The sequence below is a fragment of the Primulina tabacum genome, chromosome 7 (genome assembly GCF_025594145.1).
Source record: "Primulina tabacum isolate GXHZ01 chromosome 7, ASM2559414v2, whole genome shotgun sequence".
NCBI classification, from domain to species: domain Eukaryota; kingdom Viridiplantae; phylum Streptophyta; class Magnoliopsida; order Lamiales; family Gesneriaceae; genus Primulina; species Primulina tabacum.
In genome coordinates this window covers 38386189-38498766 of record NC_134556.1, presented here as the reverse complement: position 1 = coordinate 38498766, position 112578 = coordinate 38386189, and the positions used below count along the sequence as shown (strand labels likewise).

The 112578-nt window shown below is 35.7% G+C and overlaps 17 protein-coding genes, 1 non-coding gene and 2 pseudogenes across 23 annotated transcripts; 7 read left to right on the top strand and 13 right to left on the bottom strand.

Moving 5' to 3' along the window:
• Positions 1 to 11886: 11886 nt before the first annotated feature.
• LOC142551813 (putative E3 ubiquitin-protein ligase XBAT31) lies at positions 11887 to 14794 on the bottom strand. Its single transcript, XM_075661232.1, has 8 exons — positions 14536 to 14794; positions 14340 to 14399; positions 14130 to 14201; positions 13913 to 14034; positions 13679 to 13819; positions 13497 to 13604; positions 12925 to 13174; positions 11887 to 12591 (listed from the first exon to the last, which is right to left on the bottom strand). Exons 1-8 carry the CDS (start codon positions 14713 to 14715, stop codon positions 12205 to 12207), a joined length of 1320 nt encoding a protein of 439 aa, XP_075517347.1. The 5' UTR covers positions 14716 to 14794; the 3' UTR covers positions 11887 to 12204.
• Positions 14795 to 19708: 4914 nt separating this feature from the next.
• On the bottom strand, positions 19709 to 21334 carry LOC142550974 (dof zinc finger protein DOF3.6-like; annotated as a pseudogene).
• A 1280-nt stretch (positions 21335 to 22614) lies between these two features.
• On the bottom strand, positions 22615 to 25884 carry LOC142551812 (beta-glucuronosyltransferase GlcAT14C). The gene is made up of 4 exons (XM_075661231.1): positions 25150 to 25884; positions 23654 to 23729; positions 23413 to 23528; positions 22615 to 23253 (listed from the first exon to the last, which is right to left on the bottom strand). The coding sequence occupies exons 1-4, from the start codon at positions 25697 to 25699 to the stop codon at positions 22739 to 22741; spliced, it is 1257 nt and encodes a 418-aa protein (XP_075517346.1). The 5' UTR covers positions 25700 to 25884; the 3' UTR covers positions 22615 to 22738.
• Positions 25885 to 26357: 473 nt separating this feature from the next.
• Positions 26358 to 29515, bottom strand: LOC142551811 (heat shock cognate 70 kDa protein 2-like). The gene is made up of 2 exons (XM_075661230.1): positions 29211 to 29515; positions 26358 to 28401 (listed from the first exon to the last, which is right to left on the bottom strand). Exons 1-2 carry the CDS (start codon positions 29422 to 29424, stop codon positions 26666 to 26668), a joined length of 1950 nt encoding a protein of 649 aa, XP_075517345.1. The 5' UTR covers positions 29425 to 29515; the 3' UTR covers positions 26358 to 26665.
• A 2555-nt stretch (positions 29516 to 32070) lies between these two features.
• LOC142550767 (uncharacterized protein At4g19900-like) lies at positions 32071 to 33306 on the top strand. Its single transcript, XM_075659830.1, has one exon. The coding sequence runs from the start codon at positions 32089 to 32091 to the stop codon at positions 33304 to 33306; it is 1218 nt and encodes a 405-aa protein (XP_075515945.1). The 5' UTR covers positions 32071 to 32088.
• A 2439-nt stretch (positions 33307 to 35745) lies between these two features.
• On the top strand, positions 35746 to 36364 carry LOC142550973 (histone H4). Its single transcript, XM_075660028.1, has one exon. The coding sequence runs from the start codon at positions 35807 to 35809 to the stop codon at positions 36116 to 36118; it is 312 nt and encodes a 103-aa protein (XP_075516143.1). The 5' UTR covers positions 35746 to 35806; the 3' UTR covers positions 36119 to 36364.
• A 1302-nt stretch (positions 36365 to 37666) lies between these two features.
• LOC142550972 (uncharacterized) lies at positions 37667 to 38949 on the bottom strand. The gene has a single exon (XM_075660027.1). The coding sequence runs from the start codon at positions 38831 to 38833 to the stop codon at positions 38357 to 38359; it is 477 nt and encodes a 158-aa protein (XP_075516142.1). The 5' UTR covers positions 38834 to 38949; the 3' UTR covers positions 37667 to 38356.
• Positions 38950 to 43163: 4214 nt separating this feature from the next.
• LOC142551810 (arginine biosynthesis bifunctional protein ArgJ, chloroplastic) lies at positions 43164 to 48091 on the top strand. The gene is given in 19 exon segments (XM_075661229.1): positions 43164 to 43371; positions 43728 to 43796; positions 43798 to 43854; positions 43977 to 44100; positions 44234 to 44307; positions 44648 to 44692; positions 44854 to 44904; positions 44979 to 45047; positions 45134 to 45192; positions 45454 to 45523; positions 45873 to 45953; positions 46032 to 46118; positions 46311 to 46433; positions 46758 to 46820; positions 47002 to 47079; positions 47169 to 47314; positions 47756 to 47798; positions 47800 to 47827; positions 47914 to 48091. Coding segments are annotated over 19 exon segments (1410 nt in total). The 5' UTR covers positions 43164 to 43311; the 3' UTR covers positions 47997 to 48091.
• Positions 48092 to 48354: 263 nt separating this feature from the next.
• Positions 48355 to 50952, bottom strand: LOC142551809 (uncharacterized). 3 transcript variants are annotated; one of them, XM_075661227.1, is made up of 3 exons: positions 50322 to 50952; positions 49569 to 49988; positions 48355 to 48885 (listed from the first exon to the last, which is right to left on the bottom strand). In XM_075661227.1, exons 2-3 carry the CDS (start codon positions 49959 to 49961, stop codon positions 48631 to 48633), a joined length of 648 nt encoding a protein of 215 aa, XP_075517342.1. In that variant the 5' UTR covers positions 49962 to 49988; positions 50322 to 50952; the 3' UTR covers positions 48355 to 48630. The 3 variants fall into 3 exon arrangements, with proteins under 3 accessions (XP_075517342.1, XP_075517343.1, XP_075517340.1); XM_075661228.1 differs by having other exon boundaries at positions 49539 to 49860; positions 50322 to 50950; XM_075661225.1 differs by having other exon boundaries at positions 49539 to 49988; positions 50322 to 50949.
• Positions 50953 to 51741: 789 nt separating this feature from the next.
• On the bottom strand, positions 51742 to 54205 carry LOC142551808 (uncharacterized). Its single transcript, XM_075661224.1, has 2 exons — positions 53518 to 54205; positions 51742 to 51999 (listed from the first exon to the last, which is right to left on the bottom strand). The coding sequence occupies exons 1-2, from the start codon at positions 54156 to 54158 to the stop codon at positions 51993 to 51995; spliced, it is 648 nt and encodes a 215-aa protein (XP_075517339.1). The 5' UTR covers positions 54159 to 54205; the 3' UTR covers positions 51742 to 51992.
• A 1607-nt stretch (positions 54206 to 55812) lies between these two features.
• On the top strand, positions 55813 to 57819 carry LOC142551807 (pentatricopeptide repeat-containing protein At5g42450, mitochondrial-like). Its single transcript, XM_075661223.1, is given in 2 exon segments — positions 55813 to 56970; positions 56973 to 57819. Coding segments are annotated over 2 exon segments (1518 nt in total). The 5' UTR covers positions 55813 to 55952; the 3' UTR covers positions 57473 to 57819.
• A 1800-nt stretch (positions 57820 to 59619) lies between these two features.
• On the top strand, positions 59620 to 61015 carry LOC142551805 (protein SLOW GREEN 1, chloroplastic-like). The gene has a single exon (XM_075661221.1). It carries the CDS (start codon positions 59792 to 59794, stop codon positions 60860 to 60862), a length of 1071 nt encoding a protein of 356 aa, XP_075517336.1. The 5' UTR covers positions 59620 to 59791; the 3' UTR covers positions 60863 to 61015.
• A 1011-nt stretch (positions 61016 to 62026) lies between these two features.
• On the bottom strand, positions 62027 to 64097 carry LOC142551806 (protein SODIUM POTASSIUM ROOT DEFECTIVE 2-like). Its single transcript, XM_075661222.1, has 3 exons — positions 63267 to 64097; positions 63017 to 63092; positions 62027 to 62408 (listed from the first exon to the last, which is right to left on the bottom strand). Exons 1-3 carry the CDS (start codon positions 63819 to 63821, stop codon positions 62212 to 62214), a joined length of 828 nt encoding a protein of 275 aa, XP_075517337.1. The 5' UTR covers positions 63822 to 64097; the 3' UTR covers positions 62027 to 62211.
• An 890-nt stretch (positions 64098 to 64987) lies between these two features.
• On the bottom strand, positions 64988 to 68503 carry LOC142551804 (UDP-glucuronic acid decarboxylase 1-like). The gene is made up of 7 exons (XM_075661220.1): positions 67701 to 68503; positions 67095 to 67239; positions 66916 to 66995; positions 66153 to 66236; positions 65983 to 66057; positions 65597 to 65689; positions 64988 to 65503 (listed from the first exon to the last, which is right to left on the bottom strand). The coding sequence occupies exons 1-7, from the start codon at positions 68370 to 68372 to the stop codon at positions 65294 to 65296; spliced, it is 1359 nt and encodes a 452-aa protein (XP_075517335.1). The 5' UTR covers positions 68373 to 68503; the 3' UTR covers positions 64988 to 65293.
• Positions 68504 to 69794: 1291 nt separating this feature from the next.
• Positions 69795 to 69868, bottom strand: TRNAR-UCG (transfer RNA arginine (anticodon UCG)). The gene has a single exon. It is a non-coding gene; the product is annotated as a tRNA-Arg (tRNA).
• Positions 69869 to 71465: 1597 nt separating this feature from the next.
• On the top strand, positions 71466 to 73503 carry LOC142550971 (exocyst complex component EXO70H1-like; annotated as a pseudogene).
• A 1383-nt stretch (positions 73504 to 74886) lies between these two features.
• LOC142551803 (putative pectate lyase 4) lies at positions 74887 to 78428 on the bottom strand. Of its 4 annotated transcripts, none has more exons than XM_075661216.1 (5): positions 78035 to 78428; positions 76181 to 76532; positions 75893 to 76103; positions 75713 to 75781; positions 74887 to 75333 (listed from the first exon to the last, which is right to left on the bottom strand). In XM_075661216.1, the coding sequence occupies exons 1-5, from the start codon at positions 78303 to 78305 to the stop codon at positions 75301 to 75303; spliced, it is 936 nt and encodes a 311-aa protein (XP_075517331.1). In that variant the 5' UTR covers positions 78306 to 78428; the 3' UTR covers positions 74887 to 75300. The 4 variants fall into 4 exon arrangements, with proteins under 4 accessions (XP_075517331.1, XP_075517334.1, XP_075517330.1 ...); XM_075661219.1 differs by having other exon boundaries at positions 74887 to 75309; XM_075661215.1 differs by having other exon boundaries at positions 74887 to 75337; positions 75893 to 76037.
• Positions 78429 to 89908: 11480 nt separating this feature from the next.
• On the bottom strand, positions 89909 to 95790 carry LOC142551802 (two-component response regulator-like PRR37). The gene is given in 11 exon segments (XM_075661213.1): positions 89909 to 90198; positions 90345 to 90515; positions 90517 to 91102; positions 91229 to 91458; positions 91584 to 91654; positions 91721 to 91901; positions 92448 to 92606; positions 93320 to 93453; positions 93547 to 93708; positions 94544 to 95186; positions 95474 to 95790. Coding segments are annotated over 10 exon segments (2052 nt in total). The 5' UTR covers positions 94794 to 95186; positions 95474 to 95790; the 3' UTR covers positions 89909 to 90090.
• Positions 95791 to 96525: 735 nt separating this feature from the next.
• Positions 96526 to 99626, bottom strand: LOC142551801 (adenylate kinase-like). The gene is given in 5 exon segments (XM_075661212.1): positions 96526 to 96961; positions 97226 to 97378; positions 97380 to 97499; positions 98432 to 98572; positions 99199 to 99626. Coding segments are annotated over 5 exon segments (849 nt in total). The 5' UTR covers positions 99490 to 99626; the 3' UTR covers positions 96526 to 96817.
• Positions 99627 to 107882: 8256 nt separating this feature from the next.
• Positions 107883 to 109465, top strand: LOC142550766 (DNA topoisomerase 6 subunit A-like; the record flags this gene model as incomplete). The annotated part of the gene is made up of 1 exon (XM_075659829.1): positions 107883 to 109465. A coding segment is annotated over one exon (1305 nt), but the record flags the coding sequence as incomplete, so codon positions are not given.
• Between the last annotated feature and the right edge of the window lie 3113 nt (positions 109466 to 112578).

Below are 112578 nucleotides of genomic sequence, written 5' to 3'. Positions count from 1 at the left end.
TAGTGTGTAATACTTCGGGGAAAAAAGGAAAAAAAAGTCGGCATTTAGTAAATAAGACGATCGAGTATTTGAATTTCACCGTATATTATTTTGAAATCTGTTTAAATTATTTACTTTAATTTAAAAAAAAAATTATATTGATAGTTTTCGATTATATAGTCGTGCCTATGGCTAAATTGTGTAGAAAACGGTTTTTTTAACTGACAAAAAAAACAGTTAGAAAGAGGGATGTTTCATGTTTATTCTGCCGCCTCCAAATTCAGCTGCAGTGAAAAATTTCCTAATTAATTCGAGTGGAGATTACCTCCGGTTAGGACAAAAAATTTAATGCAACTTTTACAATGTTTATGTATTATAAAGTTCACAAAAACTTAGGTGAGATTGTAGTAAATTTTGTAAGATGTGTCTCTGTAAATTGAGTCGACCCGTTTCTCGGATATATATCCGTGAAATCGTCTCACAAAAGATATACTCTATAAAATTACAATGTTAGTAAAAAACAATGTAATTATTTTGATAAAAAAAATTGCATGATAATGATTGTCGCTTTTTGTTTTTACCGCAAAATTTGTAATAGTATTGAGATTGAGAAATATATTTGATTACACGATTTATAAATTAATAAAAAAATCCGCAAGATTCGAAACAAATGAAGTTTATTGAGAAATAACAAAAGACGTAAGTGAATATGCAACGACATTTGTCGTACGTCGAACGTGATTTAAAGTAGTTTCGTCATTTTGATTCAAAGATAGTGATTTATGTTTCTGTATTATTTTACTTTTAATATGACTTGTTTATTTCAAAAGTACGCATCATGGAGGCTGATAATTATTTTTTATAGAAATTTTTGCCTTAATAGATATTAAATAAGTTTGATATTTTAAGTTGACTTTGCATCTTTGTTATAGTTGAGGCTAATATTAATTTTGCATTCAAAAGAAAAGAGGTTGTACCTTATCTTCCTTTATATATATGGAGAGACTCGTCAAATAATTGTAATTTGATGAGAGAAAAAATTGTCCAAATAAATCAAATTGTATTTAAAACCATGGAATTGGAAAATCCACGACTTTAAGTTTGTGCTCAATTATTCCCCAGTCTCGAAATTTTTTGTCTCAACTTCTGTGCCCGTATAAAAAAAACATCGCTAATTATATAAATCCATAAATCTATAAAGCTCTCAAGTAATTGATAAACTCAAAAGTTAACGTTATTTTAAATTTTAATAACCACGGAATATTTTCTAACGAAATGGTCTCGTATAAATACGTCAGACAGTTTGATCTGGTTCATACTTACAGTGAAAATTGATATTTTAGAGCTAAAAAGTAACACATTTTTATGATTGGTCGGATTGAAGATGTATCTCACGAAATTGTTTTGTTAGACGATCTCGTAGAAATTTTGTGTTTTTGAATATGTCAGAAAGTTAAAAATATTATCAGATTTTGAAAATAATTTAATTTACTCGTATACGTTTGAACTTTTAGAAATCAAATTAACAGAACAATTTTGAGGATCTACAATATTTACTCATTAAATTCAGAGGAAACTTGTTTAAATAAACACAATGAAACGAACTTTGAAATTATAGAACAATCTTACGATGATGATGATAATAATAGTAATAGCAATAATATAATTGAAAAAAGAGAACAAACGTGAATGCATTGTAGCAGCATGGTAGTTATCAGTGAACAAACTTCCTTTTAAATACCCCATTAACGGTGGAAAGTTGATTATATCGTATTCAAAAAGTGTTTAAGTTGATGGAGTTAGTGTTTAGTTAATAGATATGAGTTCGATTCTTTTTAAAAGTATTTTCTCGGACGAACATGTTGCACAAAACTTGTCCAATATGATTTAATTGACTAACATGATTTACATATTATTGTATTGGTCAGAAAATGTACCATATCTATATTGAATGATAGTGGTTCAAGTTTTAATGTCATAAATAAATTATAAGAACATAATACGAAGAGCTAAAAGCGGGCAACGAAAATTAAATGACTTTGTGTGTTGCACGATCATATCAGAGACAGCACATTATTTAATCAACATGATTTAAACTTAAAAGATTATTTAAAATTCATCGTACATTCATAAAAATGCCTTTCTCAAGTATACCGATGTTCTCTGTCTTTTTCTAATGATTTTTTTAATTATATATATTTCAATATTTATCATAGAGCTATACAATTAACAACTATGTAAGTTAACATCTTATACAGATGGAAGAAAATAAGCACAATAATTCAAGTTCAATAATTTGCTATAACAACTTTGAAGAGATATCGAGAGTTGATCTTGATGCTGAAGAATTCAATTTGTAGAAATATCAGTTGAGATCGAGACAGATTCTTTTATATACCAATCTTAGATCGCAAATGTGATATCCGCACTATAAGAAATTTAAGAATTAACAACACACATACGACAACGGTTTTTGTCGTAGATCATTTTTTAAGCAAAAGACAACGGTTTTTATAAAACCGTTGTCTTTTGGGGGTCAAAGACAACGGTTTTTATAAAACCGTTGAACTTAGCGACGGTTTAGATTACACCGTCGCTAATGTTAGCGACGGTTCTGCTAAAACCGTTGCTGATATTTGCAACGGTTTAAAGACAACCGTCGCAAATTTCAAAAATTCCACCTAACATTCCCTCCATTTTCTTCCACTACCCTCTATAAATATCTGTAAATTCGCTCCATTTTCTTCCACTTCACTTCACAACACTTAAAATTTTTCTCACTTACACGATTTTACAACTTCACAACACTTAAAATTTTTATCTCTTATGCGATTTTACTACTTCACAACACTTAAAATTTTTATCTCTTATGCGATTTTTTTAATCACTTCAAAACAATTAAAATTTTTATCTCTTACACGATTTTATCACTTTACGACACTTAAATTTTTTTATCTCTTATACGATTGTACCAATTCACAACACAGATTTATTAAATTTTTAATTTTTTTTATTTTTACCTAAAATATTAGCGACGGAACGCAGGTTAACCGTCGCTACTTCGTCGCTAAGTAGCGACGGTTTTGCACATGAATACGGTCGCTACATTTAGCGACGGTGTTTAATAAACCGTTGATAAATTTAGCGACGATTTATACTTTCCGTCGCAAATTGTAGCTACGACAACGGTTTTAAAGGGCTGTCGTATGGCATTTTTCTTGTAGTGCCGGTTCAAAATTAAATGTGTTTGACTTGGAGAAATTTTGAGATGAATGACCATTTGAGAATTTTCTTAAAAATGGATGTACGTAAGGAAATAAAAACTCTAAAAAGATATATTTTTGATTGTGAAAATGATGGTCGAATTTGGAGCGTCACAACAAAGCTTTGAAAAGAAGTAGAGGGCAACAGATTTGTTAGTGTATCAGCAAGTTGGTCTACTGGATTTATTGTGTTTGTTTAGTTTTTTTAATAAAACTTTTGCTGTCCAACTCTTTGTTATTAATGCAATGCCCCTGCTGTTTTAATTTCGTTATGGAAAAAAAATCATACATGTGTAAATTTGACCCCAAAGAAAATTGAATTTCAAATTTTTTTTTTCTTGTAAAAGCGAGGATTGCAATCAATTTCTTATGTAGAAAATAAGAAGGTGCTTGATGTAAACAGCTAGAATGCAAGTAATTGACATGGTTTTTTAATGTATAGAGAATTAAGAGATGATATTAGTTCTACATCCGAATCGAGTTAGTTCAAACTCTATTTCTATCGATCAAAATTGAATATCGAACTCAACTCGAGCTCAAATATTTTCAACTACGTCTTAACCTTAATTAATTTTTCGATGTTTCAAGAGCCACGTTCAACATATTTATTTATTTATTTTTTGTTAAATATAAAAAAATATTAGCATTCGATTCAATCGGACAAAGTTCGTAGCTGGATGAGATCGAGATGACGTTAAATTTTAAGCCACTTGACTTTGGACCTGAATTGGAAACTTTATTGGGCTGGGCTTGTTTGCCCAGGTCGAATAGGCTCTTAGACTGGTTAACTGTTTCTTTTTTAGGATAGATCAACTGTCCTTTATACCAATGTCTGATCTAATCGAATTTTACGAAAAAATATTGCGTTTTATGTTAAAATTATAAATTTTTTATTGTAAATATAAATAAAAATGACTTGTGTCACGAATATAAACGGTATTACACGGGATCTAGTCTTTAATAAAGATCTCAAACAAGAGAAAAACATTTTGCTTCTTGATTGATTTCTTGCAGCAAGATCCGAATACGAAATACAAATAAAGGATCCGAATTCAGATGCACATAGAACTATACGGGTCCCCAACCCAAAATCAAATCATATCGATCTGATACTGATTGGATTTGCGCAAAAATTCAAATATTCGCGGCAATTACCCGAAGAGGATTAAAATTCGAAGATCTGCATCCGAAGAAAAAAAAACAAGAAGAAGAGCCAATCATCAGATTTTTATGTTTTATATTTGATACCCCATGGATGGGCCCATTACCCTTGGCCCATCCCTAGCTCAAAAGGAAGACAAGCCCATCAAGGGCCCATGTATTCTCCTATAAATACCAGGTTTGAGTGTTCAGTTATTGGATTCACTATATTGTTTTCAGCAGCGCCCTTAGCTGCTCCCCCCATATATCCTCAGTCTCTGACTTGAGCGTCGGAGGGGCTACGCCAGGATACTCTCCTGGCCCCCTCCTAACGGTCTTATTTGTGATTTCAGGCCCAGGGTAATTTTGAAGCCCGTGTCTGGATTAGTGACGCTTGCGTGGATCGGACCCTAAATCTCCCGTGAGTATCACTTGGCGCCGTCTGTGGGAACACTTGAGTTGAGACGTAGAGATGGTAGGCAAGAAAGGAAGTAGAAGAGTTACCTCGGCATCATCGCGTCCTCAGAGGGGACCCGAACAATCTCATGTTGAGACAAGACAAGAACAACCGCATCTTGAGACGAGACATGAACAACCTCGTCAAGAGGCCAGAACTGAGCAGCCCATCCACGAGACGAGGGTCGAGCAAACCCATCCCAATGAGAATGTGGGAAACTTGACCCTGGAACAGCTGGGCCAATTTATCACTCGAACAGTGGATGAGGCCATGAAGAGGAATCAAGAGTCTATGTTTGCAGAAGAGCAGGCCGCTCGCCAGGAGCGAGAGGAGAATGTGAAGGGCAGTCAGAGTAGGGTGGAGGAGACGCGACCCCTCCCAAGTGAGGAGAATCCGGAGATGGAGGAGATGTGGAGGGAGATACAGATGTTGAGGCAGCAGTTGGGAAGCGGAGCACCGGCACCCAAGAGAGGAAGTCCCTTTTCACTAGCCATTTTAGAAGAAGAACTTCCTCCAACTTTTCGACAGTCGAATGTGGGAGAGTACGATGGACATACTGACCCCGAGGAACACTTGGGGAGATTTGAGAATGCGGCCATGTTACATCAATATTCAGATGGAGTCAGGTGCAGGGTGTTCCTGGGCACGTTGGTGAGGTCAGCCCAGCAATGGTTTAATACCCTGCAGCCCAACTCCATACAGTCTTTTGACGATTTTGCTACAGCTTTCTTGCACAGATTTGCCAGCAGCAAGAGGCACCAGAAAAATTATTTGACCCTGTTCGTGATGAAACAGCAAGAGAATGAAACTTTGCGAGAATTTGTCCAGCGTTTCAACAGTGCAGCGCTGGAAATACCAGCGGCTACCCCTGACATCATGATAAGTGCCTTCACACAAGGACTGAGGGGAGGGGAGTTTTTCAAGTCGTTGGTCAAGAAGCCTCCGTTGAGCTATGATGATCTGTTGGCTCGAGCTGAGAAATATGTAAACTTGGAAGATGCCCAACGGTACAGAAGGATGGAGAGCCGGCCCGGAGGAAGTAGAGTTGAGGGAGCGGAGAAAGGAGGAAGGAAGAGGGGTGCGGGGGAAAGAGAGGAAGACAGAACTAGTAGTAGAAGACAATTCTCATCCCATGTTCCCCTAGATAGGAGTCGGGACGAGGTGATGGAGGTGAGGGAGCCCGCGGGGAGGTGGGAGAAGTCGCGAAGGGTTGGGTACAGTGCTAGATCATCTTCACGGGATAGACGAGAAGGATCCTCATTAAGGAGTCGACAAAGGTCTCGCTCGCCCCCTAGGCGTGGTCAAGGCCCTCCATGGATAAATCAGAGGATGGGTGAGCAGAGAGGGGAAGGTGGATGTCAAGATGTCCCTCAGGAGCTCGTGGAACCGAGGAGGGGAATGAATGAGGATAACCACCCTACGAGAGGAATGATTCATATGATCTCGGGGGGTGCTACTGATGGAGACTCTGGGCGAGCTCGGAAAGCACATGGGAGAAAATTGGAGAACTTTGAGATATATAGTGGTGCAGACTTACCACAAGACCCCGTCATCAGCTTTGGGCCGGAAGACCTCCGGGGCGTTGTGACTCCACATAACGATGCCTTGGTGGTGACGGCCACCATTGCCAATTATGATGTGGCAAGGATATTTATTGATAATGGAAGCTCCGTGAACGTCTTGTTCAAGAGCACGTTGGATCAAATGAAGATGAGAGGATTTGAGTTTGAGCCGGTATCCACCCCGCTGTATGGGTTTGCAGAACACGTCATCCTGCCTTTGGGTCAGATTGTTCTTCCCCTATCCTTGGGGACTGATCCTCGGCGGGTTAAAAAGGTGATAGCCTTCACTGTAGTAGATACCCAGTCAGCGTATAGTGGAATTCTAGGACGACCAGCCCTGAAGGATTTTAGAGCAGTAGCTTCCAGTTATCATCAGAAGCTTAAGTTTCCTGTGGGAAGAGGAGTTGGAGTCCTGTGCGGGGACCAAAAAGTCGCACGTCGTTGTTATGAAAGAATCGTGAAGGAAGAAGAAAAGAGAAGTCACGAGCATTCGCATGGAAGCTTGAGCTCAGTCTTGCAGTTGTAGAGTCATTCGGAGAAGCTTCAAAATGGGTAACTTTGTCCTGTGAAGGTACAAGAGGAGCTGAGAGGAAAGTTGGAGAATGCGCTGGGTAAGGCTCTAAAGAGGCATGAGAACGCTTACCACCTTAGAGAACATCTTTACTTCATTTTTGATGTATTTCGTTCCTGAATTTGTCTTATGTTATCAGTTGATATTTAATAAAGCCAAGTTCTTATATTAAGTTCGTGGTTGTTCTTTTATTATGAGGATTATATGAATTTTATTTTACCTGCTTAGACTGCGCCTAGTAGAGGAGAAGAGTGGGGGGGAGAAAAGTTAAATTTTTCCTGCTAAGGCATCGCCTAGCAGAGGAGTAGAGGCTGAGGTGGAGAATATTTATTTTCCTGCTAAGGCATCGCCTAGCAGAGGAGCAGAGTCGGCGATGAGAGGAGCAGAGTGGAAGAGAAGAATTTTTATTTTCCTGCTAAGGTATCTCCTAGCAGAGGAGTTAGAGGGTGGGGGCGTTGAATTTTATTTTCCTGCTAAGGCCCGGCTTAGCAGAGGAGTTAAAGGGTGGAGGTGTTGATTCTATTTTCCTGCTAAGGCCCGGCTTAGCAGAGGAGTTAGGAGATGATGAGGTGAGAGTTTGATTTTTCCTGCTAAGGCCCGGCTTAGCAGAGGAGTTAGGAGATGATGAGATGAGAGTTTGATTTTTCCTGCTAAGGCCCGGCTTAGCAGAGGAGTTAGATGGTGGAGATGTTGATTTTATTTTCCTGCTAAGGCCCGGCTTAGCAGAGGAGTTAAAGGGTGGAGGTGTTGATTCTATTTTCCTGCTAAGGCCCGGTTTAGCAGAGGAGTTAGGAGATGATGAGGTGAGAGTTTGATTTTTCCTGCTAAGGCCCGGCTTAGCAGAGGAGTTAGATGGTGGAGATGTTGATTTTATTTTCCTGCTAAGGCCCGGCTTAGCAGAGGAGTTAAAGGGTGGAGGTGTTGATTCTATTTTTCTGCTAAGGCCCGGCTTAGCAGAGGAGTTAAGAGATGATGAGGTGAGAGTTTGATTTTTTCTGCTAAGGCCCGACTTAGCAGAGGAGTTAAATGGTGGAGATGTTGATTTTATTTTCCTGCTAAGGCATCGCCTAGCAGAGGAGTTAGAGGGTGGAGGTGTTGATTTTATTTTCCTGCTAAGGCCCGGCTTAGCAGAGGAGTTAGGAGATGATGAGGTGAGAGTTTGATTTTTCCTGCTAAGGCCCGGCTTAGCAGAGGAGTTAGAGGGTGGAGGTGTTGACTTTATTTTCCTGCTAAGGCATCGCCTAGCAGAGGAGTTAGAGGGTGGAGGTGTTGATTTTATTTTTCTGCTAAGGCCCGGCTTAGCAGAGGAGTTATGAGATGATGAGGTGAGAGTTTGATTTTTCCTGCTAAGGCCCGGCTTAGCAGAGGAGTTAGAGGGTGGAGGTGTTGACTTTATTTTCCTGCTAAGGCATCGCCTAGCAGAGGAGTTAGAGGATGGAGGTGTTGATTTTATTTTCCTGCTAAGGCCCGGCTTAGCTGGCTTAGCAGAGGAGTTAGAGGATGGAGGTGTTGATTTTATTTTCCTGCTAAGGTATCACCTAGCAGAGGAATTAGATGGAGGAGTTGAATTTTATTTTCCTGCTAGGGCCCGGCCTAGCAGAGGAGTTAGAGGGTGGATGTGTTGAATTTAAATTTTCCTGCTAAGGTATCACCTAGCAGAGGAGTTAGATGGAGGAGTTGAATTTTATTTTCCTGCTAAGACCCGGCTTAGCAGAGAAGCTAGAGGGTGGGGGTAGTGAATTTTTATTTTCCTGCTAAGGCATCACCTAGCAGAGGAGCGGAGTTTGAGAGGAGAAAAATGTTATTTTCCTGCTAAGGCATCGCCTAGCAGAGGAGAAGAGTGGATGAGGAGAATTAAATTTATTTTTCCTGCTAAGGTGTCACCTAGCAGAGGAGTTAGAGGGTGGAGATGTTGAGTTTTTATTTTCCTGCTAAGACATCGCCTAGCAGAGGAGCAAAGTTTGGGAAGAGAAAAATTTATTTGGTTAGTCGATAACAAAAGATGTTTACGGGGAGCAGAGTTTACGGGGATCGACCTGCCCGGTCAGGTCGCGGGGATCGACCTGCCTGATCAGGTCGTGGGGGTGTGGGGGCAACGCCCCCATAATTTTTTCAGAAATCACACAACCATTCGCAAGGGAATATATCAAAATTCTCAACGTACTGGACGAGCGCTCGATGCGTTGGGCGAGCGTGAAGAGGCGAGCGAGTGGCTGCGGGCTGAGCGGGTGTGCGAGGCGAGATGGGGGGCGCTGGACGAGCAGGCGCACTTGGGCGAGGGTGGAGCGGCGTGAGGCGTGCTAGGGGCGCCGGGCGAGCGCTTGGCTGGGCGAGCGTGGCGCTCTGCGGGGGCGAGCGTGGCGCTCGGAGGGGACGAGCGCTTGGCTGGGCGAGCAGGCGTGCTGGGGGCGCCGGGCGAGAGCTTGGCTGGGCGAGCGTGGCGCTCGACGAGGGCGAGTGCTTGGCTAGGCGAGCGTGGGCGCTCGGCTGGGCGAGCTTAGGCGAGGGGGCGAGGTGGCGAGGGCGAAGCTTGGGCGCGGTGCTGGCAGGCGAGGGGGCGAGGGGCGAGCGTGGCGAGGAGCTGGCGCGTGGGCTTGGGCGAGCTCGGCTGGGCAGGGAGACGGCGAGGCAGGCGAGGCGGGCGTGTGGGCCTGGGCGAGGGGCGAGCGTGGCACCCAGCAGGGCGAGCGGGAGGATGGCGAGGCGCGACGCGCGGGGCTGGGTGCCTGGGCGAGCGAGGGGCTCGGATGGGCGCTCGGCAGGAGACGAGGGCCAGGGGGCTCGGCTGGGCGAGCGGGAGGATGGCGAAGCGCGGCGCACGGGGCTGGGCGCTTGGATGCGTGGGGCTGGGCGAGCTTGAATGGGGTTTCGGCGAGGGTAGCGAGGCGAGGACTCGGGCATGGGGGGGGAGAGCTGGTGAACGAATTGAAGAGAAAACTATAACAAGATTGCGATATGATTTAATTTGTTTCCAAATATTTGGAGACTGACAAACGACCGGAAGAAAATACACAACTCGTACCCGATGACCCGAGGACAACACATCTAATCGAACTTTGAACCTACGATTCAGTTCGACTCGGGAGGGGAGACTGGTGATACCCCATGGATGGGCCCATTACCCTTGGCCCATCCCTAGCTCAAAAGGAAGACAAGCCCATCAAGGGCCCATGTATTCTCCTATAAATACCAGGTTTGAGTGTTCAGTTATTGGATTCACTATATTGTTTTCAGCAGCGCCCTTAGCTGCTCCCCCCATATATCCTCAGTCTCTGACTTGAGCGTCGGAGGGGCTACGCCAGGATACTCTCCTGGCCCCCTCCTAACGGTCTTATTTGTGATTTCAGGCCCAGGGTAATTTTGAAGCCCGTGTCTGGATTAGTGACGCTTGCGTGGATCGGACCCTAAATCTCCCGTGAGTATCAATATTAATAAAAAATATGAGTTTACTCTATATATATGGACGGTGATTTCAATTTTTGGCTCGCTACAGGTGTAACACGATGAATCAGAGTTTTACGAGATCCAGAAAATCAGAGGAAGGGATTGAAAAGAGACGCTTTGACGTACAGAAGGCTAGAGGCCTACCTGATATTGGACAGTCCATCGGATACTGAACGAGATACTTTCATATTTTGTATTTGAAATTATATATCTTTCTATACTAGTTTATAATGTAGTCTAGTATAAATTTATCCCCGTTAACTAATTTACGTTAAATAAATAAAGAGTAGGTCTTTTGTGAGACGATCTCCCGAACCTTTATCTGTGAGACAGGTCAACCTTACCGATATTAACAATAAAAAATAATACTCTTAGCATAAAAAGTAGTATTTTTTTAATGAATGACCCAAATAAGAGATCCGTCTCACAAAATACGACCCGTGAGACCGTCTCACACAAGTTTTTGCCATAAATAAATGACAACTTTGTGTGGGACGGTCTCACGGGTCGTATTTTGTGAGACGAATCACTTATTTGGGTCATTCATAAAAAAATATTACTTTTTATGCTAAGAATATTACTTTTTATTGTGAATATATGTAGGATTTGTGAGATAAATACAATCGTATCATGTTTTGAGATTATTAAAATAGAATAAAACTAATTTTTGTGATTCCATATTCTCGATCTTGGCTGCATAATCATAATGGAGCCAAAGGAATCATTTCAGTGTAAAAAGGAATCATTTCAGTGTAACATCAGACTTATTTTTCTATGCAACTTTCACGTTCGTTGGTCTCTTAATCGCTAGGATGTGTCATTTTCATGCCTATTGACAAGTTGTAGGACATAAATCATTATCCTCTTTTCACGTGGCCATCCTTGATTTTTTGTTTTGTTTCTTTGACCATCAGTTGTCCTCCTTATTTACATTTAATTCTTAGTTTCTTGATCTATAAAAATAAAGAATTGGTAAATAATATTAGAGCTTGCGTCAGTCCACTGGTTAATTCTACCATGGAAAGAGTATAACTTTCGGCAAGTAAACCGATTATCCAATATTCTCCAGCTCTCTAGAAGACAAATCAGAGAAGAATATCAAACTTGGGAAAAAAAAAAGAAAGGAAAATCATAGAACTCCAAAGCATGTTTTCTGTGTCTCTGCTCGAGGCTGATGAGTGATCACCGAAGCTGCGAGAGCCTGCTACTGTCAACAATTTCTTGAAACAAAAAGGAGTGCTGCTAGCATTCACAGAAGAAATCAGATCTCTGGCTGTTATGGAATGAATGCAGTACCTAATGTTTTGTACTCGAATTCGGTAACTGATGATTGTTAAGTAACCTCGCAACTATAACAAGTTCTTGGCTGGAGAATACTAGTGAAAACATCTTTTCGCATGGTTATGGCCAAAATACTCCCATGATGCTCACCTTGTTAAGTTAAGAAACAACAAAAAACATTAAAGGAAGGATGATCAATAAGAATCGAATTGATTCATTCACGGAAATGTGGCATACTGCAACTTAGAGAAAGTAACAGTCACGGAACAAACGACACAAGAAAAATGATTGTTCATGTATATTACACGTGCATTGGCATATCTTGACATAAAAGTGTGAGCTGCTAAGTTCCGGTGTATAGTATGGTAGACATCTAGAATGAATAGGTGGTATCATCAATAATCTCTTCTTCTGAAGGTAGACTCAACCGATTTCAGTTCAGAACCCCTTTTCAATTCATCGCAAGACCGTATTTTAATAAATAAAAAACTATCAATGTGATGAATCTTATGGTTTATCAAGATCATTGTCTCGTTCAGCAGAAACTTTCCCTGAACTGCGACCCAATCTCCCCAATGAACTGAAGGGAGACAAATTATTGAAGCTCCTACTGCCTTCACCGAGATTAAATGTGTCTCTTGTTCTTCCTAGTTTCCTAGGGCTGCAATGCGGCTCGGTTTCACTGTCAGATTTGTTCTTGGCCACGACTAATCTGGTAATGCTGCTTCGACAAAAGGGGCAGACAGGAATCTTGGCAGAATTTGATGAAGCATTGGGTTTACTGTGACAGCATAGGGCCAAAATACAGTGAGCACACATCTGATGACCACAGTTTTCAACCTCGACTGCGCATGCTAGCTCGAAGCAGATGCAACATAGCTCAGTATTGCTGGCCTGTAAGACAAATCCACAGCTCCAGTTTTTGCTTTTCTTTAAAAAAAATTATTTTAAAAAGGTACTTTTAGCTATCATCCACAATTCCAAATAGGGTAATATCGAATAAGATCAAAAAATTCATCTCATAACTAGCGTTACTGCCACCCTGCACATCTAAACAAACGATTGTAGACTTAATCATGAATGATGGAAGTTTTTATTGTCTCCATTTGGGACACAACTGTAATAAAAAGAATCAAGATTCATGGATATTGGAAAGGCAGGCAACTCATGCCATAAGCGAAATATGGTTTCAACTTTAAACTTTAAAGATATTTCCAGGCTTTGTACCTCTGATTCATCAATGCCATCAGAAACTGCGAGAGGAGAAACAGAATAGGATGCAGCATTAAGGATGACCTTTTCTCTGTTTTTATTAGCTTCAACTAACGCATTTTCCAGTAAAGATTTGGCCTCAGGATTGAGCTCGCCGATAAACTTCAACGGGAATGGCCAAGTTAACAGCTCTGGAGCCAAAGGATTTAACAAGGCGGCACACGCGTCGTGTTTGTTCTTCAAAGCAATCATGTGAGGTATTCTCCTGCACATACATCAGCAAACAAAACAATAAGCTTACCTTGGACATTATAGGAAATATGACCATACATTTCACCAAAAGCATCAAGAATTGAATCAAGATATCAAAACAATTTTTTTTAGGGCTACAACGTGCAAATAATCTTTTTGGTCTAGTCTTTCAAAGGGTCGAAGCTTACAATGAAAACTACCGTAGTCTCTACAATTTACTTAACTATCACGAATTGCAAGTAAAGGATTTATTGATGTAAACTTAAGTTAAAGGGCACAAGGGGAAACTTTAATAGAAATCTATTCTTCTGTAACAAAAGGTAACATGGATGTACCCGGATGAATCTCTTTGCAGGCGGTCTGCACCCCAAGAAAGCAATTCTCGGACACAATCCAATGAACCTCCTCGAGCAGCAAGATGAAGAGGTGTATTACCTGAATAGCTGCGAATAGCTTCTGTCAATGTAACGAACAAATGCAACTGAAATCCTTGTGAAAAATGCAAATGAAATATTACCTATATCCACCAGTAGAAGCACACACGAGAGCCCCTCTACTTAATAGAATGTGAACACAATCGGATTGTTTCTGACGGGCAGCCAAATGAAGTGGGGTTGCGCCACTTTTATCTCTTATATTCACAAATCTTGAAAATCCCCTGACCTCCCATACAACAATGCTTGAGAACAAGTTTTGATGATAATAGTAAAATTCACAAAGGAAATTGAACAAAATAAAAGTTAGTGGTCACCAAGAATGTGCAACTGGGGTAGAATTTGCGGCAGAAAGAATCGATTTCAGGCAATCTGAATGACCATAGTAAGCTGCATAGTGTAAACATGTTCTCCCTTTTAACGCATCAAACAGCAAAATCTGAAAAAATGTACGAAAAAATCCATCGGATTATGAATACATATCAAACTGTTGCATCCAAATAAAGAAAATTAAACTGAAAAAAAAAAGTTTACATTAGCCCCAGCTTGAATCAGCCTCTCCACACAGGAAATCTTGCCAAACATAGCAGCTAACATTAATGGGGTCTAAGCCAATCAGTATCCAACGTCAAGTTCCCCGTTTGTATGCACAAAACAAGACAAAAAGTTCAGTAAAACACAAAAAATGATAAAAACGGATATATCTTGAACATCATTCAAGCAACACACACAACCACAGCTCACCTGTTTGTGGCGATTAAAGATATCTGGATTTTCAGTCCGATCCAGAAGCATAGAGAGAACCTAACAAAACACAAACCCACAAAGAAATATAAGAAACATTCCCATGTGATCAAAGCTACTTTGCTCACTAAATCATTCCACGTTATCAAGAAACCGAGGCAGTGCCAGTATAAAATCAAGATCGGATAATACCCACCTCGATCTGGCCATTAGCGGCCGCCACGTGCATCGCGGATAGCTTCCTATGAGCAGTTTTCAATGTCAGCAAACTTGGGTTCGCATCCACCATTGCTTCAATTGCTTGAAGCTCTCCATTTTGGACAGCACTAAACAACCCATTTTCGTGGGAATCTGTGCAGCTCATCCCCTGTCCCATCTTTCTCTTTGCATTTAGGACAGGTTCTGAGTTGTGGTGCTCGTAGCACCTGAAGTGGGAAGGGAGTGTGACTGCACTCAATAATAATAATAATTATTGTTCCCATTAATTATTATTTCTTTTCCGATATAATTATATAAATATAAATTAAAAAATACAATCAAAACAAAAATGCTAATTAACAAGCCGAATATGTCGATTCAATTTTTCAAGAGGTTAGATTAGATAAATAGATTTCAATAATTAGATAAATGTAGTTGATGAATGTACAAAATAACAAAAGGCGTGAAATTAATCCTTAACTTGCTCCTGACCTAACAATCCACATGAAGAGAGAGAAAAATGTTTTTTTTTTTTAAGTTTTTGTATATTTGTTATTTGTGATTTCGATCTTTTAAATTTTTATTTTTGTTCGCTATTTTTTTTTATAGTAATTTTAGTCTTTTTTCGGTGTAATATTAATATGAAATCAATTTAGTGCTGACGTGTATATTTTACATCAACATTATCAATTTTAAATGATTTAAATTGACAACAATATGAAGATGTGTTATGAAAAATGAAATTTGAAAACACAGAAGATAAAAAATACAAAATGATAAAATTACAAGATCAAACTGCAGTTTTCCAAAGAGAAATTTATTAAATTTTTTTTAATGAAAATAAAGAATAAATGTCATTTTAGTTGTCTAGCATATACCTAACTCTCGTATTTTTGAATTAATTTATTTTTTAAGAAATAAATAGAATTCAAATTGGACACACAGTTGAATAATGAATTAATTGTATAAAATTTATGCAGGCCGGGCCTAGTTAGTAATGGATCGTTGTAGTTCAGTTAATTAGTTAAGGGCCCGATTCATTTCCCTAATATCATTTTGTACACAGAATACCAAAAGGGCCCGGAAGATTTGTCATTGGAAACTGAATCCTTTCAATTATCACATATTTCATCAATAACATACAAATCCCATCATTCAAGTTTCAACCAAATAAACAGAAACTTATTTTTCTTTTTCAATTTTTAATTTAAACATGAATGTCCTTATTGTTAGAAAGGATGTTCAGTGAGTCGATTTGTAGTTTCGGTTTTATTAACTCTTGTAAAAACAATATTTATTTTAATGATGTTTTATTATTCTATTCAATTATGATATTATATTATCGGTATACAATTCAAGCTGCATAGATAAAACTTTTGAACATACAATAAGTATCATGAGATATGTTTCTGAACGTAAATCATGAAATTCATTTGATAATGCATTGTATATTGTAAAGTAGTTCTGAGTCGATTCAAGGTCTAAAATAAAGATAAAAGTTGCTCGAGCTGTCGTTGATTGAAGAACGGAATTTACAAGAAAGATTAATCCGGATTAATTTGGTGAAATCATTTTTAAACGCCAAAGTAATTAAAATTTAACAACTCTATGGATTCGATTCGATTCATACGAAGCCGATATTTTTTTGTCAAATGAATTTTATAAAAAAAATTAAACTTCCGCAGTATTTTGGTATGAGAAAACTGTACTCCAACACTTATTTAATATTAAGGACGTATTTTATTTGTTCTTGCAAATGTTAAGAACTTTAGAGAATTCCAACTTTGAATCGTGATCATTTTGCTTACACTAATCCACAGTACCTTTTTTGTGGGACAATCTCTAATTAGATGGACTTTTCAAAAAGTGTGGGGCGTCATGTTCTAGCTAGCTCCTTTGTGACCGAGTAAATTGAGCACAAGGAGATTTGTAACCGACTTAGAGACCGGCAGTAATTTCGGTCTCTAATTTGAGACTGAAATTAGTAATATCGATAGTTAAATTTATTCTCGTCATTTTTATGATTTAATATTATTTTTGTACCTAAAAAGCAGTAGATGACTTCCTCAAACAAAAAGATATTCCAATGAGATGATCTCGCATTCAATTTTGTGGAACAATATTTGGGTTACATGTGAAAACGTATTATTTTTGTGTCAAAAATATTACTTTTTATTGTAAATATGGGCAGAATTGACTCGTCTCACGGAAAAAAATCTGTGATACTGTCTCATAAGAGACGTACTCATATATTACATCTTCTATCGTCAAAAAATTATGAAACAAGAAGGTCATCAGGGGATATATACTAGCTTATTGCTAATCGCTGTCAATAGACATGTTGATCGCAATTATCACATGTCTGGATAAATTAACATTATATGGTTCATGTTCATATATAAGATGTTATTCCATTAAATACACGAAACATATGTGTTATTCAAAAAATATTCATCTGGAATAATATGAGATATGGATTAGCTAGGTTCTATTGATAATCGTAGACATTTATTTAAAATAAATTTCTAAGTAATTAAATGTTTCTCAAAATTAAATCATAATCTTTATTCAGATCAGTATAGTTCGAAAACTAGTATTTGATCGAATATTTTAAATTTAACTTGAAAGCGAAAATACAAGTTTATTTGCAGAATTTCATATGGGCTCAGATGCTTTTCACGAGGTAGGATAAGCTTTTGCTTTAAAAGAAAACGAGGTTACAGCAAGTTTTGAAGTACTTATCTTTTTCTATTGAAAATAAATATATTAAAAAACACACCATAAATCCCCATTCAAATAAAACATTAAACTTTTGAAATAGAATTATTTATTAAAAAATACAAAGAAAATCACTCAAAGTTGAATAGTCGAGTTCAAATGATACATTTTTATCCGGAAGTAGTCTAATACAATAATTGTAAAAACTTAATTTTTATATAACTTTTGCTTTTTGTTGATCCTTGCCCATAAAAGGGAAAGGAATCTATATATAGCTAGCTTACCGCTTACATGCAATTTTCAATTATTATTTTTTTTTGGAATTTTGCGTGATCATGTTTCTCAAGTAGACGCAATCCCATTTATTGCAAATTAATGAGCTTTTGCTTTAAAAGAAAATGAAGTTTAAATTTTTTTGGCTCAACTTAAATTGTGTTCGCAAGAATTTATTATACGCATATTTTCTAAACATTTCATTGGCCGACAAACGTATGCGTAAACTTGATGGAGTTTATATTTTTTTAGTCATTGGAGGGAAGCAAAAATCATATATAATTTTCTTTGACTTTGTGTAATTCACGGTAAAGGTAGTTCTATATGCATTTGCTTTTTCCATGGGGTTTTCTCTTTATAACTAGGAGGAAAAGTAATATTAATAATATCAAAAAATATACTTTATATTCATAAATTATGATAACCATAACAAATTAGCGACGATTTTTACAAGCTAACAATATATATTTTTTGTAGTGTTATTTTCAAAAAGAAAAAATCGTCCCTCTAATTTTTAAGTGTTTTTTTTAAAAATTATTGGGAGATGGATTTGATATAAATAATTGAGCTAGTCTCTGATTTTTAAGTTAAAAGCTCACGTAAATGTACGTCTTTATTCCCATGCCAAAATTGTCTTATCATGCAAGGATCCACGCACTATCTATTAGGCTACGTTTGGTTGGAAGGATAAGATAAACTAATTATTAGTATGTAAATGATAAAGAAAATGATTGTGGTAGGATTGTAATATATGATGTAAAATAATATTATGTTTGGTAAGATTTTTAAGTGTAGGATAATTTTGAATTTTTTTAAGAAAAGACAAAATTGCCCTTTCCCTAGGCGGCGGCGATGGCCGGTGGCCGGCCGGCCGGAAACGGCCTGCGTCGGAAATGGTCGGCGCCGGCGCCGGCGGTTCGTCGGCGGTCGGCCTGTGGTCATGGCGGCGGCGGTCGGTGGCGGGAAGTGGTGGTGAGTTTGAATATAAGAGAAGTGTAAAATTGAAAAAATAGGAGGTATTAAGAGTTGGATAAATAATCCTAAGGGGTGAGGAGATATTATTTTAACCTACTTAATATAACCTAATCATTCATAGGAGAGATTGACTTGGTTAAATAATCACGCGTACCAAACAGCTGACTAGACAGGATAAAAAAAATAATCCCGCCTAATCACGGTACCAAACGCTCCCTTATTGGCTTAAATTTCCCATGACCACAACAAATTACGAAATCAAAATGTTCTTGTGTCAGAAGCAAGACCAATTAGTACGTACAAGAAAGAAACTGATTTCATCCTATAAATCATCAAAATCTAAGAACAAAAACATTAATAAAAATGATTGGCATGCAAATTCTGTTCCTGAAAATTGATGGAAAAGAATTCTTCGACTTCTCGTGTTCATCTTTGACTGCATTACTTCTCCCCCTTCCGTCTTTAACTGGGTGTTAGGGAACGAAAATCGATGATTTAGCAACGTTGGTTTCTGGGTTTTTGAACACTTTTTCGGGTTTCGAGACTGCGAGAAATTTAATATATAATATTTTGTCGTAACAAAATTAACTAGATTTGTTTTTTTAAGACAACTCGGGACCCAGAATCTCATAATTAATCATTAATCAAACATTTATAATGCTGATTTCCATATATTCTAGACCATCAGAACAAGAAGATACACTAAAGATTTGGAAATTCTTTCAGCTGTGACATAGATTTTGTGAAAGGTCGAACAAAGGAAGGAGTACTGACAATTTAACTAATATTAATTAGGATATAAACCAATTTTTGATAAATTAGAGGACTAAAAATATACAGAGACATGATTATTGAATCAATTTTATAGTTTTTCATCAAGTTCATGAGTTTTCAGCTAAAAGATTGTTTGAAAAATCGAAATTTGGATGATACAAATTTGTATTTTTACGGTTTTAGGTTCTCTGTATTGTCAAATTTTAATTTTAGTCAATATGTTAAATTTTTCAGCAATTTTGATCATTTTTCCAATATGATAATTTCGCAACTATATGACGTTTACGTGTGCATGCAGTGCCACATCAGTTTTTTGTAAAACTCAATTTTGGCATTATAAATTATCAAAATTGGAATCATACAAGGAACAAAATTGACATTAAATAGTCAAAAAACAATAAACCAAATCAGCACACTTCTAATTTTGTAGCAATGAAACTAGATGGAGTTTGGAAAGCATGATATTTATAAAAGTTAAGAATCTACAATCAAGAAACATGTTGGTTATCTAGCTTTGGATCATGTATCTTATATTTTGTAATAGCATACAGTTGTACTAAAATGAAGATACAGATGAAAATTCAAAAACAGATAATTAACCTAAAATTTCTAGGGTTTCTCCAGACTTATCCCTACCCCCCCATATGTGGCTGGGAAAAAACAAGAAGAAGAAAAAGTAAATTCTGCATTCTTTCATGCATCCATTAGGATTTATTGGGTTTCAAATTTTGTCAAATCAGTACGTGTAAATCTCCTACTGAAGCTTTTAATTATGGAGTGCTCCAGCTGGTCTTTCAAGATTAGTTTGTAAAGGCTCAATTGCCTGTGGAAATTCTGAAGTTGGAAAGCTCGTGAGACCAAGTGGATGAAGTTCCATTCCACTGATTATCTTTAATTCTTGGCATGGCCCCTTCTGTTAACTGTGCCTTGAGCTCCAAATTTTCTTCAGTTTTAATTGATCCCTTCTGTGTTAGCATCGAACTAGAAAGTCTAGACCTCACCAGGTGGCCCGTTTCACTGCCTTGGAATTGGTACAGCTCCGGCGGAGACGTGTCCAAACCTCCCAAGAAAGGGAATTGCTGCACCTGCTGCAGCCGCCATGGCTCAACTCCGCCGCCACAGGATGAAAGTGAAGCTGCCACACCACCAAATATACTTCCCAACTGAAAATTCATGTAATCTGTGGTATAATTAAAGCCCATGTGATGTGTACTAAAGTTTCCAGCGAGTTGATTCATGGGAGAGGTGAAGCGTGGGGGCGGAAGCAGAGGCATGGGGCCGGCTGGGCTGCTGTTGGAAGAAATAGTATTACCGGTGGAGCTTGAGCTGGTTTGCTGCCTGTCGCTGCCCGCTGGAGATTTTGAACATGCGGGTTTACTCCTTTTGTTCCGACGGCAGCCTCCCCCTACAGGAACGCTTCTCAACGCCCCGCCTCTGGTCCAGTACCTTCTGCACGTCTTGCAAAAGTGGCGAGGCTGAGAGAGACTATAGTTGTTGAAATAGCAAAACTTCGTGTTTACTGACCCGCAACGGGGGCATTTCATGGCGGATTCTGGCACCGGGATGTTGGCCATCCGGGCTGTTTCCGCCATGGAGCCTGGGCGGATGGACCCAGGTCCTCCGGCGCCTCTATGCGATGACACAGGCGGCCGCCGCCAGCTGTGGTGGTGGTTGGAGCAGAGGATTTGTGATTGTGCTTCCGACTACAATTTGATGGTATTGTTGCTGCCAAAAACATGGAAATGAAAATTCAGGTACGAGTATATCAAACAAATTATACAGAAAACAACATGAAAAGGTTTGAGAATATTATCTATATATCTTTTAGTTATCATTTGCCTTTTTCTCAAAGGAAATTAATTCCGATTAAAAACAAACCCTAATATATATAATCATAACCTGCTGCCAGTTAGATGGATCAAGATTATAAGCTGCAGGAATGGAAGAAAAAACCATTGTTGTATAAATTCTTTTATCTTTTGTCAGGAGCTTGGTTGTCTGGAGATATAATGGGGAATCAAAGGAAGCTCGAAAATGACAACATTAAAATAATCGATTATACATGATTGGGACGAGGAGAGTAAATCAGAAATGAAATATTATATGCATTTTAATAAGGTTGTAAAATTTATTATTATTTGTGACAAATAGAATAAATTAAGAAATATGTATAGAAAGAGATATACGTACAATATATATAGTGTTTCGAGGATATATATATATATATCCTAAATTACTTAACCTTTAAGCAGCTTGTCTTGGTGTGCTGCCACTGCACATTTGATTGAGATTGCATGAAAAAAGGTGACGATTTGGTGCCTAATATTTTATAGGGGAAGTTCATTTATTATTGAGAATGTGGGAACTTTTTTTATTTTATATTTAAAAAGTAAATATAATATGTTAATTATTTAATTCTGCTGTAGTTATTCGGTATAAAAGAAATCAATTAATCTTAAAATAATTATAATGTTTGTTTTTTTTTTTAAAAAATAACAATTCTTGTGGAAAGAATTAAGGTGGTCATTCATTCTTGAGTTGTTTGTCTCAAAAACTAATTTGATTTTTTAAATAATTTTTTTTATTTTCTTGTGTGTTTTAATTTTGATCAAATCAATTTTATTTTTTGTTTGTTTTCTTTTAATATTTTTTCCGTTTGTTTTTAAGGGTTAGGGAATTTTTTGTGGTTTGATGACATTATTATTATTTTTATAGAAAAAAATACATTGGGGAAGCCACTAATTAAAGGTCATTAACAGGCTTTAAAATGTCACTTTCTTATCTTAATAAATCTAAAAGAAAATAAATTAAATCATAATTTTTTTAACAGGGTTGTGCATAATTGTTGCGTGGATAGTTATAAAAATAAAATAACATTGATCAAATATTTTTTTAAAAAAATAATATCCCTTAAGGTTAAAAAAAAGTTGATCGAGATTATTAACCAAAATTTACCATTGCTTTGTTGCAGCATTGTAATTGCAAGTAGTGGTCTTTCATAAAAAGGGCACGTTTACTCGAGGTTGAACTAGAGGCGTGAACAATATCTACTTCTCAAATAAGTTAGTTTATGTGTTCATTATAATAAATTTAACAATTAGTTTGGAGATTTTATTTTATTTGATCAAAATACTACATTAATTTAAAGAAATATTGTTTTTTGATTATGTATACTTGTCTATTTGCGATTTTGATTTTGATTTTTTTTTGTTTTTGCAGTTTTAGTCTTCTTTCTGATGTTGAGCTAACGTGTACAATGTCACATTAACATTTCACATGAAAAATGACTAAAATTTATAAAAATGGGAAGACATTACTAGCCCGGCAGAAAAAACAAAAGAGCTTTCCTTTAATTTAATTTAAAAATTGTTCGAATTTGTTCAGATAAAATTTCACAGACGTAGATATTTAACCGGAAACAACCTGGATTCAGAAAACCAGTCCTCAAACAAATACAAGCATTATTTACATTGTTTTGATCGAAAATTTTCGGGATCAAGAAGCTCAAGCACAAGTTTCTCCAATCTTTTCGAACTCAAGGAAGGCCTGACGACATCTGAGCTCCCATAGACCATACAAGGGTCTTTGTTTAGCCCAAATGTTCCCGAACACCAACCGCCGGGGGTTATTCCCTCAGGAGATCTTTTCAGCAGCTCCTTGTCAATTCGGTCGAGTAAACGGTCGTTCTCAGAAATTTGATGAGCAAAGGGGGCTCCACTCTGGACCATATCATCAAACTGTTTGACTGTTAAATTTGAAGGCTGTTCCTTCAAAGGATCGTCCCATTTCACGTAATGCAAGTCATTGTTCACTGTTGTGTTCTGATAGTTTTTATGGTTACACATCACCGTGTGGAAATAGCCCTCAGGGGACGAGAGGAAGTTTGTGTAGTACATAAGAAGAGTGCGTGGAAGGTTATCCCAACCCCAAATGCAGAATTCAAGAAATGGCCTCGTGAGAATCACATTTGACGACCCTGAGGAAACGAGACAGAATTGAACAATTCTTAAGTCTGTGATAGTGACATTGATCGTGTGTGTAAGTTTATAAGTATCTACTACAACACAACCATAATAGATTATGCATTAGAAAATATAATCTGTATGCAAAGAGGAAACACACGTAGGAGACGCACCGGTGAATAACTTGAAAGAAGCAGGGATTGATCTTCTCTCTTTAGCCCAGAAAACACCAGATCTCTTGGAGTGATATAAGCCAGGATCTATTATAATAGGCCGAGCTCTTTGTTGTCTGAAGACGGCACCAAAAAAGGTTTTCAAGAATTAACGCCATCTATTTGAAAAGAGAAAATCATTGTTTGCAGACAGCATACAATACTTTGTGTAAACAAGTTGAGGGATTAGATGGGAGCTCACTCTTTCCAACCTAAGTCACTAGTATGCTCAAGGAAGTTGAGATCTCTCGGCAGGTAAGAGAAGATATGTAGGATGTCTGGAACAAAGAAAAGTAGAATGTCAGAAGCTGACATAATTGGTATCTGGGGGCCCAAAAATAGCAGTGAGCAAATATAGCAAGCTACTTTACTTTCATGATGCAGACGACATAATTTAAAATTACACAAGTTTTCTATTAAACGAATAATTCAAGATAGCTCGCTTCAGTATAGCTCAAGTTCAATTTCTGAAATTCAACAAGGCACCTATTTTTTTTTCTAACACAAAAGAGATATCAGAGCTTTATAGAGCTCTTTATGCCAAGCGGCGAAGAAACTAAAGCTGAGATCAAACTATTTTGGTTACTTGATCGATCTTGACACAATGATCAAGTGAGGTTCTCGAACACCAGTTTTATTTCGCTGTCCAAGTATGATTTAATTTGTTCACCAAAATAAATCATAATAGTAATTAAAAAACCATGGTCTATGACCTCTTCAGCCAAACACTTAGGTTACGAATCTAAAACATCAAACTATCCAGGCCTAGCTCAACAATTCTCAAATTTTATGTCAACTCGACACTATAGTTTGATGTTTTTTTTTTGCATTTCATCTTTTCATCATTCTCGGTCTCACAATAAAATCACGTCACTCCCTAGAACCATCAGGGAGCAACAATATTTAGATCCAACCGATTTTCTAGTTTAGTCTCAGTCAAACCAACAAGGGTCAAGGAAATCTCAGTGTTTCCAAAGGGGTACAGGTTCATTCCAGTGACTTATTGCTTACTGAAAATAAAATACACATCTCATAGTAAAGAAGCTCCCTTTTGCAACATCTTCCGTTTATATGAACAACATTTCAAATTGTTGAACAAGGTATCCTACATATAACTCCGGAATTTAGTTATTCAAAACTTCAACACATTTAACCCACCTTTACCACCTAAGAACCAAAACTTTTTTTGGCCAAGTTTTCATCTCATCATACACAGCAGCAACTTAAAACGTAACCATTCCATTAAGAAGCGGTTCCGGAGAATTTATAATATCCCCGGATAGCAGGGGGGTAATTCTCATATAAAGGGGGCGCGTAAACATATTCTTACTAGAATCGCATACAGAAAACCAAAAGTTTTTTTACTTGAGACAGTAAGACCACCCCCTCTCCTCCCCAGCTTGTTCATACCCCTGCATTCAAGTGTCCCCATTGCCACTTTCAACTACATCAAGTCGATGATCAAACGGGTCCAGGAATTTATAGAATTAGCCGCATTACTGACGTATTTACATTGTTTATATTAAAAAGGTAACGAAATTCGATTCCCAATCCTCGCAATAACACACACTGCAAAAGATAATTAACTACCACATTCCCCCATCACAGAAAATCAATTTTGTAATTATTAGCAAATTAGAAAGATAATGAAACTGTGATAGAAAGTGAGCTATGTAACAAACAAACAATAAAACCAACCATCTTGAGGCATGAGGGGGTAATCCGAAGCCCCGAGATTAATAAACCAATCCCAATGCTTCGCCTGCTTCAACAGAATAGCAATCCCATGAAGCGTGGAAGCCATCATCGTCGGCCCCTTTGAAATGAGCAGATTACCCTTCCCTACAACCATCACATTCTTGAAATCCCTCATCGCCGCTTCGGACTTGGCGTACTTGACAAGCTCGAGCCTTTCAACTTCAGATGCCTCAAAATCGAGATGGAGCAAGTAGTGATTCCGTGGATGGTACAACGCCTGAAGCAGCCTCTTCATCCTCACGCCGTCTCCACTTGTACCCGAGATGCAGTAAGCGAGCCGGGGCAACCCGGGTAACACGACATCATCTTCTCGATTGAGCGAACCTATGGAATCCGGGTTGACTGAATTTAAACCGGAGAAAGATGAATTACTGGGTTTGGAACTGGATAAAATTAGAATGAAAATCAGTACGATAACTGAAATGGAGATCAAGATTATCGGTGCTGAGCATTTTCGGGTCGAAACAAATCGGAATCGAGCTCGGTTCATTAATGGGTTCTGTTTTTCTTGAACTAATTTTGGTGTTTCTGTTTCAAGATTATAGTTTGAATCGATGGATGATAATTGGCATCATGCGAAGAACATAGTCCATCGTCGTTGGGATGAGAAGGTGAAAGGTTAAGACAAAGTAGACAAGGAAGAAAGAAAATTAGGGAGCATTCAACGGTAGGAGCAAATATAAATGGTTATTATTTTTACTCAAAAAAATATATAAATGTTTTGTCATTTATTTGTAGGATTGATTTGTTCGAAACCGTAGAAGAAAATTCGTATAAAATTAGAATTGAAAAAATGTTTCCAAATTATGTCTACCATGTATTAAAAAAACCGTATGTCATTTGTGAGACCACGGATCTTTATATGCGAGACGAGTAAAATCTATTGATATTTACAATAAAAAAATATTATTAATCAAATAAAAATATGTCTCATAAAATACGATCTATGAGACCGTCTCACACAAATTTTTTTACCAATTTGATAAGGAATTGAAATTTACATTTTAAATTATATCATCAATGTTAAATATAATTTAAACAATTTGAAAAGGAATTTAAATTCAAATCGTAAAAGATATATAAATATATATATTTAAATTATAGAATAGAAAAAAAAAAGAAAAAAAAAAGGCAAATAGACCAGTAAATTCAACGTAACATGTCGCCCATCAAATACACACATCCAATTACCATGCCTATTGAAATTGAACAAAAAGCCGTCTAATTGACCTAATTTTTGCGAATACCTAATATCATGAAAAATAGATATAAATTTTTGAGTGGTACTTAGTATCGACAACATATTTAAAAAAATATCTAAAAACATCAAATTTAATAATTAAAAAAAAAGTAAAAGATTCCCCAACACTTGCAAAACAAAATTCCATCCTACGAAAGTCAATTGCAGAATATAAAACAAAATCCTCGACAAAAGAAAATCAGCCAAGTATTTTCTTTAGTCCACTTCTTCAATCTTCGGACCAGCGCCACTTCCCCCAGGAGCAGGGACACCCTCATCATCCATAGGAACACCTGCACCACCACCCGCACCCTGGTACATTTTCGCTATGATTGGGTTGCATATACTCTCCAGTTCTTTCATCTTGTCCTCGAATTCAACAGCTTCTGCAAGCTGGTTACCATCGAGCCACTGGATAGTCGATTCGACAGCATACTCGATCTTTTTCTTGTCAGCTGCAGGTATGTTGGAGGCAATCTTCTCGTCCTTCACAGTGTTCCTCATGTTGTATGCATAGTTTTCTAACGTGTTCTTAGCCTCAACTTTCTTCTTGTGCTCTTCGTCCTCAGATTTATACTTCTCTGCTTCCTGAACCATTTTCTCTATTTCTTCCTTGGAGAGTCGGCCCTTGTCGTTGGTGATCGTAATTTTGTTCTTCTGCCCGGTGGTCTTGTCTTCTGCAGACACGTTGAGAATGCCATTGGCATCTATGTCCAAGCACACTGTGATTTGAGGAACTCCCCTGGGAGCCGGAGGAATGCCAGAGAGCTCAAATTTTCCCAGCAAGTTATTGTCTTTAGTCCTTGTTCTTTCCCCTTCGTAGACCTGAATCAGCACACCAGGCTGGTTGTCTGAATAGGTGGAGAAGACCTGCTCTTTTTTGGTGGGGATGGTGGTGTTTCTTGGAATCAACACGGTCATTACACCACCAGCAGTCTCAAGGCCAAGTGAGAGAGGAGTGACGTCCAAAAGCAAGAGATCTTGGACCTTCTCGCTCCCCTCACCGCTCAAAATAGCAGCTTGTACTGCAGCACCATAAGCAACAGCCTCGTCAGGGTTGATGCTTTTGCAGAGCTCTTTCCCGTTGAAGAAGTCCTGCAACAATTGCTGGACTTTGGGAATTCTAGTTGAACCACCAACAAGTACTACATCATGAACCGAGCTCTTATCCATCTTAGCATCCCTCAGACACTTTTCAACAGGTTCCATACACTTTCTGAACAAATCCATGTTGAGCTCCTCGAATCTGGCGCGGGTAATAGTGGTGTAGAAGTCAATTCCTTCGTACAGAGAGTCGATCTCGATGGTGGTCTGGGCGGTGGATGAAAGAGTTCTCTTTGCTCTCTCACAAGCAGTCCTCAATCTTCTAAGAGCCCTCGGGTTACCAGAGATGTCCTTCTTATTCTTTCTCTTAAATTCTTGAGCAAAGTGATTAACCATTCTGTTGTCAAAATCTTCCCCACCAAGATGAGTGTCACCGGCAGTGGCCTTCACCTCGAAAATACCCTCTTCAATAGTCAACAGAGATACATCAAAAGTACCACCACCAAGATCAAAAATCAAAACATTCTTCTCGCCAACATTAGTTGCCTTCTTGTCCAGGCCATAAGCAATGGCGGCAGCTGTGGGCTCGTTGATGATACGCATCACATTAAGACCAGAAATTACACCAGCATCCTTTGTGGCTTGGCGCTGGGAATCATTGAAATACGCTGGGACGGTGACAACTGCGTTCTTCACAGATGAACCTAGGTATGCCTCAGCAATTTCTTTCATCTTAATCAAGACCATGGAAGAGATCTCTTCTGCAGAAAATTGCTTATTTTCTCCCTTGTAGTTAACCTCAATCATAGGCTTATCCCCAGGTCCAGCAACGACCTTGAAAGGCCATAACTTGATGTCGCTCTGCACAGATGCATCGGAAAATCTCCGACCAATCAACCTTTTAGCATCTGTAAGAGAAGTAACAACAAAACGCTGTTATAAGCATAAACTCTCCAAATAAACGTACAATTTGGCAATGAATCCAAAAAAAACATCCATGGTCATCAAATTTCCCCATCGGGCAAAAATGAAGAGTGCCAAAATGTCAGAACCTCCCTTACTCACGTAGATAGGAATTTAATTAAAATCAAGAAATGAAAAGGTAAAAGAAGCTCCTCTTCAAAATTCAGACAGGGCCGATGTTCATCTTACACCGAGTGAAAAATAACACAGGCAGTTAAGCGTGGAATTTATGCCTAGAACTTCTATCTGACGAATAATTGTCATGGTCAAATAACATATAAGAGTGAACCGAGTATCAAAAGGAAAAAAGATGCACGCTCTGTTGCATAGTTACACGTAGAAAGTTGAGTGTTAAAGCAAAAATAATTAATAATAATTTACTCAACGCAATAACACCGCAAGAAAGCCAGTAATGAGCAAAACAAATTATTATAACTGCGAGATATTCTTTCAATTCAATGTAAAATTGCTTGCCCTCAAGCATGCAGAATCCATATAATTCGTGACGTTTCATATTTGTGTCAGCGCGATTAATCTAATGGGCAGCAAGGGCAACCGAAACAAGATTATAGATTCGTTGTTAATTTGTTCTAGATTGACATGAAGCCAAATTCAGCTGAATAAAGTAACGCATAAATATTCGAAAGAAATTTTTTTTTATTGACAACACGATATAGCAACGAAAACTAAACCAGAAACGAAAAAGAAAATAAGCCTGTAGTCATATACTTCTAAACAGGAATACAAATCTCACCAAATACAGTGTTCGTCGGATTCATGGCGACCTGATTCTTGGCGGCGTCACCGATGAGCCGTTCGGAGTCCGTAAAACCAACGTAAGATGGCGTTGTTCTGTTACCCTGGTCATTGGCGATGATTTCCACGCGGTCGTGTTGCCACACACCGACGCAAGAGTAAGTCGTTCCTAGATCTATGCCGATCGCAGGACCATCTCCTTTTCCCGTCATTGATGCAAGCTTATTCCCCTCTCAAATTCAATCTGGAAAGTATATCGTCGAAACAAAAGGAAAACAGGATTATACACAGTTCTAATTGGATTGATGATCAAGTGCGAGAAGAGGATATATATACTGGAGGGTGCGAATGCTTCGAGTAGTTGGTTTCCACGGTTCGAGAATGTTCGAAATTTTAACAGCCGTTGGATCGATTACAAGAAAAACTGTTGGACGGTGCTTAGATTCTCCCATTAACGTTTAGCTGCCGACCTGGTTTAAATTTTTTTATTTTGAAAATTAAAATTTTAAATATTTATACGAGAATCTTCTAGAATGAACTTTATGCCGACTAGGTATCAATATCATACTGCATTTGTTTCCCATTTTTTAAATATATATATATATACACACACATATATACATATTATTATGTTATTAAATTTGAGATACCTAGTTGGCGTGTTATTTTCCGTATGAAATCCCTGAGCTTTATTTTGACAAATATAAGCCAACATTTGCATCCCACGTTTTTTATTCAACGAATTCAGCCAATTCACCCGACATGTAATAAATGTTCCAGCCGACATAAAACTATAATCGTAATCCATAAATTTCAAATGCATTTGCCCAAATACATCCTTAGCCTATGAAAACGTAGAATTAGAATCTGTTAAAATTTTGAGCCCGAGGACAAAAAATAACTTGCATTGTGGGGACAATTGATTTGAAGAGCCTATAGAAATATCAGAATTAAACTCCAAACCAGGCCAAGGACTGGAGAAAAGCTGAAACTAAAGGCAACATGGATCAAGCAATAGATAAAGGAAAAAGGTCCCAGAATCGGCATGGTGCTGCAGATAATGAGAAGGAGCATGCTGTTGCAAATGAAAGTACCATATCTGAGAAAGATCGCATATCGAAGATGAAAACTAGGAGAAATTTAGGATTTTTTAAAAATATTATTATTTAAAAAAGTATTCATTAAAATATTGTGAAATGGAAGATGTTGTATAAATATTGCATTCCGTTGGTTACTGTTCCGGATTCCTTTTTTTTTTTTTTTTTTTTTTTTTAAGTTTTCATGCATCAAGCTGTTGACAAGTTCTCATGCGTCAAGCTACTGATATTATGCCGCTTGATTTGATTGGCTATGTGAGTCGTAAAAGAGTGATGTCAAATCTAATAATGTCTCTGCTCGAGACAGAGCCGAAGCCGACTGTAGAGAAAGATTAAGACTAATTTTTAGGGGATACGAGACATCACAAACAGTTAACACACGCGTATCTCCGGACTCATGAGCCGAATAGTCCGACTCATTAGCACCCAAGTAGGTGTATTATATGTTTCCACGTGTATAATAAAATAAAGTTGCACATTAGCTAACAACTATAACTTTTGGCTTAATAATAAGCGCAAGGTTGAGCATTTAGTTAATTCGGTAAAAAACCAACTGAATTAATGAAAACCGATTTACCAAATTGTTGGAGGCTAACGAATCGATTTCTCACTAAAACCCAATTAATCGAATCGAATAAAAATCGGTTATTTCAATCGGTAAACAAATTAATCGATTTTATTAAAAAAGTAAAATTTAAAAAATTATAATAAAATTAATAAAACATATTAATCATAAAAAAATTATATACAATATAAAAAAATTTACAAAATATAATAAATTATATGTAAATTTTAATAAAAAATCAAAATTATTTATTTAATAATTCGATTAATCGAATTTTTTTTACAAAAACCAAAACTAAATCGAATTATTCGAATTAACCAATTTTTTTTTAATATTCAAAACCGAATTACCTCCCATCGGTTAATTCTGTTTAACCTAATTTTTGCACATCCTAAGTAAGCGTTGATCCTAACAATACACATTTGATCCTCGGACACTAATTAATTATACATATTATTTCACGAAATCAACGTAATCTAATCTACGCATTCGACGGAGATAAATTTAAAGAAATCCCGGATTTTCGCTGCCACCTATTCGAAAACAAGATATAACTCGTATCCTATCCAAAATTCTACTTCTCTCGCTTGGTATGTAGAATGTGATAATTGAATGATTAATAATTTGATTGATTAATGTTAGATATGATAAGATATTTAATTTGAGAGATATATAATATCATGTGTGGTGTGAAATAATAAGATAGATAAAATCATGATAAATGTATGAATGACCCAAGTATCCTTCATCTTAATATTTAATTTATTTCTCGTTATTGTTTTTTCCTTCAAGAAGACCCACTTGGAATTTCTAGGGATTTAAAATCAGGGGTATTTTGGTGATTTGTCTTTTATGGTGTACCCGGATAGATTTTATCCTTCTTAAATGCGTGGATTTGTTCACCAACATAAATTGTAAAAGTTATCAAAGAGATAGTAAATCTCAAATTTAAAAATCAAACCAAATAAAATATTAATAAATAATCCAACCTTAATACTGCTTGCCAAACTGGGCGAAAGAAATAATTCGACTCCAACAAGGACTCATGCAGGCATGCCTCCTTGCTAGCTATAAAATCACTCCGCTTCCTTCTCTATTTCGTGCATATATTCACCAGTTTAACAAGTTTTGTGGAGGCCATTCTTTGTAGTTGAGTACATCCGGTTCTTTGACAGATCATTAATCTAGCACAAATTTATACGGAGTTCAGAAATATGCGTGCTTCTTTGAGAATTTGCCCTCAGAAACTGCACATCTACGCCATCACCGCTTTCACTTTGGCGATCTTAGTTATTATTCTCGCTGACAGCTTCGTATTCAATTTATCGGTCGGTTTCGGTATTGTCGAAAATAGAAACAAACGTCTTGATCAGTTGAAGATTCACACACCCTCAGATACAATACCGAACTTAGTTCAATCAACAGAAGGTGATCATCGGGGATCCTCGGCTCCTCCTGCTCCTGTTAATAATGGAAGAAGAGTCTCTCGGGCCAGAAACAGGCTTAAGCCCGAGGTTTTAGGCTTATTTAACTCAACCGAGTTGTCGAGAAGATTCGATTCTAGAGTTGACGAATTTTTCAGTGCAAACCAATGCGAAGTTCAGTTTTTCATGACATGGTTTGCTCCCGTTGATTCGTTTGGCGAAAGGGAGTTTTTCGGGATGGAGAGCTTATTCCAAACAAATCCAAGAAGCTGTTTAGTTATTGTTTCTAGAACTATGGATTCAAGAAAAGGGTATGAAAAGTTGGAGCCTTTGATTAGTCGCGGTTATCGTATTCAAGCAATCACTCCTGACTTGTGGGATTTGTTGAAGAATACTTCTGGTGAAACTTGGTTGAAAGATATCAAGAATGGTACCAGGGATCCAGGAGTGATCCCCCTCTCACAAAATCTATCAAATTTGATCAGGCTTGCAGTTGTGTACAGATACGGAGGAGTATACTTGGACACAGATTTCATTGTTTTGAAAGATTTGTCAGTTTTAAGGAACTCCATCGGAGCACAAAGTGTTGATGTCCATGGAAACTGGTCAAGATTGAACAATGCACTTCTTGCTTTTGACAAGAAACATCCTCTTGTTTACAAATTTATAGAGGAATTTGCTACAACTTTCAATGGGAACAAGTGGGGCCACAATGGGCCTTGCCTTGTCTCCAGGGTAGTCAATAGTACATTGGGACAGATTCGAGATTTCAACTTCACGGTTATGCCAACAACTGCTTTCTACCCGGTAGACTGGATCAGGATCGGCCGATTTTTCGCCCGGCCTAACGTCACCGACAGTGAAAAGTGGGTTGAATCTACGGTTCATCAGCTGCACCAGTCGACTTATGCAGTGCATTTGTGGAACAGCCAGAGTAAAAAGTTGCAGATTGAAAAAGAAAGTATAATATGGAGATTGTTATCCCAACATTGTGTTATTTGCAGGTAGCTAGCTTATTATTACTATCATATGTTTTCAGTTCCTTTTAATTCAAGAATCCCATATATTTTTTTAATTAGATTAGATATAGGGAAAAATTCATTAGTGGACACAACACTGTTCTTTCCACCATATTCTATTTTGATGATGCAAACGGTATATATTATAAACACGAATATCTTATAATTTCATTATATATTTGCATCTAGTTATCCTTTTGTGTCTATAATCTTTATTTTATCATTGGGTACAACTTTAAACAATTCTTTACTTTGAATGTAAACGCGAGTTTGGGCTTAAGAGTTAAGATCGGTTTAATGATGCAAACGGTATATATTATGAGTTTATTAGACGTAGATTAAAATAAACTTATATCGACTTTAATTTCAAGAGTAACTTAAATATTAACTATTACTATTATTTTATTAAAATAAATAATGTCAAATAAATTTTATTACAAAATAAATTTGTTCAAACATATGTTTTTATTTATAATAAAAAAAATATGTTACGAAAACTTATTTTACGATATAAAGTAATATTTTTAAAAATTATTTTGTATATAGTCACATAAATTAATTTGACAATAAAAATTAATATAATTTACTTATATTAAACTTTTAAGTAAGTTATTTCAAAATATATAGTTGGATAAACATATTTTAATTTGAATTATTAATTTCTTATATTACTTTTTGTTAATATAAATATATTTATAATATTATATAAATTATATTAAAGTGACCAAAGTGATAGAATAACTAAACACTATTTCATAATATAAATTCTTATAATTTTTTTTAAAAACGTAAGAAAATACTTTATAATTTCATCAGTATTAAGTACAATAATATTAACTCATTCTTATATTAAATTAATTTAATTATATTAAAAATACTAATTTTGAAATATTTTCAAAAATCACAAAATCATATTTATTATTTTTTTTTAATATTCCTACTATTTTTTAATATCACGATTAATATTAAAAATATACTATTTAACTAAATTATATTTAATCATATAATGTTAATGAACGAAAATATAATTAAATTACTATAATTTAAATAATACAAATAAAATATTAAAAAAATTCTTCTCAGACATAATTATATATATATATATAATATTATCAACGAAATTAAACATTACCTCTTGATATCTTTTCGAATGAAATGAATAATAAAATCAACAAATAATATTAATACAAGGTCGAAAGAAAAAAGATGGATTTTACACATATGAATCGGAGTAAAAAAATAAAGTGTGAGAATGAATTGGAAGAAGACATTTCTATTTAAAGGGGAAGACACGGTTTGTACACGGATTGCCTTTCCTAGAATCCGTGACAGACTCACGGATTCTGGGAATCTGGTTTTTAAAATAATAATATTTTTACAAAAAGCCCGAGAAAATTAGCATATGCTAATTATCTTTTTATTATGCATGTAATTGGTTGGCTATTATATCTGGCGATTTGGTATTGTGACTCTCTGCTAGTGTTTATTTATTGGATTTCACATTTATTCCTAGAGGCCTTAATTCGCTCTATAGACTTCTGATTTTGGCAAAGATACTCTAGTGATTGTTGAGCTCTTTTGTTAAAGTGTCATTCAAAAAAATGTCCGGTTCAAACAGCAATTCTTCGATGAATCTGAGTCTGTGTGCTTGTTTAATTATTGTATTCTATAATTCTTGTATTTGTGCTTTCGCAAATGTAATTGTTTTTGCTCCATCGATCATTTTTCTCTCTCACGCCCGGTGTAGAAAACTCATGGAGTAGACGAGGCGGTTCTTAGTGGGTCATCAAAATCTTCGAGTTTTAGCTGTTATAGATCAGGTGTGTTATCTGCCGAATCTTACAACTTATTGTTAAGATTTGAACTTGAACCCAACTCAACCCCAAAAGCTAACCCAACACACTATCTCACGCCTAAGAATGAACATTTGGAGCGTGAAGTTTAAAATGACCCAAATATGTGCATAACGAGTGACCCAACTATAGACAGACCAACATATAACGGTGAAACCTGAGCTCTGATATCATGTTAAGAATGGAACTTTAGACTTAACTCAACCCCAAAAGTTAGCTCAAGAGTGGAGGAGAAGGATTTTATCTAACACTTACCACACCTATTTAGTGTGATTGTACTGTTAATTTCAGAAATCGAGGGTGATGTTAGTTTTTGGGGTTGGATTCTACTCCTCTCTTGAGCTATATATGGACTTGGAGTCGAGGGTGAAGTTAGTTTCAAACGAAAATTTTAAATTTGTAGTTTCCCCTCCTGAAAACAATCCAATCCACATTTAAATTACTGACCGTCGATTACACCTCAACAATCCCATAAAAACAACGCGGATCGCTATTACTGACCGTCGATTACATCTCAAGATCTAACGGATGTCGCTGATTTCACCCCCTATATAATCCGATCCCCGCTTAAAACTGACGACAGCTCAACATACTAGATTTTAAGATACTTGATTCCTGAATCAGAAGCAGAGGAAAATGTCTGGACGTGGCAAGGGTGGCAAGGGTTTGGGAAAAGGCGGAGCAAAGCGTCATCGGAAGGTGCTTCGTGACAACATTCAGGGCATCACAAAGCCCGCCATCCGCCGCTTGGCTCGTAGGGGCGGTGTCAAGCGTATCAGTGGCCTTATCTACGAAGAGACTCGTGGTGTATTGAAGATCTTCCTGGAGAACGTCATCAGAGATGCTGTTACCTACACAGAGCATGCTCGCCGTAAAACTGTCACCGCCATGGATGTCGTGTACGCGCTCAAAAGGCAAGGCCGCACGCTCTACGGATTTGGCGGCTAGGGTTGTCACAACGGGGCGGAGTAAAAGAAAAAGGATATGTAAAGAGTGTGAGTGATATCTAATCTGAGTAAGTTTTGTTGTAGTTTCGTTTTGTTATGAAATAATGTACTGAGATCTCTATTGGGTCTATGTTCTTGCTTTGTTTAAAATTCAATCAATGGGATCGTCATCAGTTGGATTAATTTGTATTTTGAGATTGAAGAATGGTTGTAATAATATGGAAAAGGGTGCTGGTTTTCTTGGTTACATTTTCTATGTTAGGTTTTCCATTTCATTACTAAACTTGCGAACCGTAGAGTGAAATGGGATGTTGGTTTTTACATTACTAAAGTGTCTTCAAATTAGTTCAAAAGCTATATACATTACGGCAAGATTTGATTGTGTTGGATCTTGGTTTTTTCAAATGTTTACAATAATATAAAGAGTCAGCAAGAACTATATATGAACTAATTGACTATGAGTTTGTCATTGCGTTACCACTTCTGTTATGGTGGAAATCTTTTGTAGGATTTAAATAAAAACTGTTGTGGGATTGACCTGGATTTCACTGGCCCTAGCTGTTGCTCTAGCTGGTAAATGGAGGAAGCGATGGGCCACACAGAGTCCATTAATTTCAGTATGGGTTCTTCCATCATTTGTGAGCTTCGTTGTTTTCATGATGGTGGTGACTAATCCACCAATGAATTAGTGTTTAAATATGTATCTAACGAATTATATATATATATATATAATATTTATTTTAATAATATTTTAAAATTTTATTTGATTATTATATTTATTTTATGTGTATATCATGAAATCTATATTGATAAATCTATTGAATATATTTTAGTATTATGAGGTTCATCTCGCAACGTATATCATGAAATTAATTGAAATTATACTAAATATTCTAAACTCATTTTTAGTGAATTCAATTGCCTAAAACAAAAATAAAATTCTTTTGAGCTCGAAACTATAATTTGTGATGTAAATGTTACGTTTCATTAGTAAGAACATGAAGATGTTTATTCCACAAATAAATGCTCATTAGATGAGGCACTGAACCATTCTTCCTTGGACTTTCTAAGTGATTATCTCTTGTCGAGTGATTAGTTCACAATTATTGTTGTATAACATTAATCTTTGGATCGGGACAACTTGAAGGCTATACATTGTATAACTGCACTTTGACTTGTTATCGACTCCAAAAGGGTTATCAGGTGGCGATATTGAGTGTAGTTTTGACAGTTGCATATTCACAACTTATCTACGAGTATAAATATCTTATGTGATCTGCTGTGTTAATAGTGCAATGAATCTCTGGTCAAAGTAATACACGTGTATTATGAAAGGTGTTTCATTAGTTGCACATAGAATGTTACTATGATTATTTAAAGATACATCACATTGCTATCGAATTCGTTTGTAACTCTCGATGTACCAATAGTGGTAGATTTGATCAAGATATATTTGTTGTAGAGATTGCATTGTATTTTACCATAACCTCCTGGGTCTTACAGAATTGTCAGTTATACTTAGGAATTTTGGAGTGATGTTGTTAAACGCTCTTACGATATCTTAAGCATCCAACCACCTGCTAACTAATTCTATGTAGTTTGCTTTCTAAGTTTATTTTCACACTTATTACAAATGCTTTACAGTTGCATAAAAAACTCCTCTTCATATAGTTGCTCCGAGATTCTGCTACATCAAGGCCGGTATCGTTTCAATCTCCCGGCTGAACACCTGGAGCTCGGCCCTGTCGGTGATTTATTGTCCTAGGGTGGAGCCATCGTCTCCTCTGTACTGGCAGTTCAAGGCAACCACCGGTTTTAAAGATGTCTGTAGGTGAGGGTGGTACCAGGTATAGGGGGAGAATATGAGATATCGAATAAGAGGTATAACTTGGATATGTGATTGAAAGCATGGTCCATGGACAGAATAATTAAACGTGTAAAGTATTTTAACGTGTAAACATGCATGTTATTGTGATATATACTCGATCTTATCCTTCGGGCAATGTCCTGAGCAATGGTTGATTCAATGACATACTTTCAAGTTTGCCAAATGTGCGACCCCACGTGATAAATCATATATAATTCATTGTATTGTCATCGGAATATCTACTCCTATAGTAAAGTTGAAAGATTGATCAACGAAATTTACTATTACTAATCCATCTTTAAATATTTATGATAGATATTCAGATTAATATTTTAAAATAAAAGTACCCAAGAACCCTGATTGAAACATTGATCAGCTTTGCTCATCCTCAATCCCCCATAATCCCAAGGCTCTGACAAAACAAGCCGAGCCTGCGACAATCATGGCGGCGAATATCGGCGGGATTATAACATCCAATTTAGACTTCTTGGATAGTTGAGACCGGAAACAAAAAGTCTCAGACGGGATATCTAACGGAAGCCGGACGGAGCTGGCCACTCCACCACAGTAAGCGGAAGAAGTAGGGCTGACAGCTGAAACAAAAGCCAATTCTGGCAAGAACGCCGCCACTGCCACTGTCACCGTTAAGAGTGCCGTCCATGTGGTTGCATACAGCAGCACAGACCATCTCGGATGAGAAAATCTTCGAAGCAATGAGTTCAAGAAACCCATGAAACCGATCGTCAATTTTCTGATCAATATATGTTCTTCAAATATTCTCTCTTTCAATATTATCTCAAAGATATAGATCGAATACAGATCGGAAGAGGTTGGACTTAAACCTAACATTAACTAATGATTCCAACTAACATTACGACGTTTGAAGATTGAATATTATTATTGTTATTTTGAGTTGGTTATTGTGTTTGTGGTGAAAATCGTTATCAATTCACCAACTCCTCATCAACTGCCCAGCTGGCATTGATACTTCTTTAAAAGGGAAAATGATTTTTTTATTAATATGTTGAATTTTAAGTTTTAGTCAATTAATTTATCAAAATTTAGTTTTGGTGTTCTAAAACTCGACTATTTTCATCCAATTATTGACACGACATTTCACAATTCAAAAATTTCGATGTGACGTCACGACTTTTCAATATCATATCACTATTTTTCAATGTCACCTCAAAATTTTTCAATGTCACATCCACAATTAGATCCAAATAATCAAAAATTAAAGTTACTAAGTTAGCTTACCAAACAAAACTTTGAAAAATTAGGAGACTACAACTAAAAAATGAACAAATTAGTGGGGAAAAACTATTTTACCTTGTTTAAAACGTACCTAAAAATGAAATGAGTTATTTTTTCAAATAAATTAACGTTATCGTAAGTAAATTTTCTTCCAATAAATTAACATTCATTTTCATTTCTCTAAATTATTTCTCAAAATACTTTTGCAAAATACAAAAAGTAAACCCAAACACTGTAGAATAGGTTTCTTGTGAAACAGTCTCAAGAATATTTATCTGTGAGACAGGTCAATCATACCGATATTCACAATAAAAGTAATACTCTTAACATAAAAAGTAATATTTTTCATGAATGACCCAAATAAAAGATATGTCTCACAACATACGATCCGAGAGAGCGTCTCACACAAATTTTCTCACACAAATTTTTGCCAACACTGCAAGGGTAGATGAAGTAGTTTGAGGGAATTCAACAAATGATTAGTCCTATTCCCTTAAGTAGTTTATCTGAGTTGGGAAATATCCTGATCTTGTGTGTTCAATTATGATTTTGCTTTTTATTCTTCATTGTCAATTCTTTTAAGGAGATGGTTGTTTTGAATCGTAATTGGTTTGAAATTTAAATTAAATTAAATTAAACTAAATAATAATTAATGATAATGCCACCCACCACCAATTTAATTAAGGGGACCCTCCTTCTGCTTCCCATGTTTTGGCATTTACAAGTCGAATTATATAATAAACATGGAATTAGTGGGATGTCTATAATTGATGCGACAACTCGACACCATATACTATAATCACGTCATATATATACACACACAAATATTGATCATCAATCGTGTTCATCATTTAAATATATCAAAATTGTACATTTACTGGACAAGTATTACCTCAACAATGATCACAAATTTGGACATGATCTGTTTAACTCTATCAAAACTGTACATCCACTATATGCGAATTACCCCGATATTGAGCACAAATGTGGTGTATATATTCTACCCAAAATTAAAGCAAACAATGATGTTTAAAATGCGGTGCACTTTTCGAACAAAACTTATTTCAGTAATAAAAATATATATCTGTAATAATAATAATAATAATAATAATAATAATAATGGAGGGAGTTGTGTCCAATGTAGAGTCATGTGATTTGATTCTTAAATTGTCCCAAAGAGGATGGGTAGGTGGCCACCTCTTTTATTCATTTGTTGACCAAATTAAATTCCTAACAAATCCCCATATTAGTTTACTGCCTTAATTTTTGCACCTACATTATTGCTTCGAAAGTTTTCTTTCTTCTTTTTTTTTTTTAAAAAATATAATATAATATACTGTAAGTCTTTATTAAATGAATGTTTTAATGATAATATAAAAAATTATTTAGGTAATGTGAAATATGGATAATGGTAAACGAATGGAAAAAATTTATTGAATCTTAATTATATAGTATATCATTTGATGATACCTTCGATCTAAATGAATATCACGATTTGGGAACGAACAAACTCATGAAATAACTTGAAGATTTGAGTCCTAAAATCCTCGCACAGTCAAGCTACAAGAAATGAAATCACCAAATGTAATGCTCAAAAAAAAAAAAAAAAATCACCAAATATAGATAGATATTCATGATTATCCTAATAAATTATATATTAAATGGAATCAAACAGCTTTCATCTCAGATCGCATGCACAGCGAGGGGGGTGGAAGAAACTTTACTACCCTTTACTAGAACGATCGGGAAACGGCATTTGTTCCACAGGCTTGGGAGGAGCTTGCGTCGGCGGAAAGTGGGTCGGTGGAGGAGCTTGAATGGCGGAAGGCGGCGGATGCCTGACGACCTTGCTTTCTCCACCTGAGGTATCCTCCGGAAGAGGGTCGGAGAGGTTGTCCGGCAGCAGAAATACACCCTGAGATGGCCGGCGCTGGTGGCGGTGGGTCCTCTGTGACATTGAATTGTCAGTACGGTGTAATAATGGAGGGTTTGGGTTTGGAATGTGGGGGAGAAGAGGTGGGTTTGGTGGGGTTTATATATTTGCATTACGTACAAGGTCAAAGATTATCCATTCACATTGGGATTCCAATGCATTTATTATATGAAATTATGTAAATCTAATCCAAATCATAGCCAAAATAATTAACCATTAGTTACTCTAAATAGGATTTCATTATTCTTTTATTATATTTTTCAACAACCATGTAATTTGTGTTAATTATTAAAGGTGTGATTAATTATCCATAATACGAATTATTGGCCGGGTTTATCAAATTATTTTCACGATATCCTACCTATTTTATGTAAAATTCGTGTTGTCTATAAAAAGTTAATCCAGTATATTCTAAATTCTCTCAAACCAATTATCAAAATCTATATTCTCTTGATCAAATATCTATATTTACTATGTTATTCGAGTGAAAATTCCCAATGAATTCATGCATTTTGTTTATTTGGTAATCCTTATGTCTTAGTAGCGTATACTTTCTTGAGACAAAAACTTGTGTGAGACGGTATCAAGGATCGTATTTTATGAGACGAATCTCTTATTTGGGTCATCCATGAAAAAATATTACTTTTTATGCTAATAGTATTGTTTTTTATTGTGAATATCGGTAGGATTGACCCGTCTCACAGATAAATATTCGTGAGACCGTCTCACAGAAGACCTACTCCTTTCTTGATGTCTTTTTTGTTTCAGACTCAAATCCTACTAGATATTTGAGTTATAAACTATTTTATGCATCTTTATATCATATATACTTCTATCATCGTATCTCACATGTCAAACAATGTTTTAAATCTATAATTTTTAATATCTTTTCCTTTTAACATTGATATATTTTGATATTCAAAGATGCTATACATTAATTTTTATAATAATAAATTCACATGCATGGACTGTGTGACATTACTAATATAATTAAGAGTAAGTAATTTTTGAGACAATATCACAAATTTATATATTTGAGAAGACATGATTCAGTTTATATTTATAGTAAAAAGTAATACTTTTGGAATAAAAAATAAAATATTTCTATGCATTGAGTCGGGTCATAGATCTGTTGCACAAAATTTATTTATGAGACGATCTCACGTGAATTTTCGTGTATAATTAAAGCAACAAGAATTGTTTTATTATTGTTGGTCGCTGCATATATTTTGATGCACACATGTCATGTGGTATTTGACGCTTAAGGCTATAATAAATTAGTTTTACAATGTGTTGATCACGTTATGTGTAAATAATATATCACAAATTTATATGAGACTGATCACATTATGTGTAAATAATATATCACAAATTCATAGGAGAATGTCTCATATGTCAATTTTTTGAGATGGATCAACGACCTGATTCAACTTTTTTTTTAAAAATATTATTTTTATGTCGAAAATATTATTTTTATTGCAACTCTGAATCATGCCAACTTGTCTCGCAGATATAATCTTCTCATAAGAGGCCTACTCATAACATATCATGTGCATGCCAAATTCATAATAATGCTATAAATTTAAAATTTGATACATACAATTAATAATCAGAAATTGATATTCATTTTATGTATACCAAATGAACGATTTTGAAAATTGAAACTAGAGATCTATTATTATCTATATACTATTTTATTAAGCAAGAGAGATATCTTTTTTATTATTGAAAAAATATTAAAATTATATATAATTTAAATCGCTAATTTAGTACACTTAAATAATTACAGAAGGTATTACATTTTAATCTTTAAATTATGATTGTTAGTTCATTTATGCGCATTTCATATAGATTTAATATTATATATATTTAAAATTAATGTAAATTTTGTTAATGTTGATTCATTCTGGGCCCAAATAGAAAGCCCGTATGATATGATGATGTAATAGATACGGTAAATTTAAAATTTACCATAGATTCGTGAATTTGACGTGCAAAATTCCGTACAAGCCGAAAAGAGCTTAAACCCTAAAATTGCCTTCACAAATCCTAACTGCAACTTAAATAATTTCTGGAACAATTATTTCAGTTAGTTTATTAATAAAAGTTATACCCTCATTTCAGTTGATCCGCGTCAACAATGGCTTCGTATATTCCTCAACATGTCTGCATCAGATCCTCAGCACAAAATGAACCAAAGGTTTGATTTTTTTTTTTTAAAATTTTTGTTTTAGAATGGAGTGTTTTTAGTTGGTTTTCTGCCAGTGATTAAATTTACTGATCGTTAAAGGATACTTTCTGACCCATGAACCAATTTCGAACGGTTACCAGCTTAATGCTGAAACTTTTTTTTTTGTAATTTACTCTGGGAGTATAAGCTGTGTGGATTTATGGCGGTGTAAGTTCTGACGTTGTGTTAAATGAGTATTAGCTCATTTTGATGGAGTTAATGTCGGATAGTATCTGGGTCTGAGCCTGAGCTTTTAGGGGATGTTGGATTTAATTATTAAACGCGCCATTTTGTTGATTTGCAATTGAAGAAATCGTGTTGTGCAGGTATTTTGCATGTCAGGCCATTTGAGAATGAGTTTTAGAGTGTTTGCTACTTCATCTATTGCAAAGGACTGTGTCAAGCTACATACCTGCAGCACCGATTTTGTTGCCTGAAGGGCCCTGGCAACAGGTTGTCATTAACATATTGAAATTCGTCTGTGGTCTATTTAATTAAACATGATCTCACAGCACTTGGAATTTTAAGCATTAATTTTACTTGTTTTTTTCAACATTTATGGTATTTAAGTATAGATTCCAGGGGGAGTTGCAGCTGCAAAAGGTTTCAAAGCTGCTGGAATGTATGGTGGATTACGAGCAGTTGGAGAAAAGCCTGATCTTGCATTGATCACTTGTGATACAGATGCCATATCGGCAGGTTGGTTTCCTTTGTTAGAGAAATTAGCTTGCATTATTCCACTCAAAGTTATGTGTGCGAAAAATGCACATGCACAGGGCTCATTGTCAGAAATTTTTTGTGTCATGCTTTTGACAAATGTTTTGTTTTCTAGGGGCGTTCACCACTAACGTGGTTGCAGCTGCACCTGTACTATACTGTAAAAAAGCATTAGATGACTCCCCAACGGTATGTTAGGGACACGATTTTTTATCCTTGTCATGCGATCGGCTCAAAAGTGAGTTTAGTTCAGCAGGCATGGAAAACTTTAAGTACCATTTGCATCAGATAATGTTAGACTGCTGAAATGATGTGAAAAACTGTGTGACTACTAGTCTCTTGAATTCAAATGGAAGGAATAGAAAGAAATGGGTATGTGCATAAATTTGAGAGTATGCGAACTCTTGGAAACATTAGAGCTATTTTCTGATTTTCTCCAATTGCCAATATATTTTGTCTATCCAGAAATTAATTTCTTCCATGTTATTCCCAACACTTCACTTGATGGATGTCTCTATTCTACTTCCAGGCTCGTGCAATACTAATAAATGCTGGTCAGGCAAATGCAGCAACGGTAAGTTTTATTTTGGCTGGTTATTTTCTGAAAGTGGACATGGAATATCATTTTTTCTGTGCATGCTTTTTTCATTATACTAATATTTCTTGCTGGCTAGTATTGTCATGTTCAAAGAAATTTTTATGCGATGGAGCTAAGATACCTTACATTTTATGTAGGGGGATGCTGGTTACCAGGATGTTCTAGATTGCTCTCATGCCCTTTCCGAGGTATGCAATTTTTAGAGTTATTTCCAATTAGAGGAACCAAACATTTTTTGTACCTAACTTCCTATTAACTGCAGTTGCTGCAATTGAATCCTTTCCAAGTTTTGATTGAATCTACTGGCGTAATTGGTCAAAGAATCAAGAAGGTGATTCTTGGTCATCAACATGGTCTTGTTCAACTGAACATTTGGAACATGAGTAACATAATTAACACCGTTTTTGCCACATGTAGGAAGCTCTTCTCAAGGCTCTTCCAAATTTAGTTAATCACCTTTCATCTTCTGTTCAGGGGTATTCTTCTGATTGAATGCACCACCTTCTCATCCTATAATTTATCTCTTTTTATCGAAAAGTTATGTTTTGCGCGTGTATTTTTTTACGTGGATGTTAAGCTGACTGCTATTGTCGACCAAACTTCTCTCGCTATTTATCTTTTCTCTTGAACCTATCATAGAATCCACACCATTTCATTTCTTGTATTTTATCTTATAACTTTCTCTATATTGATCCTTTCTAGATTTATAATGGTAAATATTGTTATTGGATAAGTAGGGCAGACTCGGCTGCTGTAGCAATAACTACAACTGATCTTGTGAGCAAAAGTGTCGCAATTGAATCTAAGGTGTGTGCCTTCTTTTTGTCCATGCAAGTGCATATTTAGATAACACTTTCAATTTGCATTCACTTATCCAACATTTATTTCTGTACTGAACTAATCTCCAGATCAAGGATGACATCATTTCTTTTTGTTTCTCATTTACTATCTCCTAATTCCAGTTCAAGACTAACATTGGAAGTCACTTCTCTCTATCGCTTCATTTTATTACTAACTGGACTTTGCTTGTATGTTAGGAACTGAATATAACTATCTTTATAGCTAATGTAATTTCCTTCAATGATTGAAGAGTTGTTCTCCTCTCCCTGTGACAAAAGTTTTTCATGCTTTTAATTGGTAAGTTTACTACATTTAGATCGGAGGAACCTGTGTAAGAGTAGGCGGTATGGCCAAGGGCTCCGGGATGATCCACCCAAACATGGCAACAATGCTTGGTGTAGGTTGCTAATATTCTTTTGACGTTATTCAAGAAATCAGCATCAATTATCCAATACCCATGATTCTACTTTTTCAGGTCATTACCACTGATGCTTTGGTCACAAGTGATGTTTGGCGAAAGATGGTACTTGTTGCTGTGAACCGTAGTTTTAATCAAATAACTGTAAGTATCATCGTCCTGGTGTTATTTACATATATCTAATGATATAAATTATGAGCATTTGTTGCTAAACTTTTTATGGATGATAACCGTGCTACTTTTGAGTATCTGTGTTAGTTGTGTCTGTGTGCATCCATTGTCGATGTTGCCCTTTCCACTGCCCTCTATCATCATTCTGAGATGTTTATTTGGCAGGTAGATGGAGACACTAGTACTAATGATTGTGTCATTGCTTTGGCTAGCGGTCTTTCGGGAGCAAACAATATTTCTTCTTTACAAAGTCCCGAGTCACAGCATCTGCAAGCATGTCTTGATGCTGTAAGTTTAATTGATTTAAGCAGTTTCAATTAATAAATCATACGGAATGAGATTGGTCTGTAATGTTTCTACCATGATCTTTTTTTTTTAACAGTATTTATTATGCATCAAAAGATCTGTATTTGGTGATACTGTGAGCTTGTGAAAGTGAAGGCATGCCTAACGTGGAATGACTTGGAACAATTAAATTTCATAGACGGCATGTTAGCGTAGAATAACTTGGTAAATATTAAATTTCATAAACCGCATGCGTAACATGGAATAACTTGGTAACATTAAATTTCATGGACTAATGTCATGTCCTAATTTTGACTTCTTTGGTAGGTGATGCAAGGCCTTGCAAAATCAATAGCTTGGGATGGTGAAGGAGCGACATGCTTGATTGAGGTGTGCACCTCTCGCAACAGAATTTTTGACATTTTACAACCATAACAATCCAAATATATGTATTGCTCTACTTACATGTTGAACGTGCTGTGAGTTCTACAAATAAAAGTGGGTGTTGGTTCGACCGACAGCACCAGAGCATGATTGCAAAATGGTGGATTTGACTCGAATCTGTATGCAGGTCAAAGTAAATGGAGCCTACAGTGAAGCGGAAGCAGCTAAGGTTGCACGATCAGTGGCATCTTCTTCATTAACCAAGGCATGATTCAGTACGATATGTAAAATGTTTCAAGCATAGTAGTAGCTATATCTTTCTTCTGGGCCCATATTTTGCTCTGTGATGTATAGGCCGCGGTATATGGGAGAGATCCAAACTGGGGTCGAATCGCTTGTGCTGCTGGTTACGCAGGAGTTCCTTTTGATTTAAACAAACTCCAAATATCTCTTGGGAATATTTTGTTAATGGATAACGGCCAGCCGCTGCCATTTGACAGGTATGCTAATCACTTCAAACACTGATCTGGACATTGAATTCGACCAGGCAAGAGGTCTAGTTGGATCTGACTATGATTCAGTTTGGAACATGTTTTCTATTTCCATATGAAACCAGATTACCTGAACCAAAATCGGTAACCATTTTGTGATCTGGTTCGTCCACATTTCTATAAAGTGAAAAATTGGAACTTGAAGCAAAACCGTAAGCTCTCCTCCAAGTTCTTGAGATATGAGGAACACTTGACTTATACAAAGCATTTCTTTTTTATTTCCCTTCCCAATTGAATAGTGAAAGATTCAAAATATTTTATGTTAATATTCTTAAATAGTTAAACCTAAATAGTTTTTCTTTAGATGGACGGCCAAGCTGCTTAATTTTTCTGATAAAATCAATTTGAACAGAGACATCTCAAAAACATCAATCCTTTGATAATTTGCAGGACTGCGGCTAGTAATTATCTTAGGACGGCGGGTGAGAATCACGGGAACCGTTCTAATTCAGATATCTATTGGTGAGTTTCAGAAATATGTAAGAAACCATGAGTTCTTTTTAAATCTTCGTATGGTCAACTGTGAACATACATGCGTATTTCGACAGGTGATGGTCCAGGAAGTGGGTTGGCTTGGGGCTGTGACTTGAGCTATGATTATGTGAAAATTAATGCAGAGTACACAACGTAGCTAATTTGTTTAAAAACTTATTTCGCAAGTGAATTAGCTGAAACTCTTCATGTGTTTTAAATGATTTTATATGCATCTATATAAAATTAAGTTAAAATTCCCAAAATTTTGATATGTTTTTTCCTCTTCCCATAGCACATCAAAATTCTAAGATTATGCGAAAAAAGAGAGTGAATGAAAAGCTAACCTATCATATTGTATCTTGGATGTATTAAAGTATAAATATAAATTGTAAAAAAATTATAAATATGCCTCATTTTTACTTCCGCCCAAAAATTAGAACACTTCCCAAAAGACAACATTTAGTCAATGGTCTATAACGTCGGACAGCCTAGTTGCACAAAGCATGAGCCATCAATTAGCAGTAGTAACCGCAAAGTAATCGATTCAAACACATTGTGCCAAAATCTCCTGATACAGAAAGTTAAAAATTTAACCGATCTTGCATGTTTCACAAAAACTTACAAGATCCCACCCTCCCATTATTTATACACAATGGGTGAGATGAAAACAAACGCGAACTAGCATAGAGAGGCAATCATGTAGTAGACACGAATCAGGGCAGATTTCTCCAGAAAAACGACACCAAATGGGTTCGCTCACTCTCAACTACGAAGGCTTGAACTTGTTGGCATTACCACTTTTTTAGGCGTTGCTTCTTGTCTTTTCCCTTGCTTCCTCGCAAAGATTTGGAGCCACCCTTTTGCTTGTTCTTTCCGTACTTCTTGCCATTACTGCGGCAATGCTGATTATTGTAAGAAGGAAAGTGTGAAACCGATGCTGGAACTGGATCATAGACCTCAGGATCCCATGTCACAGAAAGCTTCTTAGTTGGTATTCCCAGCTTTTCACGGTTACCTTTCATGGCAGATACAAGCTTCACAGGAGTCTGAAAGATTAGACCTTCGGTTAGGATTTAGGAAACAAAATATAACAGTTGTTAACAGTAACTTCCCAAGAGATGAAGCCTTACGTATATACCCATATGTCTGGGACATGATCAATTCAAAAACCACAGCTATTTCAATATCTAAAAGGGGCCAACCATGAAAAATAACAACAAAACAGCAGTAATAGTGTGTAAAATAAATTAAAAGTTCGACAAACTAAAGAAGCTGGGCAAAACCTTTACTCTCCTGAATGATCCACGAAGCTTGTTCTGGTGAGAACAAATCACCAAAAACAAAATAGTATAATTTGGAAATCCAGACAAATTATATATGGCATTGAATTATTGGTAAGGCATGTAAAGCTTAATGGCATGCAATTGTGTTATCTGCCCGAATCTTAGAAGGCATATTTATTCAGCCTTAACCCGAGAGAGCTGCAAAATCTGAACCATGGATACACAGTTGAGCATACGATTAAAGACATATCACATGGAAGCTGAATACATGGGGGGGTAGAAACCTACCTCGCATGAACTAAAGAAATCCACAAACAGTATCAGACCCTAATGACAGTTGAAAATAGAAAACTACACATTGCCCAACCAAAATGATTCTTACAATACCACTCTCAAGAGAACAAATGAAAACTTACAGGCAAGGACTGCTTAAGAGAACTATTTACTTCAGGGATCTCAGCGGTAACATCCGTTTCCTGCATTTCTTTCCGTCCAAACAATTCCTCTACTTTAAGCTTTCCAGGAGGTGTAAATGTGGCACACTCGTTGAATAATTTTTCAGAAGCTGAACTGCTTGATGTACTCTTGTTAGAGTCTTCATGTCCAACCTCCTTCTTCACAACATTACCTATAGCATTTCTATCGGAAGACAGGCAGAAGCCACTCATTGATTTTTGGCCATCTTGAATGTTCAGAAATTCAGTAAAACACGTCTTCAGTTCATTCATAGTATTGTCCCTTGCATTGCAACGAGTAAAATTGTGTGGATCCAATGAAAATCCACTATTGCCGCTTATATTCTGGGGGGTTGGAGTATTACAAGGAACCCACACTTCCATCTAAGATGTTCTAACTAAAGGGATGACCTGTAAAAAGTTAGACTCGAATTGAGGAGATTTGGAACACAGTATCACATACAAAACCAAGCACAATAATTCCTTTTGACCTTCAGCTGTGTAAAAATCATTGATTCAAAATTTACACAAAAGGTGGAATTGAAACATAATACACCATTTGGCAGTACCAGAAATACATATATTTCCATTAAGAAAACCCACACATTCATTTGATAACCTAAGGTAAGCCCTTGGTCAACTTATCTTATTCCCTTCTTTAAGAGAACAATTTCACCACGAAATATGATCTTGAAGCAATAAGCAAAAAAATAATATCTCTCTGCAAATATGCCAAGAAAGTACCTTATTTCTATCTGGATATTCTGGGATAATTCTTCACCTCTACAGCTCAACCGCGGTATTTAAACGAGATCCAATTAACAGAGAAGAGGAAGATCCGGAAGTTGAATTCCAATCAGAGGTATCTCACAACCAAGATTTATCAGTACAATATCCGATACGAAAATCGGGTAAACAGATAAGAAGAAGGTAGCAAAAAGCCCTCAAAGTAAAAGAAGTAACCGATCTCAAAACAAATAAAATGTTCGCAGAAGGTTAACTACTAATATTACCACGCCGATCACCTTTTTCAAGATGTTTCAGACGATGAGAAAACGAGCCTCCATAGAAGGACGTCAAGTGAGAGCGCGTGGGAAGAATCAGATCTCTACAAGGCACCGAATGCATTGTTCGATGCTCTTCAACTTCCCAATTCCCCTATTTATTTATTATTGGATTTAATCTTCCACAAAAGAATCAAACGAGCGACCAAATTCTTTGGGATTTCTTGCAGCAAAAACTCCAACAGGATCTGGATTCAAATCGGGAATCATGAGAAGATCGCCGTCAAAACCCTAGGAATCGCCGGGTTCCATTACATAGCATACCCAATACAACAAGGCTTCAACAGTAAATATTATCTCTCGGTCAACAACTTCTGTACGTAAATAGTTATCCTAATCTAAAAATTATTATTATTATTAAATTACGTTTTTAACCTATCTCACGGTCTGGACTCTAGCTTCCTATTTTATTATTACAACATTAAATCATCATTTATAAAATCTATGGATTCTGAGAATAATTGGAAAATAACAAATTTCAGATTATGAGTATTTTCGGGGAAATATCTCCAAAGTAATTATATAAAATATAACATATTCTTTGAAGATTTAGTGTGAGGAGGAACTATGCTTTGATTGCTCTCAAATTTTTTGTTAATTTGAGTGGTTTTATTACACACGAGGCTCCTTTTAATCTGTTTTAAAAAAATATGCTATATTAAAGTACAACAAATGGTTTTTTTTTTCTGAGAGCTAAAAGCAATATTGCATTAGAAAAAAAAGAGGGCCAACAGTTTAGCCAAAGTGCACCTTTATTGGGATTTCAAGTCCCTAATTTAATTAGGAACATATGCCTCAACGGTGATCTTGGAGTGGAGAATTATGCAGTTAATCTTTTCGAAGCAATTAGACATTCTTTTTTTTAGGAAAAAAAAAAAAAGACAATATGGTACCACTAAACTGTAATTTAAAACAAAATTGGGTGTTTCTGAAATTTGGAATCATATATTTAATATTCAACATTGCGTTTATTGATGCCAAGTTACAATCCTATTATAGAAGATCGAGCATGAATTTAGAGATAAGGTTTGAGTGAAACAAGATTTGCAGCAAGCATTTCGTGTTTAACAAACATTTCAAGCATGTACCAGCTGAACCAATGCAGAGAAAGACGCCACATTTGATATAAATTCAGAAAAGGTAGAAGTATGATCATCTTTTTTATACAGTAACCAAGGGAGGAAAAAAGACAAGGGTAACAGACCAAGGTCTTTGAATATTGGGCAGAATAATTCAATGAAGATTAAGCACTCAATTTTCATCACTGTGACGGAATTGGTACCAAAGGAAATGAGTTGTGCCTTCATTGTTATCCTGAAACAGATCCTTGAGCTTATGTGAGACCTTCCAGCTAGAACCTGTTCAAAAAATGAAGAGTACAGCCTTCAATGGTCCTAGTTGCGTGATGCCTACTACATAACTTGAAATAGGAGTTTACATCACGTTATATATGATATTTAACCCAGTAGTATGATTTTGGAAAAGTGTCAAGTTCCATCTTCTTTCTTTTTTCTGGTTTTGTTTTGCGAATTTTTTCGCCTTCTTACAAATTAACAAGAAGTAAATCGTTGGAAGAAGCATCACCAACACAGGCAATATTAAAGTACAATGTACGCATATGTGCATGGATACTAATATAGATTTTGCCATCACTAATGGCAAACAAATTATATAAAAAAGAACAGGCATACCAATATCAAGAAACATTCAAAAGGACTTGCAATGAAACTAATATCAACACATGCATAGCATGCTTTTATTTAGAATGACTATCAGACTCAAGTTAGCAAAAATGTTTTGAAACAGTTTATCATTATTCTTGACCTTCGATATTTTGAAGGTTTTGAATGGACTTGCAATGAAACTAATATCAACACATGCATAGCATGCTTTTATTTAGAATGACTATCAGACTCAAGTTAGCAAAAATGTTTTGAAACAGTTTATCATTATTCTTGACCTTCGATATTTTGAAGGTCCTAAATAATCGGGAAAGAATGTCTATTCTACTACTGTTTTACTCTTTTCATTCTTTCCTCTTGCGAGTGTTCTGTGGCAAAAGGTAAACTAGCAAGTTGATCCTAATTCCAATTCAAGGTTTATAAATTCAAAAAGAAACCATACGTCTTTCATATATAGAACTTGGACCTCATTGTTTTTCTAATCACAGTTTCCTGTGAAAGGTACACATGCTTCTCTCACAGCATCTAAGCATTAACTTATACGAATAGATAACTTTAAATTTTATCAAGCTCCATTTTACCAGCATAAATCATATGACTACACATTAAATACACAAAACAACATGATCCTTGAAGATCAACAAGAGTAAGTCCCTGAAAATTTTAAAACAGCTACCAGAGAAAACAAATTGAACAAAAAAAGGGACATTGAATTTAAAGACTTTACCAACTCACCACAGATTTTTAATTATGCACTTAGCAAGCGGAACATACAAAAGCTAATTTTGATGTATAAATTTGTACCACCAAATTTAGTGTTCTAAAAAAAATAGTGAAGGCTCAAGGTTGTTCTTAAATTCACTAGGACAAAGAGCAACAACTATCACAGAACTCAGAATTCATGGGAAAACTACTTAAGTCGTAATGGTGTCACTATTTTCTTGGTGTCAAAAACTAAATGTAAGAATTACTAAAATTGAAGGGTAACAAAGATACGTGTAGGCTGTCATGAATTCTTTGGTGTTTGCATAGCAACTTGTTAAAAATAAAGTGTGCACAGCAGCTTGTAAATAATAATATAATAACAATTCCGCAAACCGTTCCACAGCATCCATTAAACTTGAAGCAATCTGAATTTCAACATTCAAATACACAAAAACAAGAGGTAACTGAAACTAGCATATACATACAAACCTTGGTGATCCGGAGCTGGCATTCAAATTTCGATGCAGAATCCGACTAGAGCCCATTTCTACATAGTCAATCAGCTCCTTCAATCCCATATTCCCCACCTTCTCCTCCGCCTCCTTTTCGTTCTTATCCACATCACCACTTACCTTATTCTTCTTCACTTTCATCTTCCCTGCAACAACCTTTTCAAAGTAATTACCGTAAATATACTCGGGCGTGTACCCATTCTCCTCATCAAACAACATAATATGCCCGTGCCACTCCCAAACTCTGTAATCAGACCCAGTTTCCTCATGGAAACCCACGCAAATATGATGTCCACCGATCGCCACAGCCTGACCAGAATTGGGATTCAACTTTTCAATCTCACCGCTAAGAATGGTGCGAATGATTTCCTTCTCGAGCTTAGCTTCCTCCTTCGCGAGCTGGGTTTTCGAGGAAGAGGATGGATTATCGGGATTATCGGAGTCTGATTCAAAGTCCGAAACGTCGAGGAGCATGTCGGAGAAGAGGTCTTCGAGGGATTTACCAGCTGAGAAAGGCGACGCGTGGAAGGGAGGAGCACGAGTATGAAGGCCGCCCATTAGGGATTGGATGAGGAGGTTGTCGAAATTGGGGGTAGCAGAGGGATTGCTGCCATTCATGGTTGAATCGGAATTGGGGGTTTTGAGAGGGTTTTGACCGCCTGAGATATATCACTCTTTTGTATACATGTACCAAATTACATTTATAGGTCAAATATTTCTTTTTCTCTCCATTCTTTTATGGAAAAAATATATTTTTGTTTCATACTTTTCATTTTTCTATTTTAATCATGTTAACTGTGAATTTACATTTTTTTATCGTATAATCTGTATATTTTTTTCCTATTTTTTATTGTATTACGGAGATTTTTTATTTTTATTCATGTAACTTTTATTTTTTAACAAAGTTAATGTATCTTAATATTTTGCATATTTAATTTAAAATGACAGAATAATTTTTAAGATAAATAACAGGAGTAGGTCTCTTGTAAGACGGTCTCACGAATCTTTATCTGTGAGACATGTCAACTCTACCGATATCCACAATAAAAAAATAATACTCTTAACATAAAAAGTAATATTTTTTCAAAGATGACCCAAATATAGACTCGTCTCACAAAATACGACCCGTGAAATCGTTTCACATAAGTTTTTGTCAAATAATAGATTGGTAGAACTTTAGATGTGATTATTTTTTTCTTCTTAAAAATATCACGTCATTTCAATTTCAAATTTAATTTCAAAACCTAAAATTGTGATAATTTAGGGAAGATTCGTCGGATCTTGAACAAATTACCAGTAGTTGGTGGGCTTGAAATTTTGGTTAAATGGGTCTCAAATGATCGGCGATTTCAGGCTTTGAGGGCTTCATCCTATACCTGTCCCAAAAACGATATATTGGAAAAACCGGTTGGGTCTTCCAACATCAGTAGTTCACTGTTGGCAAAAACTTGTGTGAGACGGGTCTCACGAGTCGTATTTTGTGAGACGAGTATCTTATTTGAGTCATCCATAAAAAAATATTATTTTTTATGCTAAGAGTATTACTTTTTATTGTGAATATCGGTAGGGTTGACCCGTCTCATAGATAAAGATTCGTGAGACCGTCTCACAAGAGACCTACTCTTCATTGTTTCGTTTCTGTATCTTCCAATTGAACTAAATTTTTTTCGGAGATAACAACAAAATAATACCTTGTTCACATATTCGTCTCAATCTGTTTTGAAGGCACATCATCTTTAAAACAACATACTATCCACAACTTTTTGTTCGTTGAATTGAATTCAAAAGAATTCTCAGTTTTATTAGCATGATTTAACACAAGATCAGTATCGTGGATCTAACTTCTACGGGAAGGCAAAAAAAAACTTGTGTGAGACGGTCTTACGAGTCGTATCTATGAGACATATCTCTTATTTGGGTCACCCATAAAAAAATATTACTTTTTATGTAAAGAGTATTATTTTTTATCGTGAATATCGGTAGAGTTGATCAGTCTCACTGATAAAGATTCGTGAAAACGCCTCACAAAAAACTTATTACGGAAAAGAGACTCTACTCGAACCAACTCAAAGGAAACATTCATAACTTCGTTTATACATTTAAATGTTTCCACTAATTTTTTTTGTCAAATAAAAAATTCAAAATTTAAATATTACAAAAATAAAAAAATTATTATTTTGTTGTATTCCCATTTATCAACATCATTTTATCAAGTATCGCGTCAATTTTTAAAATTTAATACCTAACTGTTGATTCAAAAAATGTCTATTCTATTTTTTGTCAACTGAGACGACACACAAAAAGTAGAGGAACATTTCAAATTCAAAGAATCAATCGCCTTTCTATATTCAGAAATGATCCAATTTTCAGCAAAATGTCAACACGATAATTGTTTTGTCTGCAGATGAAATCATGAAACTCGCCGCATGCAGCCGCCATCATCCCCTCACCGCCAACAAATATCAAAGGAAATTCTTCCCTCGAGCTGGCGAATTTATAAATCAACCATATGAGTCTTTTGATCCAAATTCAGACGCTGGCCACGTGCTCGATGAAATGCACAAACGTGACGTGGTCTCAGAAACAGCACTGATTCGCCACTTGGTGAAGCAAAACTTCCATAAAGATGCCTTTATTCGGTTCTCAAAAATCCTCCATGTAAATATCAGACCCGACGAACACACTTTTGGCGCGCTAATTCATTCATCTGTTCTTCTAAAAGACCTCCATTTGGGCAAGCAGATTCAAGGTTTCTCCATAAAAGTTGGCCTTAACTCTAATATCTACGTGGGCAGCGCGATTGTGGATCTTTATGTGAAGTTCGGCTGCATTGAGGATGACCACAGAGCTTTTGTGGATACCCATAGGCCTAATGTCGTTTCATACACGACATTGATTCGTGGGTATATCAAACAAGGGAGATTCGATGAAGCTGTGGAGATTTTTCAGTCCATGCCCGAAAGAAATGGTGTTTCTTGGAATACAATGATCAGCGGATGCAGCCAAACAGGCAAAAATGAGGAGGCTGTGAATTTTTTTGTTGAGATGCTAAGAGCAGGCGAGTTGCCGACTCAGTTTACATATCCTTGTGCTGTGATTTCTGCAGCTAATATGGGGTCACTTGGCATGGGGAGAAGCATTCATGCTTGTGCTATGAAGTTCTTGGGTAAATTTAGCTTGTTTCTTGCAAATTCTCTAATAAGTTTCTATGCAAAATGTGGAAGCATGGAGGACAGTTTGTTGGTTTTCAATAGAATTCTCGAAAAAAATGTAGTTTCTTGGAATGCTATGATTTGTGGCTATGCGCAAAACGGACAAGGAAACGATGCAATAGAAATATTCAAGAAGATGAAGCTAACGGGCTTTCAACCAAATAGTGTTACTCTTCTTTGTTTATTATTGGCTTGTGATCATGTTGGCCTTGTCGACAAAGGTATGAGTACTTCAAGGAGGCAAAAGGTGACCCAAGTTTGATAAAAGCAGAGCATTACGCGTGTATGATTGACTTGCTGTCCCGTTCAGGGAGGTTCCGTGAAGCTGAAATATTTATCCACGATTTGCCTTTTGATCCTGGAATAGGATTTTGGAAGGCGTTGCTAGGAGGCTGCCAGATTCATTCAAATTTAGAATTGGGGGAAGTTGCAGCCAGAAAGATTTTGGAGTTGGAACCTGGAGATGTGTCTTCGTATGTAATGCTATCTAATGCGCATTCGGCGGCTGGAAGATGGCGTAGTGTAGTGAAGATCAGGCATGAGATGAGGGAGAAGGGATTGAATAGGATCCCTGGAAGCAGTTGGGTGGATATTAAAAGCAAGATTCATGTTTTTGTTACAGGAGACAAGAGACATCACTGTGCGGATGAGATTTACATGTGTTTGGGGTTTTTTCTTGAACATGCAATGGACTGGCATGAAAGTTCAGCAGTAGCCTAAAGCATCAGTGGCTCACGTTCTGACCAAATCAGTATAATAGGATTAAGGGTGACGTGAAGTATATTCAAACTTGAGTTTGTAAGCCAAACTTGTTCTATGAGTTCACTAGCCATGCTCAAGCTTCTCTACGCTGAATCCGAGTCTTACTCGTTTATCTATCTTTATAAAAGAGACTTGCGCGATGAAAGTGGGACTTGAAGTGGTGTCGTTTTCCGTTGGAATGACCTTCCTATAGGAGGTTTTGTTTTAAAAGAAAATGTAATAACTCCATTTCACGATTTATTTGATCTGAAGTAGATTCCTCTTAATGTGGTCAAGAGGTTGGGATCTGCAAGAAATTTGAAAAATCAGAATGTGTTGGGATCTTCTTTATTAATATTTGTCACGCCCCGGGACCGGGATTAGTCGACACCGGCGTTATTCAACAATCACATAATTGCTAAATAACAAGTCTGTACAGTATAAACCAAAACCAGTTTATATCATAAATACCATAAAAATGGAATCGTTTTTTCAATAGTAACTCTGAAAACGATAAAAATCTGCGGAAGCGTTTACAACTTTAATTAAAACTCACAATAACATATTCTTAATTAAAATTCTTCATGCGTCTACTATCAGCCCAAAAACTGGCGTCTGGTTTTTCTTTCTCTATTTCTTCTTCTGATTTATCTGGGGAAGGTAGAGTAAGGAGTGTGTATTTTGGGAAATACTCAGCAAGTGGGGGCCGTTCGAGCACAATATAAGAACATGCATAAAATTTCGAAATCACGTGACTTGCATAACATCATTCATATCACATGCATAACATTTACCAGACACTGAGATTCCTCAACTTTCTATGGTTTACTGATATCAGTCCCTAATTTTTACACATCTAAGGGGGCGAGGCCGAATCGGTTATATCCCCACCATATGAGGGTCATGTCATGGTTGGGATTCCCTCCCATATACAGTCGAATCCTCACAGTGTCCAAAACCACATGACAACCAACACAAGAATGGAGGAGAAGAAGAAAGTGTACTCGACCGTATTTTCGTAAAAACGAAGAAACATGCATAACTAATTTTATTCTTTAAAACAAGCCCACTTACCTTAATCCTTGAAGAAAAACACGAAGAATTCGAAAATCATAGAAGAATCATGTAACCGACACTTTGAAAACGCAGCAGCACCATCGCCCGAAAAATCAGCAGTCTTGAAAAATTCATTGTGCCTTATTGCACCGTTGGATCAAGCTCAAACTTGGACAGTACGTTCACAAGTGCGTCAAATAAATTATGAACGGTGGAGATCGGGTTTGGAAGTTGTTTTGACTTGCTTATAGATGAAAAACCGTAAGTATACTGTTTCCCGCCTAAAATCAGAGCAGTTTTCTTGGGAATGCTATAAACAAAAAACTAACCGTTGGATTTGGCCGAAATTTGGATATGTTGTTCCAAACATATGGAAGCATATTCTGAACAGTGGAGATCGGATTCCGACTACCCGAGCGAGAGAAAAAAATTTCTGAACATGGACAGAATTTTGATGACTCGTGCAGAATTTTTGAAGAGGAAATTTCGAAAATTCGAGAGCATAAACTCGAAAATTTGATGTGTAAATGAGGTGTTAATTCTGAATGAGAGCTTTTCCTATTTATAGGGAGGTAGCAGCTATCCTAATCGTGTATTATCCTTGCGTTTGAATTTTTGAATCAAACTTTAAATCTAGGATAATTATCATATCAAATCTTATATCTTTATCTGGGATCAATATCATATCAAATCTTAGATCTTTATCTTGTAAAAATCTTTTCAAATTTGAATTTATATCTCAAACTTTACCTGCTCATATCCAAATATTCCTTATCTAATATCTTAGATCGTGGTCTATTTATTATCCCAAGTTCAAAGTATATGCACAATATTATCTTAAATCTTGAGCTCAAAATATTGTACACGATATAATTATCCACAAAACTTTAGATAATCTTGCAAATCTTACATTTTAAATAATTAGATAGATATCCGAGGATTGCATAATTCTAACACACTTAAATTATAGAAATATTATCATGATTACAAAATCTTGGATTTTACAATATTAATTATTTTTTTGAAACAAAGCCTCTGTTCACGGAGCCCCGTTTTTGTATCCCACGCTCTTCGCTCCATATCGGGCCTAAATTCTCAAAGCCTGGTGGAAAATAGTAAATAGCGCTTTTATATCTGTAAATAGCGCTTTTTCTCTTAACTCAAAAGCGAGTTCTAAAAATTGGAGATCATTAGACACCCTCCTCCGTCGTCGACAGGGGTTTAGAGCTCTGTACCGTAACGATGGCCACTCTGACTCTCACTGCCGCTAAAGCCACCCGCCGTCACCAACCGTACATCACCCCCATACATCTACGTCCTTCATCTGCCACCACGCCTTTCTCCTCCCTCTCCTTCAGAAACCCCCCTCCACCGCCTCCTCGCTTATTTCACGCCTCTATCAAATCCGCTTTCCAACATTCAAAATGTAGAAATCCCGATATCCCTCGGGACGCCAGCCCCGGGATTCTGATGAATTCAATTTTGGCCCCACTCAAAGCCACTCTCATCACTACATTCACTGCCGCAGCTCTCTTCTTTTCCCAATTCCATTTCGTGTCGAAACCCGCCATTTCTGCTCCGATTTTACCCCCTTCCACCGTCGAATCCTCGACGAAAGATGCAGTTGCTGATGAAGAAAGAGAGAGATCGATTGAAGAACATTTGCTCTCCAACCCATATGATATTAATGGTCTCAAAGATTTGATGGAAATCAAGATAAAGAGCAAAAAGATCCCCGAGGGCATTGAAATTCTTGAAAAGTTAATCGATCTTGAGCCCGACGAGAAAGAATGGCCAATGTTGAAAGCCCATTTATATGCATATAGTGGCGACACAGAATCGGCGAAAAATGGGTTCACCGAGCTTCTGAAGAAGAATCCTTTCAGCGTGGAAGCATATCATGGTCTAGTGACTGTGGCCTCGCAGGGCCATTCGAGTGAAGAGTTGGAGACCATTGAAAAGAAAGTAGAGGATGCAATGAAGCTGTGTAGAAAGGATAATAAAAAGACTGACATGAGAGACTTTAAGCTTTTGCTGGCACAAATTCGGGTTCTTGAGGGGCAATATGAAATCGCATTGAAAACTTATCAAGAATTGGTGAAGGAGGAGCCTAGGGATTTTAGGCCTTATTTATGTCAGGGCATTATCTATACTCTTTTGAGGAAGAACAGTGAAGCAGAGAAGAGCTTTGAGAAGTATCGTAGATTGGTCCCAAAAGGTCACCCGTACGCTAGTTATTTCGATGATAATATGATTGCCACCAAAGTTTTTGCTCAGAAGTTGGAGAATGAAAGAGCTATGGCTAAGAGTTGAGGAACATGGGTGTTTTGGTGGTGGTAGTGGTAGTGGTAGTTTTTTTTCTCGGTTTCATGTTAGTTATCTCCAGATATGAAGCCAATGATCACTAGTAATGTATGAAATGATGTCTGAAAATATATTATTCAAGGAAACGCGAACTTCAATCGATTATCCAAATAATGTTTTTCAATAAGAACATTCTTTCTTTCCAACTCCACATGATTTGGTTTTGTTTCCATCTTAGATGTTTGGTCTGAATTGATTGTTGCTTGATCATATTGCAGATTCTCTTTATGTAGCATCAAAATATCATGCTTCATGATGTCGTACATCTTGATTTATTTACCGTTGTATGAGAGAACTGCATATTTGCCCATGACTTGGAAAATCAATTTTGAGATAATGGAATAGAGGACAAAAAATGAGCAGATGAAGGCATTGACAAATTTTTGAGTGCTTAGAAGCTGAGTCTACGATGAATGAGTGTATACTTTCCTTGTTGGCATTTTGATCGAGGGTTGTTTAATAGTTATTATGGGCAGTAGTTATGCTTTGAAAACATGTCTTTGCGTATCTGGATATTGGGTAAGGGGATGGAATGAATTTGTTGCTTATATTTTTATAAAAATATAATATCGTATTTTTTAAAAAAAAATTTATAGATTTTTTCCCCTATCTAGTATTGGGTTCTGCGCTGATTATATCCAACTATTTTAACTTTAGCATTAGTCAGGGTTTAATTCTTGTGCTGCTGCCAATATTTCTGATAATAAAGTTATGGATTACGTGGTGCTCGCCACAAGGTTGTCACCATTATATATTATTTATCTTTTTTATTTTTGAGTGTCCTCCATCCTTAACCCGAATCCGAATGCATGTTAACACGAGTTACGAAGTGGAATGAGATGAATAATTTTAGGAGTTCATTCATGGCTAATTCGAACGCAGTCTTCGAATTTGTCATCAAAATGTAACTAACACGAGTTACTCGACTAGGGGGAAATAATAGTCATATATATTGATACAATTACAGAAGTTATCTTTAAACATAAAGTTTCCTGAGGTGACCTCATCTCTGTTTTTCCACAGAGATGTAGGCAGCGAGTAGTATTTTTTTTTTTTTTTTTTTGACTTAGAGATAGTTTGTTACAAATCGAGAATCCAATTCAAGATATCGAGCACAAAATATCATTACAAACGAATAAGTTTAGATATTCGATCAGTACACGTGTTAAAATACAGTGAAGAATTCAATTTTCTAACCTCTCAATTCACGAATAAAGCAATACTTTGATTGATAGCGAATTTACATAAATCTAAATTTCAAGATAATATCCCTCAAAGTCATTCGCCAAGTTTCCGATTCATTCACCAGCTACTTTATATCCTTTGTTCAGTTCTGTGCCACGCAAATAGAGTTGTGGAATTGAAGATGGTATTGTAGGAAGCCAGAGTTGAGCATTCTTCACCTTAGATATGCTTGATAGGACGCCTAATGGTGTAACGTTCCCGACTACAGTCACCTTCTTTGCTGGAAAATCTATGTCGAAAGATGTGACTCCTGCAAGATGTAGCTGGTTACAAAGATATTGTTTATAGAATTCTTGACGTAAGTTCTGAGGGGAATTGCAGGTATCAAATGGTTGTGGCAAATTTATTAAACTTCAATCGAGAAACGACCTCCCACCCCTACACCTATGTGTGTAAGATGACATGGTTTTTGAGTCAAGAGTAACAACATCATTTGCTGCAATGGTTTGGTGTATAAGAAAATTTCTTGGGCCATTACTTCGTAAAGAGATCTTATATATGAAATACTAGCTTCTTAGGTAGAAGAAACTTTTAATTTATCAACACCTATGAGATTTAACATCTCCCATCTCTTGAGAAATCGACACCAGTGACAGCATGATCTGGAAGAAACGGGGGGAAGAGCAGAAGAAGAGTAGGAGAAAATTGAGAATTTTACTCCATCCGCTTTGCTTCAATGGATCATAACTAAAGTTTCTACAAATACCACAATTTGTAATGGACCAGTCGCTAGACTTACTAGTTAGGCCAAAACACACACAACTAAATAATAACACCATCGGACCGTAACACATTTGCTCATAAAGAAGTGAACGAAGGGGCAAAAAGAGATCTCGCATTAACCATATGCGTCCACACCTTCCATTCTAGAGATATGTTTCCTCATTTTTTTCTCACATCCTCTGCAATGCAGTGACACTCTCAGAACCACCACCTGCAACACAAGACCATACAAATAAAATATTTTAGGAAAAAACTTACTCTTGTGTGATACAACAAGCTGCTCAAGAGACTACAATCCAAAACATGTGATGGATAAGAATCAAGATGAACAATTTAAGCAAAAATACATTAACTGATATATTATTATATGTATATAAAAGAAAACCTGCTCTGGCGATGAAGATGGTTCCTCTGTTTTCAACGCTTCAGACTTGGAAATTTCAGCTGGAAACTGTTTCAATCCTGGTTCGGGATCAGCACTGGGAACAGCCATATCACTCAACATATACCTAGTAGAACCGGGAGGGATGATAAAATCACCGGGTCTGGTACAGTTCCAGCTCTTCCTCGCAGGAACTGCAGCTTTAGTATTACCATTCCAAGTATCATCATCTGAGACTTTTTCGTCAGTTCTTTTTGTGGTGAGACCATTCAAGATCTCTGTTTGATCGTAACTTTCCTTTGGAGGGTTTTGTGTATTCTTTTTCTTGATTTGATTCTTGATTGGCTTGGGCGAGACAGGTGGCTGAGAAATGCTGCAAGGAGGGAGAGATTTCTGGATCCTTCTCGAGTCGCGAATGATGGGATTGTGTCGGTCGAGGGCTCGACCGAGTAAAAGAGACGAAGATGGAGAAGGTGATATCGTTGGTTGTTTTTGTTCCATGCTGAGGCAAATGGCCGTCGAAACTTGTGATGTGCAGAATATATCCATTTTCTTCATCTTCCGAGAGTTGAATGAAGAGATAAATTGTCTTAAGAAATCAGTTTTGTGGGGCTGAGAGAAAGAAAGTTTGGGATTCTTTAAAGATGAGATTCTTTGTGTGATGGCAGTCTGAGTTGTTTAGGTTCCAAGGTTTAGGAGGAAGAGAGAGGAGAACTAGCACACTTCTACTGTTTTCTACCAGTCAAATTTTATACCTCAAGATATCCAACACATTTAGTCATCGGAAAACTTGTTTTCTTCTCAATTTTCCTCCATGCAGAATTTACCTAACAAAAAAATACCTTGGTATGTAAGAACATAAATTTTTTTGGCGAGCTTTATCTAAGCTAAATACACACTCGAACATATCTTTTCATAAATGAAACGTTTTATTCATCAGATCTTATCTAACAAGAACATGAATGCAATACACCAACCAACATGATATGCATTGCCATCACTCATATCTGACAAGAGTGGTGGAACGAGGTGAATTGAAATTAACCCTAAAAATTATGTCCCATTTGCTCCTAATGGCCAAAAGAGAGATTCTTTGGTCTAAGTGGAAAAAGAATAATAGCAAAAATATGTGTTGATTGAGTAGGAAACCGTGGGAATATTTGGGTTTGGTTCGAAAATCAATGGAATCTGATGCTTTTTGTGCGAATTAAAATTAAGGAAACCGTGACTCGTTGAAATTAATGTAACAGAACATATTTAAATTTACTGTGTGTTTCATGTTGGAGGTGAAATTTCAAGTTCACTCTCAGTAAACTTGAAATGGTCATTTTTATCTAAGCAGTCACCAAACCCGAAACAAAATTTATGAATTGGGTCCCCCCACACCCCCAGTGTAGGAGAAATAATGCCATGAATCTGAATAAAATCATGTGACCCTCCATAAATTCACTATATTATAAATTCAAGAAACACACAATTTCACAGTTCATTTTCACACACCCTGATATGATTTCTTTGTCTGCCTTCCACACAAACCAGATTGGGTGAAATGCCAGTATCCGTTGGTCTTTTATTGTGGCAAAATTTACTATGAAACTGAAACTTACAGTGATTACATTATACAATGAGAGGGAAGTTTCAAGAATTATACAACGGGTGAAAACTTGCAAGGATCTTCAAACTGTGAAACACAAGGGAAAAAACTAACAATAGCACACTCGATATCGTGTAAAATCTCAAGCATGTAACTCCATGTGTATTTATACTCGAAACTGTATCAGTTCAATGTATTCAGTTGATACCAAAAATCATTTTACATCACAACATACAGATGCACCGCCCGTATTCTTGTCGAAGACTAGTCCAATAATGTAGATTCTCAATACTGAAAACCACTAGTAGCCGGATACAACTTACTTGGCCTATTGCTGGCACTTCCGAGTATAGGGAAAAAAAGAAAAAGAAAAATAAGGTATGTATGATAAATCAAACAATATACACAACATGGTCTCGGTAACACAGTCGTATTCTCATTTGTTTCCCTTTCCTTCGTCTTCATTCAGGATGCGATTTCGAAAATCGGTGACCATTCGAGGCAATCCTTCTCTCAAGGAAATCTTTGGTTCCCAGTTCAGAAGTTCCTTTGCCTTAGTAATGTCTGGTTTTCTCTTATGAGGGTCATCGGCAGTGTTTGATCTAAATTCAATGGTCGCACTAGGATCAATGGTTTCTTTCACAACCTGTTATATTTCCAAAAGAAACCAACATACTCAAGGCATGTTATATGACAAAAACTTGTGATACGTAGATGAAACTAATTATCTGGACCAAACCTCAGCAAGCTCTAACATCGTGAATTCTCCTGGGTTGCCAAGGTTGAATGGCCCCAAATGCTCGCCTTCCATCAAAGCCACCAATCCATCAACCTGACATCCGAAAGTGCATATAGTATCCTCGTAAACACTATTTTATCGTACATCTTATAACACACCAAGCTTGAACAATCATAGTATTTTATTCGACAAATAAATTTATATTTTCACGAGCTTCGCATTAAAAATTAAGTTCAATGTCAGTCAGACGGAAATCATTTTATGAGGATACTGCTTTTAAGACAGACTCTCATAGGATGTTAATTACACATTATTTGTGTTAATTACAGTATTTGTTTCACAGTATTTGTGTTAATTACACACGGAAACATGAAAAGACGACATACCAAGTCCGATACATATTGGAAGCTTCGGGTTTGTTTCCCATCACCATACACTGTCATTGGTTGCTTCCGTATGGCCTGCGTGATTCAGTTACAGCCATAAGAACATGAATGCTCAACAAGTAAATTGATGCATTGTTGTTGAATTATGAAAAACAACATGGAAGACAAACCTGTGAAACAAAGTTGCTGACAACACGACCATCATCTAGACACATACGAGGCCCATATGTATTAAAAATACGGGCAATGCGGACCTATATGAGTGAGAATGGCAATTCGACAATGAGATTTTGAATATCCTTAAACACGGAAAAACAATTATATCACTGCTGTCAATATTCTTTAAGAACTCAGACTAGAGACTCTATGCCACTCATACTTTTAGCAAGTTTCCTTCCAATGATGCTCATGGTGGCTGAAAATGCTCTTGCTACAAATATAGACAAATTCATAGCTTTCAATTAACTACTCAAATGCAATAAAGGTCAGTTGGTTATATGGGTGCCTTCAATTTCTCACATTGTTAGAGATGGTATACTCATCAGCGTGATAAAAAAATTGTACTCATTTCACATGCCGATCTGATAAGCAAGAATTTCAGACACATCCAAAAATTGATCTACTCAGCTAGCCCAGGTGCAAGTAAGAAGTGTAAATTATTTCTTCTCCTTTGAGGTTGTTCGAAACTGGCAGACACAATACAAAAACTATAAATACATTTGCACCACACAATTTTTACAGTCAAATCAACTACTCGATCATTCATAAGGATAAGTTGACATGCAAAAGTTATTCCATTGACACCAATACCTTACACAGTGATGACAAATATAGGAAATTTAAATACAAAAAATATACTCGATTCTGATAGCCAAATGGTTGGAATGTAAAGCTCATAATTCAACGAGTCAGAGAACGGTCCAAGCTAAATACCTCAACACCATCGCCGCGATGATAATCCATAGTTAAGGTTTCAGCCGTTCGTTTTCCTTCGTCATAGCAACTCCTTACACCTGATCATTTAAGATTATTCTGTCATAACCCTTCACAAAGAAACTGTATTATTATAATAAACAAACAAGTTAGCATTTATTCAGAAATATGGCACTCGCCTATGGGATTCACATGTCCCCAATATGTCTCCTTCTGCGGATGCTCAAGAGGATCACCGTAAACCTCACTTGTACTCGTCAGAAGAAACCTAGCACCAATTCTTTTTGCAAGGCCCAACATATTCAGGGTACCCATCACATTTGTCTTGTAAGCACCCGTCAAGGATCACAACAATTCAGAATCCTATAAAAACAGCTCAAAATGCCATAGGGAAAGACACACTTGAATTTAAAGTTCGAAACATATTTTGCAAGCACAACAAACTTTCTGATTAAAAATTCACCATAACTGGGACCCTTGAGGCTATAATGTCATGTGCACACAAAGTAAATACATTTGCATTCGCACATTCGATTAAGTATTTTAATTAGGGGATATCCAAAATTAAAACATGATTATAGTTGCAAGTATGAGAACTCGTATTTATTAAATTTATACAAGAATATTTACAGAAATACACAGTCACATCTACTCCATCTTGCTGTGATCATGATCTAAATCTATGTAAGACAAATCGCAGGAATAACATAAATTACCAAAAATTCACCAGCACACGCACTTACCCACAATCATCAACATATTGTTACACTCAAAATAGCCAAAACATCAGAGAATAAGGATATGATAGTCTTGACAGGATTATACTTGTAATGAACTGGGGACGCAGGGCACGCCAAATGATAGATCTGATCCACCTCCAGCAAAATGGGCTCAACCACATCATGCCTAATCAACTCAAACCTCGGATTCCCAAACAAATGAACAATATTCTGCTTTCTCCCAGTAAAAAAGTTATCTATCACAATCACATCATCCCCTCTAGCAATCAACTTATCCACCAAATGACTACCCACGAATCCCGCCCCACCAGTTACCACAATCCTCTTTCTCTTCCCCTGTATACCAACCGGCACCCTCCCTACCCCATTTGGACGATACCCATTACTCCCGCTATCCCAATTCCCATAATTCTGTCCTAACTCCCTCGGATCGTAGGAAGCAAGCGTGGATTCGCTGCTTCGGGAGGAAATGTGGTTGCGGGGATCCACGGAAGAAGAGGTAGAGACACGGGAAAGAGAGGGCTGGAGGATGAAGAAAGAGGAGCCGATTAAGATACCAACAAGGATGAACAGAAGTCTCTGTTCTTTGAGGAGGTAATTGATGGATCTTGGGAGAGATCGAGGGTGCTTCAAGGCTTTGGGAGAGTATGGTGGAATATCGGAAACGGGTACATCTTCATCTCTTCGAACATTCGATTGTTTGTACAATTGCTTCATGGCCGAAAGGATTTGCTCTGAGATTGCTGATTTTCACTCACATAATTTATCAACAGCAGACAGTGGGGAGTTGGATTAGACACAGGCAATGAGCTGGTCCGCCCAGCTCAACCGTTTTGTAAAAGCATTTTATATAAATTTTACATTAATTTTTTTTATTTATTATAATTATAACCTAAAGAGACAGCTAACTTGATTTATTTTGGTTGGTCCTAAAATCACCAACTCTTACCTAACTTTATTTAAGTAATTGTGTATTAATTTCGACGGTTAGAAATTTTGTTAATTCAAAAATATATTTTTATGAAGATACTTGTCTAATCCATTATACAAATATCATATGCTAACTAATTTGATTTCTCTTTGTTTGGTGTAGGTTTCTTCTGAGACGGTCTCACAAAAATTTATCTGTGAGACATGTCAACCATGGCGATATTCAAAATAAAAAGTAATATTCTTAACATAAAAAATAATATTTTTTCATGGATTACCCAAATAAGAGATCCGTCTCACAAAATACGACCTATAAGATCGTCTTACACAAGTTTTTGTCTGATCAGTGTAATCATTTTACAAATGAAGTACTACTTTAAACTCATTAAACAAATTACTATTCAAATAATAGTATCTCTCGCAAAACAAATTACACATATATTTTAACATTATTTAAATATATTGCAAATAGCTGGTGGAAATTGGAATGACGTCAATTTCGAAAGAAACCATGAAGACAAGTACATTTTTGCAGCTCTATTCTAAAACATTTGGCATCACAAAAACGACGTAGTATGGAACCATATTAACGTAAAATTGTCCCTGCACTCAAAACTTCCCATCCAGATTTATCAAGCTTTGAACTGATTTTAGGGAAAAAATAAAAATATATTGTTGTCTTTAAATAAAATAACTTCATATTATTAGTGTGGACCCGATATTTCATAACATGTAAAACCATTATTTTAGTCAAAGAACTAATTAAGCATAACCAAAGTGAAAACAAAGTTACTTCGATATCAATAAATATTAATTTATTAAAAAAATATTTTATACCAATATCTAATATACGTGCAAATGTGTGTATATCACGTGTCAATATTTACTAGTTATCTATTAAGTTAAAATATTTAACATATAATTTTGTATCCCACAAAACTACTTCGTATAATATTTCTATTTATATAAAAACAAAATATAATAAAATATAATTTTAAACTTAATAGTTATTAAAATTATAATTATATTTTGTGTAAAAATTTGATAATCTTTTGAAGTTATGTTATACGGACTTTCTAAAAAAAATGCAACGTTCTGCGTGTCAGTTGGTAGTTAGATATACATATTGGGCCTATGAAGATGATATACGTATGTATTGGGCCTATGAAGATGAAGCCCATTGGTGGTGTCGGACAAAACAACAAAGATCGACCACAGTGGGAGTCGAACCCACGACCTTCTGATCCGAAGTCAGACGCGCTAATCCACTGCGCTATGCGGTCTTCTGACGAAATCATTGTACAAATTATTATATTTATATATATTATTTTTCAGATAGCCCGTAATGCCTAAGAGAATGAACCAATAACAAAATCGAAGTGGGCTTCGCTTATTTCTCCATGTTGGAATTTTTACTCTAAAAAAAACATACGCGGAGACATGATTGACGTACATATTGTGTTTTCATATAGATTTTTTTTTATAATTAATTATATTTATGCCAACACTTAACAATAGCAATAATTAGAAGATGATTAAAATTAAGAAAGATGGCAACTTGAAACAAAATGAAATGGAATTTCAAAGAGACATGGAATTAAAATTGCAAAAAAATTGAATTGGTAAAAAGATTCACGATAAAAAGGGAAAAAATCGTAATATAGAATTCGAAGAAAACCAAGTCAAAAATAATAAATCGCAATAAATTTGCAATTAGAAGAAAAAAAAAAAAACGAGGGAAAAGAATACGACAACTGTCGAGAAAGTAGAAAGCTATTCTCCAATCACATCATCCAAATGCATAGGGATGGATCTTCATAAGACACTGGATCTTATAATGTACTTAAGATTTTTTTTAAATTGGTTTTGCAATAAATAATATTATTTATTATTAGAATATAAATTAGAATCAATCAATAACACAAATAAATTATAAAAACATGAAAATTTTAAGTATTCCGTGATTTTCATACATCGTAACGTCAAATGACAAATATGTCCTTGAGATTTGTAAATGCAAATTCAAACATAGTAATGACGATTATGAAATTCCTCGACATCGGATTCTGACCTCTATTGTACGATCACTTGTTCATTTTCGTAGTTACGAAGGATGCAATTTGTAACGGACACACACATTATGTGTGTGATTAAAAGTTTGTATACACACTTTTAATCACACACATAAAATGTATGTAACATATATTCAAAAGTCTATATTTTAATTATGACATTAGGTAAATAAATTAATTATTAATTAAGTTCCAATTAATTACACGAAACAACATGGTCTTACATGCGCATCACCTCTAAATTAAAATGGGATGTATTCAAACTCCTCGAGTACCAAGAAATGGTACCAAAAACAGGTTTGATTCGTGTAGGATCGAATTTTCAAAAATTTATGTCGTTTATCTATTGATGATAGGATGGTTTGATTAACGTATAAATGAGATAAATTTATATAAGATCATGTTTTACCTATATCAAAATAAACTTAAAAAATATAAATTATAATAAATATGACATGGACAACCGTCAAATTATATCACATGGAGCAAAATATTATATATGATTATAGAGTTATACTGGCATATTTTTTTCCTATTATTGTTATTATAATCCAACGTCATTGTCAAATTGTCCAGTATCTTATGTAAAGTAGCGCATTTTTCCATTCACAATTACTTGAAATTTGTGGTCAATTGATGTTCTTCATTCAGACTGTATGAGCACTAAAAATGTTTTGTATCCAAGTAATATCGAGTAATTTTATTTAGAATACAAATTTTCTTTTTTATTTATTATTTATTAGATCATAGATTATTATTATCATTATTATAATATTGTTAGTGTGTAAATTGTTTGTACACACCACATAGCAAAGCCTGACCGTTTTCCAATTCAAGCAACGAAAATGAGGACATCATACGACTTTTCGAAGGGATGAAAAGATAGTATGAAAAATATCAAAAAATCTGCAAAGTTGTGAGAGTAGGAAAATGAGAAAACTGTGCTTTTCCTCGGAAGAGTGCTCTCCTTCTTCATCATCCTCTGCTTCCGTTTTTCAGTTCCCATTTGGATCTTCCTCTTCTCGCTTGAATTTCGCAGATTCAGTCATGAACCGGACTATCGGGATGGCCGAGCCGATTATCATGAAATGGAATCCTGATACAACCACCGTCATCGCGGTTACTTCGATGTTCTACGAGAATCGCCGGGAAGCGGAGGAGTTGATCCAATGGGTGAGCAATTTGAAGAAGGCAATGCGACTTGTCGTTATGGAGAATACCAACCCCGAGAAACTGGTGCACGCGCAGAATCTGATGCAGATAGCCATGAAAAGGCTGCAGAAGGAGTTTTATCAGATTCTGTCCATGAATCGGGCTCATCTGGATCCTGATTCGGTTTCCACCAGGTCGTCACGGGTTTCGACTAGGTCGAGCAGACGACGACGACGATATCAGAATCGTGAACCAGTCCATTTCTGAAGTTGAAGTCGCCTCCAGAGTTGCAATGGCGGATTTGAGATTGATTGCAGAATGCATGATTTCTTGTGTGAAAGTGTACAAAATTATTCGGAAATCGATAGTTGACGAAGGCATTTACAGCAGGCTTGGAGTGGAGAAATTTAAACCTTCCAACATTCATAAGATGAATTGGGAAGTGTTGGACATACGGATCAAGAGTTGGCTGAATGCTCTGGAAACTGCAGTCAAGACTCTCTTCGATGGGGAGAGGATGCTCTGCGATCACGTGTTCGCGAGCTCGGATTCTATCAGAGAATCCTGCTTCACCGAAGTCACAAGGGGAGGAGCCATGATTTTGTTTGAATTTCCGGAAAACGTGGTAAAAAACAGCAGGAATTTCCCGGAAAAAGTTTTCCGAGCACTCGACATGTACGCCGGGATATCCAACCTCTTGCCGGAGATCGAGTCCATTTTCTCATTCGACTCAACGGCAAACATCAAATCAAAGGCAATGACTTCACTCATCGCCCTCAGAGAGAACGTGAAAGCAGCGTTAAATGACTTCGAGTCGGCGATCCAGAAGGAATCATCCAAAACCCCGGTCGCCGGCGCTGGAATTCACGACCTAACAATCGACTCAATGAACTATCTCTCGCTACTGGCCGATTACCGCAACATCCTGAACGAAATCTTCCCAGAATCCCCCCCACCGGAACAGAACTTACTACCGGAATCATACTTGGGCCTCGTCGATCCCGAAGAGCCACCGCCACCGCCGATCTCCTTCAAAATCGCGTGGCTCATCCTGTCCGTCATCTGCAAACTGGACGCCAAGTCGAAGTTCTTCAAAGACGTCTCCCTATCCTATCTCTTCCTGGCGAACAACCTCCAATACGTCGTCGTCAAGGTGCGCACGTCGAACCTGCGCCACATGCTCGGGGATAAATGGCTTTCGCTGCAAGAATACAAAGTCAAGCAGTTCGCGTCGAGCTACGAGCATCTGGGATGGAGCCACGTTATCGAATCTCTGCCGTCAGATCCTCACTCCTTAACCAGCTGCGAACAAGTCAAGGAAACATTCAAGAAATTCAATTTGACGTTTGACGAGGCGTGCGACAAGCAGTCTCTTTGCGTCGTAACCGATAAACGGCTCCGAGACGACATCAAGGAGTCACTCGCAAGAAAGATATTTTGTTTATATCGCGAGTTTTACAACACTCACGAGCGTACCATGGAGGGGGGGATAGGAATTCGGCGTTCCTAGTCAGATTTACCCCCGATGATGTGGGCCATAGATTGTCGGATCTGTTCTTTTTTCATGTTGAAGCAGGGAATTCTTTGTCGTTTAACTCATCTCCTCAGAGGCAGTCCGCAACTCGTTGAAAATGGGTTCGGTCGATCCTACCCCTGCGGACATTGCCTGCAGAGGTCGATCCAACGGCTCGGATTTTTTAGAGTCAATTTTTTTTTCTTTTTTTACAGGGAGGTGAGCCTGTCTGCACGGGTAGGTTGAAACAAACCTCGAAAAGGTTATGTAGTCAGATTATTATTATTTTTAAATCTATTTTTAAATTATCATGATATTATTACATCTCTTAATCTAATGTTATTAATGCAGTTATTATAATAATTAATTTTAATAAGTTGGTATTATCACTTTTTTTAAATATTAAGAACAATATTTATTTTTTATTATTTTATAATTTGTTGAATATATATCTTAATCCATATAAAAAGAAAAAAAATTTGTTTCGACTGAAAAAAAATATATTCAAAAACTTGAGTAAGACGGTCTCACCGGTCGTATTTTGTGACACGGATCTCTTATTTGAGTCATTCATGAAAAAATATTACTTAGTTGATCCAAAAAAAATTACAAAACACCATAAATAATTTTTAAATTTGAAGAAATTCGAATTTGAGATCGACACATTTATTTAGTTGATCTGATAAAGTTATATTTCACGTCGAGAAAAAAAGTATATCACGATAAATCCATCCAGATATAAATTGTTTCCATCTTATTCTCTGTCTCTCATTTCCTTTGGTCACACATGCATGCATGTCTTGAATTTCGGTGATGTTACTTTCTGTTCCTCCAGGAAAAAAATGTACAAGTTCCACATTTACTGGTTCTGCTGTACCAACAAAATTGTGCCACGATACTTGACCTACCTACCAAAATAACTTGTAAAAAAGGCAAGTCTATTGACTACAAGGACGTAAGAATTTATCAATTCAGTTCTTGGATGGAATCCCACGAACTTGTTTAGCAACTTCTTTCTTTTTCAATAAATTCTGCCGTGTAGCAATATTAAGTACAAATTTAAAATCAGTGCATCCACATTTTTTTTTTCTACAATTCTTTTGATTATAATAAATGTTACGATGTCTAAATCGGATTTCAATATGGTATATTTGGATGGATATAATCGAAATATATCTTTATTGTTAATAATGAAATAATTCATGAAATCTTAAATCTATAATTTATTTATTTACACTTTAGTTACACAAAATATAATGGATTTCAATTGCCTCTATTATTGGGTAAACTTGGATATTCATAATAGTATATGGAAGAGTGAATTTGAAATTTATGATATTGTTTCTCTAAAACTACAAAATAATATTTGAAAATATCAATCCATACACAACTTAGAGCTGAGGAAATGAATTTAAAAACCATGGATTTCAATTAGTTTTATTGTTTACAATGAAACAATAGATCAAATCTTAAATCAACACCTTAGATTAACAATACAAAATAGAATGAATTTCAAATGATATCATGATTGGATGAATCCTTATTAACATATAAGAAGTGAATTTGAAGGTTATATTATTGCTTCTCTAAACAACAAAAATACATTTGAAATCTATCGATCCAAGCGCAGCCTTATTGAAGTGTATAACCGACATGTCTCATGACAACCAAACAGTATAGTGAGTGTTGCACTAAAGCAGGAAGGATAAAATGTTGCTTTTTATAAACAACGAGGGTGCCTGTAACATATGGTGAACCACATGTATACAAACATTACAAACTTAAGAAGAAGCAAAGTCGGCAGGTCGCAGGGTGTTCCGCCATCCTGAAGAGTGTTGGAGAAAATGTTTCAGATCAGCAGTAGGAGCTTCTACGGTCCATGTCTCGTAAAATTCGCTTGGATGGAACACGCTCGTCTCACTTGGGAGTGGCATCAAGCCTGGTTGTGTACCGGGAACAAATAAATCACCTTCTGATTTTACGCAGCCTGTACATTCCTGAACCTTGTCAGCTGCCTATGCAGCAAACCAGCGAACTTTCATTGATATCCAGAACATGAAGAGTCACTCGTAATACAAACTAGAGAAACAACTCTTCAGAAATGAAACATAATGGTGTCAAAATCAAGCTTCATTTTTGTTAACTAACGAAAATGGGCAACCTCCCCAAAACAAAATTGATCTTTAAACAAGCATTACAGTAACCCCTTTAACCAAGGATGATATACGACGGATTCGAAATGAAATGTTTAGAAAATGACTAAGGTAGTGAAAGTATAAAGGCACGGGATAATAAAATAGAAAAAGAACACAACAGAAATACCCAATTTCGCGAAGAAATATATCACTTTTTTCATGAAGCTTAGGTAATGCAAAGTTACATTCATTTACCTTTTCTGTGTAATATTTAAAAGCCACCTTCTTCTGCCCAGCTTCATATATGTTGCACTGAGAGTATATCTTTACGTTGCGCAAAAAGAAAAACTTTTTAGAAAAAAATTAACTCACGACAATGTGCATATTTAGAAAGACATTCAAGCAAACTATGAAATCCATGAAAAAAATCAACACCTGTGATTCAACACTGGCACAAACAGCGTATATTCCCCAATTTCTAGTATAGTTATTGTACAGATGTACTTTCCCAAATCTGACACGAGGATGCCGTTGTCGAGTCCCATCAAAGAAACAATGGTGGATGGTGACCCGAATACATCTATCATTTATATTAGAAGGATCCGCACCAATAAGCATGGTCTTATCATGATTCGCAAAATGGCATCTAAGTGGGACAATAAAGAAGTCAAGAACATGTCACAATAAAATATGATCAAATTTCATTCAAAATTTCATAGATACCGAGAAATGGTAATATCGGTGCTCTCTCGAGTAATATCTATCAGCCCGTCGTCGTAATCCTTGAGGCTGCAACGATCAATCCAAATATGCTTTGAATTTGGTTTAATTTGAATTCCATCAATATCATGTCCCCTTCCTCCTTCGAATAAAAGGTTGCAGATAATCACATGTTCACATTCCTTTAACCTCAAACCTTTTCCGGTGAGTTTAATTCTTTGACCACGCCCATCAATGGTCTTATAAGATGACACATTTAAATAAGATGAGAGCTCGATGGTGCCTGAAACTTCGAAGATGATCCACAAAGGCTCTTTTTTACGACATGCATCGCGAAGTGAACCAGGTCCATCATCTAGAAATACATAGAATTGGGTTGAGAAACAAGAAAGTCACTATAAAAAAGATGCGAATTCAAGAAACCAGCTCAGTAAATTAGCATTTAGTTTAGGAGATAAAAATGACAAAACCTATTTATTCATTAATGCTATAAAACAATGGAGCACGGTACCAACAATTTTGCATATTCATATGTTGAAACTCTAAATTCCCCCAAACCAAAATTCTTCTAGAAACACAGTGACACTTAATATTACCAATCATTTTTAGACCGATTCTCAAATTTTTTACATTGTTTGGTGACGATCTCTCCTTACTTTCAGATAATATCTTATCATCATGTTACATTCCACAAATCAGACATAACACTATCAACTGGCCATTAAAAAAAATAGGAACATAATTCGTCCAACAAGGACAGGTAATAACGCAATCGAAAACTGAAAGCAAAATAACCAAAATTTCATGAGAACGAAGGAAAGAACCACAGGATCCGACCCTCAAAAGAAAGGTCGTGACAAATGCTAACATAGTAATTCAAATATTTTGACTTGCACGTTTCAATGGTTGAGTTGTTCGCAAGAATATGCCATAAAGTAAACTCATTTTGAAAGGAAACGTGCCTTGCTTTGCAAGATACAAATTTATCTCCTAAATTCTTTTTTTTTTTATAAGATTTTGCTCATGAATTTTGACTTTCCAAAATATTGATTTTCTTAAACTCAAGATTTGATCTTTATTATTTGGAAAAATTTGTTTAATAATAAAAGACTATTTTCATGTTTTTTTATTAAGATCAACACACAATTGACGAATGTGCTAGAGAAGCGAGACGAGTGAGATACAAGAAAATATTTTTAAGAACTCGCAAAGACAAATCATCGTTCTTTTACTGTGTTGTCGTGACGTATTGAAGACATTTGAAGATAACACTCATAAAAAGTGTTGATTGGATAATTGTTTTGTTGCTCCAAATTTCGGCTACACAGATTTGTATTATTGTATTTTGGTTATTTTTGTTATTGAGATTTTAAGATGCAATTTATTTTCTCGACTTGTTAACGATGACAGTCTTTTGTTCTTCCAGTAGTATTGGTTTTGTAAACTAAATTTTTTTCTAGTGATTATTATACACTGATCAGGCATCAAATAAATGTGTTCACTTGCGCATAAATATGTCTGTTAAAATAACCCCATTTACAATTTTAAGATTTGGACAAATTATTTTCCCTACTAATCAACCAAGAGCAAAACATTTTTGCCACTTAATTTCCATCTACAATATCCTTACCATTTTAAACAAAACATTTTCACATTTCTTTGTCAAACTTTTCCATTCATCTAACATTTTACACCAGTAATTCAAATCACAATGTATTTTACGATTATTCCATCCAACTTTCAAAGGCCATATCCTACCAAGTCAACCATTTCGATTTCAGAAGTGATCAACAGCAAAAGAATATGTTCAATAAATCCAAATCCAATAAAAATCCAACCTTGCTGATATCTTCTCACCTGCGAGAGTGATAACACGATGAACAGCGCCGTGCAGACCACCGACGGCGAATCGACCAAAGCCCTCAGCTTGCCCAGCAATAGCCCGCAAGCTGGAATCCACATGTCCGTACGGCAGACACAAACACATGCTTGAATTCCCAGTGGCTGGATTAGAGTGTTTTGGAGCTAAATTCTCAAACTGCGAGGTCGGGCCGAATTGAGGGGGAATTGTAGGGTTTTGGTTTTGTCGGTGCCCGTGATTCGAGAAATGGCCATGACGGTTTCCCATTTTAAGGGTTAATTAATTGTGATTAATTAATGACATTTTGGTGTGACACTGTTTCTTCTGCAAAGTTGGAGCTACATACATTAATGGCCACTTGGATACACACCTCACCCAGGAAAATTGTATATTGATCTGTTCCAGAAATTTCAAATTGGTTATATTTTGTAATATACATATATATATACATACATATATATATATATTCGATGGTCTCAATTTCCAAATATATAATTCACTTTCGAGAGTAAATAAAAAGATTTATAGTTATTTATAAAACGAAGATACCATTTTATCAAAAATCAATCTAATTTACTTCATAATTTATAATGGCCTCCATACTTTTTTTCTCCCCTAAAATAGAACACAAGATATTTATAAAAAAATTATATTTTGAAATTACATAACCCAACTCGATTTTTTTTTATCTATATACAATATCTTTTTACTCTTATATCCATTTATTTAACATTGCATATTGCATTTATATAACATAAAAAAAATAAAGGCATATAAGATTTTATACCAGTTATTGAATTTTTTTTATTTTTAAAATAATATACAATGACCTTTCTCAACTAAATTGAAATAATGCTTCTTCTTTTTGGATAATAAATGAAAAAACTATCAAATTTTTTAAATTTCATTTTCTAACATCCACCTTGCAACAAGGGCGGAAGACCATGACTGGTATGTTGAGATATAATAAGTTAGGAATGAAATTAAGTTTTGAATCAAAGGGAGAATCAATGATGAAATGACATGTTTAAAAATCAAAATAATTAAAACATAATTCTTGGAGACAACCGAAACCCATTCAGAAGTGAACCTGCCCGATCTAAGTTTTCTGATTCTTGATTTTCACCCCGTTGAAATTCACTTTATTCTACAAATCCCAAACGAATAACAGAACAAAAAAAGTTGCAGTTTTGTACAGGGAAGTGACCTTGAAGAAAGATATTTTCTTAAAATGTTCTTTTGGCAAAAGATATGGCTCTGTAAAACAGTGGTATCTTGAAAAGTAAGAGAACAGAATACTTTACAAACTATCATAAAATTATATAGCTAATCAAGTAGACGATCAGCCAACAAATGAGTCACGAAGGCATAAAGTGTTGCGTACAACACTTGACGACTCCCCAGCCCTATCTTGGTCCAGCGACTTCTTCTTATCTTTCTCGTAACGTGATGCACCATATCCAGAATTTTCCTAGCAAAACTATGTATTGTACAATTTCTGAACTATGGGAGAACCCAGTGGCGTAGCTCAACATGATTGACAATGAGTAGGTTGTATATTTTTGACAACATGTGCCTTATTTTGTTAATCGATACCCCAACTAATGTGTATTTAGGGTTTCCCAACATGTTGCGCAGAGATATAGGGATTCCTCCATTGTCATGGCAAACCTGATATATGATACAACTGTTATTACACCATATCTGTAGTAGTGCTAAACCCCGACCATTTTGGAACGGTTTAGCAACTATTGCAATCGGATATTCATCGAAATTTGGTAGGTTATCCGCTACCCAACCATCTACAACAAAATCATAGTGATTTTCACCCCAGCTAAAAATATTGATTTTATGCTACAAATCCCAAACGAATAACAGAACAAAGAAAGTTGCAGCTTTGTACATGGAAGTGACCTTGAAGAAAGATTTTCTTAAAATGTTCTTTTAGCAAAAGATATGGTTCAGTAAAACAGTGGTATCTTGAAAAGTAAGAGAACAAAATACTTTACAAACTATCATAAAATTATATAGCTAATCAAGTAGACGATCAGCCAACAAATGTGTCACGAAGGCATAAAGTGTTGCGTACAACACTTGACGACTCCCCAGCCCTATCTTGGTCCAGCGACTTCTTCTTATCTTCCTCGTAACGTGATGCACCATATCTAGAATTTTCCTAGCAAAACTATGTATTGTACAATTTCTGAACTCTAGGAGAACCCAGTGGCGTAGCTCAACAAGATTGACAATAAGTAGGTTGTATATTTTTGACAACATGTGCCTTATTTTGTTAATCGAAACTCCAACTAATGTGTAGTTAGGGTTTCCCAACATGTTGCGCAGAGAAATAGGGATTCTTCCATTGCCATGGCAAACTGATATATGAGACAACTGTTATTACAGTATATCTGTAGTTGTGCTAAACCCCGGCCATTCCGGAACGGTTTAGCAGCTATTGCAATCGGATATTCATCGAAATTTGGTAGGTTATCCGCTACCCAACCATCTACAACAAAATCATAGTGATTTTCACCCCAGCTAAAAATATTGATTTTATGCTACAAATCCCAAACGAATAACAAAACAAAGAAAGTTGCAGTTTTGTACAGGGAAGTGATCTTGAAAAAAGATTTATTAGAATGTTCTTTTGACAAAAGATATGGTTCTGTAAAACAGTGGTATCTTGAAAAGTAAGAGAACATAACATTTTACAAACTATCATAAAATTATATAGCTAATCAAGTAGACGATCAACCAACAAATGTGTCACAGAGGCATAAAGTGTTGCGTACAACACTTGACGATTCCCCAGCCCTATCTTGGTCCAGCGACTTCTTCTTATCTTCCTCGGAACGTGATACACCATATCCAGAATTTTCCTAGCAAAAATATGTATTGTACCATTTCTGAACTCTGGGAGAACTCAGTGGCGTAGCTCAACAGGATTGGCAATGAGTAGGTTGTATATTTTTGACAACATGTGCCTTATTTTGTTAATCGAAACCCCAACTAATGTGTAGTTAGGGTTTCCCAACATGTTGCGCAGAGATATAGGGATTCCTCCATTTCCATGGCAAACCTGATATATGAGACAACTGTTATTACAGCATATTTGTAGTAGTGCTAAACCCCGGCCATTCCGGAACGGTTTAGCAGCTATTGCAATCGGATATTCATCGAAATTTGGTAGGTTATCCGATACCCAACCATCTACAACAAAATCATAGTGATTTTCACCCCCGCTAAATATTGATTTTATGCTACAAATCCCAAACGAATAACAGAACAAAGAAAGTTGCAGTTTTGTATAGGGAAGTGACCTTGAAAAAAGATTTTAATTCTGTAAAACACTGGTATATTGAAAAGTAAGAGAACATAACACTTTACAAACTATCATAAAATTATATAGCTAATCAAGTAGACGATCAGCCAACAAATGTGTCACAGAGGCATAAAGTGTTGCGTACAACACTTGACGACTCCCCAGCCCTATCTTGGTCCAGCGACTTCTTCTTATCTTCCTCGGAACGTGATACCCCAAATCTAGAATTTGCCAAGCAAAACTATGTATTGTGCCATTTCTGAACTCTGGGAGAACCCCGTGGCGTAGCTCAACATGATTGGGAATGACTAGGTTGTATATTTTTGACAACATGTGCCTTATTTTGTTAATCGAAACCCCAACTAATGTTTAGTTAGGGTTTCCCAACATGTTGCGCAGAGATATTGGGATTCTTCCATTGCCATGACAAACTGATATATGAGACAACTGTTATTACAGCATATCTGTAGTACTGCTAAACCCCGGCAATTCCGGAACGGTTTAGCAGCTATTGAAATCGGATATTTATCGAAATTTGGTAGGTTATCCGCTACCCAACCATCTACAACAAAATCATAGTGATTTTCACCCCCGCTAAATATTGATTTTATGCTACAAATCCCAAACGAATAACAGAACAAAGAAAGTTGCAGTTTTGTACAGAGAAGTGACCTTGAAAAAAGATTTCTTAGAATGTTATTTTGGCAAAAGATATGGTTCTGTAAAACAGTGGTATCTTGAAAAGTAAGAGAACATAACACTTTACAAACTATCATAAAATTATATAGCAAATCAAGTAGACGATCAAAGTGACCTTGAAAAAAGATTTCTTAGAATGTTATTTTGGCAAAAGATATGGTTCTGTAAAACAGTGGTATTTTGAAAAGTAAGAGAACATAACACTTTACAAACTATAATAAAACTATATAGCTAATCAAGTAGACGATCAGCCAACAATGTGTCAGGAAGGCATAGAGTGTTGCGTACAACACTTGACGACTCCCCAGCACTATCTTGGTCCAGGGACTTCTTCTTATTTTCCTCGTAAGGTGATGCACCATTTCCAGAATTTTCCTAGCAAAACTATGTATTGTACAATTTCTGAACTCTAGGAGAACCTAGTGGCGTAGCTCAACAAGATTGGCAATGAGTAGGTTGTATATTTTTGACAACATGTGCCTTATTTTGTTAATCGAAACCCCAACTAATGTGTAGTTAGGGTTTCCCAACATGTTGCGCAGAGATATAGGGATTCCTCCATTTCCATGGCAAACCTGATATATGAGACAACTGTTATTACAGCATATTTGTAGTAGTGCTAAACCCCGGCCATTCCGGAACGGTTTAGCAGCTATTGCAATCGGATATTCATCGAAATTTGGTAGGTTATCCGCTATTCAACCATCTACAACAAAATCATAGTGATTTTCACCCCCGCTAAATATTGATTTTATGCTACAAATCCCAAACGGATAACAGAACAAAGAAAGTTGTAGTTTTGTACAAGGAAGTGACCTTGAAAAAAGATTTATTAGAATGTTCTTTTGGCAAAAGATATGGTTCTGTAAAACAGTGGTATCTTGAAAAGTAAGAGAACAGAATACTTTACAAACTATCATAAAATTATATAGCTAATCAAGTAGACGATCAGCCAACAAATGTGTAAGGAAGGCATAAAGTGTTGCGTACAACACTTGACGATTCCCCAGCCCTATCTTGGTCCAGCGACTTCTTCTTATCTTCCTCGGAACTTGATACACCATATATCTAGAATTTTCCTAGAAAAACTATGTATTGTACCATTTCTGAACTCTGGAAGAACCCAGTGGCGTAGCTCAACAGGATTGACAATGAGTAGGTTGTATATTTTTGACAACATGTGCCTTATTTTGTTAATCGAAACCCCAACTAATGTGTAGTTAGGGTTTCCCAAAATGTTGCGCAGAGATATAGGGATTCCTCCATTGCCATGGCAAACCTAATATATGAGAAAACTGTTATTACAGCATATCTGTAGTAGTGCTAAACCTCGGCCATTCCGGAACGGTTTAGCAGCTATTGCAATCGGATATTCATCGAAATTTGGTAGTTTATCCGCTACCCAACAATCTACAACAAAATCATAGTGATTTTCACCCCCGCTGAATATTGATTTTAGGCTACAAATCCCAAACGAATAACAGATCAAAGAAAGTTGCAGTTTTGTACAGGGAAGTGATCTTGCAAAAATGATTTCTTAGAATGTTTTTTTGGCAAAAGATATGGTTCTGTAAAACAGTGGTATCTTGAAAAGTAAGAGAACATAACATTTTACAAACTATCATCAAATTATATAGCTAATCAAGTAGACGATCACCCAACAAATGTGTCACAGAGGCATAAAGTGTTGCGTACAACACTTGACGATTCCCCAGCCCTATCTTGGTCCAGCAACTTCTTCTTATCTTCCTCGGAACGTGATACACCATATCCAGAATTTTCCTAGCAAAAATATGTATTGTACCATTTCTGAACTCTGGGAGAACTCAGTGGCGTAGCTCAACAGGATTGGCAATGAGTAGGTTGTATATTTTTGACAACATGTGCCTTATTTTGTTAATCGAAACCCCAACTAATGTGTAGTTAGGGTTTCCCAACATGTTGCGCAGAGATACAGGGATTCCTCCATTTCCATGGCAAGCCTGATATATGAGACAGCTGTTATTACAGCATATCTGTAGTAGTGCTAAACCCCGGCCATTCCGGAACGGTTTAGCAGCTATTGCAATCGGATATTCGTCGAAATTTGGTAGGTTATCCGATACCCAACCATCTACAACAAAATCATAGTGATTTTCACCCCCGCTAAATATTGATTTTATGCTACAAATCCCAAACGAATAACAAAACAAAGAAAGTTGCAGTTTTTTACAGGGAAATGATCTTGAAAAAAGATTTCTTACAATGTTTTTTTGGCAAAAGATTTGGTTCTGTAAAACAGTGGTATCTTGAAAAGTAAGAGAATATAACACTTTACAAACTATCATCAAATTATATAGCTAATCAAGTAGATGATCAGCCAACAATGTGTCACGAAGGCATAAAGTGTTGCTTACAACACTTGACGACTCCCCAGCGCTATCTTGGTCCAGCGACTTCTTCTTATCTTCCTCGTAACGTGATGCACCATATCCAGAATTTTCCTAGCAAAACTATGTATTGTACCATTTCTGAACTCTGGGAGAACCCAGTGGCGTAGCTCAACAGGATTGGCAATGAGTATGTTGTATATTTTTGACAATATGTGCCTTATTTTGTTAATCGAAACCCCAACTAATGTGTAATTAGGGTTTCCCAACATGTTGCGCAGAGATATAGGGATTCCTCCATTGCCATGGCAAACCTGATATATGAGACAACTGTTATTACAACATATCTGTAGTAGTGCTAAACTCCAGCCATTCCGGAAAGTTTTTCCAGCTATTGCAATCGGATATTTATCGAAATTTGGTAGGTTATCCGCTACCCAACCATCTACAACAAAAGCATAGTTATTTTCTCCCCCGCTAAATATTGACTTTATGCTACAAATCATAAAAGAATAACATAACAAAGAAAGTTGCAGTTTTGTACATGGAAGTGACCTTGAAGAAAGTTTTCTTTGAATGTTCTTTTGACAAAAGATATGGTTCTGTAAAACAGTGGTATCTTGAAAAGTAAGAGAACAGAATACTTTACAAACTATCATAAAATTATATAGCTAATCAAGTAGACGATCAGCCAACAAATGTGTAAGGAAGGCATAAAGTGTTGCGTACAACACTTGACGACTCCCCAGCGCTATCTTGGTCCAGCGACTTCTTCTTATCTTCCTCGTAACGTGATACACCATATCCAGAATTTTCGTAGCAAAACTATGTATTGTACAATTTCTGAACTCTGGGAGAACCCAGTGACGTAGCTCAACAGGATTAGCAATGAGTATGTTGTATATTTTTGACAACATATGCCTTATTTTGTTAATCGAAACCCCAACTAATGTGTAGTTAGGGTTTCCCAACATGTTGCGCAGAGATATAGGGATTCCTCCATTGCCATGGCAAACTGATATATGAGACAGCTGTTATTACAGCATATCTGTAGTAGTGCTAAACCCCGGCCATTCAGGAATGGTTTAGCTGCTATTGCAATCGGATATTCGTCGAAATTTGGTAGGTTATCCGCTACCCAACCATCTACAACAAAATCATAGTGATTTTCACCCCCGCTAAATATTGATTTTATGCTACAAATCCCAAACAAATAACAGAACAAAGAAAGTTGCAGTTTTGTACAGGGAAGTGACATTGAAAAAAGATTTCTTAGAATGTTATTTTGGCAAAAGATATGGTTATGTAAAACAGTGGTATCTTGAAAAGTAAGAGAACATAACGCTTTACAAACTATCATAAAATTATATAGCTAATCAAGTAGACGATCGGCCAACAATGTGTCACGAAGGCATAAAGTGTTGCGTACAACACTTGACGACTCCCCAGCCCCATCTTGGTTCAGCGACTTCTTCTTATCTTCCTCGTAACGTGATGCACCATATCCAGAATTTTCCTAACAAAACTATGTACTGTACAATTTCTGAACTCTGGGAGAACTCAGTGGCGTAGCTCAACAGGATTGGCAATGAATATGTTGTATATTTTTGACAACATGTGCTTTATTTTGTTAATCGAAACTCCAACTAATGTGTAGTTAGGGTTTCCCAACATGTTGCGCAGAGATATAGGGATTCCTCCATTGCCATGGCAAACCTGATATATGAGACAACTGTTATTACAGCATATCTGTAGTAGTGCTAAACCCCAGCCATTCCTGAACGTTTTAGCAGCTATTGCAATCGGATATTCATCGAAATTTGGTAGGTTATCCGATACCCAACCATCTACAACAAAAGCATAGTGATTTTCACCCCCGCTAAATATTGACTTTATGCTACAAATCCCAAAAGAATAACAGAACAAAGAAAGTTGCAGTTTTGTACATGGAAGTGACCTTGAAGAAAGATTTTCTTAGAATGTTCTTTTGGCAAAAGATATGGTTCTGTAAAACAGTGGTATCTTGAAAAGTAAGAGAACAGAATACTTTAAAAACTATCATAAAATTATATAGCTAATCAAGTAGACGATCAGCCAACAAATGTGTCACGAAGGCATAAAGTGTTGCGTACAACACTTGATATTTCCCCAGCCCCATCTTGGTTCAGCGACTTCTTCTTATCTTCCTCGTAACGTGATGCACCATATCCAGAATTTTCCTAACAAAACTATGTACTGTACAATTTCTGAACTCTGGGAGAACTCAGTGGCGTAGCTCAACAGGATTGGCAACGAATATGTTGTATATTTTTGACAACATGTGCCTTATTTTGTTAATCGAAACTCCAACTAATGTGTAGTTAGGGTTTCCCAACATGTTGCGCAGAGATATATGGATTCCTCCATTGCCATGGCAAACCTGATATATGAGACAACTGTTATTACAGCATATATGTAGTAATGCTAAACCCCGGCCATTCCGGAACGGTTTAGCAGCTATTGCAATCGAAAATTCAGTCGAAATTTGGTAGGTTATCCGCTACCCAACCATCTGCAACAAAAGCATAGTGAGTGACCCGCATCCTTACTTGATGGCAGTAGAATTCTTTCCGATAGAGATCAAGATCTTCGACATGCGCGATTGACATTTTTGGGTTCTTGGGAAACTAGGACGGTGAAGAATCAAGAAAAGCAGAAGAGTGAAAAAATGGAGAATAATGGCAAAATGTTTTTTTATACTTATTTTTTAATTAAATATAATAATTTCTTTAAAATAAAAAATTTAGGCAATGATGTCCAATATAATTTTGGATACCGATTTGTTTGATTGTTTCTCATCTGATGTCATTCATTCATGTTCCCAAAGTTTCTTCATTGGCCATCGCCATGCTAAAAAGTCCTTTTAGGTCCAATTATGTTGATGAATGAATCAAAAAAATAAGATAGCAATATCATAACCTTGGAAGCATCACTATTTCCTCTCCTCAGGTACACGTCTGAAATCAAGTGATTATAACTGAGGTAATTACCTCCCAGACAGAACCGTGGAAAACAAGCAGACAGTTGTAAAGTAAGATGCCCAATCACTCGATATACTTCTACATAGGATATCACCACAACACCAAGCTTTAGTTGTTCAATTCTTTGTTTTTTGCAGATTACTCGTTCACCTCGAATCTTATTGCTCTATGTTATTTTCAAGGATACAATTTCTAAAACGATTAGTTTATAGGGCCATGTAGTTGAGAATATATTTAAAGAATAGATACAACAGAAAAAAGAGAAATTATACTCAGAGCAAAAATGAAGCCAACAGTATACAATTAGATCATCATTAACACTTGACAATTAGTTGAGATTAGAACTAAAGAACATATACATTGCAAAAGAGAGAAATTATCCCCAACATGAGATTGAAGACAACAATCCACGATTAGATGATAAACATTTAACATGTAAAAGAGTGATATCTGGCAACGATAAGAGAGGAATTAGCTAAAATATCAGCTACCCTCTCGATTTTCATCAAAATCAGTAAATATGATAAAATCTTCGATTATGTTTTACTCCATTTGTTTTTTAATACAGATAAATTACCACTATAGTGAATAATAAATATTAATTAAAGCATTCTTGTGTATGAATGTGTGACCATGCACAAAATCAAATTCATAATCTAATTGTAGAGTAATATGTTATAATTCTAAATTGATAGACACTCCATTGCTGAGAAAGAAGCAATTAGATCTCAAAAACATATGCAATTGCTTCTTTATTACAATTTCTCAAAGCGTACTCTCGACCAGAAAATAACAAATAATTAAGCAGTGAAACTAAAATTTAGAAAAAAAAATAAAATTATAATTTTCAAAAACTTTTATAAATATTTTTCACAAAAATTCTTGTGAGACTGTGACACGAATTAATTTTGTGAGACAAATCTTCAAATCGACTGAACTCATGGAAAAATATTATTTTTTATGTCAAAAATATTACTTCTTATCGCAGGTATGGACATGATAGACTAGTCTCATAATTATAAATCCGTAAGACAATCTCACAAGATACTTACTCAATATTTTGATACAAATTTCTAATTTTTTGGAACAATAAAATATTTGTTTTCATATTTCCATTTTATTGATAATAAATTTTGTTTAAGGATAAAAATTATCAGAATAAATAATTTAATACAAAATAATAAAATATTTTGTTGGAGGATGGAAAATGATTATAATAATAAAGAAATGTTGGAAGATGGAATAACTTAAGCAGACATCTAAAGAAATTTGTAACTATTTTTAAAAAATATATTGAATATGTTATTTTTTAAAAAAAATATCTTTGATAAAAAAAATAATTTGAATAAATATATTTTATCAACATAATAAATTTTTTAAAAAATTAAAAGCTATTTTTCACATGATCAAATAATAATATAATTTTATAATTTAACATATAGTCTTGTTCAATATATTATATATAATATATAATAAAGTGATTTTTAAAAAATATATTCTTGATAAAATTTCATTGTTATTTCTTTATGAAATAACATATTTATTCAATAATGTGAAAATAGTTTTATAAAAATGGTAATATTTATGTAATTTTGAGATATTTTTATCCAACTTATTATTTTCCAATCGGAAGCTATTTTCTAAAAAAAAAGTAACATATTTAACATAAATCAATAATATTTATGTAATTTTGAGATATTTTTATCCAACTTATTATTTTCCAATCGGAAGCTGCTTTCAAAAAAAAATAACAAATTTAATATAAATCATTTCTATTGTATAAAAAGTTGTTTATCCTCCAAAAAATTATTATCAGTAAAATAGAAAATATGAGAACATCCTAAAAATTATAATTTTTTTAAGACCAAAGAAATAAGAATCAATAAAAAAAATAGAAATGGAAACGTGTTTTACTATCATGGGTGTAACAGGCAGTGAAGTTACAAGTAACAGAACATTTTTTCCCACACCATACATGTGTATAAATTCTTTCCTTCACAATAGCATCATATTTAACATGTGTTTAAATTAACTGGTAAGTATTCTCCAATTCCACACGTGACTTTGAATATCTCTACCGAGATTGGGTTGGTTAAATCTGAAGCATTTGCAAGTTCATATCTCGCCATGCATGCAAAATCACTTCTCTCATTCTCCACCAACACGAAGCAGCAGTATATAGAATAGAGCTTACAGCTCTGGCGTTTCAATTCTTTGCTAGCTTATGCAGATTTTTTGTTTACCTGCAATCTCTTTTCTCTATGTATTGCAGATAACGGTCGTTCTCGATCAGCAAACAACGCAACATGAGTATCCATTCGATTTCGAGGTAAAGTAAAAGTGCATTGTGCGTGCGTGTGTGTGGCGGTTTTTCATTAAATTTCTAATTTCTGATCGATTATATGATTTCTAAAACGACCAGTTTCTATGGAACATTAGATTGAGATTAGGAGTCTGGAGAAAAAAACAATTAATTCAGTGAAAACTATTCTAAACAACATATACAGCACAAAAAGAGAAATATTCCCAACGTAAAACTGAAGAGAACAATCCACAATTAGATCATAGATACTAGATACTTCACATGTAAAACAGTGGTATCTTGCAAAGATAAGAGAGGAATTTACTGGAGTTGCGAGGTACTATTTGTCCGAGCAATCGTTTGAACTGTCATGTACCGTTTTCTTTACAAATTGTCCTCGAACACGGGGCCGCAGCTCTGCTAGTTTCTTTCTGTTCTGGTATCGTACCTGAGGCAAGATCGAACGATAAGAGACCACGACTAAACATTTACGACAAGAAATGAACTCCGAATTTAATTAATACGGGACAAAAAATATCACGTCTCAATAGTGATGTGATGGCAACAGAATTCTAATAGAATCGTGCTAAATACCTTTTTCGTAAAGCATCTTTCCTTCCTCTTCAGACGAAACTTGTTCAAGGCGGCCTCCCTCTGCGCAAGCTTGTTCTCATCCATTCTATTTCCACCACCCCCCGTGTTATTAGCATCCCCGCTTCCACTTCTACCAGCTTGGCCAACATCACTCTCTGCATTATTCTCGGGGGTACGTACTAATGGCAGTGTTGCTTCCATTTTGTCCATTACTTACACGGTTACTTCCTGAGGCACTTCCATTCAGACTATAGTAAATGGGTCCAACTAAAACACTAGATGATGCAAAGTTTGGATCGTGTGACGCCAACTTCTTTAGCTCCGAATCATCAAGATTTGATGACGGCTCTAAGTTAAGAAAATGATGGTTAAGGTGATAATTTTTTTCATGATGGGGGTGCTGGATTTCGAGCTCCTTGCTCGAGCATCCTCGTACAAGTGGATTATCTCGATGTTGGGATAATCTAAGATCATTTTTCATAGGTTTAAAAGCAGATGGGTGTAAGCCATTGATTGTGGAAGTTGCTTTGGACTTATCTTTCCTAATTGATGGCTGGGTAGCAAGCTTATTAGTGGTGGAACCCATATCTGTATTGTCACTAACTCCATTTGAGCCTCGATACGCAAGACCCCCAGTTAAAAGAAGTTGGACATCAGCAACAGATTCTTTTTTAGCAACTTCATTGCTATTTCCAATTATGGAACAACTCCCTGTAATCCCATCGGCAGCCTCGAGAAAATTTGATGATGTATTATACCTGCTACAATAGAGTTAAAGTAACAATTTCTGATCTACAATCCTGTCTACCACTAAAATCGGCTATTCCCTAATCGAATATAATCATAAAGATCCAAAAATTATCATTGAATAATTTCTTTCAAACCTCGAGAAAGCAGATTGCACAGAACGCCTCAAGATATAACGATCATCTTGAACTGATCTTCCAGTGTCCTGAACTCCTCTAAGCCTTTTCAAGCTAGGCTGTAATTTTGGTTCCTTCAAATCATCAGTTGCATTGTTTCCTAGGTTCAAAATGTTAGTCACCTCTATAACAGACTGAGACTCTCTAACATCAGTGAGAGGCGTAGAAGTTTTTTCACAGTCACCTTCATGCTTTTCAAACAAGCATTCACTCATTGGAGTGGGTCGTCCCTCAGCAAACTGCTTAATGCTTGTATTGCATTTTACTTCTGACAAAGACTGGAGATTGGACCCGTGAGAGTAAGGGGAACTTTAACTGAATTGTCAGATTGTGATTCCCAGTCTTTAGGAATGTTTGTCTTCAAATTTTTATCCTCTTCATCAGTATCTATGGAGACATAGTTACTCAGTTCATGTAAAACAGTTTAGAACAAAGCCGCATAATACACATTACCAGGTGGTTTTTGCTCATGACCTCGCCCTGATACACAAATATGCATCCTTTTAGTGCCAGATGTCTTAGCATTTGAACGAATAACTTGGGCACACATGCTATCCTGACACTCAGCAGCTTGATCCATTGGTGACATAGCTGGTGAACTTTCAACTTCTACAGCTTGCTTTGTCCAAGAGCTCTGTATAATGCGGACCGAATTATAATGGCTTCACATGTAAAGACTTTAATTGATTTATCACCAAGAATCACTATTTGAAAGAAAGCCAGGTTCATATGGCATCACATTGTGACAACTTTTCTATTCAGGCATGCAGCATAGGAGAAAAAAGATGGTGGGCTACTGAAATCTTATGAACTCTTTAGTATGATTATTGAACTATATGTGACCACTATTGCATGTCGGTTACCAAGGTTTATCAGGGTTTTTCTTCATTGATTCTTAACACTTGTTTCTTGTGTGCTAAACAACCCTTCAACATTTTAGAAAAAGGGAAAGTAGCATTTGCAAAAATTATTAAAAATTTCATTATCAAATTCACATTAGGTTGAAAAGGAATAAACTGAGTATTGTAAAATTGAACAATATTAAGTTACAAATCATCCAAAAGATAATTTTACATGAAATTTGCAGGTTCTTCTGTACACAAACAAATTAATAAAGTTGACACCGTCAAAACAAAGTTTTGCACCCTATCAAGAGAAATAGAAGAGAGCACTTCCTTACTTGTGCTCCACTCCCGTCATCACTTCCACCACCCACAGTTAAGCCGTTGCTCCCATCATTTTCCCCATCATTGCTTTCACTGTTCTCTGATTTCTCACAGCCTTTTGATTTTACATATTTTTTAGTTTGTGTTCCACTTTCACTCCCGCTTCCACTAGACTGAGGTGGCACAAATAATTGAGTATGTTAAGGAAAATGTACGTGATAAAATCTAACTAAACTTTTTTATTAACAACAAATAATAATGATAAATTAGAAAGGGAAACACATGCTAAAAGATCCATCAAAGACCTTCTCCAAGACGAGTCAAGGAGTCACTTTCTATCTAAATGTGAAAAAATATCATTAAAAGGGGCCCACCTGCCAAACTGGGGCATGGACAAAAGTGTAGAGTACTTAGAGACCATTTTCAATTTGCCATGAAGGCTCCTATCATGTACTTAAAACCTAAGTTGATTTTAATCAATTTCAAACAGTTCAGATTTTTCTATTCGTTTTGGTAGGCATATTTGAAAAAATTTGCGATGATGACATAGATGGAGGATGGAGATAAAAAAAAATGGAAAATCTCCTCATCCAAGAAAATCTCAAACATCATGTTTTTCAGTGTTAGCACAATTCTATTCATACTTATGAAAACTGTTCTTTTGCAGTGATAATTGTACAGAAAATATCAAAAAATAATGCCAAAAACATACTGCTGAATGAGAACTTTATGAACTCAGACACAATTACAATCAACTCAGAGGTATATCCATATGTAAACATAGTATACAGGTAACATAATACCCTATGTAATGTCTTTATTTATGTATTTTTGTGGTGCACAAGTTCATGGTTCTCAAATAGGGTAAGAAGTAGAGATGACTCACACTGTGGCATCTCCTCCAGACATGCTGCCAAAGGTTCTTAAGCTCATTTTTCCGAATAGGTTTCACCAAGAAGTCAACTGCGCCTTTAGACAGACACATTACGACTAATCCCATAGAATCATTTGATGACATCACTACATGAAAATATCATCCAGGGTCGAGTTAATAGCATCTCTATTACATAGCATAAAAAATTATTCTACTGATAAAAGCGAACAGTTACTCACTAATGACAGGAATATTCTTGCGAGTTTTGTGGCTCATAATCTTGCATAGAAGAGCTATTCCAGATAAATTAGGCATTACCACCTCCGTCAAGACAAGGTCAACATGGTTGGTGAGATCTTGTAAGATTTTCCATGCTTGCAGTCCATTAGCAGCATCTAGCACTGCATAGATTGTTTCAGACTCGAGCCAAATAATCATATATAGCTTTTCATTTCATGAAACATTAATTTATTGAAGGGGGCCAGAAAAACATACACTTTCTTTAATTTAATCTCTGTATACTAATTATCCGAGATATAAAAAAAATGATAGCCAACACTTGACATGCAAAAGAAAATATTTCTACTACTTCAAATAAAAATATTTTAAAGATTCTGACATCCGTATGTCAACTCTTAAACCCCGCCATCCATTTTTTCTGTGCACGATATAAATACATAGAAAAAGTGAATTGCAATTTGCTATCAAAGCAAATCTCACATGATTTTCATCTCAATTATTCATTTGGTATTATATTAGTTCTTTTTCTTGAGTTCCACAACTTTCTGTCATTTGTTCTCCTTTCGTGGAAACATGAGTAGGAATAAATTTCATACATACAGTTGGTTAAGAATATATCAGAAAACACGATGTTAATTCAATATGGAGATAAAACAGACGTGTTAGGCAGAAAAAGGGGGGGTAAGGCATATCAATTAAGACGTTAGTTGAAATTCCTGTGTGACTTGTCAAATTTGAACCTTCTACACTTTTGTTCTCCAAAACAACATGCAAAAATATGAACTACTTGTAAAAATTTTATCGCCATGTATCGTTCATTTGGAGAATTATTTTGCCATAAAGTATATGGATGGTGTGGAAACCTGAAAGAATTAAAAATCTTGAACTTCAATCCACAACATTAACACAATAGTGGTCATGACAACTATCGTAGATTTTGATCGCCACATTAAGCAGTTGCAAGAAGCCTTCTTCAGCATAATTTAACGGACCAACCTTCATAATTACAGTTCCTGAGTAGAGCAGAAACAACATGGCGAGTAGAATGATCATTCTCCACAAGCAAGACCCGAATGGATCTCACGTGAAGAAATCTCTCCCAACAGATCAATGTCCCTTGAGACGGCTGGTGTTGGATTTGCACCTCTCCAGGAGTTTCTAACTCGGTCGCGCCTCCAGCATTCTCATCTTTAGCGTCGCTATCCTCATCCAGTGACCCTTTTTCTTCATTAGCTTCAATATTCATGATAAACAACCCCACCAACTGGATCCCAAATCACTTATATGAAAATCTCTGATAAAGCATTGTCAAGGAAACTAAATCCTTCATAAATAAAAACACAGATCAGATATGAAAATATATTAATAAAATTTCATTTCAAATCCTATCCCTTAAAAAAATCCCTCCATCCAAACCTCTCGTAAAGCAAATTTCATCCATCCAACAGCAGTAAGAATGACCCTCAACTAAATTCTAGGTAGGTAAACAAAGAACAAGGAAGCAAAATCAGATCAGCAGCTTTTTAATTCAACCCTAAATTCAGAATCGAACCTTGTTCCGTCTGTTCAGAAAGATTCCTCAAAGCCCTGAAGGTACACAGCAGAGCATAGCATCATCAAACAAACTGTACTCCAAACCCTAACAAAAGAAACACACAAACACTAGACATTTAAACAAACAATTCAAAAACCAAAACATAGAAATGGGTTTTCCAAACTAGGCAGCAAGACCTTCCTAGCTCATCCTTATGCTACAAATCGACCGTCAACAATTACAATTTCTCCTCCAAATTTTGATAAAAATGAAGAAATTAAATTAAAGAAGAAACAGAGCGCGAATGTAAAATAACTAGCAACAAACAATAAATCACATCCAAATATAACTAAATCATCAGGGTTCGAAAATATATATAATATAAGGCATACCTTTTTGGGGGAAGGGGTGGGTCTCGACTGGTTTTGGTAAATACAGGGATTTCAGGTTGAAGCAATTTGTTGAATCCCGGTGTCTACGTGGACGATCGGTGGATCCGCGCACGACACGTAGGACAGAGATGCCACGTATGATCGATCGGATGATGTGGACATATGGCGTGGACCAAATCTAAAGACGAGAGTTCAAGCTCATGGACCGAATCAATTTGGATTTGAAGCCGGCTAATCGGTCTACACGTGGCTTTTTTTAAAACAAATATCTGAAATCTACGGATGCGAAAACGCCGTTATGACGGAAGGTCACAACCTGTTGACGACGTCAAATACATGCCTGCGATGTGGCCGAAAAGACGAAAATGCCACCGTCCTTAACTTAAATTATTAAACAGGGGAATTTTATACTTCTCGGTAAATTATTTTTGACGGTATATATTTATATCACATTTATATTGTGAAAATAGTTTATTTAATTATAAATATTTTATAAAACTAACAAGAAATGAGACGTAGTAGTATGCTTCTTTTATAAGGTTGAATGTAATTATACAAAATCACGTGGTTGATAAAAAAAATTATTTATACTAGAATATGAAGTCGAGCATATCATTTATTTTCGTTTTACTTGTTTAATTTATTCATATTATTTACAATTTAATTAAATGTATTGTTTGTCTTTTTAAATTTATTATTGACAATATTAATTTTTTTTTTGGCAACGGTGTGTATTAACTATTATCCATCTGTTAGAGGATAGATAAACTTCCGAAAGGATACATAATTTGCCCTTTAACTTAAGGTTTTTTTTTCCTCCTCTTATCCGTAAATTTTTGGTATGAACCTATGAAATAACCATGAGTTAGGAGGTGATGCCACTTCGAGTTTGCACCGGGTGAGTTTGGAAACATAACCATCCTATCAATGACATTTCTTAAATCTCACCTCGAATGCTCAATTGTGGCAAGAAAGTGGGTGAAAAATCTCAAAGACATAAGGTGCGAATTATACGGAATGGTGATTTACTCGAAATACATCGACGACGAAAATAAAGAATATCATATCATCATATTTGGTAATCTGTCAGTGAATTCTTATTACAAAAAATCAATTTCAGGCTGCAAGACTGCAGCTATTCACTGCTATAATGTTACAACAAAATTCTGCAACCGAAAAATAAGAAGCACGAAAGACAACAGCCACTATGATCAACGGCCAATAACTCAACTGTTTTGTTATTTTGCCCGAATATTGAGAAGTGTGAAAGGGGATTCGAATAAATATAATGTTTTCTGCAAAAAAAAAGTCTGAGCAAGAAGTGAAGACATGCATGGCGACTGATCATGCCGTGGCATACTGTTTAACTTCGTTATCATCAAGGTTTAGTGCTTCCAGCAACTTCGGCCATGACTCTGGGATGCCTCCAGGTAAATTGAATTCCAGAAGCTTTCCTTGGTCCCGATAGAAACCCTCGACTGGCTGACTCTGCATCATTTAAAAGAAAGAGAACGAAACTAATTATGGAAAATTGGGTTTAATCTCGGCCTATATTCTCAAATTTGCAAACTCACAAACAAGATGTAATCTTTGTTTCTGAGGATTGATTGCCTAAGATCCAGGCAACTGACATGGCCACAAATAAAAGATCTTAACCTGTCATCTTCTTTGATATATAAAAATTATCTTCCCCTAAATTCCATCTCCTTACGAGGCAAAAACAGGGAGGACGAGCATGGACAGAAGCAGTACCTTTTCAGCATACACGTGAAGCCTTTCTTTTATGATAGCTTCAGTATCATCCGAACGAGTTATGAGCTTTGAAGCACACTGAGGAGGAGGAGGAAGTGGGGCCATAGTTATGTCAGGATTACCATTTTCACCCTTGACATTTATAGTAGCAACAGTTAAAATTCTTCCCGCATTGGCCGCAAATCCTTCTTCCAAGGCATTTTTCTACGAGTACACTCTCTGGGAGCTTCAAATTCACCACCAGGTCAATGTCTGTCACTTCATCCAATATTTCCTGCATTAGGGGGGGGGGGGGGGGGGGGGGGGGGGATGCAACTTTTCAGTAATGCATTTCATACATCTTCCAGATAAACGAGTAAGTTCTTCCCCCACACGGTTGGCATTTCTAGTAAGAATGAAGAAATAATGGGAAGAAGGAAGGTGAACGCTAGAAGACGGTAAAATCCCCCATCCTCCGGACTTTCTTGTTTTGTCATTAGAGAAAAGCTGATCCACCTCTCTCACTCGGGTTTTTCTTGTTTGGTACGGAGGTTTAGATAAAGAGCCAGTTTCCAAGTAAAAGCCAAATAACCCTTCCCTTGAGGAAGGAATCGGGCATTTAGACCTCTAACTGACAGCCCAGAGGACCTTATAGTGAGGTTAATTCCTAAATGTAAGCTGAAACCAGAATGGTCCAGTATGCAGAATGTTCCAAACTAGAATTTCCAACATTCAAATTCAAAACAAATAAAAAATGATTATGACTCCTGGCATGCTATAATGTGGAAAGAAAGATTTACGTAGCATAAAAATAATAATATATTCCAAATAGATCAAATGAATTAAAACATAAGTTACCACCAGTACACCCTTCCATTAGAAAATGTATCTTTATATCATTGGTTCCAACAATCAAGTATCTGAGTTCATAACACTTGTCACTTGTACAGGCAACTATTAACAAATCATCTGATACAAACCATCTAAACCAGCATAATAGTATCTAGAGTTATTAGAATGCAATGGCCCTATGACAACCACGTCAGGACCGACAACCACAACCCCACTGCTTAGGACCTACCAAATCATAAACTTCATATTACAATATAGGGCGCTAAGACGAGTGCAAGAAAGCAAGTTGATCGCAGATAGAGGATGTTTATCAGGACCCGATTCAAGCTGAAATCTAATTAAGATCGAAAACAACTATAAAAATGAACCACTTACTGCTTGTCGGACTGTGCGAGGAAAACCATCGAGTATGAACCCTGATTCTCCATTGACCTCTCCCATCTCAAGCCTCTTTGACAATAAGTTTATAACGATCTCATCAGACACCAATTTACCCTGATTTACGATCTCTACAAGCTGTGAATGAGAACATAGAAAAACATTCAATCAAAGTAAAAAAAGAACAAACGTGATAGAAAAACATAGTTTTTATTTGTTGTTTGAAACTTTAGATTCTATGATGCATCCCAACAACCCTCCACACACCCAAATCAGTAAAACCATTCACAATATTCAATCTGTTCGCGAATTTGCATGTTATGCCATTTCCAGAAGTAAAAGAAATCAAAACTCATGAACGTGGACACACAGTATGGTCTATATGCTTCCTAAATTTACACCTATTATACAGTCGCTCAAGTTCTTAACTTTTCTAAGAATAATATATTTCTTATTGCTGAAGTAGATGGAACTTGAGTGTGCCTCAGAAAGTCATGCTCATGGCTTTTCAAAGCTTCTTACCATCTTGGAAAGTTACACAATCAACTCAGCAGATATTTTTAAATCGGTAGATCAAAATACAGAAGCAACTGTATAAAAGTTAAATGAAGATTTTTGTTCATTCGGCAGAAGACTTCAAACGTCACCTCTACCACTCAAGATTTCATAATCAAAGTATCAGACCAAATCAATCCTTGACCAACCGATTTATAAACAAAAATATAAAAATAAGGATATGAATTTGTTAGGGAAAAAGGGTGTACTTTTTGAGATAGCGGGCCAGAGGAGGAGAGCTCTTCCCGAACAAGATCGCCGGTGGCGATATGCGGCACCCCGAGAAGAGCGGAGAGTCGACTAGCATAGGTGCCTTTACCTACACCAGGGCATCCCAAAAATACCCACTGAACATTCCTTCCGGCGGGAATTGTGCGGGAAGCGTTTGATTGGTGTGGCTTGAGTGACTGTGCGGCGGCCACCGTGGATAGAGACCTTCGGATAAGAGAAAATGATGGGGCGGAGGAGGATGATCTGAAAAGGCGGGGGACAGCCGCCATTGGTTATGATGGTGAAGATGGATTTTACGGCGGCGGCTTGGATTGCGGTGAGGATGGGTGGGGATTCAGGGACCTAACTTACTAATTATGTGTATGAACTAAACAAGCATGCACATCCTTGTTCCTTTGCAAGTGCTAGTATTTAATATCATCTCATATTATAACCACAAAAATTTAATGAGATGTGTCAATAGTTAATTTAATGATATAGACATCGATTCGGCTCATAAAAATATTGTTTTTATTATTTTTCATTATAAATATAAGTAAATCGACTTATCTTACAGAAATAGATGCGTAAAACTGTCTAACAAAATATCTACTCTATAATGATGTATATCTTTTTATTTTATTTTTAAAACAATCTTGAATTGTGTATTTTAAAATTATTAATAAAAAATATGAAACTTTTTTAAAAAATAATATTATTACTATATACACATAATATATAAATCTATTGAATTATGATTGTTAATAGAGAATAAAAATATTAAAAAACGAATAACAAATAAAATGTGAACTAAATTGATAATATTATTATTAGAAATATTAAAAACTCAATGGTGTTGAAAAAATTTTATAATAATTATAAAATAATTTAAGTGAAATTGAGGTTGGAGTACAATTTCTAATAAAGTGAAATTGAGGTTGAGTACTAAACCGATTTGATCCAAAAATTCCATTCGATTTGATTTTTAGGAAAAATTGTTTCACTTGTTCAATTTGATTTCAATTATTTTTCTAAAGAAATTAATCAAACAAAATAAATTACTATTTTTAAACAATTCATTTTTATTAAATTCAATTTTATATTACATTTTTCAAAATTAAACTTATAATTTTTTTCTACAATTCGGATACTGACTGAACTAATCAATTATAATTCGATTGTATTGGTTTGATTTTTATTTTAAAAACATTACTGGTACACGTTTTTATCGTTGTCGTTGTCAATTTTAAAAGAAATGCATTACTATAGACTATTTATGAATAATAATACATTTCATATTATTTTTGTTGAAAAATATATTTAAAATGTGAGTATTGAATATTTGAATGTTGAATATTTGAATGTTGAAAATAAGAGTTGTAAATATTGAAAATTAGTGTGTGATGATGTAGGTAATGATGTATTTTATTTTTGGATTATTTGTAAAGATTTTCTATAAATAGATCTCTCATTTGTGAAGAAAATCACAATTGAGTAGAGAGAAAAATATTATAAAGTGTGTAGTTTGGTAAATTTTGAGAGTTTGAGATTTTTACTTTTTACCATAAATTTTTACTTTTTCAAAACACGTTATCAGCATGAAGCTCTAAAAATCTTCCATCCTTTTCCAAGCTCCAAACAGAAGAAAAAGGTAACAAAAGTAATAATATTTATTTTACTGTTATTTATTTATTGTGTATATATTTAATATATAATATAATGTTATTATTAATAATAAAAATAAATTTTTCAAAAACTTGTTATAAATCCTTGGAGGATGTTAAGACGACATCCCACACTCTCGGTAAGGGATACGACAAGTATAAAAGCCTATAAGATTTTTAAATAAAATATCTTATGACACATCATTATAATAATATGATATGATATACATAATTATTTAAATATGTCTAATATTATATACACCATATTATTACCATAAAATTATACAAATACATACCTTTATTTTTTTATACACCAACGGTCATAAACGGTAACAAAACGGCTAGTTTTTGCCATATAAATATGATCTCATAAACACATTCAATCACTCCAACTTTCTCTTCTTCTCTAAAAATTATTCTTCACTAAATTTTCGAAGAAAAAAGAAGATGGCTTTCTCAATGTTATTTTTAATTATTTTGGTTATCATACTCACGAGTCTTTTATTTATCGGAGAATATCCTCCTCGTGTGTTTTCTTTATTTTTACAAATGCTTGTACTTTTTGTTTATCCATTACTTTGTATTGCAATATTCATTAACTAATAAAATGCATCGTAATTTTTTTTAGTACCACCATGTCAAATTTGACAAAGCTCGAATTTGTTGCGCTCGGCATCACGGGAAAAAATTATATGCCATGGACTCTCGATGTAGAAATGCATCTTGAGTCATTGGGTCTAAGTGAGACAATAAAAGAAAATGGCATATCGACATCACAAGAAAAGGCAAAAGCCATTATATTTTTGCGTCGACATCTCGACGAGGGATTGAAATGTGAATATTTAATTGAAAAAGATCTCATGGCTTTGTGGAAAAGATTGAAAGAAAGATTTGAACATATAAGGGAATTTATACTTCCGACCGCCCGTGATGAATGGAATATGTTAAGATTCCAAGATTTTAAGAAAGTCAGCGATTATAATTCAGCGATGTATCGAATAATCTCGCAGCTAAAATTTTGTGGACATGAGGTCACAGAATCGGAAATGCTTGAAAAAACATTTTCCACGTTTCATGCATCAAATATTACTCTACAGCAACAATTTAGAGTACGTGGATTTGCGAGATATTCTGAACCCATCGTCTGTCTTCTTGTGGCGGAAAAAACAACGAGCTATTAATGAGAAATCATCAGTCCCGACCCACTGGATCAACAGCATTTCCAGAAGTAAATGATATAAGTAAAAATGAATTTAAACCTGAAAACCAAAATCAAATTCAAAGACAAGGTTTTGGTCGAGGTCGAGGTCGTGGACGTGGACGTGGACGTGGAATTGGCCGTGGTCGTGGTCGAGGCCCTGGTTTTGAAAACAATAGAGATAGTTATTTTTATAATTCATCTCAAAAGAGCGTCCCAAACCATCCACAGAAAAGGCATCATGAGAATACAAGTGTTAATGAGAATCACTCAAAAAGATATGAAAGTTCTTATTTCAGATGTGGTACTCCAGGACATTGGTCCAAAATTTGTCGAGCCCCTGAACACCTTTGTAAACTTTATAAAGAATCATTAAAGGGGAAAGAAAAGGAGACCAACTTCACTGAACGCAGTGACCATTTGAGTGATTCAACTCATTTTGATGCTGGTGATTTTATGAATGATTTCTCTGGAAATGATCAATATGTTGGTGGGATAGAAATGAACAATATTGATGCTGCAGATTTTCTCAATGATTTCTCTGAAAATGAACAATATAGTGGTAGAATATAAATGTACAATAATTTATTTTTCATGTATCCATATAATGTTTTATTGTATAATTATGATATGTGTTATATTTAAATATATATTGCCAGTAATTTTATTTCATTGCATATTTTTTTGAAGTTCAAAAAATGGAAAATGCTATGAGCAAAGCTGAAGTTTGCATACCCGATAGTGGTACAACGCACACTATCCTCCGAGATAAAAGATATTTCTTGGAACTAAAACCAACAAAAACAACGGTGAATACAATATCAGGTCTTGTAGACTTGATTAAAGGATGTGGTAAAGCACAATTTTTGTTACCTAATGGTACAAAATTTTTTATCAATGATGCTTTATATTCACCACAATCGAAAAGAAATTTGTTGAGTTTTAATGATATATATTCCCATGGGTATGATACTCAAACAATGAATGAAGAGAATAAGAAATATATGTGTCTTATCACATATAAATCAGGAAAGAAATATGTGATTGAAAAACTACCAATGCTCCCTACTGGATTGCATTATACACATATAAGTCCGATTGAATCAAATATGGTAGTTGATAATTCTTCAATATTAACCAATTGGCATGATCGATTGGGACATCCTGGTTCAACAACGATGCGAAGAATTATAGAAAATACACATGGTCATCCGCTGAAAGACCAGAAGATCTTTCAGAATAATAATTTTCAATGTAAAGCATGTTCTCTTGGAAAACTTATTATAAGACCATCACCAGCCAAAATCCAAACTGAATCACCAATGTTTCTTGAACGTATTCAGGGTGATATTTGTGGACCAATCCATCCACCATGTGGACCATTCAGATACTTTATGGTTTGTGGACCAATCCATCCACCATGTGGACCATTCAGATACTTTATGGTATTGATTGATGCCTCCAGCAGATGGTCACATGTATGTTTATTGTCAACTCGAAATGTTGCATTTGCAAGATTACTTGCTCAAATAATAAAATTGAGGAATCAATTTTCCGATTATACAATCAAGAAAATTAGACTTGATAATGCTGGTGAATTTACTTCCCAAACTTTCAATGATTATTGTATGTCTATGGAAATCATTGTTGAGCATCCTGTTGCTCATATACATACACAGAATGGATTGGCTGAATCATTGATTAAACGTCTGCAAATGATTGCTAGACCAATGATTATGAAAACAAAGCTCCCTATTTCTATATGGGGACATGCAATTTTACACGCTGCTTCCTTAATTCGCATCAGACCAAGTGCATATCATAAATACTCACCATTGCAGCTTGCATTTGGTAAAGAACCAGACATTTCTCATCTGAGAATTTTTGGATGTATGGTGTATGTGCCTATTGCACCACCGCAACGAAAGAAAATGGGACCTCAAAGAAAGGTTGGAATTTATATCGGTTATGATAGTCCATCAATCATTCGATATCTTGAACCTCAGACAGGCGACGTGTTCACAGCACGTTTTGCTGATTGTCATTTTAATGAGGAAATCTTTCCAATGTTAGGGGGAGAACAGAAACATACCGAAAAGGAAATTACATGGCATATATCATCATTGTTACATCTGGATCCAAGAACAAAACAATGTGAAAAAGATGTACAACAAATTGTACACTTGCAAAGAATAACCAATCAAATACCAGATGCATTTGCTGACACAAAAGGGGTAACTAAATCATATATACATGCTGCAAATGCCCCTGCTCGAATTGAAATTCCAAAGAAACAAATTGAAGATACTCATGATGTCATTAAACGCCTGAAGCGTGGAAGGCCAGTTGATTCCAAGGATAAAAATCCTCGAAAAAGAAAATTTATAGAGAAACACGATGATCACAAAATAAAGAATGATGTTCCTGAAGAAACACATGATGATCACAAAATAGAGAATGGTGTTCCTGAAGAAACACATGATGATGAAAATATTCTGTCAGAACCACAAACTGACGAGAATCATGAAATCTCTATCAATTACATTAATACTGGAAAAATATGGAACCGAAAAGATATAGAAGAAATTGATGATATATTTTCTTATAATGTGGCAATCGACATCATAAATGATAATGAAGATCATGAACCAAAATCTTTTGGTGAATGTAAAAATCGGCAGGATTGGATAAAATGGAAAGAAGCCATCCAGGTTGAATTGGATTCGCTAAATAAACGTAATGTTTTTGGACCTATAGTCCTTACACCTGAAGGTGTCAAACCTGTTGGATACAAATGGGTTTTTATTCGAAAGCGAAATGAGAAAAATGAAATAGTGAGATATAAAGCTCGACTTGTTGCACAAGGTTTTTCTCAAAGGCCTGGAATTGATTATGAAGAAACGTATTCTCCCGTGATGGATGCAATTACGTTTCGGTATTTGATTAGCTTGGCGGTATCTGAAAATTTAGAAATGCGTCTTATGGATGTTGTTACAGCTTACTTATATGGATAACTTGATAGTAATATATATATGAAAATCCCTGAAGGATTTAAGATGCCTGAAGCACAAAGTTCAAAACCCAGAGAATGTTATTCTGTGAAATTACAAAGATCATTATATGGGTTAAAGCAATCTGGTCGAATGTGGTATAATCGACTAAGTGATCACTTGATGAAAAAGGGATGTGTAAATAATTCAATATGTCCTTGTGTTTTCATTAAGAAAACAACATCCGGATGCGTAATTATTGCTGTATATGTTGATGATTTAAACATCATTGGAACGAATAAGGAAATTCAAGAAGTTGTGTCATACTTGAAGGAAGAATTTGAAATGAAGGATCTTGGAAAAACCAAGTATTGTCTGGGTTTACAAATTGAACAAAAAGAATGTGGAATGTTTGTTCACCAGACAAATTATACAGAAAAGATCCTTAAACGTTTTAATATGGATAAATCAAATCCTTTAAGTACTCCAATGGTTGTTAGATCATTAAACATAGAAAAGGATCCATTCCGATCATGTGAAGAAGATGAAGATATTCTTGGTCCAGAAGTACCATATCTAAGTGCTATCGGTGCCCTTATGTATCTTACAAATTGTACAAGGCCTGATATATCTTTTGCCGTAAATTTGTTGGCAAGATTTAGCACATATCCAACAAAGAGACACTGGAACGGAATTAAACATATATTCCGTTATCTACGAGGAACGACAGACTTGAGACTTTTGTATTCAAAAGATGCTAATCCAAGTATAATTGGTTATGCCGATGCTAGATACTTATCTGATCCACACAAGGCACGTTCCCAAACTGGATATGTTTTTACTCGTGGAGGCACTGCAATTTCTTGGCGTTCACAGAAACAAACGCTCGTAACAACTTCATCAAATCATGCCGAGATTATTGCACTACATGAAGCAAGTCGAGAATGTGTGTGGTTAAAATCAATGACCCAACATATCCAAATCTCATGCGGATTATCATTCGACGAGAAGCCTGTGATACTATATGAAGATAATGCTGCATGTGGTGCTCAAATGAAAGAAGGATACATAAAAAGCGACAGAACTAAACATATTCCTCCTAAGTTCTTCGCATTCACCAATGAGCTTGAGAAGAATAAATGTATTGATGTTCGTCACATTCAATCAAGTGAAAATTCATCAGATCTCTTCACAAAGGCGCTTCCTACGTCAATATTCAGAAAGCATATATATAATATTGGGATGCACAATCTACGAAATTTGTGAAGAATTGTTCGTGTCAACATGAGGGGGAGTTTACGTGACTGCACTCTTTTTCCCTTGCTATGGTTTTTATCCCAATGGGTTTTTCCAAGTAAGGTTTTTAACGATGCAGTACAAAAACACGTAATGAAGACATCATCGTATCATGATCATCATCACAAGGGGGAGTATCAGAAAATAATATTTAAAATGTGTGTATTGAATATTTGAATGTTGAAAATAAGAGTTGTAAATATTGAAAATTAGTGTGTGATGATGTAGGTAATGATGTATTTTATTTTTGGATTATTTGTAAAGATTTCCTATAAATAGATCTCTCATTTGTGAAGAAAATCACAATTGAGTAGAGAGAAAAATATTATAAAGTGTGTAGTTTGGTAAATTTTGAGAGTTTGAGATTTTTACTTTTTACCATAAATTTTTACTTTTTCACACCAATTTTTAATATAATAATGTTATTTATGAGAATTCTTGTTTTTATCAATGATAGCCTTGGAACCCACTACGCATCATGTTGAATTTGTTGAATTGAAATCAAGCAACGAACTCTGAAAAGAATTGAGGAAAAAAAAAAAGGAGAGGAAAAAATTGCACACCGAGTGCTACTTGGATTTTCTAGACATCAAAGACAGCGCCTCTGCGTGCCCGCTTCTGTCCAGATTTTCATGGACAAGGTTGTGGGATGCGAGGCGACTGGAAATGGCGTCCCTCGGCCCTGCACCCGTTGCTATGCTTTCACGAACATTTGCATGATTTTCGAGTTTTTTCTATATTTTAATTGGATCGGTGTCTGTATAAATTCAATTTTATGAACCAAGACAATCTCACTTTGATAAATCAACAAGTCTCTTCATATTGAAAACATTAAACAGAGCATCAAAACTTAACGAAAAGAACTTTTACATAAAAAATTATTCATTCATATTTGTTCATTCTTCTTCCTACATAATGTAATTCATCCACATAATTTATTGTTATATGTGTTATTCATGTTATTACTCTTACTTCATCTTTGGAAAGTTTATTCCAATTAACTATCTTAAATTAATTTATCTGCTTACTTGTAGAAATCAACAATTGCATTTTTAAAAAATAAAATCATATATTTTATTAACAATAATTTATAAAATTTAATTCTAGAAAATTAAGAGAAAAAATTAAAACGAGGGAGACCCGCACATCATTTAACTTTTTAAGCATAATTGATTTTTAGACCTAGATAGTTTATGTAAAAAGTTATTTAAATTATTTTTAAGCGTATAGTTAATGAAATATTTGTAAATTATATGTAGAAATTGGTTTAACTTTAAAATAAGTTATTGCAAATATTATTTTAGTAATAAGATTATCAATTTTTTTTTGTGTTTTTGATATCTTTATAAACTTTCATGTATATTAATAATTAAATAATAATAATAATAGTTTTAAAAATATAATTTTAGAAATTATAAGTAAATACAAATTTAAAAGGAGGGGCCGAGGTCATGTCTCCCGGTGGCTGGTTTAACTTTCCAAGGAGCCGGGGTTTTAAAACCCTTCTTCGAGTGGAAAAAACGACGTCGTAAAATAAAAGCCCTAGGAACTACCGCCTCCATTCTCCAATCGCAACAGTGGCGGACAAGAAAAAGCGCCGCCGTGCAACCTCCGATTCCGACTCTGACCCGGTTCCATTCAAATCCAAGCTTAAACCCGACTCCACCATCCTCCAAACACTTCAAACTCTTAAGTCAGCTGAGTCCACCTCCGCGGCCGCAACGAAACCCCTTGGCCTCTCCGACCTCAACCTCTCCACAACCTGCCGCGAAGTCTCGGACCTCCCTCTTTCATCCGTTCAATCGACCATCGAATCCCTCGTCCTCTCACTCGCACACTCCATTCTCTCCGGCAACGGATTCTCCTTCTCAGTGCCATCTCGCTCCGCCGCCAACCAGCTCTACGTTCCCGAGCTCGATCGTATCGTGCTCAAAGACAAATCATCGGCTCGGCCCTTCGCCGCCGTCTCCAGCGTCCGGAAAGCCACCATCACCACCCGTATTCTCCAGCTCGTCCATCAGTTATGTCTGAAGAGCATCCATGTTACCAAGCGTGATCTCTTCTACACCGATGTCAAGCTCTTCCAAGATCAGACCCAGTCCGACGCCATACTCGATGATGTCTCCTGCATTCTTGGATGCACGAGGTCAAGCCTCAATGTGGTTGCTGCGGAAAAAGGGGTGGTTGTTGGGAGGCTGATATTTAGTGATAATGGCGACATGATTGATTGCACCAAAATGGGAATGGGAGGAAAAGCCATACCTCCCAATATAGATAGAGTTGGGGATATGCAGAGTGATGCATTGTTTGTCCTCCTAGTGGAGAAAGATGCTGCGTACATGAGGTTGGCCGAGGATAGGTTTTACAATAGATTTCCTTGTATAATTGTCACCGCTAAAGGCCAGCCAGATGTGGCAACAAGATTGTTCTTGAGGAAAATGAAGATGGAATTGAAGTTGCCTGTGTTGGCATTGGTGGATAGCGATCCATACGGACTAAAGATTCTGTCCGTCTACACGTGTGGTTCCAAGAATATGTCGTATGACAGTGCAAACTTGACGACCCCAGACATAAAATGGTTGGGAATACGTCCCAGTGATCTTGATAAGTACAAGATTCCGGAGCAATGTAGGTTGCCTATGACAGAGCAGGATATCAAAACTGGTAAAGATTTGTTGGAGGAGGATTTTGTGAAGAAGAATCCTGGGTGGGTGGAAGAGTTGAATTTGATGGTGAAGTCGAAGCAGAAGGCGGAGATTCAGGCACTGAGCACTTTTGGGTTTCAGTATCTCACCGAGGTTTACTTGCCACTAAAGTTGCAACAGAAGGATTGGCTCTAAAATGCTAGTAAAATTCCTCCCCTTTCAACACTCAATTACTGGAATTTGAAGATATGTAATTGTACCAGTATTAGGAAGTGGATATATATCAAGAAATGCCGAAAGTCATGGCTTGATTTGAACTCAGAAGAATGGAAGATGACTAGCTTAACTAGCACTATGGCTTGATTTACAGTGAACTGCTGTGTAATTCAATGCATCTTTTTACCTGTCCAAGATTGATCATTGTGTATCCCCTATGGACGAGTAGGGTCAATTTGCATGTTAATTTTGGGTTTCATGTGTTTTTCCCCTTTCAACTGCTTTAGATGGAGGATCCGGTTTGGTCAGGCAAATTGTTGGAGGCAAATACTTTGTGAAGCATTTCGATGATACAAGTAAAAATGAAACGAGTTTGAATGTAAAAATTCAGTTAAACCGATTAAACGATATTTTTATATATAATTAAAATTATTATTGGATCAGATATTTTACATTTTTTTATTGGGATTTAAACATATCTAGAAAAAAATTATTGAGTTTTAAACAAAAGCCTAATTTTATTATTTTAAGGCCTACATACTTATAATTATTCTATAACTTGTGATTCTATTTTATTGAGTGTTTGAATTTAATAAAATTAGATGAGTAGTGCAAAAAATATAAAGTAAAAAACAACTTTTTTAAAAAATATCAGTTTGGTTTAATCTGTTTTAATTACTAATTCAATCGGTTTGGTTGGTCGAAAAAAAATCAGATCGTTTAGTTTCGGTGTTTTCGGTTAGGACGGTTCGACCGCACACCCCTAATCATCTTAACCACCGGATCATCATATCTTATGGGAGAGGGAGACCCGTATCATTATTTGGGATCTAAAACTTTAGTCTTGGAGACAAGTTTATTGACTGCGAGCCACACGACATTATAAAAGACAAATTTGGCCCAACTGCGTGAGGCTGGTCTTTGCTCCCCATGAAAAAACTGTCTAAATCTAACATCTGGATACTACAAAATGGGTAAACTAAAATATTCTTGGCCTGCCACTAGCAGGGAACTGTTGGAACAAGGAAGGGTCTTGCGTTAGATAATTAGATCACGACGTGTGGGATGCTCCAAATTGTTTGAATTCAATGTATTTCTTATACAATGACCAATAGAAATAGGTGAAATATGTTTTAGTTTTTTGGGAATGATTTTGTCTCCTCAACTCTTTGTATTAAATGTGAACATAATTCTACAAATTTTGTCCTGCTAATACATTGTTTATTTGATAGGTCTCTTCTTGTGAGATCTCGATCGTTTGTATCAAATGTGAACACAATTCGACCAGTTTTGTCTCATTAATACAGTGTTTATTTGATAGGTCTCTTATGAAACCTCGATTGTTTGTATCAAATGAGAACATAATTCGACAAGTTTTGTCCCATTAATACAGTGCTTATTTGATAGATCTATTGTGAGACGGTCTTACAGATATTTATTTGAGACGGGTCAACCATGTCTATATTACTTTTAGCATAAAACATAATTTTTTTTCATATACATATCACAAAATTGACTCATAAGATCGTTTCACGTGATTTTTTGTAGTGTTTATTAAAAAAAATCATATAGTTTATCTTTTACTTTATTAAATTTAAATATCAGATAAAAAAATATAAGAGAAAATTATTTTTTTCATGTAATTTGTTTTTTTGTTTTTTTGGTTTTTTCATGTTTCTCTTGTTAACAACGAATTTGTATTGTTAGTTTTGTAACTTGTTTTTTTTGTCTTTTCTTGGCCGGAATTCGATTTGTCGACATAAAATTGCTTATGTGATGGCCGCGGATACAAACATAGATTTTTGAAAAGTCGCATAATATTCTAAACAAAATCACGACACACATGCAAGTTTCTTTCCAAAAAATCTATGTTCACATCCATGTCCACTACATGAGCAATTTCCGACAAACACAATGAATTCCAATCAAAAAAAAAATAAATAAATACAAGTTACAATATTAAAAATACAAATTCATCGTTGAAATGACCAAAAATAGCAAAAAAAGTGCAAATTACATTATGAAAATGTAATTATTCCGATAATAGAAATGCCCATATGCAACTTCATTACTAATTATATATAACTTTTTCTAGCTAAAAACCCTCATGGCTCGTGAAGTTATAATTTTAAAAGATGTTAAGTTTCATTATAATTATTTAATCAGTAACAAAAGGTAATTAGGATTTTTAATCATAGTTTAATCTCATCCATAGAACTTAATCGATTCTTAAATTGCCTCTCTAGTCACGTGTGATCAATGGGCCAATCCGGCCTCGTCTAGGAGGAAGCCATATCTTCTTGTTTCAGAGCTTTGCCACATTCTTCGTTGTTGGCCATTCTTTGCCACGATATTGTACTCCATATTAAAAACTATAATAACATAAAAAAAAAAAAACAATTTGACAGCTCTATTTAAAGCACAATTTGATAAATTTTATAATTATCTCACTTCTTTGGTGGGTGTTTAGATTTAGATTTAAAGCGTTGCAAACATCCGAATGGGAAGATTTTTGCCCTATATTAATCCGATCTAAATAGTTATAATGCATTCGATGGATACCTTTGTTTCCTCATTATATTTCCGTCGAATGATGGAACAGGTGGGAATGGGATATAAAGTTGTGGTGGTGTCTGATGATGTAACCACTGACCAGACAAAGCAATACATAAATGTGTTGTAAAATCGAGAAATTGGCTTTCATTTCTCAGCCGTCGATTTTTTTTGTGTTCAGTCCCTGGGTACTTTTTTAGTACCATATTTCCACATGAAGTATACCACATTTTGTATGACATAGTAACACAATTTTGTGGGTAGGGAGTGAATCCAAAGAAATGTTTTGATTGAGAATTTTTCATCAAGTTCCCTTCGTAAAATTCAGCAAAACGTACCAATCTAAAATTAATTAATTATAAAAAAATGCTTCAAAAATAAAATATCAATATTAAACAGAAAGCAGAAAATGGATTTTGTGATATTTTCTAACGCTATCCATAATATGTGGAAGTATCAATGTAATTTTATAGATTCATTCGTTGTAAATATTACATGAAGAACAGAAAATGTAAGATGTAGAAGATCATATTATAATTTATTCGATAGAATCAGATTTATATTTGAACGAAACTGAGTATTGATTCAAATGACATATTTTATATATTCGAAATCAAGTGTAATAATTATTTATTTTTTAAAAAATATAATATAAAATAAATTCGAAATGATATAAATAAAAAAAATTTGAAAGACGATCAAAATGAAATTAATTAGGGTTGGCTTTTGTTCTACCTCCAACAACGGGTACACCCAACTAGTTGGCAGTGACAGAATTTGCGTGGTTGTAAATTGGCCACGTGTCAACGCACTGAGC

Bases quoted from the DNA above. Each gene is read 5' to 3' on its own strand.
- LOC142551813 (XM_075661232.1), bottom strand. From the start codon at position 14,715: ATGGGACAGGGGATGAGCTGCACAGATTCCCACGAAAATGGGTTGTTT. The intron at 13,820-13,912 runs GTGACCACTAAC...ATGGGAGGTCAG, and splicing joins ACCCCAGTTGCACATTCTTG to GGGATTTTCAAGATTTGTGA. The intron at 12,592-12,924 runs GTACAAAGCCTG...TTTGTCTTACAG, and splicing joins ATGGCATTGATGAATCAGAG to GCCAGCAATACTGAGCTATG.
- LOC142551812 (XM_075661231.1), bottom strand. From the start codon at position 25,699: ATGAACCGAGCTCGATTCCGATTTGTTTCGACCCGAAAATGCTCAGCA. The intron at 23,730-25,149 runs GTTGGTTTTATT...TCTTTGTTCCAG, and splicing joins CCCCCTCATGCCTCAAGATG to ACATCCTACATATCTTCTCT. The intron at 23,254-23,412 runs GTGCGTCTCCTA...TCGTTTCCTCAG, and splicing joins TTCTTTCAAGTTATTCACCG to GGTCGTCAAATGTGATTCTC.
- LOC142551811 (XM_075661230.1), bottom strand. From the start codon at position 29,424: ATGACGGGAAAAGGAGATGGTCCTGCGATCGGCATAGATCTAGGAACG. The intron at 28,402-29,210 runs GTGAGATTTGTA...CTTCTCTTACAG, and splicing joins TCCGACGAACACTGTATTTG to ATGCTAAAAGGTTGATTGGT.
- LOC142550767 (XM_075659830.1), top strand. From the start codon at position 32,089: ATGCGTGCTTCTTTGAGAATTTGCCCTCAGAAACTGCACATCTACGCC.
- LOC142550973 (XM_075660028.1), top strand. From the start codon at position 35,807: ATGTCTGGACGTGGCAAGGGTGGCAAGGGTTTGGGAAAAGGCGGAGCA.
- LOC142550972 (XM_075660027.1), bottom strand. From the start codon at position 38,833: ATGTTAGGTTTAAGTCCAACCTCTTCCGATCTGTATTCGATCTATATC.
- LOC142551809 (XM_075661225.1), bottom strand. From the start codon at position 49,961: ATGGAAGTGTGGGTTCCTTGTAATACTCCAACCCCCCAGAATATAAGC. The intron at 48,886-49,538 runs GTAAGTTTTCAT...CTAATCTTTCAG, and splicing joins CTCTTAAGCAGTCCTTGCCT to ACTCCTGTGAAGCTTGTATC.
- LOC142551808 (XM_075661224.1), bottom strand. From the start codon at position 54,158: ATGAATGGCAGCAATCCCTCTGCTACCCCCAATTTCGACAACCTCCTC.
- LOC142551805 (XM_075661221.1), top strand. From the start codon at position 59,792: ATGGCCACTCTGACTCTCACTGCCGCTAAAGCCACCCGCCGTCACCAA.
- LOC142551806 (XM_075661222.1), bottom strand. From the start codon at position 63,821: ATGAAGAAAATGGATATATTCTGCACATCACAAGTTTCGACGGCCATT. The intron at 63,093-63,266 runs GTTTTCTTTTAT...CTTGTGTTGCAG, and splicing joins CATCTTCATCGCCAGAGCAG to GTGGTGGTTCTGAGAGTGTC. The intron at 62,409-63,016 runs GTGTGGACGCAT...TACATCTTGCAG, and splicing joins ACATATCTCTAGAATGGAAG to GAGTCACATCTTTCGACATA.
- LOC142551804 (XM_075661220.1), bottom strand. From the start codon at position 68,372: ATGAAGCAATTGTACAAACAATCGAATGTTCGAAGAGATGAAGATGTA. The intron at 65,690-65,982 runs GTATGTCGTCTT...TTCGGATGTCAG, and splicing joins TCCAATATGTATCGGACTTG to GTTGATGGATTGGTGGCTTT. The intron at 65,504-65,596 runs GTTTGGTCCAGA...GAAATATAACAG, and splicing joins CGATGTTAGAGCTTGCTGAG to GTTGTGAAAGAAACCATTGA.
- LOC142551803 (XM_075661214.1), bottom strand. From the start codon at position 78,305: ATGGGAAACCGTCATGGCCATTTCTCGAATCACGGGCACCGACAAAAC. The intron at 75,782-75,892 runs GTGTTGATTTTT...CGCAACGTAAAG, and splicing joins GTGCCAGTGTTGAATCACAG to ATATACTCTCAGTGCAACAT. The intron at 75,338-75,712 runs GTAAATGAATGT...TTTGCTGCATAG, and splicing joins TTAAATATTACACAGAAAAG to GCAGCTGACAAGGTTCAGGA.